The 144,179-nt window shown below is 44.6% G+C and overlaps 1 protein-coding gene across 4 annotated transcripts; it reads left to right on the top strand.

The window, feature by feature from the left end:
- The first annotated feature begins 23,121 nt into the window (after positions 1 to 23,121).
- Positions 23,122 to 136,006, top strand: CSNK1G3 (casein kinase 1 gamma 3). Of its 4 annotated transcripts, XM_044275877.1 has the most exons (14): positions 23,122 to 23,628; positions 41,564 to 41,668; positions 60,043 to 60,465; positions 70,534 to 70,574; positions 74,135 to 74,204; positions 97,320 to 97,468; positions 101,740 to 101,974; positions 108,154 to 108,239; positions 110,208 to 110,292; positions 112,468 to 112,616; positions 113,963 to 114,058; positions 125,390 to 125,496; positions 129,618 to 129,641; positions 133,542 to 136,006. In XM_044275877.1, exons 3-14 carry the CDS (start codon positions 60,291 to 60,293, stop codon positions 133,594 to 133,596), a joined length of 1,272 nt encoding a protein of 423 aa, XP_044131812.1. In that variant the 5' UTR covers positions 23,122 to 23,628; positions 41,564 to 41,668; positions 60,043 to 60,290; the 3' UTR covers positions 133,597 to 136,006. The 4 variants fall into 4 exon arrangements, with proteins under 4 accessions (XP_044131812.1, XP_044131811.1, XP_044131813.1 ...); XM_044275876.1 differs by lacking the exon at positions 41,564 to 41,668; XM_044275878.1 differs by lacking the exon at positions 41,564 to 41,668 and having other exon boundaries at positions 23,122 to 23,648.
- The last annotated feature ends 8,173 nt before the right edge of the window (positions 136,007 to 144,179 follow it).

Raw genomic sequence — 144,179 nt, 5'->3', positions numbered from 1 at the left:
TAAACCGAAGCAGGGTCTTGCGAAGCCAGAGATCAGGAACCAGAAAGGTAGTCAGACGAAGCCTGGATCAGGAACCAGCAGGGTAGTCAGACGAAGCCTGGATCAGGAACCAGCAGGGTAGTCAGACGAAGCCAGGATCAGGAACCAGAAGCAGCAGCAGTCTTAGAAGCATGTGAACACAGGAGGACCAAGCAAGGAACTGAAGCCACAGACCTCCTATATATATGAGCTAGGCATCCAGCTCCTCCCAGTGGGAAGGGGAAGCCGCAGGGTGGGAGGCTATAAGAAACCCAGAAACCAAGATGGCCGCCAGCACATGTCAAACGAAGGAGAACAGCAAGAAGGTAAGACCATGACACTGGCTCATCCATTTCAGGGGGGAATGGTCGGTCACCAGACGGAACCTTCTCCCCAAAAGGTAGTAGCGGAGAGAATCGAGTGCCCACTTGATGGCCAGGCACTCTCTCTCCACTATACTGTACCTAGTCTCAGCTGGGGTGAACTTCCAGCTGAGGAAGACAACGGGATGCTCCTCCCCGTCAATATCTTGAGATAGTACAGCACCGAGACCTACCTCGGAGGCATCGGTCTGCACTATAAACTCCCTTTTGAAGTCGGGTGTCACCAAAACCGGGGACCCACACAGGGCCGACTTCAAAGAGGAGAAAGCCTTTTCCGCCTGCTCATTCCAGTGGACCGTCACTGACTTGCGTCCCTTCAAAAGGCCTGTCAATGGTGCAGCGACTGTAGCAAAATTGCGGACAAACTTCATATAGTACCCCACCATACCCAGGAACGACTTTACTTGCCGAGTAGTGACAGGTCGGGGCCAATTCCTAATTGCCTCAATTTTGTTCACCTGAGGTTTGATCATTCCGTGCCCAATGACATACCCCAGGTACCTGGTCTCTTCTAACCCTATTGAGCACTTTTTCGGGTTAGCGGTTAAGCCAGCCTTCCTAAGGGAGTCCACTACAGCCTGTACTTTAGGTAAGTGACTTTCCCAGTCGGTGCTATGGACAACGATATCGTCCAGGTACGCCGAAGCGTACCGACGATGTGGACGGAGTACAATGTCCATTAATCTTTGAAACGTGGCGGGAGCGCCATGTAGACCAAAGGGTAATACCTTGTACCGATACAGCCCCTCTGGCGCGACGAAAGCCTTTTTTTTTCTTTGGCAGCCTCCGTCAAGGGTACCTGCCAGTACCCTTTGGTGAGGTCCAACACAGAAAAATACCGGGCTTGGCCCAACTTTTCAATAAGCTCATCCACTCGGGGCATGGGATACGCGTAAAACTTGGACACCTCATTAAGTTTGCGGAAGTCATTACAGAACCGCAATGTCCCGTCTGGCTTGGGTAGTAATACTATCGGACTGGCCCACTCACTTATTGACTCCTCGATGACACCCAGCTGGAGCATTAGCTGCACTTCCTCCCTGATGGCTTGTCGCAGAGCCTCGGGTACCCGGTACGGTTTTAACCGGACTTTCGCCTGAGGCTCAGTGACAATGTCATGCCGGATTACGGACGTGCGTCCAGGGAGGTCTGAGAACACATTCCGACTAATGGACTCCCTGGCTTCCTGAACCTGTTTAGAGGAGAGGCTGTCAGCAATTTTCACTGTGACAGCCGCTTTCCCTGCTTCAGACTGAGGGGCCAAAACCGCTTCCCTTAGGAACCCTAGTCGTGGGCTGTCTTCCGTACAGGTTTCCCTTTCCTTCCACGGCTTGAGCAGATTCACATGGTATACCTGCCGCGGCTTTCGCCTCCCTGGCTGGTGTACTTTGTAATCTACCGGTTCAATTTTTTCTAGTACCTCGTAGGGCCCCTGACACCTAGCTAGGAACTTACTATCGGTACCAGAACCAACACCCGATCACCTGGGTTAAAGTTTTGGACCCGAGCCTGCCGATTATAGACCCTACTCTGGGCTCGCTGTGCTGCCTCCATATCCTTCCTAACCAGAGGTAACACTGTTTCCATCCGTCCCTGCATCTGGGTGACATACTCAACTCCAATTTTGTGCGGTGTGGTTTGTTGTTCCCACGCCTCTTTATTGCCGTGGTTTATTGGCGACGTCCAATAAACCACGAGGGTGTCTGCCGTATAGCAGTTCGAAGGGCGAGAACCTGGTAGAGGCCTGGGGCACTTCTCGCACTGCGAACATGAGATAAGGCAGAAGAAGATCCCAGTCCTTCCCATCCTTGGACACCAATCTTTTCAACATATTTTTTAGCGTCTGGTTAAACCTCTCTACCAGGCCATCCGTTTGCGGATGATACACGGATGTCCGTAACTGTTTTATTTGGAGCAACTTACAGAGTTCCCTCATGACCTTGGACATAAACGGGGTCCCTTGGTCAGTTAGAACCTCCTTAGGCAGACCCACTCTAGAAAACATTTCCATTAACTCCTTAGCTATGAGTTTGGCTGACGTATGACGCAGTGGCACCGCCTCTGGGTACTGCGTGGCGTAGTCGAGGATGACCAGGATGTGCTGGTGCCCTCTAGCTGACTTCGGTACTGGGCCTATGAGATCCATAGCGATTTGCTCGAAGGGAACCTCAATAATCGGGAGAGGGACCAGAGGACTACGGAAATGTGGCTGGGGGCTGGTTATCTGGCAGGTTGGGCAAGACTTGCAAAACTCTTCTACCTCTCTGAACACACTGGGCCAGTAAAACCTCTGTAAAATCCGGTCCTGCGTTTTCTGCTGGCCCAGGTGTCCCCCAAGAACATGTTGGTAGGCTAATTCCAACACGAGCTTGCGATATGCCTGGGGCACCACCAGCTGTTCAATATGTTCACCCCGTAGTTTATTTACCTGGTACAGCATCTCCTGTTGAACCACAAAACGGGGGAACATAGATTCGGCCCCCGGTTGTTGCGGCTCACCCTCAACTACTACCACATTTTTCCAGGCTCGAGATAGAGTCGGATCCTGGTGTTGTGCTGTACCGAAATTATCCCCAGAGACATTGAGGTCTGCCAGCTCAGGACCCGGCGGCAAATCCTCTACATCTCCCACCATCACACTTAACGGGGTTGTTTCCCCCTCTTCCACCGAAGTGGCGATCACCCCTACTGCTGGTCCTTCTGACTCAGGTTCCCATGGTTTTGGCCTCCCCCCTGAGTCAGGCCACTCTGCTAGGGGTACATCTGTCTCCCGTGTAACTTTCATATCCGGCCAGAGTGCCGGAAACCCGGGGAAGTCTCTCCCAATTATCAATTCATATGGTAGCTTTGTGGCGACGGCCACCTCATGCATCTACCTGCCGGCCACCATTGACAGAGAGATCAGGGCGGTGGGATACTCCTTTAAGTCCCCATGTATGCAGACAACGCCAGTATACTCAGCCAGCCGCACCAGGGCAGCTCTTACCAGGGACACCAGGCTCCCTGAATCCAGCAGAGCCACCGCCAGAGTGCCCCCCACTTCCACCTGGCACAGGTGGCTATTGTCCATAGTCTCTGAAGTTCCTGTGGCACACAACATTCTGGCATATAATGAGTGGCGGAAGCCATAGTTGGTGTCCATGGGTTCCCCCCGATGGGGACAGTCGGCCCTTATATGTCCAGGCTCCTGACAAAAAGAACCCCCCCTGTAGATTTCTGGTGGCCTCATAGCGCTCCATCTGGTCGACCATCTCCAGGGCATTATTCGGAGACACCTGGCCGATCCAGTGCTGGAGAAGGTACGGCAAAGCCCTCCAAAACACATCCACCAACAGCCGATCCAACATAGCAGTGGGAGTCAACATGTCAGGCTGCAGCCATTTTTGCAAACGGTGCAGCAGATCATAATATTGTGGTCTGGCGGGTTCAGCCGGGTTAAATTCCCACTGATGCACCCTCTGGGCCCGGACCAACACATTCACCCCGAGTCTCGCCAGGATCTCACCTTTTAATCTCACCTTTTACTGTTGGGTAGTCGGCCGCCTGATCATCGGGGAGATCAAACAATACTTCCTGGGGACCGGACGCCAGGAACGGAGCAACGACCTCAGCCCACTGGTCTCGGGGTAACTTTTCCCTTACGGCCACTTTTTCGAAGACCGCCAGATAGGTCTCGACGTCATCCGAGGGGGTCATCTTCGGAATCGCCGCGCAGACAGCTTTCCGGGCATCGTGGACATTCTGGGACACTCCTGACGCCTGCAACGCCATCACATGTTGCAATAGCATCTGGTTCGTTTCTTGTTGCTGCTTGTTAGCCTCCCGCTGCTGCAAGTTAGCTTCCACGAGGGCCTTTACGACTGCCTCCATTTTGTCAGGGGATACGGGTCGTAACCTTGCCGGCTTAATGTAGGACATGCACTTGTGCCCGGATAAAACAAAAACTTTTCGGCTTTCAGGCCTGCCTCACTGCGCTTGCCCGCATCCGACACCAAATGTGGGAATTTGCTCTGGTAGACAGGCTTGCGGACGCAGTACAGAGGCAATGACAACGTCTTTAACTTAAATAGTGCACTGTTTTATTCACACAGACGTAAAGTGGCAAAATAACAATTTCAAGAAAAAACTGTCACCTTGAGTCTGGTGTTAGTTCACACCAGGCTGCAGCACATAAGTCCTTGAAGGAAGCAGTAGTCCAAGTGCTTTTGTCCACAAACAATGTAGCAGGCTTAGTCAAGGCCCAAACCCTCAAGCTCCAACACCCAGACTGCCAGCACTCCACTAGCAGATGGAGGATAATCCACACCACCTGAACATGCTGGCTGGGTTTTTATATTCCAGCCAAAACCCGGCCTGGAACCGTGGGGAACAGCCACCCACCCTGCTCTTTGGCTGCTCCCAATAAGAACCGGCCCGGATTGGCTTTACAGCCATTCTGACAGCTGAACTGTCAGACTGCACTACAGAACTGACACTTCAGGAAAAAAAATACGGTTCTTACCTCACCGAGGCCAGGAACCTCGGTGACACGTATCTTCCGTCAATGACGGCTCCTTGTTCCTTCTTACAGTGTCTTCATGTGAGATGTGTGCTAGAGCCAAAACTCCCAGAACTCGCTCGGCTGATGAATTGCGGCCATTCCTAGTAGACCATGGTCGCATATTTCCATGGATTTTATTACTGACTTGCCTCCCTCTGAGGGTAAGTCAATGGTATGGGTAGTGGTCAATAGCTTTAGCAAGATGGTGCATTTCGTCCCATTGGCTAAGCTCCCTAATGCTAAGACTCTGGCTTCCCTGTTTGTGGATCATGTGGTACGTCTGCACGGGATTCCAGAAAATGTTGTCTCCGATAGAGGAGTTAAGTTTGTTTCTAGGTTTTGGAGAGCCTTTTGTCATAAATGTGATATTGCTTTGTCTTTTTCTTCTGCTTTTCATCCTGAAACTAATGGTCAAATGAAACGGTTGAATCAGTCGTTGGAACAGTTTTTGAGATGTTATATTGCTGACAACCAACAGCTGTGGGTGCGGCGTTTACCCTTGGCTGAGTTTGCTATTAATAATCAGGTGAACTCATCCACTGGAGTGTCGCCCTTTTTCTGTAATTTTGGCTTCCATCCACAATTTAATTCACTGTCGCCGTCCTCTTCACAAGTTCCGGAAGCAGATACATTGGTTAGAGAACTGTGCACAGTCTGGGCCCAGGTTCAGTCGAACCTGTAGAAAACCCAGGAGATTCAGAAAATCAAGGCTGATAAAAGACGCTCTCATGGGGCGGATTTTGTGGTGGGTGACAAGGTATGGCTATCTACCAAAAATCAGTCTCTTAAAGTACCATCTAATAAGTTTGTTCCACGATTTATTGGTCGTTACGAGATTATTAAGGTTATTAACCCTGCATCTTTTAAACTAAAACTACCTGACTCCTTTTGCATCCACAATGTGTTTTCACTGTAACGAGGGGCGGGCGACGCGCGCTTCCTTTGCAGCACCACCGGCACCCTGCGCAAGGAGAGGGACAGGGACATAGCCTGCGTCCTCGTCTCCATGACAGCAGGCGAGCTGCAGGAGAGCCGAGCGCCGATTATGATGATCAGTGGTCTGCTGAGTTGGGCTGCTGTAAGTCACGTGACGCCGGCCACGTCATGAGACTCACCAGCCAGGACTATTTAAACAGGCAGCCTGCTGGCCACAGGTCGCCTGTGAATAAGGCCTTTTCATTTACCAAGTTCTCTGTATTGGTTTGCATTGTTCCTTGACCCCGCTTCTGCTGTTTCCTCTGTATTGACGTGACCTCCTGGCATTCAGACCTCGGCTTGTGTTTGTTGTGATTTGGTTATTCCTTTGTACTGATGTGACCTCCTGGTACTGACCTCGGCTTGTTTTGACCTTGTTTACTTTTTATATGTTTCTTTCGTCCTGTATTTTGACCGCTGCTTATATTTGCATTGTTTATGTATTTACCGCTCCGTGCCTGCCTGTCACTTTGTTTATTATTTTCTCCAGTTTCATTGTTCCCTTTAAGGCCCAGCACATACTCAGTTTAGGGAACGTCGTCCAGTTGTACACCGTCGCCTAGGGCGGACCGCGCAAGTAGGCAGGGACAGAGGTGTGGGTTGAGCTCAAGGTTGTGCACGCTCTCCCTTTCCGTGACACATAATGTATTTTTCCACATATTGACTCACTTCATATTCAGCAGTGGATTCTTCAATGAAAATGGGAAAAGTGTTGACCTCACAGAAATACTTATTAATCACTGGAGGATTATCCAAATATTGCCGAAAAAAACATTCAAATTTTTTATATAAAAAAGTTTTAATGGTCTGCAGATAAAAATGACACCAAGTATTAAAGTTCAACACACTAATATACAACAAAGGCGCCACTAATCAGTAACATATAGTGACTGCCACAGACATTTGACAATCATCTTGATCAACAAAGGGCAAAAATAGAAATATGGAAGCAATTTGAAATGTTGGTATAAGTTTCAACTGAAAGGAGAAAGGATTAAAGGGTTATGCCATGATTGATGTAAAAAATGAGTCACACATCATGTAGTACAGTGATGGCTAACCTCTGGCACTTCAGCTGTGGTGAAACTACAACTCCCAGCATGCTCCATTCATTTCTGTGGAGTTCTGAGAACAGCCAAGCAAGTGTGCATCTTGGGAGTTGTTGTTTTACCATAGCTGGAGTGCAGGAGGTTAGCCATCACAGTGTCACAACCAGACATCTGAGAAGCTCTGACAGATGCCTTTCAGAACCTCCTCCTTGAGCTTTCTTTGTTTTGGTTTTCAGTTCCTCATCTCGTTAGCCTCTCTCAGCTGTCTTGTAGTTGGACTGATTGCATCCCTTTAAATTCCTCAATTCCTCCCCATAATGCATTAGTGTGCGGTTTATACAACTTCCTGGAGTGTGTGTGCATGCTGATCCTATTTCCCAGTCTTCTACAAGATAAGTGTTGTACATTCATTTATGATTTTCTGTTTACTGGATCCCAGGTGACCCTGACTCCCTCCGTGTCTAGAGTAGGGAGTCGGTGGTCGTGTCCCCTCACTATTGTAGGGTGTTCAGGTGTTATATAGTCGAGGTACGAGGATATGCGATCATCCACCATTGGGGTGTTCGCATAGGCTGAGCAGTCAGGGAGAGTGCCAGGTCTTATGTAGGGGTCTCCCTTTTGTTCCCTAGTTTTGGATCCAGTAAGTCATATATTCATTTTGCATTGTCTTGTTTCCTGTACACCTTCCGTGACACACAGATATAGTACATTAAAATGCCTTTCTAACAAAGCTAGAACCAGCCCTGTACCTGACATTGTTCCAGAGATCTCCACATTCCTCTGCTAGATTACCTTCAGCCTGGAAGCTCAGGTGGGGCATGTCCTTGTTGCTGCAGCTTTTTCACTGTAACTGCCACAGTTTGTAACAGAACATATGACTGGTGGCAATTGAAGATTTAAACTGAGCAGGTTCAACCAGCTAAGTGAGACGGGGAAAAGAATCAACAGTAGGTGGCGCTATACAGTTTACTGAATGGCTCACTGGCTATACTAAATTATTAGGTGCTGGTTTGAAAAATGCAGAATATGCTTTGTGACACAACCCCTTTAATCTGTTCAAGGACTTTTAAAGGACCATTAAAAACTCAAGCTTTCACATTAATATTCCTTGTAGACAGCCGAATCTTGTCCCTGGGAAGAATTACAGGAGCTGCATACTTCTTAGCTTTGGCAGAGACATAAATTCCATAGGCCCAAATGTTTTGAATGTCGGACTAGATCTCATTGACTGCAGGCCTGGGATAGAGAAGCGCTAGGAAGATGTAGCTTTGACTTACATCCATATGGTATGCATAAATGGAGATTTTCTGGTAGACTCATAGACATGATTGATCTGGGCAAACTCAACCCGAGGTAAAGTAATTTAATTAGCCAATGCAGCTTTAGAGTGAATTTGTAGAAACTGTTATACAACTGATTTGTTCATCCCCTCTGTTTGGCCAGTGCTTTGTGGATGGCTGGTAGAAAATAAATCCATAATTTTCAGATAAACTGAACTCCACGATCCAAGACCATGTTAGTTGTGTTGGCCATGAAAATGGAAAATCTCTTTGATGAAGACTTTTGGCAATTATGGAGCATTGGGTAAGCCAGGCAAAAGGATGAAGCATGCCATCTTAGAGAAGTGATCCACTAGCACGCAGACGGTAGTATAGCCCTATGTGGACAGCACATCTGTGACAAAATGGATGGAGATCTCAGACCAGAGTTTATTTGGAACCAGCAAAGATTGAAGAGTACTAGATGATGCCAAATGGAAGGATTTAAATGGAGTCTGTCCGGGGACCTCCCTATCCAACTGTTTGCACAGACACAGCTGTAGTTCATGTGATTAAAAAGCGGTTTTTATTTTGTTGATCTGAGTCTCTGTTCTCTTAATATGCAAATTAGGGTGCTGGTGACAGATTCCCTTTAAATTGTGCACAAGATGCCACAAACTCCTTTACATCTTGCCTCCAGTTTGGCTACCAGTAGAAAAAAATAATAATTCTGAAGTGAATTTCACTCCTGGATGTCCAGAAAGTAAAGAGAAATAAGCTGAAGTCAAGACTTTCAGATGATAAGATCAACCCCTAGGAGCTTTTACTGAAGAAGCAGAAGCAGCTGTCAAGACACAATTTGGGTGGATGATGCAAGCTTCAGTTCTGCGGTCATATACTCAAGATATTTATTTTGCTAAATATTGTTACAGGGCATTTAGCTTCTCCCAGAAAATGGTGCCATTCTTCGAGGGAGAGTTTTACAGCCAAAAATTCACGGTCACTTACGGAGTAATTTTTTCTCATTAGGAATGAAAAAAAATTGTTTATTATTGTCTGAATAGACACAGAATTTAAGATGGTCGAAGTCCTAGACTGCATATTCCAACCAATTAGGAGTATTTGTACCTTTCCGACTGTAGTAATTCGCGAATCCAAGAAATTTTGGAAAGCCACTTTTGAAATGCAGCGACTTTTTCTGGATCTATTCACAACCCTTCAGAAAAGACGATGTAGCCTAACAAAGGAAGCACTTGATACTCAAATAAAATTTCTATATGTTATCGTTCAAGGAATTCTCCAATAAAATGCAAAACAGACATGAAGCTGATAAGGTTTTTAAGTCATAAGAAAAGATCATAATATCCAAAAATAAAAGCACAGTGCATGCTTATAGAGCACATCTCTTTAGTAACAAACTACTGAAAGACTGCACAAACATTGTAGAGCATGACAAGGTACTCCTAGCGACCATCCCGTCAATATTTTATTAGTGTGGTTCTGACATCTGTCAACCCTGCCAATCAGCAGCAGGAAGGGGCTGCAACACACAGTGGTGTTGCAGCCCACGCCAGGTGACACCAGCAGGGCCAGCAACTTGCACACTTCTCATGTGTCTGGGATTCAAACCCACAATCTTCTGTATCAGAGGAAAAGCATGTACCCACACAGCCATAAGAGCTGTAATGCTTCTGACTGAAAAAAATATGAGACTTCTACTGTTATAGCTGGCTAAGTGTACATCATATATAGAGATATAGCAGAGCTGAGTGTGCTGGGACAGCTGTCATATAGAGATATAGCAGTGCTGGGTGTGTTGGGGCAGTTGTCATGTGTATAGATGTACACTTAGCCAGCTATGACAATAGAAGTCTCATATTTTTTCAGTCAGAAGCATTGCATCTCTTATGGCCGTGTGGTTAGGTGCTTTGCCTCTGATACAGAAGGTCGTGGGTTTGAATCCCAGCAGAAACTTTTCTGAAATACACAAGCACTGACTCCATATATGGACATACAGTCCCCATAGCTCTGTGTGCTTTTATTGTGTAAAAAAATGATTTGATACATATGCAAATTAACCTGAGGTGACACCTGTACGTGAGATGATTCAGGGACACAGAGCTATGGGGACTGGGTATTACGGATGTGCTAGCTGCCATCTAGCAACCCATGTCCTCAGCTCTATACACAAAATCCCGGTGACAGGTTCCCTTTAATTCTGCTATTCTTTTTTTTTTCAGTGTGCCCCCGTTTCTGTGCAATTATAACTTGTATTATATGCAAATTAGCTTCTAGGAGGAGGGGGGTTCCTAGAGGCTCCGTTCTCCCGACTCATGTCACGCCCTTCTACTCTTGATTGACAGGGCCAGGCCAGCGCTGGTCTCCTCCTGCCGGCCCTGTCTGCTGGGGAAATCTAGTGCCTGCGCCATCCCGTTCAGTATTCAGAGCAGGCGCAGTGAGGGAAGGACACTTGTGGTGACAGAAACCCTTTAAGTGGCCCTTGAAGAAGCAACAATGGAGGATGCAGCTGTCTGGTCAAAGAAACACCTGCAGACCTAGAATCCACATAAGCTTGACAAATCTAGGAAAAGGACCTGAAGAACACAGTAACAGAAACTAAGAACCTGGCAGAGGATATAGCTAGGACCAAGGTGTTCCCTCCATTCTCACTTGGGCCTAAGAGGTTCCATGCTTCCCAAGGAGCTGTGGACCAGGGAAGCAAAGATGACATTCTTGTTTGCAATAAAAGCAAAGACCTCGAGTCAGTCTGCCAGACCTCTTCTGGGGGTGGGTGCCTCACTTGTATAAGTTCCGCAGTAGTCTCCTAAGGTGGCAACTGTCAAGTCCCAATTCTTCTCCCAGGTTCTTTCTTTGAAACGCAAATCCACTCTGGTAACCAATAAGGCAGGTTTGTCTAAGGAGGCTCTCGATCTGCTAATTCATCTTTAATGTGACTGAATAATTCGCCACAGAAGGTGGCATGTAAAGCTCCATCATTCCAGGAAATTTCAGATGCCAAGGTACAGAACTGAATAGACAATTATCCAACTGTATGACTACTCGGACACTCCGCTGAAGTGTACATCATATATAGAGATATAGCAGAGCTGAGTGTGCTGGGACAGCTGTCATATAGAGATATAGCAGTGCTGGGTGTGTTGGGGCAGTTGTCATGTGTATAGATGTACACTTAGCCAGCTATGACAATAGAAGTTTCATATTTTTTCAGTCAGAAGCATTGCATCTCTTATAGCCGTGTGGTTAGGTGCTTTGCCTCTGATACAGAAGGTCGTGGGTTTGAATCCCAGCAGAAACTTTTCTGAAATACACAAGCACTGACTCCATATATGGACATACAGGGCGGGACACAGGAAGAGGCTGCATCGCAACGCTGACATGGAGGTAAGTATAAGTGTTTCTTTTATTTATTTTTAATACCCGACTGTTGTTGCTATGGGGGAGCGGGAGGCACTTGATACTGGCACATGGGGGAGGAGGGTTGGCATCTGATACTGGAACATGGGGGGGGGTGGGTTTGGCACTATGATACTGGCACATGGGGGAGGGGGTTGGCATCTGATACTGGCAAATGGGGGGGGTTGGCACTAGGATACTGGCACATGGGGGTGGGGGGGTTGGCACTATAATACTGGCACATGGGGGGGAGAGAGGCACCTGATACTGGCACATGGGGGGGTTGGCACCACCTGATGCTGGCACATGGGGGGGAGGGGGTTGGCACCTGATACTGGCACATGGGGGAGTTGGCACTATGATACTGGCACATGGGGGGAAGGAGAGAGGAACCTGATATTGGCACATGGGGGGGTTGGCACTATGATACTGGCACATGGGGGGGAGGAGAGAGGCACTTGATACTGGCACATGGGGGAGGGGAGGAGAGAGGCACTTGATACTGGCACTTTTTTTGGGGGGTGGCACTATGATACTGGGACATGGGAGGGGAGGAGAGAGTCACTTGATACTGGCACAAGGGGGGGTTTGGCACTTGATACTGGCACATGGGGGGGGGGGGGTGGGAAGGATAGAGGAACTTGATACTGGCACTTTTTTTTTGGGGGGGGGGCTGGCACTATGATACTGGGACATGTGGGGGGAGGAGAGAGGCACTTGATACTGGCACATGATGGGGGGCATCTATGGGGACACTTACTGGCACATATTTGGGGGGCACTAGGCCGGCAGCCTATCAGAGGCCGGACACTGAGGGCATGTCTACTGGGGCATTTTATACTGGTACATTATGGGGGGCTAGCAGGAAGGGGGGAGAGGAGCACTATGGGGGAATTTACTGGGGGCACTATATAGGGGTATTTTATACTGGCACATTATGGGAGCACTATGGGGACATTAGCTCAACTGGGCGCATTACAAGGGGGTATTTTTTGCACTGTCACATTATAAGGAGAATTATTTCTACTAGGGGGGATCATTATGGTGGGCTTTATCACTCCGCCATGGTATGACCCCCTAGTAGCAGCACCGGCCTCTCTCTGCTCTGCTATCCCTGTGCCCTTTCTTCAAATCCTTATTATGAAATCTTTCTCATTAGGATAAAACACAACATCACCTCCGCCGAGCCCCCGGCCAAAGTGTTGAAGTGGCGTCCGAGATCCCCAAGGGCCAAGTAACTGTAAGTTTTCATGTGGAATATGTTTGTTATACACACATAACATACACTGTGCCCCACGATATACAGTATACCGCTACACTGTGCCACACAATATACAGTATACCGCTACACTGTGCCCCACAATATACAGTATACCTCTACACTCTGCCACATAATATACAGTATACCGCTACACTGTGCCACACAATATACAGTATACCGCTACACTGTGCCCCACAATATACAGTATACCGCTACACTGTGCCCCACAATATACAGTATACCGCTACACTGTGTAGTCTGTTCTATAAGCACCATTGTTTTGTGGCGGCGGACAGAAAATAATCTGGAAGTGCCCCTCCCGAGACCAGGCTCTGACTGCTAGGGAAGGTCTGCTGAGCTAACGGATGCCCCCTATGGCAGTAGCACCACCATAGCCCCCATATATGGCAAAAAAATTATTGCTTCGGGGGATGGGGGGGTGACACCATTTTCTACCGCACCGGGTGACACCAGCCCTAGCAACGCCACTGGCAGCACAAGCGCTGTGGCCACTTTCTTGGGCTATGACATTACGGTCAAGTGAATGGGACTGAGATGTAATACCAAGCACATCCGGTAATAGGCCTCCTGCACACGACCCTTTTTTTGGTTTTTTGTGTTCTGTATACGAAACCATTAATTTCAATGGTTCCGCAAAAAAAAAAAATATGTACTCTGTATGCATTCCGTTTCCGTATTTCCGTTCTGTTGAACGATAGAACATGTCCTATTATTGCCTGCAAATCACGTTCCGTGGCTCCATTCAAGTCAATGGGTCCGCTAATTTTTTTTAAAACATACTGATTGTACTCCGTATGTCCTCCGTATCCGTTCCGTTTTTGCGGAACCATCTATTGAAAATGTTATGCCCAGCCCAATTTTTTCTATGTAATTACTGTATATGCCATATGGAAAAAAAAAATAAAAAATGAAAAAAATGGAACAGAAACACAACGGAAACATAGTAACATAGTACATAAGGCCGAAAAAATACATTTGTCCATCCAGTTCGGCCTGTTATCCTCCAAGTTGATCCAGAGGAAGGCAAAAAAAAAAACTGTGAGGTAGAAGCCAATTTTCCCCACTTGAGGGCAATAAAAAATTCCTTCCCGACTCCAATCAGGCAATCAGCATAACGCCCTGGATCAACGACCCCTCTCTAGTAGCTATAGCCTGTAATATTATTAAGCTCCAGAAATACATCCAGGCCCCTCTTGAATTCCTTTATTGTACTCATCATCACCACCTCCTCAGGCAGAGAGTTCCATAGTCTCACTGCTCTTACTGTAAAGAATCCTTTTCTATGTTTGTGTACAAACTTTCTTTCCTCCAGACGCAGAGGATGTCCCCTCGTCACAAAAAACGGAACTGATCCGTGAAAAACGGAACGCAAAACACTGAAAAAGCCATACGGTTGTGTGCAGGAGGCCATACAGTTATGTGCCTAGTATACTATAAAGAGGTTGTGGCCCCCTTCAAGCAGCTAATTGGCGTTGGTGCCGGGAGTCAGATCCCCAATATCTGATACTGAGGAGCTATCCTAATGATAGGTTATGAATATTAAATTCCCAGAAAAACCTTGAATGCGGTCTTCCCGGTCTCTGTCCTTAATCTGGATAAAGTTGTAAGCTCCATGAAGATCCAGTTTGGTAAAAAATGTGAAATACCTTGATGCTATTAATAAGCTCATTGATAAGTGGAAATGATTCAGGCTCCATTAGTCAATATTCATACATCTGAGAGACCCATCTATCTTCACATAAGAAAATGGCACCCGCAGGAGATGTAGATTTCTGGATAAATCCTTCTCCAAGTTTTCCTTGATGTAGGCAGACATCAAATTTTCAAGCACAAAATATACACTTTCCCACAAGGATAGCACAGTTCTAAGGATAATCATGTGCAAGAATTTCTGCCTTGGAATATACATCTGCAAAATCTTAGTAGGGTGCAGGAATCCCAGCCTTGATGAAGATAAGTGGACCCATTGGGTAATCAGACCAGTTAACCGAAGAATGCTACATAAGCCATGGCAATCTCATCAACACAGGTGTAGTAGAGTGGAGAAGAACCAAGAACAAAATATGTTCAAAGAAGAACTCCTACTTTAAGTGACACTAACTTGTGGAATAACAAACCGATTAGAAGCAGTAAGGTTAAAGGGTTTCTGTCACCACAATTTTTGCTATTAAACAGGCTGACATTATACATGTTCAAAAGTCATCTAAACTTAAAGGGAAGCTGTAATCGGGATTTTGTGTATATTGCTGAGGACATGGGTTGCTAGGTGGCCGCTAGCATATCTGCAATATCCAGTCCCCATAGCTCTGTGTGCTTTCATTGTGTAAAAAAACAATTTGATACATATGCAAATTAACCTGAGATGACACCTGTACGTTAGATGAGTCAGGGACAGGACTCATCTCAGGTTAATTTGCATATGTATCAAATAGCTTTTTTTACACAATAAAAGCACACAGAGCTATGGGGACTGGGTATTACGGATGTGCTAGCGGCCATCTAGCAACCCATGTCCTCAGCTCTATACACAAAATCCCGGTGACAGGTTCCCTTTAATTCTGCTATTCTTTTTTTTTTTTTCAGTGTGCCCCCGTTTCTGTGCAATTATAACTTTTATTATATGCAAATTAGCTTCTAGGGTGGGGGGGGGGGGGTGTTCCTAGAGGCTCCGTTCTCCCGACTCATGTCACGCCCTTCTCCTCTTGATTGACAGGGCCAGGCCAGCGTTGGTCTCCTGCCGGCCCTGTCTGCCGAGGAAATCTAGTGCCTGCGCCATCCCGTTCAGTATTCAGAGCAGGCGCAGTGAGGGAAGGACACTTGTGGTGACAGAAACCCTTTAAGTGGCCCTTGAAGAAGCAACAATGGAGGATGCAGCTGTCTGGTCAAAGAAACACCTGCAGACCTAGAATCCACATAAGCTTGACAAATCTAGGAAAAGGACCTGAAGAACACAGTAACAGAAACTAAGAACCTGGCAGAGGATATAGCTAGGACCAAGGTGTTCCCTCCATTCTCACTTGGGCCTAAGAGGTTCCATGCTTCCCAAGGAGCTGTGGACCAGGGAAGCAAAGATGACATTCTTGTTTGCAATAAAAGCAAAGACCTCGAGTCAGTCTGCCAGACCTCTTCTGGGGGTGGGTGCCTCACTTGTATAAGTTCCGCAGTAGTCTCCTAAGGTGGCAACTGTCAAGTCCCAATTCTTCTCCCAGGTTCTTTCTTTGAAACGCAAATCCACTCTGGTAACCAATAAGGCAGGTTTGTCTAAGGAGGCTCTCGATCTGCTAATTCATCTTTAATGTGACTGAATAATTCGCCACAGAAGGTGGCATGTAAAGCTCCATCATTCCAGGAAATTTCAGATGCCAAGGTACAGAACTGAATAAAATTATCCAACTGTATGACTACTCGGACACTCCGCTGAAGGCTACCATAAATGATGATGACAGGGAGAACATGATAGGGTAATTTCTCTCCCACAAGGGGACCACCAAGCCCAAAGCATCTCTGAGCAATAAGGTAAATATCTTATCTGGTTGGAGCTGCATTGCTAAGGACACAGAGGGACCAACTGATGAAGTGCTGGCAGGCCGTGAGATTTCCATTAAAAAGAGCTGGAGTTTGTAGTTGGGGCTGCAAGTCTGAGGCACAGGGATCCAGCGGTAGGTCTGCATGGACAGCGTGTTGCATAGCAGCAGTCAGTGGCGTACTCACAATGGAGGCAGACCACTTGACTTCTATGGGGCCTGGGTGCTGAAATCTTTCTTCTTTTTGTAACGTAGATCCACAGCAACTTCTGGCAGCCACTACTAAGGGAATTGTACAGCTTCCATTAATTTCAATAGCAACTATATACATTTCTACGCACTTAGCTCCCCCTAGTGGTGGCTGCAGGCATACAGTTTTATTATCTACTACATGAAGGGAAGCAGGAGACGTAGATCTGCATGGGGAAATTTTAAATTATTTATGCCAGTTTGGAGTACCATATTTTTAGCTCCATAAGATGTACTTTTTTCTCTCCAAAAGTTGGGGTGGAATGGCAGTGAGTCTTATGGAGCGAATACTAATGACTACTTAGATTACGAATGCGATCATCAGTATGCAGGTAGTGTGGAAAATGTAGCTCTGCGCTAGCTGTACTCAATGCTCCCTGGTCTTCTTCCAGGCGCTGCTGTCCTGACTGCATACAACACTAGGACATAGTATACTGTATATAGGCGTACACTATGATGACGCTGTGCAACATCAGGTCACAGTGTGGCACTAGGCTGGCAGAAGACCAGTAAGCAGTGAGTGTCAGCACAGTCTGGAGCAGGAGAGGTAAATTTATGTATTTTTTTGTCTAATGTCTGATCTGAGGAGGAATGGGGATCTGATCTGAGGAGAAGTGGTATGATGGGGGTCTGAAGAGGAATTGGCATCTGATACAGAGGTCTAATGGAGCTTGGGGGTCTGTCACGGCTGGCGGTGGGGGAAACCCCCAGCCGTGCGGTGCCAGGAGATGGTCGGGTTACCCCTTGGCCGGGACCACAGAGTTAGGGAGCGGGTCACCTCCTATTGCGTCCCTAACGCTGACCCTGTCTCCTGTCAGTATGAGCCGACCTTGGTGGTAGGAGGGCTCATACGCCGGAACCTAAAAGTCCCTGCAAGCCCTCAAGTCGGCCCTGAACTAGGGGACAGAGTAAGACGACCTGCTCCTCCTAGACACGGAGGAGCAGGAGTCTCAACGGCCAAGCAACACAGGGGATACAAAAACAGCTATGGCAGTGGCAGTCAAATGGAACCAACTCATCACTCACCTGCCACAGACAACACAACCAGGAACCCATGTGCAGGTGCTGTAAGTACAAGACAACAACGGACACAGCACACACCAGACATCACACAGGAACCCTGGACTATAGGCTGCAATAACACAATCCCATACACACCTAGATAACACTGTGTAACATAGTCTTTACTAACAAAGGTTTTAAACTTATGACCGGAAGGGTGGCCCTTACAAGAAGGATGGAATCCACAGGAGGCTGCCTCAGCCAAGCATGACTGAAAGCAACCTACTGAGCTGTGCTCCAGACACAGGCTTTATAGGGCAAAGTGGCCACACCCACCGGTCAACCACACCCAGTGACACAACACACACACTGGGAAGGAAGTTAACCCTTCCAGCACACAGAAGGGAAAATACACATACAGGGGAAGTGACCAACCTGATCACCCTGTGGCTGTTGCCGCTGGCAACGACATGGGTGGCAGCCGTCCTGGGAGACGGCCCGAAGACCGAGACACTGCCACCACATGTACATAATACCAAACGTTGCCACGGGCAGCCACAGTGAAAGGACGAGTGCACACCAGACATACAAACAAAGTGCATCCACACACGCACACAACTCCCCGGGAACCGCACACATAGCTGTTGTCCGCGGCAACCGCACTGAGGCCAACTACAATATGCCTCAGCTGCGGTTGAAACAACAACCACAACCGCGGGCAACTGTATGCGGCTCCCAAGGAGTCACGACCATAACCGTGGCCGTGACAGGGTCTAATGGATGTCAGGTCTGAGGAGGAATGGGGGTATGATAGGTGTCTGATGAGGATCTGATATATGGGTCTGATGGTGCTCAGGGGGTCTGATGGGGGGTCTTGTGAGGTCTGGGGGTCTGATCTGATGAGGAAAGGGGGTCTGATGGAGTTTGGGGGTCTGTATTGAGGTCTAAAGAGGAATAGGGGTCTTACAGTTGTGTTCAAAATTATTCAACCCCCACTGAAATTGAGTGTTTTGGCCAGTTTGACATTGATTTTGATCATTTCAGTCATCTTGTTTACAATTAAATCAAAGAGGAACTTGTAAGTCAGACAAATATAACATAACATTTATAATGAAATAACCACAAATGTCTTTTCTGTGCTCTCATCATTATCAGTTTTATTCAACCCCCAAGTGACATTGAATCTTGGTACTTAGTACAACATCCTTTTCCAGTTATAACAGCTTTTAAACGTGAAGCATAGCTTGACACGTGTCTTGCAGCGATCTACGGGTATCTTCGCCCATTCTTCATGGACAAAAGCCTCCAGTTCAGTCACATTCTTAGGCTTGCGCGCTGCAACTGCTTTCTTTAAGTCCCACCAGAGGTTCTCAATCGGATTTAAGTCTGGTGACTGCGATGGCCACTTCAAAATGTTCCAGCCTTTAATCTGCAACCATGCTCTAGTGGTCCAACGTCTCCCAAGCCTCAGGTTTGTGACGGACTGCATCACATTTTCATCCAATATCTCCTGGTATTGAAGATACTTCATGGTACCTTGCACAGCTTCCCTGTACCTGTAGAAGCAAAACAGCCACAACGCATGATTGACCCCCGCCATGCTTCACAGTAGGCAAGGTGTTCTTTTCTTCATAGGCCTTGTTCTTCCTCCTCCAAACATAGCATTGATCCATGGGCCCAAACAGTTCTAATATCGTTTCATCAGTCCACAGAACACTATCCCAAAACTTTTGTGGTTTGACCACATGACTTTTGGCATACTGCAGTCGACTCTTCTTATTCTTTGGCGACAGAAAGGGGGTGTGCCTGGGAGTTCTGGCATGGAGGCCTTCATTACACAGTGTGCGCCTTATTGTCTGAGCTGAAACTTCAGTACCCACATCTGACAAATCTTTTTTCAACTCCTCAGCAGTCACACGGGGACTTTTCTCCACTTTGCGTTTCAGGTAGCGCACAGCAGTCGAAGTCAGCATCTTCTTTCTGCCATGACCAGGTAGCGTTTGAACAGTGCCCTTTGCCTTGAATTTGCGAATGATGCTTCCTATGGTGTCTCTTGGTATGTTTAACATCTTTGCAATCTTCTTATAGCCATTGCCATTCCTGTGAAGAGAAATCACCTCTTCTCTTGACTTCACCATGTTTGTAAACACACCAGTAAATGTCTAGAAGGAGCTGAGTATCACAGTCCCTTTAAATCTGCCTAATTGGTGCTTATTATGCTTGATTGCTGCTCCTTGACATCCACAGGTGTTTTCAATACCTGATCGAAAACACTTGAATGAACCTCTGTTCTTAAGAGTGGTAGTCTTTAAGGGGTTGAATAATTGTGTCAATGAAGAAATCACTAAAAAACATTTAATACTGTATTACAAAAACAATTGATGTCATTTTAGTTGCATTTGGTTCTTTAAAAAGTCCTTGTAAGATTTCATTCTGAACACAATTACAAATGCACACTAAATTCCCTGAAACCCTTTACAGCATTGGGGGTTGATTAATTTTGAACACAACTGTATCTGAATGCACAGTGATATCACAGTACAGGGATAATGCACAAATATATGTCACAGAACAAGTGCTGTGCACACAGAGATTCACAAAACAAGGATAGTGCACACAGTGATGTCACAGGGCAGAAAAAGTGCACATGGTGATATCACCAGACAGGTACACACAGTATGGTTAAAGCCAATCAGATCATAACTTAAAGGGCTTCTGTCACCCCACTAAAGTCATATTTTTTTTTTGGGCTAGTTACATTCCTTATAGTGCGATATATGAGAATATAATGGTGTTACTTACTTTCATTCAGCCGTTTCTTATAAAAAAAACGAAGTTTTATAATATGCAAATCAGGTCTCTACCAACAAGTAGGGCGTCTACTTGCTGGTAGCCGCCGCAAAAAACCGCCCCCTCGTCGTGTTGATTGACAGGGCCAGCCGCGATCTCCTCCTCCGGCCGGCCCTGTCAGCATTTTAAAAATCGCGCGCCTCTGTTCATTCGGCGCAGGCGCTCTGAGATGAGGAGGCTCGTCTCCTCAGAACTCCCTCAGTGCGCCTGCGCCGATGACGTCTTCTCTTTCGGTGATGTCATCGGCGCAGGCGCTCTGAGATGAGGAGGCTTGTCTCCTCAGAACTCCCTCAGTGCACCTGCGCCGATGACATCACCGAAAGAGAAGACGTCATCGGCGCAGGCGCACTGAGGGAGTTCTGAGGAGACGAGCCTCCTCATCTCAGAGCGCCTTTTTAAAATGCTGACAGGGCCGGCCGGAGGAGGAGATCGCGGCTGGCCCTGTCAATCAACACGACGAGGGGGCGGTTTTTTGCGGAGACCTGATTTGCATATTATAAAACTTCGTTTTTATAAGAAACGGCTGAATGAAAGTAAGTAACACCATTATATTCTCATATATCGCACTATAAGGAATGTAATTAGCCCAAAAAAAATAATAATATTTTAGTGGGGTGACAGAAGCCCTTTAAAGGGGTTGTTTGGTTTCCTATATTAATGACCTATCCTAAGGATAGGTCATCAAAGGGGTTTGACTCCCCCAGCTTTTTAAAGGGAACCTGTCACCTGGATTTTGTGTATAGAGCTGAGGACATGGGTTACTAGATGGCCGCTAGCACATCCACAATACCCAGTCCCCATAGCTCTGTGTGCTTTTATTGTGTCAAAAAACGATTTTATATATATGTAAATTAGGCTACTAACGTTTCCAAGGCCCAGCCACGCCCACTGTGAAGAAGCCCAGCCACCCCGCATACTGCGAATCTCCTCCTTGCTCCCCGATGTCACAAAACTAGAGCACCATAATCTTGCGATGCGCAAGCTAGCGCATGTGCAGTGTCGGCATAGTGTTCCTTCGCTGTGCTGGCATCAGCCTCAGGGAACAAACTGTGCATGCGCTAGCTCGCGCATCGCAAGATTACGGCGCTCTAGTTTTGTGACGTCGGGGAGCAAGGAGGAGATTGGGAGGATTAGCAGCCCATGTCCTCAGTTCTATACACAAAATCCAGGTGACAGGTTCCCTTTAAAGAGAATATACATGAATGGAAAGGAGCAGTTGCAGTTACACTCCGTCTCATTCAAGTAAATGGGCACCGTAGTTGTAATTACACCTGTGCTGCAATATCGATGGCGAGCAGGTAAACAGTGAAGAGAAGGCAGCGCTCGTATGAGCACTGCGTTCTCTTCATACAGCTGAACGGAGGGGGTGCTGGGAGATGGACCCCCGCTAGACTGATATTGCTGAATTAACCTAAGACTAAGTCATTAAGATAGGAATCCGAACAACCCCTTAAACATGATGGTGCACTGAACATACTAGTCTCAGATTTTTCATGCACATTGGGTAAATTAATAATAATTTACAAAGATAATGCACACTGTCATGTCACAGAACAGTGCTAATGAAAAAAGTGATGTCACAGAAGGGACAGTGGCCATAGTGATGTCACAGGGCAGGAATGACTTGTACTGCTTGTGCATTTTACATTTTAGTAACAAGTAACTGTGGGGCACCATAGCAATACTTATGAGGTTACCATGTACACTGTGACATCACAGGTATAATACAGACATGATGTCACAGCCGGGATAAAACAAACATGACGTCACAGCAGAGGACAATACAGACATGATGTCACAGCCGGGACAATACAGACATGATGTCACAGCAGTGATAATACAGACATGATGTCACAGCGGGGGATAATACAGACATGATATCACAGCAGTGATAATACAGACATGACGTCACAGCGGGGGACAATACAGACATGATATCACAGCAGTGATAATACAGACATGACGTCACAGCCGGGATAATACAGATATTATGTCACAGGCACAGCAGTGATAATAGTCATGACGTCACAGCCGGTAAATACACTGATGCTGCAGACAGCGGATAACGAACACAGCACGGGGCTCTATAAACCTCGGGGCCACACTGTAACTTCAGACAACCCCTCTCATTGCCCACAGTCTGTGAGGACCTGAGCCCAGGACACGTTTATTTCCCGTCACTACTATGAACGGGCACAGTGAGCGCCTGGAGGCCGGGGCTGACACTCGGTGAACTCGCAGTGACGCAGAGCGCATCACCGCCCGGCAGCGCCATCCCCATGAGGTGACTGCCTCAAACCCCCATCCTATTGGCCGGCGCCAGCTGCCCGGAGCTACCCCGCCCTCCCTGGGGAATCCCTAAGACTGACAGCAGCAGCAGACCAATGCCGGGAGCTGGTCCAGCGTAAACCACGCCCCCACGTGGAGGTGGAGACGTGCGAACCAGCCGTACGAGAAACACAATCGTATAACCACCATTACCATAACTATGTCACGATTCGCCTCGACCACGCCCCGATCTCTCCACTGACCAGGATGAGGGCGTTGACGGTTCCGAATGCCTGTCTCGTGATTGGTCAGCGCTTTCGGGCAGTGGGCGGAGTATTCCTGCTGGTTGTTTCGCCCGCTCCTGCCGCCCCCTGGCGGTGTCGAGGGTAAAGGGAGGGGTTGTCGTCCCTTTGGCTGCCAGTGCTTCTAGGCCCGGAGAGCGGGGCATGGGCTGAGCGCGGCTGTGCTCCCGAGCCCCTGTGTTGTCGCGGAAGAGGCGGGCCTGCTTCCAGGGGGGCTGTTTCCGCTGCGCGTTCCCCTCTGACACGGAACATTTCCCTCCAGTATGTGTGTGTGAGGTCCCTCCTCCTTCTCTGGCCATCTTTATTACATTCATTACCGCAAAGGAAGAGCGAGCCGGCCCTGCCTCTTACCGTCACCCCATTCCGGAGAGCTTCGAGCATCCGCGCTTTCCACGGCTACCGTTACACCGGGGGACCGGGCGCGATTACAACCTTCTACGTCATCGGGATCCCGGGACATGATCGGCTGCTGCTGGGATCTGGACGTGTGATCGATCATCCCCTGACTGCTCGGTGGGTGACTGATCGCGTAGGTGTGTTGTAGAGGAGGGGATCCCCATTATCCCCCCTGTGCGGGGCTGACAGGAAGCGGGGACTCCTGGATCCCCCATCAGTCCCAAAGGGACGATCGCAGGCGCTGAGCTTCCTGTTGTGACTTCTCTCGGGCCTGGGGGAGGGGGGCTGGGCACATGGATGTGGGGACTGGACCAGGCTGTGTACAGGATATGTACATGTGAGGTCACTGCCAGGTCACAGGCTGCAGGTGGTGTCAGCTCACAGGTGTGGTGACGTCACGCCTGTGACATCATCCCTCAGTCTATAGACTTCTCCAGTACATTGCTGAGTGTTTGGGGGGCAGCAGTTTCAGGCCGGAGAGGTCACTGTGGGGTCTATATGTCCCAGGGACTACTTGCACTGTCTGTCATGTGGTTGACTGGTTGCTATGGGAGACGCCGCCTGGTGCCCACCTTGGTATGTGAGGCCTTTGTTATAAAGCCGGTGCGCTGTGTCTCTAGGTAGCGTTCATAGTTATGTTGTCGTCGGAAACTTTTTGAATGTCCAAAAAATTCAAGCAATTTGAAGGGATTTTGATGGATTACCTGAGTTCCGTAGAACCACCATCTGCTGTGCAAACTGGCTTTGTTGCCCATAGCAACCAATCCCTGCTAAGCTTTCATTCGGTATTCTGCTCTTGAAAAATGAAAGCTGTGCTGTGATTGGTCACTATGGGCAACAAGGGAAATTATTTATTTTGGACTGCTTCTGTAAGGTGTTGTAATGACTTGTCGGCCATAGTGATGTGCTGCGTTCATATACTGTTCATAGTGACGCGCCGCAGGCTGCTGCGGTCATGTACTGTACATAGTGACACGCCACAGGCTGCTGCGGTCATTTACTGTTTATAGTGACGCACCGCAGGCTGCCGCAGTCATGTACTGTTCATAGTGACGCACCGCAGGCTGCTGCGGTCATGTACTGTTCATAGTGACGCGCCGCAGGCTGCTGCGGTCATGTACTGTTAATAGTGACGTGCCGCAGGCTGCTGCGGTCATGTACTGTACATAGTGACACGCCACAGGCTGCTGCGGTCATTTACTGTTTATAGTGACGCACCGCAGGCTGCCGCAGTCATGTACTGTTCATAGTGACGCACCGCAGGCTGCTGCGGTCATGTACTGTTCATAGTGACGCGCCGCAGGCTGCTGCGGTCATGTACTGTTAATAGTGACGTGCCGCAGGCTGCTGCGGTCATTTACTGTTAATAGTGACGCGCCGCAGGCTGCTGCGGTCATTTACTGTTAATAGTGACGCGCCGCAGGCTGCTGCGGTCATTTACTGTTATAGTGACGCGCCGCAGGCTGCTGTGGTCATTTACTGTTAATAGTGACGCGCTGCAGGCTGCTGCGGTCATTTACTGTTTATAGTGATGCACCGCAGGCTGCCGCGGTCATGTACTGTTCATAGTGACGCGCCGCAGGCTGCTGCGGTCATTTACTGTTTATAGCGACTCGCCGCAGGCTGCTGTGGTCATATACCATTCAAAGTGACATCACATGGTTGACAGTTTTTTCTGATACGTCTTTGAAGCTGGACGAGACTGAGTGAAAGAGCTTGCGGCCATGTGTACTGTTATACCGTTAGACTTTTGTAATCTCACATAACCAATTTAAAGGGGCACTCCATCGGCTACGTATTACATTATTAGAAGCAGTTTTACAACTTGTCATTAAGGCTGGGTTCACACCTGAGCGTTCGGAAACGAGCGCTCTGTATGCGCGATTGTACGGGCGTTTACAATCGCGCATACAGAGATTGCCGTTCACACATTGTCGCGCGTTCCCGAATTTCTATGTGCGGGAACGTGCGACAAACGCCCAAAAAAAAGCTCAAGCACTTGTTTGAGCGTCGGGCGTTTTACAGCGCGATCGTACGCGCTGTAAAACGCCCAGGTGAGAACCATTCCCATAGGGAATCATTGGTTCTTGCCTGTTGTGCGTTTTACAGCGCGTAGGAACGCGCTGTAAAACGCTCAGGTGTGAACCCAGCCTTAGAGTTGGGCTACACAGGGATTTTGGTTGCGGGGCAGCTAGACATGAATGGGGCTGCAGTCCTCATGTTTACCAACCGCATTCCCAGAATCACAAAAAATCCAACTTTGCCGTATTTTTTGCAATTCTGGGGTTGCGGCAAACGTGTGTGTTTCGTTCTGACCCCATTCATTGCGATGGCTGCCCTGCCACACTCGATACTTGGACGTGACCAAGATCACCATGTAGCCCTACCCTAAAGTTTGGTGTGGTGTCTTTTGACATGCTCCTCCTGCCACGTTTACCGCTAATTTGTGGTTACCCGAAGGGACGAGCGCTTTATGTTGGCTTTATCTGTGGAGGACCAGTGTCTTCTTAGACTCTGCACCCCTGTGGTCCTCATCCAGACCGTGGCAGGAGAACTAGGCACCAGTCATAGTCCAGCCACATGCTCCATCACGGTTATTACATGGGGGCTGGTGATAGAGAGGGGATCATTGCTGGTATCGCAGGCTGAAGGTAAGGAGTGGCTATTTTATATTAGAATTCATATTGCTTCTTTTCATGTCTTATTACAAGCCGGCTGGTATTCCTGCTAGAAGTTATGACTGAAGGTCCAGACGGGTGTTACCAGTTGGGGGTGTCGTTGCTTGGTCTGCCATTAGCAGTACTGATTGGTTAATACCAGGCTGTGCAGGGGCCCACCTCCAACTTGTAACGCCCATCTGTACATTCACTGCAAATGTCTAATACATTCCTAGCTTCTAGTAGGAATAATAAAGGAATGGCACAAGGTAGAGCCATAAAAATAGCTGCTCCAGAATTATTACATGAGGAATGCAAGTAGTTACTAAACTAGGGGGGCGAGTCCTCTTTAAAGGGGTTGCCTGCTTTTTACTATTGATGCCTTCTCTGCTCTGTTTACCTGCTCGTCACAGCACTGGCAGTGTAATTACAAGTGTGCGGTCTCCATTCACTTCTATGGACGGATCTGTAGTATTCACTTAGACAGACGGAGCCATCCCATAGTAGTGAATGGGGACGCCATACTTGTAATCACACCTGCCCTCCACTGCAAGGGCTGCGGTGAGAGGTAAACGGAGCAGAGTGCTTATGAGCGCTGCCTTCTCTTCAAACAGGTGATCGGCGGGGGTGCCGGTGTAATGTTACATTACTCTACTTAGTGAGATTTCCCTACCTCCTAAATTCCGGTCACACTGGAAATGACGTGAGGAGTTGTGCCGATCTGCGCATGTGCAAAACGACAGTTTAGGGAAAATCTCACAGCGGAGTTCAGCTGCACACCAGGACACTGTGCATGCCCTGGAGAGCCTCAGTAGGTAAATATTACGGCCCAGTGCGCAAGCGTGGCTAACTCCAGAACATCCATAAGATCTACCTACCCCCAAACTGCGCAGGCGCGGAGATCGGATGGATGTTCTGGAGTTAGCCGCGCTTGTGCACTGGACCGTAATATTTCCCTACTGAGGCTCTCCGGCGCATGCGCAGTGTCCCGGTGTGCAGCTGAACTCCGCTGTGAGATTTTCCCTAAACTGTCATTTTGCGCATGCGCAGATCGGCACAACTCTGGCACGCCTCCTCATGTCCGGACCGGAAGTTAGGAGGTAGGGAAATCTCACGAAGTAGGGTAATGTAACGTTACACCGGCAGTCCGGAGGATAAGGGTACTTTCACACTAGAGTTTTTCTTTTCCGGCGCTGAGTTCTGTCCTCGGGGCTCAATATCGGAAAAGAACTGATCAGTTTCATCCCCATGCATTCTGAATGGAGAGCAATCCGTTCATGATGTCTTCAGTTCAGTCACTGAACGGCGTTTTGGACAGAGGAAATACTGCGACATGCTGCGGTATTGTCTCCGTCCAAAATTCCGGATCAGTTGCCGGAATGCCGCATCCGGCATTAATTTACATTGAAATGTACTAGTGCCGGATCCGGCATTAAAATTACCGCAATGTGGGATAGAAACTGATCCGTTTGTCCGTATGACAAACGTAGAGATGGATCCGTTCTTGCAGTGCATTTGTGAGACGGATCCGTCTACAAACGCTGTCTGTTTGCATGCAGATTGCCGGATCACTCTGCCGCAAGTGTGAAAGTCATCAATAGGAAAAAGTGGACAACCCCTTTCACTACTGTTCATCTGAGGCCGGTTCCTGTACATCCTAGTCCTTCAGTAGTCCAGGTCTCCGCTTGTCTTCGAGTGGGGGGGGGGGTTTGAGATCCTTATGTATTTTTTATGTTTCAGGTAGAGGCGTTTGTTCCATTTCTAGTAGTGATGAGTTTGGAGGCCATCATTGATTTTTCTCGTCTCGGAAAGGTTTGTGGCCGGGTGTCCTGTATGTCTGACTGTAGAGAAATATTTAGTGTCCAGCGAGTAGGACTTCTGGTAATATGGATGAACGTTTCCCTGAAGTCCAGGAGATCTCTTCATTTCTTGCTATTGATTTTTCCTCTCAGGATATCGGAATCGTTTGGTCGGTAGATGGTCAGTTCCTGTGCACATTGCATTGGGGTGGGGGCGGAGGTGCGCGCGTCTCTTTTTATATAGATTTAACAGTTTATGGCAAAAATTGAAATCTGGATAATTTTTTACAGAAACGAGTCTAACTGCAGGAGAAGAACTGGCTATGAAGGGGCTGTGACATATAGTGGGGCAGGTGTCCATAGCAGTCAGGTCATTGGGGCTGGGGATTAGACTAACCCTCCTGCCTCGCTCCAGTTTCAGCGCCACTCTTGTCCATGGGTTGTGTCTGGTATTGCAGCTCCGCTCCACAGAAGTGAATAGGACTGAGATGTAATACCACACACACCCTGTGGACAAGGGTGGGAAGGCAGCCATGTTTTCCCAACCCTGTACATCTCCTCCTTTGCATTTTGTGGGAAGAGCTGTGCCATGGGAAACATGGCGGATACCCTGCAGATTTTCTGAGAGTCGGTGGGAGGAGCAGCAAAGTGGGCGAGGTTTAAAAATAAATAAAATTAACTTGTCACCCGGCAGAAAGATGACGTGGATTTTATATTCGTGACGTGTCAAGTTCTGATGCGCATTTCACACTTGGCAATGCAGAGGGTAAAAGCTGCTGCTAATCATAGTGTTTATACATTTCTTCACATCTTTATAGGGATTTTCTAGCATCAAACACCTTTTTAGCTGGGGCCAGGACAGCGCTCTTCCTAATGTAAAAATCGCCCTCATCAGCCCCCCTCCCCCCTGCTCCATTCTGGCACTGTGTAAACCATTGGACAGAGTCTTGTATGCTGCTGCTGCCAATTGCAGGCCTCAGTGGTGACACGTGGCCAGCAGCACATCACTGCTGGGTCAAATGCTGCTTGGGGACATTTTTTTATTTTCAGCTCTGTTGTTGTGGCCCTAGCTAAAATGGGAGTAGACGCTGGAAAAGCACTGTAAAGGGGTTACATGCTCTCCAAAAATAGCTGAGTGAGTGTGCTCGGCTATTTTTGGAAGTCCCATAGAAATAAATGGAGAGCGCACTGTGCAAGCGCGGCCACCACTCCATTCTTCACCTCCATGGGACTGCTAGGAATAGCCGAGCCAGCATTCGACTATTTTTGGAACTCCAATAGAAATGAATGGAGCATGTGCATGTGTGGCTGCTGCCTGTTCACTTTGGGGGTCCCATTCTGTCGATAAGTGGGACACACCCCTATCTGACATCGGTGGCATATCCCAGGGATGTGCTGCCAATGTCTAAGGTGAGTCAACCCCTTTAAGGCTGCGGAAGGAACACAAACATTAAAGGGGTTGCACAGGGGGGTGAAATCCGGAACATAAATTGACAGGCTGTGCGTTGAGTGTTCCGTTTATGTGCAGAACGTCTCTGCAGCATGTGGATGGAGATGGCATTTGTCACAAGCACCTGGCTTGGTTGTATGTTTTTGGTTGTATGACTTTTCTTAGACCTGCGGTCTCCTGACACGCGTCACCTTGTAGCCCCAGCCTAGAGGGGTTTACCAGTTTCCAGATACTGAAGACCTGTCCTCCAGGTAGGTCATCAATATCAGGTCAGTGGGGGTTCGACATCTAGCACCCCCGCCAATCGGCTTCTTTCGGCATCTGCTGTCTCCGGACACGATATAGTGGATGGAGCTGGAAACAAAAACACTCGGTCCACTGTGTAGCGTCCATGCTGGGTTTCTGCTCCTCCGCTCCCATCTACTTGAAATTGGTGCTGGCTCCCCACAATCTTATGTTGATGAGCTGTCATCAGTATTTTGAAACCAGGAAACGGTTTTAAAGACCTAATCAGTGGCTATAATGTCTGGTCAGAGGAGGGGAAAAACCTACCACTCATAAGCAGGTCTCCTGTCCTGGCCGATTGGATCCTCCCCAAATTGGAAGAAGTAAGGTCCCATGAACGCTGTGAAATCACTGGCCACAGCGGTTACCTACTAGAAGGCCCCTCACCTCCAGTGATCCAATCAAGGTACCACTGTGCAGAGGAAAGGAGTGAGGTTCCTTGGATTAGTCGGGGTTCCAGAGGTTAGGACCCCCCCACAATCCGGTTACCTCAGGTCACTTCTTCATCATCATCTGATCTCAGATTTGGCTTGCCAGTCGTGATGCGGGTGCTGATTCGGGAGGCCCAGGCAGCGGAACGTGTCGGGACAGGTGTTGGTGTTCATGTCACATTTCCCCCTTCTGACATCAGTGGCTTTCATGGAAACACTATGTGAAGCGCTGTGACGGAATTCAACAGTGTGAATGTGGCCTCGCTTTTTCAGCTGTTTTTAACACAGACATAGTATAGCGGATGGTTTTGCCGGCGAGTGGTATCAGTTTTGTCTGCGGTTGCATTTAGTGTTTTATTTTTTTATTTTTTTTTCCTCATCAGGATTGCATCCGTTTTGCATCCAAAAGCTGAAGGATAACACTCAACATCTCTTAGCAGCCATCGGTGAAATACCTCAGTATTTCACGCCACCCCGTTCATTTCTGTGGGGTGAGGGCTACACAAAAAATGGACAATATACCGTTGATACATTTTTAATTTATCACATTTAAATTTTTTCCCCCTGAATGCAAAAATGATCAGTGATTGATTTTCATGTACTTTCCACAGCCATGTCCCTGTTGTGCAAAAATAGAACGTGTCCTATACCTGTCCACGGAGCGCAGAATGTGGACCCATTAAAATCAATAGGTTTTCGGACAGAAAAATAGACATGGTTGTGTGCATGAGGCCTAATTGACAAACTGGTGTGTGTATAGTGTTAAAATAGAGATAGAAGTGATGGCTGCCTTGATTATATTCTATTTACATGAAATAGGTAGCGCCATATGGCAGCACATAAGTCCCTCTGTATGGGACTGTATTATGGAGATATTCTCCTACAGAAGGAAATCTGCTATAGTGCACCATGTGATTTGAAACAAAATGTAGCATCAGATTCTGAAGATGGGGTTCTGTGCCCCTGAAAGAGTGGAGCGCCAGGTCGAGCATGTGCCTATTTTTTTTAAATTGCTCTTTATAAAAAATATGGCATCCTTTTTTTTTTTCTGTACAGAGCTGTCATGCTCTAGTAGCAGTTTCTGGATTTTCTGTCTTTTCCGTCAGACCAGGAGCAGAAGGGCTCCTTATCTCTGACATTATAAACACTCATTATAGCTCCATCCTTATTTTACTGATAAGAATGTGGCTTAAATAAGTGTTTATGATCTCTTAGTAAATTAGAGATAAGGTTTATTAGATGACCGGCACAAAGTGAAAGTACCAATCACACAGCTAGAAAAACTGTTAACGCTTTTTGACAGAACAGCTCAATATTTTTGATAAAGGCCAATTGGAAAAAACGATTTCAGTAAAATGCACTCGTAAAAAAAAAAAAAATTACCTCTAATAGTGTGCCTAGCCTTTAAGGCTGTATTACCTGCTGATTTTTCTTCGGCAGATGATCGCTAATGAGCGTTTGTATTAATGCTTGTTAGCGATCATCTTGCAGTGTAATGCTGCAGCCAATTGCCCGATAAACGAGCAAACACTCATTCATTGGGCAAGTGCGATGTTTGTTTATTTTTTTAAGCGTACTTTAAAAAAAAAATTGTTTGCCGGCGACAGATCGTGCTGTGTATTTACGATCTGCCACTGGCAAACCACTACACAGCATGGGGACGAGCAATGGCCTAGTGATAGCTCTTTCCCATGCTGCGGGGGAAGTCACTGTACGTAATAGCAGAGGTCTCCTCCGCTAGCGAACAGGCGATTGCTTTGAGGGAACACTTCCCTCCTGACAGTCACTCAATTGGCCTGTGTAATACAGGCTGTCTAGACCTGGACTTGATTATCACAGTGGCTCAGGCTGGATGTCAGCATGCCTGAGAAAACGCCAATGCTGTGTTCTTGAAAAGAAGCCAGAAAAATATAAAACGCCAGCGGCAAAAAAACACTTGTTATTTCTTATTGCTAACATCTGGAGCTGTTGTATTTACTGCAGAAAACAGCACTAAAAGCACAAAGGTGCAGAAAAACGCAAGATAAAACCTACATGTGAAGCCACCCTAAGGCCCCTTTCACGTGAGCGAGTTTCCCCGCGCGGGTGCAATGAGTGACGTGAACGCACAGTACCCGCACTGAATCCTGACCCATTCATTTAATCAGTTCTGCGTTGCGTGAAAAACGCAGCATGTTCTATATTCTGCGTTTTTCACGCAGCCTTGGCCCCATAGAAGTGAATGGGACTTCAGTAAAAAAACACATCAAAACACACTGCACTCACGCGGATAAAACTGAACGCAATCGCAGACGAAACTGACTGGACTTGCTTGGGAAATGGTGCGAGTTTCGTTGAACACACCCGGACCTAATCCGTCATGCTTGTGTAAAAGAGGCCAAAGGCAACCTTCACATGGGTGCTGGTGAACGTGCAGAAGAGCCGCACAGATTTTTGTGCGTTTCCGAACCCAAACCACACCAAAAGCTGTAAAAACCTAATTCACATGTGGATTTCAGAGCGAAATGATGGTTCTCTATTTTGCTGTGGTTTTTGCGCACTAACAACCGTTTATAAAGGCCTCTTGTATTTATGTTTCTGCCAAATACGGATACTGTCTGTGTTGCGTCATTTGCATTTTGCAGCCACATATAGGACGTATTCTATCTGTTTGCGGAACTGGCATACGGCGGCAGAAAGTACACAGATCATCCATGTGCTTTCCGTATCAGTGTGTAAAAGATTGTCTGTCTGCAAAGTGCGGACCACGGAATCACTAAAATCATTTGGTCCGCATCTGGACTGCATCTGTATTTTGCAGATCCGTGTTTTATAGACATGGTCATGTGCTTGAGGCCCTTATCCACGTTGTGTGAACACACGTTTGGTTGCTACGGCTTTGAGAAGCTCTCGCTGTAATGAGCTGCTCTGGTGTACAGAAGTCATACAAGAGATTGTTGCTGTACTGTTACGTCACGTGTTCGCTTATTGTCACGGCAAAGGGCTCGACAAATCCCATAAAGCCAGGTAGTCCATGTGTCTAGAGATGATTGGCTTAGGTGCCATTCTTTTGGAATCTCTTGGCTCCTGGAGTGGTCTAACTGGCTCCTGAAGCCTACAGGTTTTTCGTCATTGAGAGGACTGCTTTTGGGATTCAGTCATGCAACTCGTCCTGGAGAGTGAAGACCTGGTACTGATTGTAGTCTACACAGAGCGGACTGTTCCCTAAATGTCACACCTAATGCCTGGAAGAAGCAGCCTCATTTTTCAGAGGCCAAGTCTGTGTCCTTTTAATGGATTCCTTTCTGTGCACTGTCTGACTGGAGATTGTGCCAGTCCGTGGTAACCTTTCTTTTAGATGCTCGTCTTTTGGTGGCGTACGGATCTTGTGTCATCATAACCGATCACTGTTCAGATTTTATTTTCTAGTAGATGTTCAGATCTTATTTTCTAGTAGAATGAAACCCTGAGTCCGTTATTTTATTTTTCTGTTGACCTGAATATAAGAGGCATTTCCTTTTACATGATACGTTGTGATTGCACCGTCAAGTGTTCCATATTAAGTATTATAAAACTGTAAAAGAATTATATTTGTGTGGTGAAATGGAATGGAAAAACAGAATTCTGCCATTGTTTTGTATTACTGCGTCCCCTGTGTGGTAGTTTTTCATAGACCCGGACTTCAAAGGGCTAGTTGGTCTACATCATGGTCCAAAGTAGTGCATGTCTGATGTCTCACTAACTCATGGTCACTACTGATGTGTGACCAAATACATTAGGTCAATGTGTACATGTGGTGTCCATCGAGAACACGGAGACCTCACGTCCGTGATTCTCTGAAGTGTCAGAGGCCTAAGGTATGTGGTAATGGAACCTAAAGCCTCATGCACATGGTCCACAAACCGCAGAGACGAAAGATATGGTTGACTTCAGTGGGTCCACTGTTCGCCTTTTTAGTGCAAATATAGGACATTTTCTATATTTTGAGGAATGAACTTACAGATGCGGAAAGCACATGGAAGCCATCCGTGGTTTGTAAGTAGGCCCAAGTGGCTGTCCATTTCTGCTGTGTTGTCCAGGTTGGATCTTCAGAGGGTGCCACATCTCCATGCCTGGTATACTGGCGGATGGTATTTTTATTTTATTTCCCGTGCCACTTCTGAATTCATGTAGTGTGAATCTCGCAGACAGTGCCCTCAGTTTTGTGTCTTTGATCTTCCCTGTACAGTTCTTCTCCTAGCTGGTTGAGCTTTTCTTTTGACCTTCATTAAGTCGTCCTGACCCTCATTATCTCTGTTTAGGATTTGTGTGGTGCTGCGGCTCTACTTAATTCCTCTCCTTTAACTTTCCCTGCAAGTATCTCAGTAGATCCGTGTTCTGTTCTCCAACAAGTCGGGGCATATTTCTTCACAGAGACGTCTGAGCAAAAGGAGAAATTCTATTTACATGTGTATGAATAAACACATGATTAAATGCGTATAGGGAGAGAGAACACCTTCTGCACATGAATATTGAACTGAGTCAATTAGGTAAAAATGTATAAAAATAAATACCAACACATGTAAAAAAGCAAGGGGCTAATCTGCATCCTGCAACTCTAGGACCATCTGTAAGACTGGCAAAATCGCAGATCAAATGTCTTAAATTGTACTTTCTGCACTTTGTGTTATTTGGTGTATTTTTCCTGCATTTTTAGAGGGTGGCCTTGTTGATTCTGATCCGGGTGACAGCGAGGATCCAGCTTCTGAAACCCTTGGCAAACGGCTGATGTTGCCAGAGGAAATACATGGTGCTGCTTTACTAAAGATCAGTCCTAAGAAACTATCTTGCTACTGTTTTTATCAAACTGTGTATAAAGACATTGGCCTTAAAGGGGTTATTCAACCCCTATAATGCCCGGGCGCCTCATACAGGTTGTATTTACCACTCTCCCCGACACCCTCGTCGCTCCTGATGCCCACACCACTGCGACATCTCCCCGTTGCACGGATCAAAACATCTTGCGACCAGTGGAGTGGGGTGGGGTGGGGGGGGGGACCAGGGTCCCGGGAATTATAGGGGTTGGATAACCTCTTTAAGAGCGGTTCCTGCAGCAGGGCAGTGGAACCAGATGACGTATTGGGTTTAGGTGTGTTTTCTTTTCACGTGAACTGGGTGTTCCCATATCTGTTTTATGAAGCGGCCTCTGGTGTGTATGTTGGGGGGGGGATGCATGGAAATGACCATGCGGGTGGGCTACTCTATTTCCATAGCTCCCATAGAGGTCAATGGAAGCTAAGTAAATGGCATAGCTTGGTTGTTTCTGGAATCCCGACCACCTCTGTACATGGTGGGTATTCCAGTCTCAACCATGAATTATGGAGATGGCAATTATCCCATTTAGGGGGCATTCACACGACTGCATACCTTTTGCAATCTACAAGTTGCGGCCTTTTGCCTTCCACATTTTGCAGATCAGCCCGCCCCGCCTTATGTTAGTAATGCCTATTCTTGTCCCCAAAATGAACAAAAATAGGACATGTTCTATACTTTTTTTGCGGGGCCACGAAATGTACATACGGATCTGAACAACACATGGTTTGCTGTCCACATTTTTTGTGGCCCCGTTGACTGGGTCCACATCCGATCCACAAAAAAAGCCGTTCAGATACGGGCCAAAAATACGGTCATGTGATGTCAATAGACCTATAAAGCGAGACTCTAAGCATATTTTCCTAATTCCTTGACTTCAGTGGGAGCAGCGCTGTAGTAACAAGCACTCTCCACTACACTGTGCATGGTGCTATGTAGTTCCAGCGATACCCGAACGACCTCCACCGATCAGCTAGTGATGGCCTGTACTGAGGAGTTTAGTGCTTGCACACTATAGACTAAAGTACCAGCTTATGTGAGCTCCCACGGTCCTGGCCACCAGAGAGGTTGGCATTTTTCTTATAGTGTTCTAGCATGACCACCACTGATGGATTACAGGGTGGTCGTAACCAGGGAAACAAGCGGTGTATAATGTGATAAGTGCCTTGTATTAACTTTCTTTACATATTAAATGCCACTTACTGAAGTGAGACAGCCCCTTTAAGTTTAACACGTCTGTCTTTCTACCCCTTTACTGAAGTAAGGCTAGCTTCCTGCCTGAACCAGATCCGGCGCTGCCGGATGCAAAATGAATGTCTGCCGGCCCCATTAAAGTATAACCGCAACCAGCTAGCAACCAATGACGCCGTGCGCTCCTGCTCTGAACAGGAATCCAGCCCAGCATACCACGGACCGCTCTCGGCCCCGGAACACGGCCGTGTGCATTCGGCCTTGCACAACCACTTTCTCACCAACTTTTTAGTGAATAATTATTTGGACAACGCATGACCACTGCAGCCAATCAGTGACCTCAGTGAATGCACCAAAGAGGCCAATGATTGGCTGCAGGGTCACGTGAAGTGACGTCATCTGTTGCAGCTGGTTCAATAAAGCCTGGCTGGAGCAGCCGCGCTATATCTGTTCAGCAGGTACTACCTGGTTCTTTATTGGAAGTCTTGAAAAAAGAAAAAAAAGAGAGAGGCTGAAAGGACCACAATGTTTGGCGCCAGTCAAAGGGGAAGGAGACAATACCTATATTTGTAAGGAATATATATTTTTTCAACACGTGCGGATCAGTGATAAAAAGTCGCACTGGAAGTCTAGAGATATTGAGACCAGCTGAATTGTGTTCATAACAGCAAGTGAGGTAGATAGTAGAATCACACCAAGAATACTCGGATCTAGTACATAAACTAGAAGGTGCAGATATAAACTGGTATTGTCAGGTTTTGGACCCCTGGGGGCCTATACATATAAGTAAAACAATATAATTGATAACATTTTAAATGCTTGATAAAAACAATAATGGTATTTTCCACTGTTATACCTGGTTCTTTATTGGAAACCAGGCAACCCATTAATGGCCTGGTATGTTACATGACCCTGGTGGCTTTATTTTACCACTCCATTTCACATTAAGGGGTCATGCACATTTTCTGTATCCGTTAGTTTTTTTTTCTTTCTTTGGTTCTGGGTCCATTCTGTTTAAACAGGGTCGCAAAAGAACGACCTGTTACATGTGCATTTGGCAGCTGAAGGCATCTGTGTTGGTCCCATGTTCATATGTACCCATATTACCGAGAAAAATTATCTTTTAATATATGCAAATGAGTCTCTAGGAGCAACGGGGGCGTTGCCGTTACACCTAGAGGCTGTGCGCCCCCTGCACTTTTATTGACGGGGCCAGGTGAGATCACATTTACACTGCCTACTCCTGTCAGTCAAAGTGGAGAGGGCGTGGACCCTCTAGGAGGAATAGCAACGCCCCCCGTTGCTACTAGAGGCTCATTCGCACATATGAACATGGGACCAACACAGATGCCTTCAGCTGCCACGAGCACATGTGACAGGTCTGCCAGTGGAAAGAAGAAATGTCAAGAGTGTTGCTGATGCTATAAAATATTTTATAAAAGATTGGCAAATCTGCAAAATGTGAACAGCGGCTAAAACTACTCAAATGTATCCCCTAGTCACAGGATTCAGGAGTGGCGGTGAAGCATAAGCGCTGTCCGTTGTAAAATGATGTCCATGCATAAAAATAGGCATAGGTACCTGCTTGACCCGCGTGGCTGCTGGGGTGATGTGCCCATACACATGTCACTGGCCTCGGCGGTCTGGTGCCTTATACTGCTGAAGATTGGCTGCAGCGGTCACACGTTCCTACAGGCACATCATCTTGGCGCTAGATACTTGAGGGAAGCGGACGGGCAGTCCCTCTGTTTGGTCACGCTTCTGCCGTGCAGTTCTAGAAAGCTAGGCTATGATGCTGAATGCCAAGGGCAGGGCAGCAGTAAGTCCATCTGACCAGGCACGGTGCCCGTTCAGTATGAACAGATGACGCTTGTGATCCGAGCGCTGCCAGATTGTTGGTTCCTTCAGCAGCACATGGACCTGACAGATGCTTCACCAGGAATGCTGATTTATGCAGACAGTTGGAAATGGATTTGTTTCAACAAAATATTGTGTGTAAAAGCTTTCCTTTACTTGTATCTGCAAATACAGCGGAGAGTCATGGAATAGTTGTGTCCTGGTGAACGAAGGCTTGTTCCCGCGGAGCCGCATTTATGGCAGATGTCATCTTGACCATACAAGGTTTTATTACTTGAAAAAATGCATTTCGTATGGAAGACGCCAGCGGACTCTTGGCTGTTGTTTGCTCGTAGTTAAATCATTGACCTGGCGACCAAACTGGTATTCTGTTTTTATAGCGTGGTATCAGTCCTAGTGGAGTGTTCTGTAAAATGTAATGTCCTCTATATAGACAAGGTGCCACCAACACGAGATTGAAAGATTATAGCAAGTCAGATTGCAGCGCTCACCCACGTGTCGTACCGGAGGCGCGGATGTGGCCAGGACAAAGCCAACATGAACTGTGTAAAAATTAGAAGGGTCCAGCTTTCGATAAAACGATATCCTTTATTCAATGCAGTAAAATCCATGCAAAATCGGCGCGTTTCGGATCTCAAGTTAAGGCCACTTTCACACTAGCGTTCGTCGGTCCGCTCGTGAGCTCCGTTTGAAGGGGCTCACAAGCGGACCCGAACGCTTCCGTCCAGCCCTGATGCAGTCTGAATGGATGCGGATCCGCTCAGACTGCATCAGTCTGGCGGCGTTCAGCCTCCGCTCCGCTCGCCTCCGCACGGACAGGCGGACAGCTGAACGCTGCTTGCAGCGTTCGGGTGTCCGCCTGGCCGTGCGGAGGCGTGCGGATCCGTCCAGACTTACAATGTAAGTCAATGGGGACGGATCCGTTTGAAGATGCCACAATTTGGCTCAATCTTCAAGCGGATCCGTCCCCCATTGACTTTACATTGAAAGTCTGGACGGATCCGTCCGAGGCTATTTTCACACTTAGCTTTTATATGCCAATATAATGCAGACGGATCCGTTCTGAACGGAGCCTCCGTCTGCATTATTATGATCGGATCCGTTCAGAACGGATCCGATCGAACGCTAGTGTGAAAGTAGCCTAACTGTGTCCTTACTTATATCCGAAAAGCATCGATTTTGTATCTGTCTTGTTTTGTTTGGATTTTACTTCATCAAATAAAGGATATTGTTTTATCAGAAGCTGGAACCTTCTAGTTTTTACAGAGATTGAAAGAGTAGACGCTGCATTAGGCTGGGTTCACACCTGAGCGTTTTACAGCGCGTACGATCGCGCTGTAAAACGCCCGATGCCCCAAGAAGTACATGAGCTTCTTTGGGGCGTCTTGTCGCGCCTTCCCGTACATAGACTTCAGCGGGAACGCGCGACAATGGGCGTTCGCTTGTCTCTGTATGCGTGATTGCAAACGCCCGTACAATCGCGCATACAGTGAGCTCCATCGCGAACGCTCAGGTCTGAACCCAGCGTCGGGGTACGTTTTATACACGGGATGCCTTGTACATTTTACTCCAGTTTTCCAATGAGAAAACCACAATAAAAGGCTAGTTTCGCACCAGCCTTTACAGATCCCGCAGGTGGTTCCGTTCGAGAACTGCCTGTCGGGTCTGTTACTGCTGGAATGCCGTCCTGCCCCATTAACTATTATGGGGTCAGGCGGTGATCGGGCCAAATCCGGCAAATGTATTGAAGATTTGGCCATCATCCAGCTTGCTCTAAGGGAGCATTCACATGAATCACACGTGCACTCATTCATTTCGATGGGGACACACACATTGCGGACAGCAGACGGATGTGATGTGTACTGTCCACATCCGTTCTGCAAATTCTAGAACCGGAGGACAAGAATAGCCGTTCTACAATAGGGTCCAGGATGCACACCGCCGGTATCCATGTCTCGTGCATCTGCAGTTTCTGGGCAGATATGGTTGTGTGAATGCTCCCTAAGACTATATGCACACGGCCGTTTTGGTTTTGCAGTCTGTAAACTTCAGATCCGCCAAATACCGATAAAAGCCATGTGCAATCCACATTTTTTCTCAGTCCCATAAATGGCTATTTTTGTCTGAAAAAAGGACAAAACCAGGACACGTTCTCTAACTTTCGGGATGGACATATAGAATCGGACAGCAAAATGACATTGTGTGCTGTCTGTTTTTTGCGGATCCGTACAAATAAGGGAGTCCATGTGTGATCCGTAAAAAAATAGTGATCCCAAATACGGTTGTGAGCATGAGGCCTAATACAGTAACAAAGTTTTGCCACACCATGTCACTATGTTTGTAATGCAAAGGGGGAATTCTGCATCAAAATCCACTTGTAGCGCCACGGGTTACTTTGTTTTTTTCCTGGTTAGTTTATGTCCCATAAGGGTTCAGTGGGGACAGTTCTGGATGCCAGAGGACCTCCTCTTCACGCCTGACCAATAAATCAGCTTCACTGTAGAGGGCGCTACATTCAGAGGCTCCTGATTGGCTTTTTGCTTACTACTTTCAGTCGGCCATGTATATAAGATTCATGTCAGTTGACGATAGTGTGTATGGTGCCAGCCTGACTGCCGCTGCTGGCGGATGAAAGAAGTTTTGGTTATGTTGATGTTCAGTCGTCTAGCTCATTTGTTTTCATGGTAAATAAGCCACAGGCGGTGGTGTCTGCGCTCCTGATGGAAATAAACCGGAGTAGTCATCTGATACCATGCTTGTTTATGAAGGAGATGGAAGAGGGGGCTGTTGGCAGAGAGCGCTTCGGGCACTGCTGTGGGGGGCGCTTCTGAAGAGGGCACTGCTGTGGGTTTGGACCTCTTTATCAAGCTTTTATGTGGCCTACACTACAGTAGGTAATTGTGTGTGGCAGACACCTTGGTATGGGCAGTTCTGTGCTGGCACCGCTATTAGGCTGCCTTTGAGATCAGGTCCTTGTGGTACGCTCCCAATACACATCAACATATCTTACCCCATTCCCATTGAAGAAATAAATATACATGCCCATGTGCACAATGGGAAGCTGTTTAATGGCGTTTTGAACACGTCATGCCCTGGAAAACGCCCCCTTTACACAGTAGAATACGTGTGTGTGTGTGTGTGTGTATATATATATATATATTCTTTTTTTTCTGATGACCTATTCTCTGGATAGGTCATCAGTATCTAATCGGTGGGAGTCCGACACTCGGCACCCCCGCTGATCAGCTGTTTGAGAAGGCACCGGCTTTCCTGTGAGCACCACGGCCTTCTCTCTGCCCACCAAGCACAGTACATTGTATAGTGGCTATGCTTGGTATTGCTTGGAGCTGCTCCTAGGCCATGTGAACGATGAACATATTGTAACTGGCCTATGAAAAGCAGAAGGCTGCAGCTCTCACAGTACACCTGCTGCCTTCTCAAACAGCTGATCAGTGGGGGTCCTAGGTGTCCCCCACCAATCAGATACTGATGACCCATCCTTAGGCTAGGTCATCGGTAAAAAGATCTCAGAAAACCCTTTTTAATTTGCAGAAGACAAGTCCTATCCGTTACCAGGTCGGGTCACTTGGAGTAATATTCTAAAATGGTCTTAAGGTTCTAAATGGGGCTGGTTTGGAGGTGCAGCCAGGATATAAGGTGGGTGAAACGTTTTCTGTTTTGTTTTTTCATGCTTCTAAGGCCACATGCATATGTAGTTTGCGATTCGCATTCAGTCTGTGTTGCATCTGCATTTTTTTGTGGACCTGTAGACTTCAATCAGTTTGTGGTCCGCATTTTGCGGCCAAGTATAGGACATGTTCTAGCTGATTGCGGAATGTACATACGGGAACTACAAAAAAAAATGCTCATTGGTGGAGGTGCCAATCAGATATTGATGACCTCAAAGAAACTGCTAATAATCGAAGTAAAAAAAATTTGCACCATTCATAGACTAGACATTTAAAAGTCTAACATTAGAAAAATATGTCAGTATCTGATTTTGTTTAGCTTAAAGGGGTTCTGCACTTTCATTTAACTGATCTATCCTCTGGATAGATCATCAGCTTCTGATCGGCGGGGGTCCGACACCCGGGACCCCCGCCGATCAGCCGTTTGAGAAGGCAGCGGCGCTCCAGCAGTGCTCCAGCCTTCTCACTATTTACCGCCGGCCCACTGACGTCACGACCAGTATCAACTAGCGTTGGCAGGGCTAAGCTCTGTTCACTTGAATGGGGCTTAGCCCCGCCCACGCTAGTTAATACTAGTCGTGATATCAGTGGGCTGACGGTAAACAGTGAGAAGGCCGCAGCGCTGCTGGAGCACCGTTGCCTTCTCAAACAGCTGATCGGTGGGGGTCCCGGGTGTCGGACCCCCGCCGATCAGAAGCTGATGATCTATCCAGAGGATAGATCAGTTAAATGAAAGTGCAGAACCCCTTAAAAGCATCCGTATGCCACACACATCCCTGCATTCAGTTTCCATATGTCCGTATTTCCGTTCAGCCCCAAAAAATTACGGACAAGGATAGGACTGTTCTATTAGGGGCCAGCTGTTCCGGTCTGCAAAATACGGAATGCACACGGACGTCATCCTTATTTTTTTGCGGAGCCTTTTTTTATGGCCCGCAAAATACATACGGTTGTGTGCATGAGCGCTAATGCTGAGGTATGTGGTGACGGATTCCCTTTTAATGCTGGTTTTCATTCCTCTGATGCCTCAGGCACACAACCATTATTTCAGTCCGCATCCGTGGGGCCACAAAAGATGCGGACAACACGTTGTGTGCTGTCTGTATCCATATGTCTCTTCCATAGCCCCTAACATACTGCGGGACCTGCGGATGGGAAAATGCGGATTTACTTAGCCAGTACCTGTGTTATGTGCATCCGCGAGAACGGATACGGTTGTTTTTGCATGCGTGGTAACTGTGTCTTACACGGTGAGGGTTATGTCTCTAAATACTACTTGAACATGCTGTAAAGTGCTACTTTTGAGATGACAGAACATTTATGTCCTTGAGAACTTAGTAAGTGCCGGCTCCAGGGTTTCTGAAGTGTCGGCATTTAGAGGCAAGAGTGGAAGTGTGCTGATTTCAACCAAAGGGTAGATACTTAAAAAAATGGGGACCTATTGGTCACGGTGTACAGGAGGCTGTGTGGAGGCCTCTAGGTTCTGTATTGCAGAGCTGTAGGCACTGTATATGTCACCCCCATACACCTTTGTATTCTGCAGGATAATACCGTGCCAAAAGTTATTTCACACGCTTAGCCCAGATCCATCAAGTTCACAGCTTGTGAATTATTAGCATAAGGGCTCATGCACACGACCATATGTATTTTCAGTCTGCCAAAAATACGGATGACATCAGTATGCATTTTGCGGAACAGAACAGCTGGCCCCTAATAGAACAGTACTATCCTTGTCCGTAATCCGTAATGTTAAGTTTTTTTGCGGAATGGACATACAGATACAGAATCGCTTTGATAAAGGAATCTTTTATTTTGCTTGCGTTAAAATCTCATCCATTAGTTACAAAATTAAGTTTTGTAACTAATGGATGAGATTTTACTGCAAGCAAAATAAAAGATTCCTTTATCGAAGTGACGCTGGATTCCTTGAACCTTTTTTGCATTTGTGCTACCCGGGCCTGACTTGGGTTTTCCATGTTCACGGGTGAAGGAGGGGCAGGTGAGAGCTGCTAAACTTTCCATTTCTCTACAGATACAGAATGTACACTGAGTCATTTCCATTCTTTTGCGGCCCCATTGATGTAAATGGTTCCGCATACTGGCCGCAAAAAAACAACAACGAACGGACATGGAAACAAAATACATTTGTGTGCATGAGCCCTAAGGCCTCTTTGACACGAGCGTCGCGTGTGAGGGCCGCATAGGATGCGGGGTGCGTTGCGGGAAAATGCACAACTTTTCCACGCAAAGCGTTTTAATGCGTTTTGCACATGCGTGAGAAAAATCTGCCCAGACCCGAACCCTGACGACTTCACAGAAGTTCGGGTTTGGGATCGGTTTTGTGTAAATTTTATTATTTTGCCTTATAACATGGTTATAAGGGAAAATAATAGCATTCTTAATACAGAATGCTAAATAAATTATGGATGACGGGGTTAAAAAAAAATTATATAAAAATTTAACTCCCCTCATCCACTTGTTCGTGCAGCCCGGCTTGTCTTCTTTCTTCTTTAAGGATCTGGGAGAAAAGGGCCTCATGCATTGCACCCGTGCGGAAAACTCGCCCGTGTGAAAGGGGCCTAAGACTAGTTTCACACTAGCTCGTCTAGCCTGCTGGATCTCTCTGTATTCCGGCATTGCCAGAAGCTGCACTGTCTGGCCCCATTAACTATAACGAGGTCTGGCGGCATTGGAACTCACTCCACTCCTTATACTACTCTGCAGGTCCCTTCCTGGCTCTCTGTAATGTGCCGATCCCTAACGCATTACCTAAAACGTTGCACTTATTCTTTATAAATCGCAAGCGTTGAACATACCAAAGCACGTGAAATAAAATCGCCGGAAGTGGACTCAACTTTTGGCATGCTGTTCTGCTTCTTTACCTATGGTTGAAAATTGGATGGGTGAGTGGTTTGAAGACGCACCCAGTAACGTATCCAAAGAGGGGTTCTGCCTGGTACCTTTTTAACCCCTTCAGGACCGGGCCATCTTAAATTTTTCGTTTTTTACTCCTAGTCTTCCCAGAGCCATAACTTCCTTTTTTTATTTTTCCATGGACATAGCCATATGAGGCCGTGTGTGTGTGTGTGTGTGTGTGTGTGTGTGTTTTTTTTTTTTTTTGTGCTTTTACTTTAATGGCACCATTTACTGTTGCAAACATTGTAGTGGGAAGCTGGAAAAAAAATTCAAATGGGGTGGAATTAGAAAAAAACGCAACACCATTCACAATGGGTTTTGTGTTTAGCGTTTTATCAGTAAACTCTATAGCTGTATAGAGGAAAGACCAATAAAAAAATGAAAAATCCAAATCCCATAGTGATGTATAAAATTACATTTCAACCACCCAAACTTATGGATATTTTCAGAACAAAAATTTATATGTAGACTATAGGCTTTACATTAAATTCAATGTACACTTTTGGAGGCTTTTTTTTTTTTATGAATGCATTTTACCCATTTTTGGCTAAATAAATTTTTTTCATTTTGGCCTTTATTAAAAATATGTAGCCGTTCTGTCAAAAAGGGTTACGGTAAGTGGTTTTCTAGCTGTGTGACTGGTACTCTAAATATCTCTGGTGTCTCTAAGCTATTAAGAGGTTATAAACCCTTATTTAAGCCACATTCTTATCAGAAAGATGAGGAATGAGCTATAATGGGTGTTAGGAGGTCAGAGATAAGGAGACCATCAGCTCCTGGTCTGATGGAGAAGACAGAAAATCCAAGGGGTGCTACTAGAGCATCTCTGTACACAAAAATAATAAAGACCAATTAACAAAAATATTTTTAGCTCAAAATGAGTACAATGCAGTAATTAAAAAAAAAACTGTGCTCAAAGTTGTACATAGTCTTTTCAAAGCGGTTGTCCAGGCATACTTTCCCGCCAGATCTCAGATGCAGCTGCATGCTCGGCAGTTGAACCGTCGAGCCAATCGCCTGACAAGCACTGAAGGAAGCCCTATTTTGATTCATTGGACCTGTGGATGATTCTTGCTGGACAATCCCTTTAAGCAGTGACCATTCGGATAATGTGCCACTAACAAAAGTAAAAGCTGCCCCTAGATTGGATTAATTTGACTGTCTCCTAATATCTAGGTGTAAAAGAGAATTTTAGACGTAGCCTGCAAAGAAAGTCCAATCATATAAAGGGTCATTATAAAAACTTCTTGTGACATTTCCCTCATGGTAGGACTTTTATGTTGGCATTTTACATGATATTTTGGTTAGGATACAGATAGAAGCACAACACGGCGGCAAGCTATCCGTGTGCCATTGAAATGTTCTAGGTCATGGACATGTACTTTTATTCCGTCCGCCTCTCGGCATATTTGCCGTGATGCCACCGGAAATCCGGCCCGTCCATTTAATTATAGTCAATGGGGCCGGAGCGGTAGTCCGGGTGCAGGCACGCACTAGCGGCAGCACGGATCCGACAGGCTGTTCACCCGCCAGAACAACCTGCCGGAGTTCCTTGACGCTAGTGTGAGGGTACTTTCACACTTGCGGCAGAGGATTCCGGCAATCCAGACGCAAACAGATGCATTTGTGAGACTGATGCGTCTTTCCGGTTGTGATCTGGAAAAACTGATCCGGTATTTATTTATTTTTTCCATTTTTAAAGGGTCTGTTTTGCTGGAACACTTGGGGCCGGATCCGGCATTAATGCATTTCAATGGAAATTAAAGCGTGCTGCGGTATTTTCTCTGTCCAAAAACGTAAGAGGGACTGAACTGATGCATCCTGCAACTGATGCTCTCCTTTCAGAATGCATTAGGATAAAACCGATCAGTTTTTTTCCAGTATTGATCCCCGAGGCCCGAACTCAATACCGTAAAACAAAAACGCTAGTGTGAAAGTATCCTGAAACTAGCCTAAGAATCATGGAGGAGAACGCTTTGGTGTGTGCCAGTGAATGCACTGCCAGGAAAAGTGACCATGTCTGCAGTTCAGTCTGGTGGATGGGCTGATCCGTGTTCCTGTGCTTGGCCTTTCATGGGTTCTTGGAAAGGTTAAACAATGCAGTCTCTGCCGGGTTGAGTTTCAGATAGCAGATTTAGCAAGGTGACTGTGATCGGGTATCGCTTCTTATTCATAAGGACCTTGAAGTTGGTAATCAACTTGTGTATGCCAGTAACTTTCCTGCTGACGTGAGACAACTTTGAATAAATGACTGGTAAAAAGGCTGTTTTGCATAGGATCTCTGGATATAATATCTTCATTTATATTGGTGCAGTATTCTTGCTTAGTTATAGGTCCTGTCCTAGGACTTGCTTTGCCTTTTTTCTCAGAAATTAGGTTCCAAATCATAACCTAAACATCACCGAGCTCTGCTCCTCTACCGCGATCATACCATGCTCTCAGGCTGAAGCTCTGTCTCACAAAAACAAGCTGTAAAGACACATTAGGAATGCGTAAAATTTTGGACCTAGAATAAAACAACAATGTTAAAGTTGTTTTCCTGGACTTAAATATTGATAACCTATCCTTAGGTCTAACCAGTGTAGGTTTGACCCCCAACATACCCAACCTTCGGCTGTTTGAAGGGGCTAAGGTACATTGATGACCTCTGCAGCCTCTTCTTAGTACGTGAAGCAGAGCGCCAAACATTATATAGTGGCTGTGCTTAGTATTGCAGCTGAATTAGATTAATTTGAATAGGACTGAGCTCCACAAAGGCCTTGTGTCGAACAAATCTGACATCACGTGCCAAAGAAGAGGCTCACAGAAATTCTGTAGCCCCTTCAAACTGCAGATTTGCCAGCGTGTTGGGACTCGGGACAACCAGCTATGAGATAATGAAGTCCTATCCTGAGGAAAGCTAATTGCAGAGGTTGTCCCATCTGAAGTTTTCATGGCATAGCCACAGAATATGTCATAAATGTCTGATAGTTGGTTCTCTGGAAACTGGCAACTTTCTCAAGAATGGGCACCTGTTGCGTGCTGCTGGGACAGGAGAGGACACCACGCATGCATCGCTCTCTTCATTCACTGATATGGAACCTAGCCAAGCACGCTTTCTGTGATTTTTAGGAAGTCCCATACCAGTGAATGTGAGCTGCACATGTGTGGTCTCCTCCGTTTCCAGAGAGGAGGCATAGGCTCCTATCAGACTTTCATGACACAATATGCGCGCATGCCGTAAATGTCCAGATGGGACAGCCCATTTAATGAGTGGACATTTACCGTAATATACCATTAGCCATAGGCCGCATGCACACGACCGTGGTGTGTTTTGCGGTCCGCAAATCGTGGATCCGAAAAAGACGGATGATGTCCGTTCGCATTCCGCAATTTGCGGAACGGCACCGACATCCTTCAATATAAATGCCTATTCTTGTCCGCAAAGTGCGGACAAGAATAGGACATGTTATATATATATTATTTTTTTTTTTTTTTTTTTTTTTTTTTTAGCGGGGCCACGGAACGGAGCAACGGATGTGGACAGCACGCGGAGTGCTGTCTGCATCTTTTGCAGCCCCATTGAAGTGAATAGGTCTGCATCCGAGCCGCCAAAACAATGGCCGTGTGCATGAGGCCATAGTTTCATTCAAGGCACAGTGTGTAGTGGTAGCCCCTAACTAGTCTAACCCTATTGACTGGGTTTGGGCGACCCAATAAGATTTCTGGATAAGCTAAATCTATTGCAGTTTACTTTAGTCTGTGGTTAGCTGCTTGTACTCGGTGGCTTTGAGAAAACACCTTTCTATCCGCATTCCTCCTGATCTTTCCTGGTTCTTATACAGCACTTCCTTGTTCTAGAGTCGGCACAGACAGGACGGGGATATTCTTTCCATGTATAATATTCTGTTTATTTCACTTGGACTCTGAAGCTGAATTCTACAGGTTCTACACATTCCTATGGTCACAGTCAATAAATAGTGTTAGGCTGCTTTCACACTAGCGTTCGCTGGTCCGTTCGTGAGCTCCGTTTGAAGGGGCTCACGAGCGGACCCGAACGCAGCCGTCCAGCCCTGATGCAGTCTGAATGGAGCGGATCCGCTCAGACTGCATCAGTCTGGCGGCGTTCAGCCTCCGCTCCGCTCGCCTCCGCACGGACAGGCGGACAGCTGAACGCTGCTTGCAGCGTTCGGGTGTCCGCCTGGCCGTGCGGAGGCGTGCGGATCCGCCCAGACTTACAATGTAAGTCAATGGGGACGGATCCGTTTGAAGATGTCACCCTGTGGCTCAATCTTCAGGCGGATCCGTCCCCCATTGACTTTACATTGAAAGTCTGGACGGATCCGTCCGAGGCTATTTTCACACTTAGCTTTTTTTAGCTAATATAATGCAGACGGATCCGTTCTGAACGGAGCCTCCGTCTGCATTATTATGAGCGGATCCGCCCGAACGCTAGTGTGAAAGTAGCCTAGATTGTAGGGCTCTGATGATCAGTGGAAAACATTGGCAAAATCAGAGTAATTGAAGATGTTACCTCTGCTCCTAGTCCTGCAAGGAGAATTTTGCAGTCCAACTTGAATTCAGTGGTGAACCATTGATCAAGATGTGAAATTGTCTTTACTATGACTGGTGGGAGAAAGAGGTTGAAAGGAGCCCAAATGCGTAAGCATGAAGTCCACAGAACTCAATGTATATGGAGGGGGTGGGAGGAATGGCTGTCAGAAAAAGGAGTGTTTGGTCCAAATGTATTGATGTTATATGACCCCTTATGTCGGGGTCCACCACTATGTCCGTTAGTACCTGGGTGGTAAATGCATTTACGGTCAATAAATTAGATATGCAGCGATCTCCTCCATAGTTTGTGGAGGAGAGTTTGCTAATGCCATTGCTCTTCCCTATACTGACTTGTTTGCTGGCAGGAGATCGTGTTTACACAGCACAATCTGCTGCCTGTAAATGATCATTTTTGCATGCGCACAAAGGATCGGATTACTCGATGAACGAGTGTTTTGCGGTACATTTGCACTGCCCGATCATCTCTAACGAGCATTTCTATGAATCTGTGCGATTCTCGGCCCGTGTAAAGGGCCCTACACTAAGCAAACGTAAGGAGTTTTCAATTCGCTCACCTCATCTACAGTGGCCCCCTTCTCCTAGTTAGCTGAGGTCACCTGACCTGTGATGTCAGCTTCTCTCCCTGCCCTGATGGCGTTTGGTGCACAAGCCTGATGGAGCAGGTCTGCTTCTGTGCACAGAACCCTTAGGCCTCTTTCACACGGGCGTCGTTTTTTTTGCCCGGATAAGAGCCGGGTGCGTTGCGGGAAAATGCGTGATTTTTTTTCTGCGCGAGTGCAAAACATTGTCATGCGTTGCACTCGCGTGAGAAAAATCGCGCATGTTTGGTACCCAAACCCGAACTTCTTCATAGAAGTTCGGGCTTGGGATTGATGTTCTGAAGACTGTATTATTTCCCCTTATAACATGGTTATAAGGGAAAATAATAGTATTCTGAATACAGAATGCATAGTAAACCAGCGCTAGAGGGGTTAAAAAAAATTAAATAAATAATTTAACTCACCTTAGTCCACTTGCTCGCGAAGCTGGCATCTCCTTGTGTCTCCGCTGCTGATGATCAGGACCTGGGGTGAGCTGCTCCATTAAATACAGGTTAAGGACCTTCGATGACGTCACTCCGGTCATCACATGGTACGTCACATGATCTTTTACCATGGTGATTCACCATGGTAAAAGACCATGTGATGACCGGAGTGACGTCATCGAAGGTCCTTAACCTGTATTTAATGGAGCAGCTCACCCCAGGTCCTGATCATCAGCAGCGGAGACACAAGGAGATGCCGGGCTTCGCGAGCAAGTGGACTAAGGTGAGTTAAATTATTTATTATTATTTTTTAACCCCTCTAGCGCTGTTTTACTATGCATTCTGTATTCAGAATGCTATTATTTTCCCTTATAACCATGTTATAAGGGAAAATAATAATGATCGGGTCTCCATCCCGATGGTCTCCTAGCAACCATGCGTGCAAATCGCACGGCATCCGTACTTGCTTGCGGATGCCATCCGATTTTCACACACCCTATTCACTTCTATGGGGCCTGCGTCACGTCAAAATCGGAAAATATAGAGCATGCTGCGATTTCAACTGAACGCACAAGTGATGCGTTAAAAACATCGCTCATGTGCACAGCCCCATAGAAATGAATGGGTCAGGATTTAGTGCGGGTGCCATACGTTCGCCGCACGGATCGCACCCGCACGGAAAACTCGCCCGTGTGAAAGGGGCCTTAATGCAAAAGCTGTGCTGGATGGAGAAACAAGCCACGGGGAAGGGGGAAGATCCTATGGGTGAGCTTTATCAAAGTGGTGTAAAGTAGAACTGGCTTAGTTGCCCATAGCAACCAATCAGATTCCATTTTTGATTTTGAAATCTGATTGGTTGCTATGGGCAACTAAGCCAGTTCTTCTTTACACCAGTTTTATAAATCTCCCTCTGTGTATCGGCAGTGTCATTGTACGGTACAGCTGGTGCTTGTATTCCTACGCATATAACAGGAGTATCCCAGCAGCAATTTTATTCACTATCTTTACAGTGCAGGGGGAGGGGAAAGGCAGTCTTTGACACCCCCAGGTGGTGTTGTACACACGCCCCAACAGCTCTGCAACTGCATGCAAACAGATGGCCAGAACAGAACTAGGTACATGAGTGTGTATATTGCTGGCATCAGATTTATAGTGTTTTTTTTTTTACAACTTTGACGACCCCTTTAAGGCTATATTCACATTGTGTTTCTGTTCTCTGTTTAACTTGCACTGGAGAAGCTCCCGGCATATACACTAAATGGAGGCTCATTTGTTTAACAGAGAGGTCATGAGCTTCAATCTCTTTTATTTTTTTTATTTTTTTTTTTATGACTCCTTAAACAGATATAATTATAGACTATAGGTGGTGGGTGCCATCCGATTAAGGCCTTATGGCTATGTACAGACCAAATGTTTGTACACACTTTCTCATTCAAAGAGTATCTTTATTTTCATGACTATGAAAATTGTAGATTCACACTGAAGGCATCAAAACTATGAATTAACACGTGGAATTATATACATAACAAAAAAGTGTGAAACAACAGAAAATATGTCATATTCTAGGTTCTTCAAAGTAGCCACCTTTTGCTTTGATTACTGTTTTGTACACTCTTGGCATTCTCTTGATGAGCTTCAATAGGTAGTCACCTGAAATGATCTTCCAACAGTCTTGAAGGAGTTCCCAGAGATGCTTAGCACTTGTTGGCCCTTTTGCCCTCACTCTGCGGTCCAGTTCACCCCAAACCATCTCGATTGGGTTCTGGTCCGGTGACTGTGGAGGCCAGGTCATCTGGCGCAGCACCCCATCACTCTCCTTCATGGTCAAATAGCCCTTACACAGCCTGGAGGTGTGCTTGGGGTCATTGTCCTGTTGAAAAATAAATGATGGTCCAACTAAACGCAAAGTGGATGGAATAGCATGCCGCTGCAAGATGCTGTGGTAGCCATGCTGGTTCAGTATGCCTTCAATTCTGAATAAATCCCCAACAGTGTCAGCAGCAAAGCACCATCACACCTCCTCCTCCATGCTTTACGGTGGGAACCAGGCATGTAGAGTCCATCCGTTCACCCTTTCTGCATCGCACAAAGACACGGTGGTTGGAACCAAAGATCTCAAATTTGGACTCATCAGACCAAAGCACAGATTTCCACTGGTCTAATGTCCATTCCTTGTGTTCTTTAGCCCAAACAAGTCTCTTCTGCTTGTTGCCTGTCCTTAGCAGTGGTTTCCTAGCAGATATTCAACCATGAAGGCCTGATTCACACAGTCTCCTCTTAACGCTGGGTTCACCTGAGCGTTCTGAAAGGAGCGCTCTGTATGCGCGATTGTACCGGCGTTTGCAATCGCACATACAGAGACAAGCGAACGCCCATTGTCGCGCGTTCTCGAAAGTCTATGTACGGGAATGCGCGACAAGACGCCCCAAATAAGCTCATGCACTTCTTGGGGCGTCGGTAAAACACCCAGGTGAGAACCATTCCCATAGGGAAGCATTGGTTTCTCCTTGTTGAGCGTTTTACAGCGCGTAGGAACGCGCTGTAAAAACGCTCAGGTGTGAACCCAGCCTTACAGTTGTTCTAGAGATGTGTCTGCTGCTAGAACTCTGTGTTCCATTGACCTGGTCTCTAATCTGAGCTGCTGTTAACCTGAGATTTCTGAGGCTGGTGACTCGGATGAACTTATCCTCCGCAGCAGAGGTGACTCTTGGTCTTCCTTTCCTGGGGCGGTCCGCATGTGAGCCAGTTTCTTTGTAGCGCTTGATGGTTTTTGTGACTGCACTTGGGGAGACTTTCAAAGTTTTCCCAATTTTTTGGACTGCCCTTCATTTCTTAAAGTAATGATGGCCACGCGTTTTTCTTTACTTAGCTGCTTTTTTCTTGCCATAATACAAATTCTAACAGTCTATTCAGTAGGACTATCAGCTGTGTATCCACCTGACTTCTCCACAACGCAACTGATGATCCCAACCCCATTTATAAGGCAAGAAATCCCACTTATTAAACCTGACAGGGCACACCTGTGAAGTGAAAACAATTTCAGATGACTACCTCTTGAAGCTCATCAAGAGAATGCCAAGATTGTGCAAAGCAGTAATCAAAGCAAAAGGTGGCTACTTTGAAGAACCTAGAATATGACATATTTTCAGTTGTTTCACACTTTTTTGTTATGTATATAATTCCACATGTGTTAATTCATAGTTTTGATGCCTTCAGTGTTAATCTACAATTTTCATAGTCATGAAAATAAAGAAAACTCTTTGAATGAGAAGGGTGTATCCAAACCTTTGGTCTGTACTGTATGCTAAATAGATGCCATATAGGCTGCCATGGTCTAAAACATATATAATTTTATTTTATTTTTTTAAGTTGACCCTACAAGATGCTATTCATGCTTTAAAAACCGTATAAAGCAGTATACCGACATACCATCCAGAAAGAGGCCAGAAGGACTCTTTTAGCCTGTAGGTCTGAAGCTACCCTGACGTACACACTAAGCATAAAACACCAACCTTAGACCTCGTTCACATTTCCATGTCCATTTGACGTCCGTGAAAATATCTGTCAGTGTTTGGTCCGTGTATCCATTTTTTTTTTTTTTTTTCCTCAGTACTGCTTGCCTCCGTGATTATTTATATATATATATATATATATATATATATATATATATATATATATATATATATATATATATATATATATATATATATAAATTTTTTTTTTTTTTTTTTTTTTTTTTCACTGACCCTCGGTCAATAAAGAATACTGATGTGTGAATAAATAGATTAAGGGTCCATTCACACGTCCGCATCCATTCCGCAGTTTTGCGGACCCATTAATTTTCAGTGGCGCCGCCAAATATGCGGACTGTGTGCTGTCCGCGTCCGCACTTCCGTTCCGCTGCCCCGCTAAAAAAAGAGAACGTGTCCTATTCTTGTCCACAGCCATGGACAAGGAAATGCATTTCTTTCATAGTGCCTGCCATGTGCAGTCCGCAAAATGCGGAACGCACATGGCCGGGTCTGTGTTTTGCGGATCCGCAATATGCGGACTGCAAAACTGTTGCGGACTTGTGACTGGACCCTTGCACGACTGTTGGTGTGCCGTTCCCGTATTGTGGACCACACTTGTGAATCCGCAATACACAGGCACCATTCCGTTGTCATTCCGTATCACGGATGCGGACCCATTAATTTCAATGGTCCGCAAATCCTGAGATGCGGAACACGCCGCACCGCAAAAAGATAGAACATGCTCTATCTTTTTGCGGAACGGAGGAATCACGGACTCATTCAAGTGGATGCGTCTGCCATCCCATGCGCTTGCCCCACAGAAGGTGCCCGTGCATTGCGGACCGCAATTTGCGGTCCACAGCACGGGCTTCACGCGGTCGTGTGAACGAGCCCTTAAGCCTAGTTTACACCTCAGTGTGCCAAAACCATGGGGGAAAGCTACGCAGAGATGAGGTATAAGGGAAATATCTGCACCTTGATTTGCTTTGCAATGACTGATGACAGACCGTGAATTGTAAACTAGGCCTAAAATCAATGGGTTACGTGTGCTGTCCACAGGAAATGCCGACAGTACATGTCACCTTATAGGGATTGTCGACCAGATACCCATGCTCTGCCTGTATAATTCAGCCTGGGTGTCTCCCTGCGCCGGACAGAAAAATGCAGCATGCTGGCAATATCCGGCTATGGAAGCCTGACCGGTGAGTGATCAGTTGTACCCAAGTCAGGCATAAAACTGGGGGAGGTTTATCGAAACCGGTGTAAAGGAAAACTCGCTTAGTTGCCCATAGCAACCAATCAGATTCCACCTTTCATTTTCCAATATGGCGTCTGATTGGTTGGCTATGGGCAACTAAGTCAGTTTTCCTTTACACCGGTTTTGATAAAGCTCCCCAATATGTGTGTGAACCCGGGCCAACGTTGTGAGAATGTCCTGATGATTTTACATGGGGAGCATTGTGTGAGGGGCATGTGGCTGGCCCACTGGCACTATTGGTATGAGTCTGTGAAGAAATAAGTGCCAGGCAGCAGACTGTGAGTAATGTAGTGATTCTAGCACATCTTGGCACTCGGGATGTCACTTGTGCTGACGCCGTGTTTTCGGAGGTTTTGTTTGGTTTTGTGGTCAAGCAGTACTGAAGTCTTTCATAGACAGCAATGTGGTCATGGCGGTTCTCGTTACTCGCCACTCACCCGCCATGCTGTAATACATGACTGGAGGACTCTGAATATTTCACTTCAGTATTAGCTTAGCAAGTTTTAGTTCATTAATGCTCAATTATGGTATAATCATTTTTTAAATATATAATTTATTTCTCACTGCTTTACAATCTTCAACAACTGTGCTTGCTGTCAGTGGGAACATTGGGGGGATTTCTTTAAACAAATTCATAAATCTACCATCTTTTTGTCCATGGCAACCAACCACAGCCCAACTTTCATTTGTTTTAAGGACACTTTTCTTGTAGACCATTACATGAATTTCATATCTTCCTGCTGAAAACGATGGTCCTAAGGGTGTGTTCACATGATGGATTTTGAAACGCTAACTGCTAAATTCAGCATTGTTGTTATTATTATTATTATTTTTATTTTTTTTGGTCTTTACGTCAGTACAAAACTGTATTTTCAGATTGTAGTTTTTGGTGTGGATCCACGCAAAAAAAGGTGTGAACACGTACGGAGCAGTGTTTTGATGCTTCTCGTTGATGTCTATGGGGGGTTCAGTGTGGATTCCTCCCCTTGGTAAGGAATGCTGCAGCTTTTTTCCACATGAAGTGCTGGTTCCCATTGTCCATTGGAATTAATGGGAGGCTGTTTTTAAGGCTTTTTTTTTTTTTTTGGTCAGCGATCTGTCCATTCCGCAAAAAGATAGAGCAAGTTTTATCTTTTTGCGGTGCGGAGGCATGGAACAGAACCCCAGAAAGCACTCCGTAGTGTTCCGTTCCGGATTTGCGGAGCCATTGAAGTGAATGGGTCCGCATCCATGATGCACACGGAACGGTGCCTGTGTATTACGGATCGGCAAATGCGGTCCGCAATACGGCAACGGGCAGCACCCGTTCGTGTGAATGAGCCCTTACTCTGTGCTGTTCTCATTTTCTGTACACTGACACAATGCAGCAAACTGTCAGGACAGGAGGAGATCGCTCCTGGTTTGTCTGCAGGTAAACAGTTAGACTCGGACTACAGAAACGCGTTGCACGGCCACCAATGGCACCAAAAGTGAATGGGGCTGCATTGCAACTCGTGGGTTGGATTTCTTGAGCCTGTAGCGTCACGGTCATGACATCCCACGGCTCGCAGTGCGATTCCAGTCACTTTCGGTATGCTGTGGTCTTAGCATAGTGGAGGGGATATTTTATGGGCTTCGGGGCTAAGATAGCTGCGTAGCCCTACCCGTAATATCCTTTGTCTCACAACTAGGATCTATTCATGTTTAAAAAGAAAATAAAGTGCAAATTAAATGACAATTTCATTTTCAGCGTGCAGTCTACCGCTCGGGCCATAGTCTACAGCGCCAGTGTTTGTGTAATGCCTTCCTTTCCTCTTGACTGGCTGAGGGAGCTAGACCTTAGGCCTAGTTCACACGACCGTATGGCTTTTATAGTTTTTTGCGGTCCGTTTTTCACGGATCCGTTGTTCCGTTTTTGAGTTCCGTTGTGTTTCCGTTCCGTTGTTCCGTTCCGTTTTTCCGTATGCCATGTACAGTTTACAGTAATTACATAGGAAAAATTGGGCTGGCCATAACATTTTCAATAGATGGTTCAGAAAAAACGGAACGGAAACGGAAGACATACGGATGCATTTCCGTATGTGTTCCGTTTTTTTTGCGGATCCATTGACTTGAATGGAGCCACGACCCGTGATTTACGGCCAAATATAGGACAAGCTCTATCTTTCAACGGAACGGAAAAACGGAAACGGAAGGCATACGGAACACATTCCGTTTTTTTTGCGGAACCATTGAAATGAATGGTTCCGTATACGGACCGTATACGGAACACAAAAAAACGGCCCGTACACCCGCAAAAAAAACGTTCGTGTGAACTAGGCCTTAATCTGGCAGCACTCTCGTGTTGTAATGTGGTACCGATCCCTCCATCTGCTCTGATTGGCTGACAGAGTGACCTGAATGCCAGTGTCGAAGATGTCCTGAGTCCCCGTGTCCTCTTGAGGTCCTTTTGATTGACTCCCAATAGTGTCCCGAGTGCTGTCCTCCACATAATGACTATAAAAAACTGAACGCGAACCATTAGAAAACTACATGTAAGATGGTGTCATGTTAAACAGACGTCACCATTTTGGCAAAATGACTTGTTTTGTTCTCTTTGAAGCCGCACCGTGTGAGTTTCCACAAACTGTGTGAGTCTGCGATAAAAGCAGCATGCGCTGTCCGTCTTGTAGTTTCTCACTTCATTTAAAGCTTATGTGAATTAGGACTGATAAGTATTAACTCCTTTGTGTATACCCTATTATGGACATTACGGAGGGGGTACTAAAACATTCATTGTGTTTTCTAACCTATGCCTGTAAGTGTCAGTTTCTCACATTTACGGATGTCTAGCTGCTGATATGTTATCGACAGCTGTATTAACGATTGACCGCACTTTAACCCCCAGTGTGCCTAGCAGGAGAGGTTGAAGCTTAAGCATCCTCTGCTTTCCCTTCTGATTTGCAATAGTCCCCAGCTGGACAGTCTAACTTGGGCCTCATTCACACTACGTACTTTAAGGCCTCTTTCACACGGGCGTCAGTTTTTTTGCCCGGATAAGAGCTGGGTGCGTTGCGGGAAAATGCGCGATTTTCCTGCGCGAGTGCAAAACATTGTCATGCGTTGCACTCGCGTGAGCAAAATCGCCCATGTTTGGTACCCAAACCCGAACTTCTTCATAGAAGTTCGGGCTTGGGATTGATGTTCTGAAGATTGTATTATTTTCCCTTATAACATGGTTATAAGGGAAAATAATAGCATTCTGAATACAGAATGCATAGTAAACCAGCGCTAGAGGGGTTAAAAAAATAAATAAAAATTTAACTCTCCTTAGTCCACTTGATCGCGAAGCTGGCATCTCCTTGTGTCTCCTCTGCGCTGAGCGGCTGAACAGGACCTGGGGTGAGCTGCTCCATTAAATACAGGTTAAGGACCTTCGATGACGTCACTCCGGTCATCACATGGTACGTCACATGATCTTTTACCATGGTGATTCACCATGGTAAAATACCATGTGATGACCGGAGTGACGTCATCGAAGGTCCTTAACCGATATTTAATGGAGCAGCTCACCCCAGGTCCTGTTCAGCCGCTCAGCGCAGAGGAGACACAAGGAGATGCCAGCTTCGCGATCAAGTGGACTAAGGTGAGTTAAATTATTTTTTATTTTTTTTTAACCCCTCTAGCGCTGGTTTACTATGCATTCTGTATTCAGAATGCTATTATTTTCCCTTATAACCATGTTATAAGGGAAAATAATAATGATCGGGTCTCCATCCCGATCGTCTCCTAGCAACCGTGCGTGCAAATCGCACGACATCCGTACTTGCTTGCGGATGCCATCCGATTTTCACACACCCCATTCATTTCTATGGGGCCTGCGTCACGTCGAAATCGGACAATATAGAGCATGCTGCGATTTCAACTGAACGCACAAGTGATGCGTTAAAAACAACGCTCATGTGCACAGCCCCATAGAAATGAATGGGTCAGGATTTAGTGCGGGTGCCATACGTTCGCCACACGGATCGCACCCGCACGGAAAACTCGCCCGTGTGAAAGGGGCCTAATATATAACATTTTTTGCAAAAAAATAAATAAAAATTCCAATCCAACCTATTGTTATATTTTTTATTTAATACTGTTGGTCTCCGATTCTCTTTTGTGGCTGTTATAGTAGTTTGTGCAGTCCGCTCAGCTGTAGTAACCCATCCTGGCCACTACACCGAGAATGGAGCTGTGCTTTCGGCTCTGTTTACTCTGTTCTGGCGCCTTCCGCCTACAGCTGGTTGGCGGGGGGTGATCTGACTGTTGGGCCCACACTGATCTGATATTGGTGACCTAAGTATATGTCATCAATATCTGTAACCCTGAAAACCACTTGAAGGTGCCTACACGTTAGATGGCCAGCCAGCTAATGTGTATATAGCAGTGATCCAACTGTGGGGGGAGGGGAGGGAGGTCAGGCATATTAGATCTCAACATTGCCGATCCTGGGTTCTCATGGGAGGTAATCTGTCCGCAGAGGAGTCTGGGAGCCGCTTATTCTCCTGTGAGAACACATGCATACTGGGCTGAACCGAGCATGTATGTGGGTTTGGAGGGAATATCTGTCAGACGAATAATTATTTGGCTGACTGCTTTCTGACGTTTCTTGACGCCTTTAAAGGGGCTGTCCATCTTTTACTAAGTGATGGCTGAACCTCACTAGCTGATTGGCTGAACTCTGACATCTCACACCCCTGCTGTTCTCTGTCGGGACTACACGCCACCATGACCTGTGTAGTGGACAGCGCAGCAGTGCTGTAGTAACGCGTTTCCTCCACTGTAGTAACATGACAATCAGCAAGTTATAGCCTGTATAGTTGTATCTCTATATCTTGGGACCAATTTTCTAAATATTCCAATTAAATGTTAAGTTTTAATTTTGACCACTTATTACACAATTCTTCTGTTTGACTCAGGTGGTCGTCCATAATTATCTAAATTTGTTATTTGAAGTTATAGCCTGTCCTTAAAAAGCTGGACAACCACTTTAAGCTTGGTCTTCCACCTATGTACTGACAGTTTTAAAAGTGCTAAATATATTTGACTTCAAATTTGCCAAATCTTTCTTCCAGGCATCCAGCCCAGGCCAGTCGGATTGACGGATTACCGTGGAGGACATCCTTTGCCGCACAGAGGTCCTTAGTGGAAACCATTTGCGAATGGGATGAATCCGCCTTTGCTGAGCCCTCGTTGTCGTCAGCTGAGAGAATAGCCGTATCCAGAGGGGAGCTTCGCTAGTTATGTTTCCATTTTTACAACACCCCATTTGAGTTTGCTTGTCTTTAAAAAAGAATTCAAAGTGGAGTACCGTAAACTTGATATGGATGGCAAAAAGAAAGACAAGGACAAACCTGATGAGAGGATGGCCCGGCCCAGTGGCCGGTCGGGTCATGGCACACGTGCTGGTTCCTCAAACTCTGGAGTTTTGATGGTTGGACCCAATTTTAGAGTGGGAAAAAAGATTGGCTGTGGAAATTTTGGAGAGCTGCGATTAGGTAAGTGTCATTAATGCACCTGGAGGATGAGTCACCCATCACACGTTAGGTCTATTATATTACAAATCTCAGACTTGTAAATCTTATGACAAATGAGAAATAATGATATATGCACTGGAAATCAGCCTGACGGTACATTACTTAATAATAATAATGTTTTATCGCTTGCACCTGGCATTGGCTCTTTGGAACTTATTGCTTTACAGTTTGTGTTTTTTTTTTTTTTGCACATCATGAATAAGGGGGTTGTCCCACTTTGGTGCCATATTGTAGCAATATACCACCAATGTCCAATAGCTGCGGGTTCAACCTCTGTGATCTGCCCCTATCTCTAGAATAGGGCCCCCAAAGCGAAGGAGAGTGCACTCTCTATATATTCATTTTATGGGAGTTCTAAAAAGCTGGGCACGCTTGCTCGGCTATTTACGGAACTCGCATAGAATGGAGAGTGCAGTGCAAGCACGGCCACCTCTCCTATCATCTCTATGGAAGTTACGGAAATGGCCGAGCTGGCGCCGAACTATTTTCTGCATTCCCATAGAAAAGAATGGAAGGTGGCTGCACTTGTGCAGTGTGCGCTTGTTCACTTTGGGGGCCCAGTTCTAGACATAGATGAGGGTCCACCACCCAACTCCTTTTTTTTTTTTTTTTTTCCCCTTTCTTCCTCCCCCCCCCTCCCCCCCCCCCCCCCCCCCCCCCCAGTCCAGCTCGGGCAGTGGGAAAGGAAAAGTAGCTAACTGGAGGGGGTAGGCCTGCTTTAGATGCTGCTATCTCCGGATTGGCATTAGCTAGAAACGTGCAACTGGTCTTGTTTGAAAGCTGACATTCCAGAAAGGCTTTCATACAAGACAGCTAAAGTCTAAGCAACAGGAGAAATCACTGTTAGAAATCGAGTCGGGGATAAACGCGGGTAAAACCTGTTTTTACTTTCAATTTCAGCTGCATTCACAGAATCCCAATTTCCATCAGTGATATCTTCCCCTATACTGAACTGTCATTCTGGTATTGTTTGAAAGCTTGGAATGTCAGCTTTCAAACAAGACCAGTTACATGGTTCTAGCTGCCACCATTCAGGAGATATCACCATCTAAAGCAGTCCTTCCCCTCCTTAGGTGGTTGTGGATATCAAGTATATTGGCTGTGATCAGTCCACCTTCATTAGAGTACGCTTTATGTTCCTTCTTGCAATATAATAGCTTTTTCTAAATCATTGTATTAGGGAGTTTTGCTGTTAACCCACAGCACAGACTGGCTGAGGTTTGCCCAGGATTTTGGTACTGATGGCCTATCCTGTGGATAGGCCATTAATATATTTTGGCGGTGGGGCTGGGGTTCAGACACTGCACTCCCATAGCTGTTAGCTCAGTAAAGTCTTCACTGGAGTGGAACTACACAGGTCCATCAATTGTATAGTGGATGGAGCTGGTAACTGCAGCACTGGTCCCATTGAAGGGGTGCATTCAATGGGACCAATTAGTATCATAATTACGCAGAACCCCTTTAACTAGACAGGATCCTGTCCTGCTTTCTAGGCTTCTGATCGTCAGAGTGGGGCCCAAGGCATAGGATCTTATGACGCTGGCTGTCTCGCGTTAGACGGTAGCCTTGGAAGCAGAGCTGTCTAGTTAACCATTTCCCGACCGCCCACCATAAATTTACAGTTGAAGTTAGTTATTTAAATATGGCAAATGCAGCAGGCGCCAATGCTGCTGTTTGCCTGCTATTTTAAACAGCAGACACCTAGGGCTGATGTCTGCGACCAACGATTAACGCCGATCGCAGACATTTGTCCCTTCAGATGCAGTGGTCAAATGTGACCATGGAATCTGAGAGCCAAAAACCCCATTCAAGTGAATAGGGTCGCGATCCGTATGCGGCTGCCCCATCATAGGTGCCCTTGCATTGCGGACCGCAGCACACTTTGGGTGTAAGAGGCCTAAGTCTTCTAGATACACAGCATAGTCTGCTGCCCTACACTACATCTTAATATATGAAAAGTGCTTTTTAGTTCCTGCTCAGAACATCAGCACAGACATTTCATCCTGCAGATATCATGAGGTGCCTGTGAGGTAAAAAAAGCACCGAATATTATAATACATGGCAGCCGTGTCCCTCTTATGTTATTAGAACAGGACAGAAGAGCAAAGCCACCCTCTTCAGCAGCTCAGATTAGGCTACTTTCACACTAGCGTTTTGCTGGATCCGGCAACTTTCGTTACTGCCATAAAGTGGTTGGATCATTGCTAGACCTCATTGCAGTCAGTGGGGATCCGGCAGGCGGCTCTGTGCTGGAATAGCCTGCTGAAATCATGGAGGGGTCTGAAATTCACATTGTAGGTGCATTCCCACTCTGAGAGACAGAATAAAAAAAAAAGTAAAGAAGGAAACGTGTAACCTCTGTAATTGCAAACAAAGGCTTCTGTATCAAATATTAAGGCTCCATTGACACGTCCATAATAATGGGTCCGCAAATTGCGGAATAGGTGCGGACCCATTTATTCTCTAGTGGGCACACTATGTTCTCTCCGCATCCGCATTTCCTGAGCGCGCCGTCAATCTTCCGGTCTACTGCTCCGGAAAAAAATAGAACATGTCCTATTTTTGTCCGCAATTGCGGACAAGAATAGGCTTTTTATGGGGGTGCTGGCAGGGTGTATTGCGGATCCGCAATGCACTACGGATGTGTGAATGACCCCAACACTGATTTTCTCAGGTGTTCAAATACTTCTGTTCAGCAGTGCAAGACAAATTCTTACAAAATCATACAATGTGATTTCCTGAATTCTTTTTATTATGTCTGAGTGGGAATGCACCTACAATGTGAATTTCAGACCCCTCCATGATTTCTAAGTGAGAGAACTTGCAATGTATATATACAGTGGATTTAAAAAGTCTACACACCCCTGTTAAAATGTCAGGTTTCTGTGATGTAAAAAAAATGAGAGAAAGATAAATCATTTCAGAACTTTTTCCACCTTTTTAATGTGACCTATAAACCGCACCACTCAATTGAAAATCAAACTGAAATCTTTTTAGGTAGAGGAAAGAAAAGTGTGCACACCCTTAAACTAATACTTTTGTTGAAGCACCTTTTGATTTTATTACAGCACTCAGTCTTTTTGGGTATGAGTCTATCAGCATGGCACATTTTGACTTGGCAAGATTTGCCCACTTTGCAAAAACACTCTAAATCTGTCAGATTGCGAGGGCATCTCCTGTGCACAGCCCTCTTCAGATCCCCCCACAGATTTTCAATAGCATTCAGGTCTGTGCTCTGGCTGGCCCATTCCAAAATGTTATTCTTCTTCTGGTGAAGCCATTCCTTTGTTGATTTGGATGTATGCTTTGGGTTGTTGTCATGCTGAAAGATGAAGTTCCTCTTCATGTTCAGCTTTCCAGCAGAAGCCTGAAGGTTTTGTGCCAATATTGACTGGTATTTTGAACTGTTCATAATTCCCTCTAGCTTAAAGGGGTTGTCCGGGTTTAGAGCTGAACCCGGACATACCTCCATTTCCCTTCCCCCGGCAGCCCCCCTGACATGAGCATCGGAGCAGTTCATGCTCAGATGCTCTCCTTTGCCCTGCGCTAAATTGCGCAGGGCAAATGCATTTTTTTGGGAGATCCGTTGACCTACCGGGGCTCTCCATGGGGCTGCCAGGAACCCCGGTGACGTCACCGGCAATGATGGACGGGATTTAGCGCTGCCCTAGCCAGTAAAAACTGCTAGGGCAGCGCTAAAGCCTGGCCATCAGAGCCGGTGACGTCACCGAACACACTGCCAGGCGGAAGTTTCCGCCCGGCCGTGTGTTTTTGAAAACAAAAGAGCCCTTGCCCTGCGTGATTTAGCGCAGGGCAAGGGAGCGCATCGGAGCATGAGATGCTGTGATGCTAGCCTCAGGGGGGCTGCCTGGGTGAAAATAAGGGTATGTCCGGGTTCCACTCTGAACCAGGACAACCCCTTTAACTAAGGCCCCAGTTCCAGATGAAGAAAAACAGCCACAAAGCATGATGCTGCCACCACCATGCTTCACTGTGGGTATGGTGTTCTTTTGGTGATGTGCATTTATTTTTATTTTTTTCCGCCAAACATATCTTTATGGCCAAAATGTCCAACCTTGGTTCCATCAGACCATAACACCTTTTCCCACATGCTTTTGGGAGACTTCAGATGTGTTTTTGCAAAATGTCGCCTTTGATGTTTTTCTTCATGAGAAGAGGATATCATCTTGCCAATCTACCCCATAGCCCAGACATATGAAGAATACGGGAGATTGTTGTCACATGTACCACACAGCCAGTACTTGCCAGATATTCTTGCAGCTCCTTTAATGTTGCTGTAGGCCTCTTGGTAGCCTCCAGACCAGTTTTCTTCTCGTCTTTTCATCAATTTTGAAGGGACGTCCAGTTTTTGGTAATGTCACTGTTGTGCCATATTTTCTCCACTTGATGAGGACTGTCTTCACAGTGTTCCATGGTACATCTAATGCCTTGGAAATTCTTTGGTACCCTTCTCCTAACTGATACCTTTTAACAATGAGAACCCTCTGATGCTTTGGAAGCTCTCTGTGGACCATGGCTTTTGCTGTGAGAAAATTTCAGGAAAGACCAACTAGAGCAGCTGAACTTTATTTGCGGTTAATCAGAGGCACTTTAAATGATGGCAGGTGTATGCTGACCCCTATTTAACAGGATTTTGAATGCAATTGCTTAATTCTGAACACAGCTACATCCCCAGTTATAAGAGGGTGTGCACACTTATGCAACCACATTTTTTTTAAAGTTTTTTTTTTTTTTCCTTCCACCTAAAAGATTTCAGTTTGTTTTTTAATTGGGTTGTACAGTTTATAGGTCACATTAAAGGTGGAAACAGTTCTGAAATGATTTATCTGTCTCATTTTTTTACATCACAGAAACCTGACATTCAGGGGTGTGTAGATTTTTTTTATTTATTTTTTATTTCCATTGTATATCTATCCGAAATACTGCCACTATGTGGTTGGTTGACCTCTCAGTCATTCACCTCCCTGACTGCTTCATTAATGATCCGGCAGAGCACTCACAGCGATCAATGAGAGAGGTGTGATCTGTATGATTAGTGGAGGCAGGAGGGCGCACAGCCATCTCCATGCTGAAGGAAGCGATCTTCTTCAGTCTCCACTGTGCACTGCACTCGGCAGGGAGCTCCTGCTACACTATCCTGCGCATTTGTGCAAAGAGGCTTATGCTGTATTCTTCGTCCACATTGAAGCGCTGTACTGCTTAGCGGCTCATGTGCCAAGCGGTTCCTGCTCCTCAAGCACAAGGATGTGGATTCCACCAGTTTCTACGAAGGTAGGCCAGTGGGGCAACACGCAAAGGGACCTCCACGTTGGTTTGTCCTGGGTATTTTGTACAGGTGAAACTTGAAAGATTTGAATATCCTGCAAAGTTCATTTATTTCAGTAATGCAACTTAAAAGGTGAAACTAACATATGACAGAGACTCATTACATGCAAAGCAACATATTTCAAGCCTTTTTTGTTAGAATTTGGATGATTAAGGCTTACAGTTTATGAAAACCCCAAAGTCCCAATTTTTAGGTACCCTTTGCTCAGGGGGTAGGGATTAATTAGCTGACTAGAGTGTGACACTTTGAGCCGAGAATATTGAACCTTTTTCACAATATTCTAATTTTAAGTTGCATTAGTGAAATAAATGAACTTTTGCACGATATTCAAATTTTTCTAGTTTTACCTGTATATTCAAAATAGCTGATGCCTTTGCATTATAATATTATTCCTAATTCTGATAAGTAGTTTTTGTGAGCATTTCTATATAGAAATTTCTGTCGTTGTCCTGGAACAAAACTCTGCCCTTACGTGGATGCATTTTCTATTGCAGTCACCGTTTTTTGCAGTCTGTTGAAGTGATTGGCACCATAACCACGCCCAACGGCTGCACAGGATCGCAAGGCACATTATGCCTGCGGTCCAGTCCAAACTCCTCAGGCATAATTGTGCCTTGCGATCCCGTGCATCCGATCGCCTGCGGCGGTGGCTACGGTGCTATTCACGTCAATGGATCATCACGCCCCCTCCTGTCCCACAACATAGTGAGCCGGCCGCTATGTAGTGCATTCTGGACAGAATCGTCTGTTGTGAACGAGGACTAAATTTGGCCATTTCACACCACAAAGACTAGAGCGTAAGCCGGCCACCTCCCTGCATTGAATTATGGTTTTGATTTAAAATTATTTTTTATATCAGAACAAGTAGATTGTCATGAGGGACAAGTAGATTGAGCCCCCGCTTTAGTCCTTCGACAAGTATTTTTTTATTTCCACACCCCTGTTTAATGTTCAGATGTTTTATATGTAAAATTGTGAAAGGGGCCAATTTAAACATTTTTTTTTTTTATAACCATATCGTTAGCCCCTTTAGGGGCTAGAACCTGGGATCTTTTGATCCCTTGTCCTAATCACCCTAATAGAGATCTATAAGGGTAAATAGGACTTCACACTCTCCTTTCTGCCCTATACATAGTACACAAAGCAGCAGGGAGCTTACCATGGCAGCCAGGGCTTCAGCAGTGACTTGGCTGCCATGGTGACCGATCGGAGCCCCACGATTTCATTCCGATCGGAAGAGCTGCCACTGGGAGGGGAGCCTGTGGCCACTGCGCCACCAATGAATATAATGAACACATTAATTTAAATGTAGGCAGTGGGTGCCCGCGGCGGTATCGCATACCTGGCACCCACCTTCTATGACATGGTGCTGCGATCCCCGGCAATTAACCCCTCAGGTGCGACACCTAAATTAATGTGTTAATTATATTTATTGGTGGCGCAGTGGCAACAGTCCCTCCCCCTCCTCCACAATACCAAACTCCCATTGGTGGCACAGAGGGGAGGGAGGGATTGCCTCTTTCTCCACTGTGCTGAGGGGAACATGGCACGCGCTGAGTTTTTTAGCGCATGTCATGTTCTCTAACAGATACTAGACTGCGCAACCTAGTATCGTTAAATAGTAAGATTGGGTATCGAAACTTCGATACCCTGTGCAACTCTAAGCATTAGTAAACCTCCAGGAGGCAAACTGGTTTACAAAGTGTCACCAGTCTTAGAGGAGATTTATTAAGACCATTGTGTTGTACACTGGTCTTGATATCATCTGCGGCACCAGAGGACACGCCTTATTTGACGATTTATCTGGTGTATTCAGAATGTATTATTTTCCCTTATAACATGGTTATAAGGGAAAATAATAGCAATCTACAGAACACCGATCCCAAGCCCGAACTTCTGTGACAATGTTTTGCACTCGCGTGGAAAAGTTGCGCATGTTCACGCACCCGCCTCTTATCCGGGCTAAAAATATGATGCCCGTGTGAAAGAGGCCTAAGGGTGCTTTCACACTAGCGTTTTTATTTTCCGGCATACAGTTCCGTTCAGGATGTCTTCAGTTTAGTCGTTTTGACTTTTCAGGACGGAGATGATACCGCTGCATGCTATGGTTTTATCTCTGGCCAAAAATCCGTAACACTTGCCTGGCATTTTTTTTTCCATAGGAATTTATTAGTGCCAGATACGGCATTCAAAATACCGCAATGCTGGATCTGTCCATGCGCAGACTGAAAAAAATAAATAAAATAAATGTATGCCGTATCCGTTTTTCAGGATGACACCGGAAAGGCGGATCCGGCATTTTTTCAAGCATTTGTAAGACGGATCAGGATCCTGATCAGTCTTACAAATGCCATCAGTTGGCATACGTTTTGACGGATTCCTCTGCCGCAAGTGTGAAAGTACCCCAAGGCAAAATCCATCAGAAAAACAACCTTGTGTGGGCATTTTTTTTTTATTTTTTGGTGCTACATTTTGTTTCTGTAGAGAAGTCTATTGAAAAAAAAAAGGCCATACCAACAACCTCCAAAAACATTAAAGAATGTGCAAAAGCAACAAAAAGCACCACAGAAAACTCATCTTTTGCAGTGCATACCATAATTCACTGTTGATTTACAGCTAAAATCTGTTTTGCTGAGGGGGAGAAAAAAAAACTGCCAAAAATCTTCACTTTTGATTTTCAAATCTGCAGCATGTCAATTATTTTGTACAATTTTTTTTTTTTTTTTTTTTTTTTTTTTTTTTTGGGTGCAGATTTCGCCCTTTGCTATACCACATCAAATCCACACCAAAAACCGCAAGTACGGCATGCTGTACTTAGTGCGGAAACGCACATAAAACCCCGCTGAACTCTAACTGCGCCCGTGTGCAGGTACCCTTATAATTTCCTTGCGGTTGTTCTCCGTGCCTGCTGGCATCTTACATAAAGCTAGGCTGACTTCATTTCCAGTGTGTAATAACTGCTTTGAAGAATCCTTCCATTTCGGTTTGTGTATGTAGCAGCTTTCTGGAAGTGATCCAGGATTTTTTCAGCATTCCCAGGACAATACTGGTATTTTTCACTGATTGAAATAATTGTCCACTAATGGGATTTTCTGTTGCTGGGTGACTTTGGTGACTCAATTAGCTGCAGTCTCGAGACTTCTGCGTGGGGTCCATGTGCTCATTGCTGCTGGGGTGTCTGGTTGTTCCTGGATGCACTGCTCGCCATATCTCCTGCCAGATATTGGGATAGTAGGTATAAAATAGTTAAACCCCAAGCCTATTACAAGCATGAAAGCACACGGTCACAGAACTGGAAGCTGAATGATATTTTCTTGTTACTACTGCTATTATTATCATCTTTGGCTTCAGTTCTGAAGGCATTATGAACTATCGGGATCCAACTTGACTTGGCGTTTGCATTAGGCTAGCTTCACACTAGAGTTAAAACTATCGTATACTACTGGATACTGCCTTTCCCTGCCAGAGCCCTTTGACTATAATGCAACCTGGGAGGGATCTGGCCGTTTTTCGTCTTGAGTGCCAGGATTCGTACGGAGAAAAACTGGTGCTTGCATACAGCGTTTTTTGGAGGAGATTTTGAAGCACATTTTCCTGCAGGTTCTTCAGCCAGATCTAGAAGTGGATCCAGCAGGAGGGAAAAGTACAAGTCTTTCCTTTATATTTCTAATGCCTTTCGAATTCACTCACCGTTTTAAAATTTGCATAGGAGCCCAACAATGAAATTTACGGCGTTCCCGTAACTGTTACATGCCGAATGTCATTGGTGCCTTATGGATCACACTAACTTATAATGGGCCCATCAGGTCTCTGTTATTTATGACGGTTCAGAACCTCCAATTCACATGTGAACATGTTGTCTTTTTGATGTGCCTTTATTTGATGCCAAAAACGGTGTCCTTGATGTGGTGAATGTCACCCATGTAATCGTAGCCTGATACTCGGCATCAGTTTATGGATAGGTCTTGTGGCAATGTATCAGTTCATCGGATGCCTTTGAAATTACAGTAGATACATGACATTTGCATCCAGATAGCCAATGTTCTGTTGAGGCAGTTAGTGCCGGAAGGGGGTAACCTCAACTTGGACATAAATGGCATGTCTACAGTATATGCCATAAGTGTCCTGGACGCACACCTAGGTGGAGAACTGGGGTCTCCTCGTCTGCCTTCAGGTGGAGAGCAAATGTAGAGGTAGCCAAGCATGCCCTGTAGATATACTATAAATGCCTGTGGGGCCCATTCTTGGTTGTGTGAGCTTTTCCACTAGTCATCATTTTATAGATGTCTTTGATCTGAGGTTTCCTTTGGCTGGTGTCCATGAAGAATATCTACTGCATATATAAGGTGGACTTTTATTTGTCTGTTGGTCGTTGACACATCCTGTGTGGCGGGAAGTAGCAGAATGCCTGAGGAGACTATACATACGGTTTTTGTAGGTTTTATATGGCCAGCTAAAATCGCAGTTTTAACAATGGCTGTTCACTTAACCAGTGCCAGTTTTTGACTTGGTCATTGTGTGGCTTTTTGGCAAATCTCTTGAATAAAAGGCATTAGTCGGGGCCTCATTACTGTTTTATGTGGACTTTGTATTCTGGCACATTGCTCGCTTGTTTCTCACTGCTCTGCTGTAAACCCGTCCTGGCAACTTCTAACATTCCTGTTTTTGTTCTTCTCTTCAAGGGAAAAATCTGTACACAAATGAGTACGTGGCGATTAAACTGGTAAGTGTATTTTTCATTCTTTTTTTTTTATGTAATCTTGGCCTTTGGGCTCATGGATATTTTGGCTCTATTTTACCATAACGGCAGATTTCTGGTGCAGTTAGCTTTGCATTTCTTTGTGCCCAAAAAACTTGTGTACTTGCTTTGTGCCAGATGTATTATGTATTTTTGACACTTTTTGTGCTTCACTTGAAGACTAGACTTGTTGTGACAACATGCACTGACATTTTTGGCATAAAATGTTTGCACACAGTCAGCTAACCAATAGGTAAAGATAGACAAAAGTGTCTAAAATGGTCCTAACGTGGCATAGCTTTAGATTGCCTAATCTAAGTGTACGCTGTCTAAATATTACACCGGACTAGTAAGTCTCCCAATATGTGTACTACTTTCTGTCATTTGTAGATTTCCTTCAGCTAAACAGGTTGATCCTAACTAGTGTAGACTGCTACGGTGACGATAAATTAGCACCAAGACACCTAGCCATTTTGCAAACCCCTACTCTGCTATATGCAGCTTATTTGGTGGCTACCTAACCACTCTTACAAGTTAAAGGGGTTGTGGCTAGTTTAAAAAATATTCCCTGCCCAGGGCATAGGGGTTAACTGTCTAATTGATGACGTCTGACTGCTGGGAGACCCACTAATTGGGTCCTAGAATGGACTGGTCAATCATGGGCTCTGCCGCTCCATTCACTGTTTATTGGACTGTCTGAGACCGCCGAGTATAGTGTTCATCAGTCCTATAGAGAACGAATGGAGCAGCAGTGTGAGTGTTTGACCTGCCACTCCAGTTCAGGTGGGAGAACAGGACCCCATTCTCAGGAATGTTGGGGGTCTCAGTGGTTGGACCTGCTCAATCAGTTAGTTATCCTCTATCCTGTGGGTAAGGGGTCATTTTTAAACTTGACACAAACCCTTTAAAAGGGTTGGCCCATTTCGTACTTTGCGGGCATTTCAATAGGATATGCCACTAATGTCTGATAGATGCAGGTCCCAGAGGTGGGACTCCAAAGTGAACAAGGGTGCACCATACAAGCGCGGCCACCCTCCATTCACATCTATGAGAGTGCTCATAGTGACATATCCTAGAGAGATGGGCCAACCTCTTTAAGGCCTGGAACCGAACTTTGGTATATTAAAAGGGGTATTCTGGTTTCAGCCAATGATTTTCTTTTTATTATTATTTTATTTTTTTTTGCATATTGCAAAGCCTACTGTTTAACCATCTACTTTGTACATGCATTCACCAGGGTTTGCAGGATCTCTGCTTGCTGTAATTCAGGTACATCCTTCACTGTTAACCCTGAAAGGATGGAAACCTGTCCTGGTCATGTGCTGGACCCAGGTGTATGGCTTGTTACTGTACAATCGTGTCTTGCAACGAGCTGCGCACCTGGGTGATTAATGAAACTGTAGAAGAAAAATGGTCTGTTGCCCATGGCAACCAATCGCAGTACGGCTTCCCTTTTTATGTTTTGCAGTGATTGGTCGTTATGTTTTTCTTTAAGACCACTTCATACGTTTACAGCACACAGCATACTTTTTATGGTCTTTTCAATTGCACCTCTTGTTACCTCCTTAGTGACCATCCATACTCCTTTTTACGGCGATCACTAAGGGGCCTTAGGCTGGGCCGCCTTTTTTACGGCTGCCCAGTCTAAGCACTGCATGGGTCCCCCGTGCAGCAGGGAACTGGCTCTTACAGGAGAGCTGCGACCCTGCTCTAACAGCCCTGACCGGCAGGAGTGCCGATCCGGGCTGTTTAACCCGTTACATGTGGCGGGCGCATGTAAAGTGCTGAGAGAGGGAGCGGACTCCCTCTGTCTCCCATCGGCACCCCGCAAATGCGATTGGGGGTTGTCGATGTGTGTGAAGGCTCCCTGGGGTCTGATGTAGGTCCCAGACCAGCCTTAAGTAATTTCCAACAGGCTGGCGTAGCCTGCTGGTCTATGTCAGAATAGCATTGCCATTAAAATAAAATGCACTATAGGGATAGTGCATTGCATTTTAAAAGCAATCAAAAAGCTGTCTGTTATAGTCTAGAGATAGTCTGTTATAGACTATTAAGTGGTAAAAAAAACAAAAACTAATTTATTCAATAAAATACGCTTTTCAATGAAAAAAAATTATTTATATATACACACATATAATTTATTTTTTTCTTTTCATTCAATATATTCCTCCCCATATGTTCGGTATTGCCGTGAATGTAATGACCCGGACTACGTAAATAGTTTAATTATCCCCTACGGTGAACGCCGTAAAAAGATAAAGACAGAATTGCTAATTTATTCTTAGTTGCCACCGAAAAAGCGTAATAACAAGCGATTAAAAAGCGCCATTTACTCCAAAATGATAACAATGAAAAATACAGGTCGTCCCCCAAAAATCGAGCCCTCACTCAACTCCATATAAAGAAAAATAAAAAAGTTATGGGTCTTGGGAAGTGGCAATGCAAAAAACTTTTTTTCTTTGAAAAAACAAAACAAAAAAAACAATAGATGTATTTGGTATCTGCATGCAGTACTTTTGTCTCCGCTCCAAAATCATCTTCAGAGCGTAAACCTAACGGACCCCATTATAGTCTATGGGGTCTGTAGGCTCCGCTCGCCTCAGTTTTGTGCCCGATCCGTCCTTTAAGTTCTCCTGCTCCTATAACTGAGCAGGAGAACGGAAAGGCTGAGCGCTGGTGTGAACGAGGCCTAACTCGTTCTAATCCTGCTTGTAATGATACCACCTCTGTCTATAGATAAGACTGGATCCTCCTTCACAATATGTGATTGTCAGAGCTTCTCTCTTCTTCCCTTGTACAGTGACCTCTGCACAGGTCACAGAGCATGCCCAGAAGACTCTCCCATAGAGGTCAGCGGGGTCCCCTCCTGACTATTGTGTCTATGGCCCATAGGGCTGCCATAAAGCAATTATTTAAATGCTTACTAAATGCTGTTAAGAACAGCAAGATGGCGGCCCCCATAATCATGTTCAGAACATAGAATAATTAAATCTGCAATTAGAAAATAAAGACAAGGGTGTGTGTCACTATCTGGTTTTAGCTGGCAGATAACATTTTTGGCGACACGTTCCCCTTAAAGGGAGCCTGTCACCGGGATTTTGGGTATAGAGCTGAGGACATGGGTTGCAAGATGGCCGCTAGCACATCCGCAATACCCAGTCCCCATAGCTCTGTGTGCTTTTATTGTGTATAAAAACCTATTTGATACATATGCAAATTAACCCGAGATGAGTAAGAGCTTGAAAATATGACTCTTCTCTGGTCACACAAGTGAGATATGACTCTTTTTTTATGTTAATTTGCATATGTATCAAATCTTTTTTTTTTTAAGCAAATAAAAGCACACATAGCTATGGGGACTGGGTATTGCGGATGTGCTAGCGGCCATCTAGCAACCCATGTCCTCAGCTCTCTACACTAAATTCAGGTGACAGGTTCCCTTTAAAGGGTCTGGCCTACTAAGGTCTTGCTGTGAAGTGCCCCGAGCCCTCTTTTTATATGCATGCGATATCATTTCAATATTTAATAGGTTTATTCTTTCCCAGGAACCTATGAAATCCAGGGCACCGCAGCTACATTTGGAATATCGGTTCTACAAGCAGTTGGGGTCTGTTGGTAAGTCTTTTTTTTCCCAGTTCATATAATACGTCTTTCCTGGCACAAAAGCCTTGAACATAAAACTAGATTTCAGGTGAAGAGTGAGGCTGGTCAGATTGGCCTGGCAAATGATAAAGCTGTATATTGTATGACAGTCCTGACAGAGGCGGTGCGCGCTACTGTGCAGTTCCCACGAGTATGGTCTCTATGGTATCTGTGTTCTATGCGTCTCTATGGATACTACTTACTGTCAAGGCTTCTGGAAGAACTGGCAAATTGCTGCATGTTACAGATTTCTGTTCAGCCGAATGTACGATGCATCTTTAATTCTGCTGATAGTACTAATCTGATGGAAGTTTATCGCACAGTACTTTTATTCAGAACACTGTATCCCTATGCTTTGAATTGTAAGGAGAGGCTGTTTGATTTTTGGTATATTTTATCCTATCATACCTGTCCTATCTGTTCGTCTGATTCAACAATTTGCGGATATGCTAAGTAAGCATCTAACGGATAATCAGTTTGCCTCTAGGGAACCTGTCCCCATGAAATACAGTGCAATCTGCAGGCTGCCTGGTATAGAGCAGGAGGAGCTGAGCAGATTGTATAGTTTTTTTTTTTTGTTTTGGTCAGGGGGGAATTCACGATAACGTTTAATTTATACATTTAAACCTCTGCTCTTTCTATACATAAGACCACCCCCATGTACAGCCATCAGTGACTGACAGTTATGTCTGTATACACACTTGCACAGAGAATGCTATCAATCACTGATAACACCTGAGCAGACTGGTATGTCGTTTTGTGGGAAAAGGTTCAGTAGAATTTGTAGTCCTTTACTGCTACTTGTTCTTTTCTTAGGAGTCCAGTGGGTGACCTTACCCATTGAGCGACCGTCATCACCGCTGTCATAGAGCGAAGACTGTCAATCACTGAGTAGGACCACCCACTGGACTCCTAATCCCAGAATGCTTAGAGGTTTACATGATATACTGGATCTTCTCTCATAAGCCTGTGTATCCATCTGCTCTGCGCCTCCTCTTCTCCTGCAGTATAGACAGCGTTTTCAACGCGATTAGTTTTTTTTTAAATGTACCGTCTTAAAGGGGTTGGTCAGCCATTAATATTGATGACCCATCATCGGGATAGGTCGCCAATATCTGAACTGCAGGGGGCACCCCCGCTGGTCGGCTATGAGACATCAAGTTTCAGTCTGGTTCATGAGAATTTGCTGTACAGGAAAAAGTCAGTGGGAAAGATTACTCCTTCATTTTGATGTTTTAAAAAAATCTTCATCTGGTTAGCTGCAGTCAAGGAACAATCCTTATAACTGAATTAATAGGTATTCCCTACTAATCAACACTTCAAAGTAAGCGTTGACGTCGCTCGCCGGTCATAAGCGGTGACGTCGCTCGCCGGTCATAAGCGGTGACGTCGCTCGCCGGTCATAAGCGGTGACGTCGCTCGCCGGTCATAAGCGGTGACGTCGCTGCACCCATATTATGTTTTATGTAGGCTGCATTGTGAATAAAGTGTATTCATCATGAGGCAAACCCTACAATGGTTTACTGGAAAGTGCGCCTTTTGCCAGCTGACTGGTTAATGTATGCTGCAGTGCGTTGTCTGGTACAAGCCATGCTATTTTCTAAACTGTAATGATAGTTTCTGTAACGTTTTAAGCTCTTTGTATAAGTAGAGCTGAACATGTGGCTGTGGTTCAATGGAAATTGATGACTTGGCTACATCATGCCGTCTTACAAATCTGTCTTGGACGACACGCGGAATGATGAAGTCTATGGTGGACCAAACGTCTTAATGTGCACGTTTCTGAAAAGGAATAAAGTTCCTTGTGTTAGTGTTGCAGTTAATTGGATGAGCGTGAAACCTTTAAAAAAAAAAAGTTAATTAAAAAAGTTATTTCCATACAAAAATAAAGAAATTGTTTAACTGCTTCAGGACCATCACTTTTTTGTTTTTACATTCACACAGCCGTACGAGGGATTGTTTTTTGTGGGACAGTACTTTCTTATGGCACCATTTAACATCGCGAACGATGTAATGGGAAGCTGGAATGAAAATCCAAATGGGGTGGAAAAAAACACAATTCTGCCATGGTTTTATGGATTTCATTTTTACGTTGTTTCCTATGCAGTGAAAGTGACCTTTTACTTTATACTAAGTCTCGTTATATCTCCCCCCCATAAGTTTCTTGCTATTATTATTATTATTTTTATTTTTTTTACTTGTGTTTTCTCGGTGTGCATTTTTTTTTATATATATTTCTTTTAATGCGTCTTCGTAAAGTGTTTTTTTTTTTTAAACTGAAGGAAAAGCAGCATAAACTAAAAAGCATGGTTTTGACGTATATTGTCTATCTCACTATTTGCTTTGCGCTAACTTCTTGCTACAGTGTTTATCCAAAGGCAAAACATCAGGAAAAATGTCCCCTAAAAATTCGGCAATTTTTCTAAAAATGTAAATGAATCTCTCATGTTGCCCCAGGGACTGGGTCTGACCACCCTGCAAATAGATGGGATTGGGGAGAGAGCCAACACGTGGAGTCCACAATCCATTCATCCATTGCAGAATTTCTGCTCACTGTTGCGGGTAGGTTTACATGGAGCTGAGCTGTTGCATGGATTGTGGATTTTGAGCGCTCCCTCTCTCCTTAGGGCGTTAGACTGTGCTTTTCAGGCGCTACTTCTAATAAGTACACCCTTACACTAGGTGTTAAAAAAATCCAGCAACCTGTTCTGGCATAAGTGATGGTTGTTGGCCGGGCAAAAACCTCTACCTGCAAAAGTATTTTTTCCGTCCGAAAGCATCTGGATCCCTGGTTTGTAGTCAGTGGGGATCTGGCTGTTCCTGGCATTATCCAGCTATGCCAGATATTCATAACGCTACTGTGAACTTACCCTTAGGTACATCAACAAAATATTGCAAGGCAAATCCACTTTACTATCAAGACGACAGAAAGTCAATAGCACTAAAAATATCTTTCCAGGAAGGAGCCGGCTAGGATATAGGAAATATTATATATTCCACCCACCCTCCATTACTCCGTAGATGTGGTTGACCGCCTCCTGGAATGGACGTAAATGGTGAAGAGCTTCTCCAGGAGGCCTCTAAGATTTCTGGTCAAGTGGTTATAGACAATCTACGTTTTGTCACCCTTCAATTTCATAATGTTTTCGTTCACCTTTAACTTGGCATATCCTTAGCTTCCTTCTTGTGTAAATATAATGCTAGGACTACAGTGAACAATGGGTTGACTGGCTTGTTGTGTTTTTTATTTTTTATTTTACTAAAGTGTCTGAACCCTGGTAAAACAATGCCATCGATATCTGAGATGAGAGTGAGACGGCCCCTTTAATGGAAAAATACCGGTTTTCATTTAATCGCCAGCAGTTATGGTCCCTTTACACGGGACGATGTACAAACAGATTGTCGGGAAGGACCGCTAACGGAGGATACCGGCGCATTCACATGCAGTGATTTTTTTCCCCCACAGTATGGGGAGGAGTGATCGCTAACCTCATCACTCTTCCCCATACTGTCTCGTTGTTTCCCCCTTTAGGTTGTATTTACACAGCATGATCTGCCGCTGGGGAAAAAGGATTTTTTTTTGTGCTGCACAAACGTGTGTTTCGGTAGTGCATTTACACCGCCAGATCGTCGCTAACAACTGTTACTGTGAACGCTCGTTAGCGATGCTCTGTTCCATTCTTGGCCCCTTAGTTTGACTTGCTATAAATACCAGTCAGAAATAAAAAATTTGCTCTATTCGCCTTTAAATTTATTAACCTTTTGGGACGTTTCTTCTTTCTCATGCTACCCTGTAAGGTCTGCTGCTTGTGGTCTCTACTGTCCTTACTGATTGTTTCCTTTGAGGGTCTCGGAAGATCTGTCTCTCATCGAGCATTTCCTGTTTACGGTCTCCTCTCCATGTTGTAGTAGCCTGCTTACATCTGGGGGCACGTAACTGTAGCTGAATGATTGGCATGCCTTTCTGCTGCACGGTTTTTTTTTTTGGGCACATTTCTTTTTCTTTTGTTCAGCGTTCTCTATTTTGTCCGAAATGATGTATGTGTTTTTTTTTTTTTTTTTTTTTTTTAAAACCTGTTAGGCTACTTTCACACTAGCGTTAATATTTTCCGGTATTGAGATCCGTCACAGGGGCTCAATACCCGAAACAAAATGTAACTGAATGGAATGCTCCTAAATGCATTCCGTTCCGTTCTCATACCGGAGAGCATGCTGCTGTTTGCTTTCCATCCTGGGATGTGGAGCAAGACAGACCCACAAGGCAAGTCAATGGGGACGGATCCGTTTTCTCTAACACAATAGAAAACTGTTCCGTCCCCCATTGACTTTCAGTGCTGTACATGATGGATCCGTCTTGGCGATGTTAAAGATAATACAACCAGATCCATTCATAGCGGATGCAGATGGTTGTATTATCAGTAACTAAAGCGCTTTTGATGAACCCTGCCGGATCCAGCAAAAACGCTAGCGTGAAAGTCGCCTTATTAAGCTGCAGTTTTTTTTGCAGAATATATAGATGGATATGGACGTATCTATCAAATCCAGATGACGGCGATACCCAAATTTTTTATTATTATTTACCACTTTTTCATGGCATATTTCTCTGCCCGTGTGGTAATTGGAGTTGAGAGTCAGAAAGAAAAAAAAAATTCTCATATTCACCTCACTGATTCCCCAAACTCTTCCTGTGTCCCCTACCTTTCTGTACCTCCTGGTCACTCTCATCACAGATATTATGACAAATCAGCCAATCAGTGCACAGAACGAGCAGCGACGCTTCTCAGGGCGATCTGCACCCGTCACTTGCACCAGCAGCTTGCGGATTACGGATCCACAAAGTATATAGGATCCGTACTCCACATTCTTCAGGGGCAGAGCAGAGCCGATGCAAGCAGCAGCCTTCTGTACTCTGCGTGAAGGACCCTTTAAGCCAGTGATGGCTAGCCTCTGGCACTCCAGCTGTGGTGAACCTACGACTCCCAGCATGCTCCACAGAAATGGATGGAGTTCTGAGAATGGCCAAGCAAGTGTGCATCTTGGGAGTTGTAGTTTTACCACAGCTGGAGGTTAGCCATCACAGCTTTAAGCCATTCTGACATTTTCAAAGGCGGCTTTACTGGCCGGATTACCCCTTTAATGGCCTAGGCTGCAGCTATTTGCTGTTGACCCTTTAAGAAAAGGATATTTGCATCTTTGTTGTCAAAGGGCTCATGCACACGACCATATGCCCTCCGAGACATATGGTCCGGGAGCGCACAGCATCATGGGTTACTCTGATACTTTGCGCATCGGGCTGCGTGCGGGGCTAATGCGCACAGCATCATAGTACCCGATGTATGCCGCTCCAGGACATATGGCCCGCTCGGAGGGCATACGGTTGTGTGCATGAGCCCAAAAGATGATGAAACAAAATCTCCGGGTCCATACCAAAAGAGGAACATTGAGCCCCCATGCCCCAGGGGAACCAACACGCTCAGGCTTCTGCTGAACGTTACGGTGGCTTTATTTTGCCACCAGCACTTTAGGTATGTTTTTCCACATATTTCAGTAACCTTATCCTTGCGCTTTTATCTCTGACACTGTTGGAGAAGGGGTTACCCAGTTCCAAGCAGCTAGTCATATGATATGTCCAGCACTATCCAAAAGGTTTACATGATGCCCTCATGTGAATTGCTTCCCTGGTGCCCGCTGTTCTCCTCATAGTGGGGTGGAGTTTGGTTCTAATTAGTCATGTTATGATATGGAATAATGAGGCATTTTTAAGTGGCATTAATCTATTGCAGGGATGCTCAACCTGCGGCCCTCCAGCTGTTGCAAAACTACAACTCCCAGCATGCCTGGACAACCTACAGCTTTCAGGGTATGCTGGGAGTTGTAGTTTTGCAACAGCTGGAGGGCCGCAAGTTGAGCATCCCTGATCTATTGTATTCCCTACTATTAATAAATATTCATAGATAATTAAGGAAGGTTTTTTTACTCGTATTTATTGGAGGCGACTGTATTACCGTATAGAAGTGAATTTCCCCGGTCTCCACATTCACATGATTTGTGTGGCAGATTCCGCGTGTCCTATTTCTTCTGCATATAATCTAAGGAAATTGGCAAGGAAATGATTTGTAAGGCAGAAAGGTGCACACGGATTACTGGAGCTGGCTTTCATTGTGTCAGCCGGAGCTTCACAAGGACATCTGTATTGTGGGATGTGGTATATTGTCGGAGTATTGTTACTGTTTCCTCTACATATAGCACAGCTGCAGCCAGTAGTATGTTCATGTGGGAGCCACCGATCCATCTTACTGGGATTGCATTAGCGTGATCTCTCTCAGAAAGCCTCACACCTGAATCCAAGCAAGTTTTGTCCAATAGGAAAAGACACATTTAAAGTGTTACTCCTATCTGGACATTAAAGGGGTTGTCTCACTTCAGCAAGTGGCATTTATTATGGAAAGTTAACACAATGCACTTCCTAATATATTGTGATTGTCCATATTGCCTCATTTGCGGGCTTCATTCAGTTTTCCATCACATTATAGGCTTCTCGTTTCCATAGTTACGACCACCCTGCAATCAACCAGTGGTGGTCGTGTTTGCCCACTATAGGAAAAAGTGACTGCCTATGTGAGCTCCCATGGTCCTAGTCACCAGAAAGATCAGCACTTTTTTTTTCCGCATAGTGTGCAAGCACGACCACTGCTGCTGGATTACAGGGTGGTCGCAACCATGGAAACGAGCAGTGCACAGTATGATGGAAAAATGAATCAAGCCAGCAAAGGAAGCATATAAAATAATGATACATTAGTGCCTATTAACTGTTTACATGATAACTGCCATTTGCTGAAGTGAGACAACCCCTTTAAGACCTATCCACCTCTGGGAGCTGTCTTAAATGAGTTCTGACTTGTGACCACACATGTGGGACTTCTTAAAATACTATCACTGCCGAAAGGAAAATTGAAATATAAAACACTTAATCTTAATTAATTATCACTTAAAGAGGACCTTTCATCTGGCCAAAAATTGTGAACTAAGTGTTGTGATCTATACAGTGGCGCCCAGAGATCTCACTGCACTTACTATTATCCCCGCTCCGTTCTCCTGCTATGCCCTCTGGTATGTTCGGTCACTTGGTTATAGTAGGAGGACACTGCCCTTGTTCTCCTGGGCGTCTCCTTCTCCCAGGCTGTAGCGCTGGCCAATCGCAACACAGAGCTCACAGCCTGGGAGGTTTTTTCTCTCCCAGGCTGTGAGCTCTGCTCTGCGATTGGCCAGCGCTGCAGCCTAGGAGAAGGAGACGCCCAGGAGAACAAGGGCAGTCTCCTCCTACTAGAACCAAGTCCCCTAAGTCTCCACCTACCATAACTAAGTAACCGAACATACCGGAGGGCATAGCGGGAGAACAGACCGGTGCCCAGGGATAATAGTAAGTGCAGTGAGATCCCTGGGCGCCGCTGTACAGATCATGACACTTAGTTCACATTTTTTTGCCAGATGAAAGGTCCTCTTTAAAACAAAGTAACGAACAGGAAGAATTGCCCCTCAATCAGGAAAATATGTAAAAATACTAGTGGCAACTGGGGTGTCGCTGGGGGTATTCATTGTCATCGGGGTGTATAATAACTAACACAATCCCACCGAACATACCCTCCGTAATTTTCAGACCAGCCCCTATTGTCACAAACAACTTCTCACAATTGACTGTGCTCTGTAAAATGTAGCAAACTGTGAAGTACTTAAGATTACCAGTATACTGTAGCGCTCATTAACTGGTATCTGCACAGTTGCTACTATGTGATATCAAATCAGCTGTGGGTGCTGCTGGAGTGGAAGGCACAAGCATAGGGTGTGAACTAATTAAATGTAATCCGCAAGTGGCCTAGTAGTAACCCACTAGCGATATCGGTCTCATCACACCTATGTCCTTATCATGTATTCATAAACTCCAGTAGCAACTGGTTTAATGTTGCGCCTTCTTTTACAGTCTAAAACTATCTAGCATATAAGATGCATATAAACATGTGAAGATAGAAGACTGCACTACACAAGGATAGTCCAATTCTTACTTTATTGCTCCATAACGGAATAAAAACAAATTGGGCGGTAGGGGTACAGGACCCCACACAGTCACCATGAGGCGACGGCCGTTTCGAGGTAAATCACGCTTCCTCGGGCTGTGTACATGTCATCTCTATCACGCGCTCACTCTACACATTTTGCCAGTTTGGCTCATCAAGAGCTATCTCAATGTAAGGTGCAGACAAACAAACATATAGCAAGCCGACAACCTTGTGTAGTGAGGTGGTCTGCATTGCCGCTAGGGTGGCCATAACACGGCTGCCGATCTCCACTAGTTATAAGGAGGAGGCTCCTCACCTCAATCGGATCCAGCCTCCAAGCCAGCCAGTAGGTGGGCCGGGGGTGCGGCATTACAGTCACTCCCTCCCGCCTACCTGACAGGCTTCTTTTCAGGGGCGATCGCGCTAGGAGTGTAAACACACTCTGAATATACAGCGACTACAAGGCGGTTTGTTAGAAAGAAAGGAAGGACGATTGGAAAGGCAGGCATAGGTTTAGAAATAGACGGTATCCGCAACCCGTATTGGCCAGAGCTTACCAACATTCTCTAGCGGTTAATCGGAACTCCTTGCTAGAACCCAAGAAGAATATGTCAGGAGATGGGCAAATGTGCATCGTTGCAACTTATGATGATGCGTATGAGACTAGGGTTGGGCGATATCAAAAATGTCCCCACGATAACAATGTTAAGAAATTTATCACGATAACGATGTATATCGCGATAAATACTCATTTAAAAGTAAAAACGCTTGGCCACAAGGAGACATTATACTGTATGGGGGAAGCCACAAGGAGACGTTATACTGTATGGGGCACTGTATGGGGGCAGCCACAAGGAGACGTTATACTGTATGGGGGCAGCCACAAGGAGACGTTATACTGTATGGGGGCAGCCACAAGGAGACGTTATACTGTATGGGGGCAGCCACAAGGAGACGTTATACTGTATGGGGGCAGCCACAAGGAGACGTTATACTGTATGGGGGCAGCCACAAGGAGACGTTATACTGTATGGGGGCAGCCACAAGGAGACGTTATACTGTATGGGGGCAGCCACAAGGAGACGTTGCACTGTATGGGGGCAGCCACAAGTAGATGTTATACTGTATGGGGGCAGCCACAAGGAGATGTTATACTGTATGGGGGCAGCCACAAGGAGACGTTATACTGTATGGGGGCAGCCACAAGGAGACGTTATACTGTATGGGGGCAGCCAGGACTATTATGGGGGCAGCCACAAGGAGACGTTATACTGTATGGGGGCAGCCACAAGGAGACGTTATACTGTATGGGGGCAGCCACAAGGAGACGTTATACTGTATGGGGGCAGCCACAAGGAGATGTTGCACTGTATGGGGGCAGCCACAAGGAGATGTTATACTGTATGGGGGCAGCCACAAGGAGACGTTATACTGTATGGGTCAGCCATATCCTATTATTGTCCGCATTACGGACAAGGATAGTCCTGTTCTATAAAGGGGCAGCTGTTCCGTTCCGCAAAATACGGAATGCATACCGATGTCATCCGTATTTTTTGCGGATCTGTTTTTGTGGACCTTTAAAATGCATACGGTCATGTGCAAGAGGCCTTAGGTGAAGTAATCAAGTCCACCTGCTAAAGGAGTTCCTTTCTTCCATCTCAGAACAGAAGACTTAAGGAGCAAAAACCCACCCAGATCATACACCACAAGTCAGCATTTCACTATATTTAGTACTGTGCTTAACTACATGAAAGGCCAGAGTTCAGCGACAGAATTATGTTGCCGAACTGGTTTGTTGTTTTGTAATTGTTCTACGCAAGAGAAAACTGACGTGCTTGAGCAGAAAACCGCTCGGCAACAACGCTTTTTTATTGGGTTGCAGTAAATATTTTTAAGTCTATTACAAATCACCGCGGCTGAAGTAGTGTTTCTCAGTGGCTTGATGTGTGGTATTTGAAAGGATTCTGTAGAAGAAACTTCAGAATGTAGGGCGTTCACTCTGTGAATTGGCACAGTACACTGGTTGTTATTTCTGGGTTTAAAGTGCAAGCAAAACTAAGAAACCTGTAATATGCTATTATAAAAATGCCTCTTTTTCTACTTATCAGGCTCCTCTCTATCCGGCACCGATCATTGATTCTTTTAGCTGATAGAGAAGCTGCAGTTTCTAAGGAGTGTTCTGTTTCCCTCCCATGCTGGATTCGCAGCTACACTTTTCAGTACTGCTGTACTATGTTCACTTATATGCTGCTTCTGAGGGTGTGCTACAGAGAGATAGGAGAGCAGAGCCTCCTAGTGTCTGTGTGCTTTGTATGGCCGACATAGCAGGTAGTTTCCACAAACTAGCTCAGGGACAACCAAGAAGTACAGCTGGAGGCTGCAGACGGGGGAAACAGGTGAAAATGCCAGATTCAAATAATTTAATGGCCAGAAATAGTGCTACACCTCTTGTATACCTCCATAACCTCTCCTGAAAATCCATTAGAAATGAGAGGTACTCATTAAAGGGGTTTTCCAGCCGTTAATATTGACCACCTATTGTTAGGATAGGTCATCAATATCTGATCCGCTGGGGTCCGACACCCCTGCTGATCAGTTGTTTTGAATAGGAGGTATCCTGACGATAGGTCATCAATATTAACGGCTGGACAGCTCCTTTATCCATTCCTTAAAGGAGTTATGCAGGTTGTTTAAACTGATCTATCCTCTGATCATCAGCATCTGATCGGGTGGGGGTCCGACACCCAGGACCCCCGCTGATCAGCTGTTTGAGAAGGCAGCGGCGCCAGCAGTAATGCCGGGGCCTTCTTCCTGTTTACCACAGGCCCAGTAATGTCACGAGTAGTATCAACTGGCCTGGGCGGAGCTAAGCTCTGTTCACTTGAATGGAGCTTAGCCGTGCCCAGGCCATTGATACTAGTCGTGACGTCACTGGACCTGTGGTAAATGGTGATAAGGCTGCGGCGCTCCTGGAGCGCCGCTGCCTTCTCAAACAGCTGATCAATAGCGGTCCTGGGTGTCAGACCCCCGCCAATCAGATGCTGATTTATCCAGAGGATAGATCATCAGTTTAAACAAACTGCAGAACCACTTTAAGGCCTCATGCACACAGCCGTTGTTTTGGTCCAAAACGGCGGCCTCTGATGCGGACCCATTCACTTCAACGGGGCCGCAAAATATGCAGACAGCACTCCGTGTGCTGTCTGTATACGGTGCTACGTTCCGTGGCCCCGCAAAAAAAAAAAATATAACCTGTCCTATCCTTGTCAATGCTTTGTGGACAAGAATAGGCATTTATATTGAAGGCTGTCCGTGCTGTTCCGTGTTTTGCGGATCTGCGATTTGCGGGCTGCAAAACGCACCACGGTTGTGTGCATGAGGCCTAAAGGAGTTTTTCAGTTTTATTGAAGAAAAAAAGGGCTTCTGTCAGCAGAAATGTAATACAAATATTTTGTTTCTGTGTCTGTTCCGTGTGGATAGGAGGCAGACCCATTCATTTTAATGGGTCCGCAAAAAATGTGCTGTCCGCATCAGTATGTCCGTTCCGTAGCCCAGCAAAAGAAATATACCGTAACATGTCCTATTCCTGTCTGTTTTAGGCATTGTTACAATGGATCCGCAAAAAAAAAAAAAAAAAAGATGGCATCCTTTTTTTGCAGACCCGCAAAACCCATACGGTCGTGTGCATGTAGCCCTAACCTGGCTTATTTTAACGATTGTGCTAATGTCCTCTGAATAGCCTAGTCTAGTTTTAATACACGCCCCCATTACTGCAGAAAAATTAGCCTCTAGGAGCAGGGGAAGCGTTGGTCCTGCTCCTCGGGGCTCTGTTGTCCCACCTCTGTTCATGACCTCCTAGACTTGATTGACAGGCAAGACAGCGTTCACTTGCCGTTTAGTATTCGGCTCCGTACACATAACTACAAAAAAGTTATAATGGTCAGAATATGAAAAGCAAATTTATTTTTTATTTTTTTTATATATTTTTTTCAGTAGTAAAACACAGCAAAATCTATACATTTGTTGTATCTCAGTAATATTTCTGGCCTGTAGAATGAAAGTAACAGGTCAGTTTTACCGTATATGGAACAACTTAAAAACAAAACACAGTGAGGGGTTGTATCTGGCAAGGCAGGTATTTTCCTCCCAGCATGTGCGGCTGGGCTGGATTCCAGCCAGGTGAGGTCAAATACCGGACCAGAGTTTAAGTGCCGGTCCGGGTTTTGGCAGCACCTGGCTGTCCTTAAATAGTCAGCTGGGCTCAGCAGAGATGTGTCTGTTTTTGGGATCTGAGGCTTTGTGCCGTGCTGGCCGCACGCTGGGGAAACAGGCCCCCTAAAGCCTGCTGTGGACTACTGGAGGCAGAACTGCCAGCAAGGTGACTTGTGTTATATGAACTTTCCATTGTATGTGGATTAACACCAAGACTGCAAAGTTGCGTGCTGTTTTGTGCAATTGCCTCAAGTGTGAATAAACACTGACGTTTTGAGTTAAGAACTTGTATTTTGCCTCTGTACTGCGCCCGCTTACCCTATTTACCAGAGCGAAACCCCACACTACTGATAAAAATAAATCCTACTCGCCCTCTCCCCACCACCCAGTACTGGCCGTCTGGCTCTATTCAGTGATGTTCCATTACCAGCCTGTAAACCTTTGGATGGATGGGGTCACGTGCGTACCTACAGCCTATGGCCTCAGTGGTGATATGGCACCGCCGGAGGACATGTGATAGTCCACACCGGCACTCATGACCCTGACAAACCAGAATGGAGCTTCGGGAGATTAGTTTTTGTTTTGTTCAATAGGTACAACATCCTGTTAGGGGACAGTTTATGTCCAGAAGGCTGAACCCCTTTGAGACTGGAGAATGGAGTGGTAGTGAGGTGCAGTTGTCACATGCCTTGCCAGCCGTGCTCCAAGGTCATCCTGTTACTTGTCATCTTTCCACAAGTGGAGATTGACAGGGTTTCTCTCCATCCATAGCTCCATTTGTAACCTTTGTGTAATGTTGGCAGTGCATGTAACCGATCTCCTCCTTCCTGCTGCCAAGCATTTCAGACATGGTTAACTAAATGGGAGTGTTGTTTCCACATTTTGACTTGCTTCAATTACATGCCTTACATGTGGTGTCTCAATAACATATGCCATAGCTGAAGCATTTCAGCTATTTGGCCCATTGCCACCTCTATACCAAACTACCTTTTTCTCCTACATTTTTGTGAGCTAGTTCCCCTTGTTTATGTGTTTTAGCTCCAAGAAGCAGACTTTCTTATTGCTCCAGTCCCGTGAAAGAACAGCAGCGGTGCCATCCTCAAGTACAAGAAGAATACAAACTCCAGTTTACGCGGTGCAATAGAATTCATTTAATTTGCAATGCGGCATATCCTATACGTGACGTTTCGGCCACAATCACAGGAACGCCTGCTGGTCTGTGTACCGCCACATACCAGCAGGCGTTCCTGCAATTTCCATATATGCCCGCCATCCGAGCAGTCTTTCTAGCGGCACCAGTCTGATGAAGGCCGGATTGTGGCCGAAACGTCACGTATATGATATGCCGAATTGCAAATTAAATTAATTCTATTGCACCGCGTAAACTGGAGTTTGTATTCTTCTTGACGGAACGGGGTGGACACATAAGAGTGCCACAAAGTTTTTTTTCTTCAATATTAGTAAGTACAACTAATGTATCTTTGGATCTATCAATGTAGATGAGAAAGTTAGAACCCAAACAACTAGACACTAGAAGATGAAATGAACCTTATGTAAGCGGGGGCTATTGCAAAATGTTCAGAGAGTCGACCTTACTGTCTTTTGCCATTGTGAGGACATCACGTTTTATGCTTTTGTTTGATGTATACATTACAAAAAAAGATACAAAAATGCAGCACACCACGTTGTTGTATCCTGCACAGTCCAGGTAAAAAAAAAAAAAAAAAAAAAGTGTGTATAGTTGTGGAGATATATAGATATATATATAATTTTTTTTTTTTTTTTACAATGGAACGCTATGGTGAACGGAAGCCACTGTATGTCATCAGTCTGAGGCATATGTTTAACATATGTTTTTTGTGTATGTTAAACAAATGGGGAAGAACGTGATGTGAACCCACTCTAAGGTACAGACACGCACAAAAACAGGGCTGTACTTAAATGGGTCAGAACCAGACGGGCTATGCTAGTGAGTCAGAGACTATCACTGGCACTGATGAATTGCCAGGAAGGGGTTTAAATCCCTGAACGGACCAGGCAAGAGTCGGTATCCCACTATGTAAATGGTTAGGAATCAACAGATTTCTCACAGGATGACCACCTATAAATGTAACTTTTTATTATACTGCTATTAAACTGAAAAGTCTTCTATTGTTAGAGATACTTTCAACGCAACAAAACCAACCACCCTAAAGACGGAATGGCCGCCCTAAGGGCAATCCCCTTTCAGGAACCTCCTATAATTGCATAGGCAGGCCCTGGCCGGTAAGAGGCCACCCCCCAAATAATGGCAGTACGGGCATACACAGTGTGTTTAACAAACCTGGCCCTAATATCGCTTGTGGCGCTGATAGTCACCATGGGTGTTGTGTGCTGTGATTCAGTATCGCCTGTGCAGTGCACTCGGTAACAACTGTTTGTCACCAGATAGATAGCGATACTGGATCTTAAATACTTACTGCAACGATAGGTCGTTACCTATCCTTGTAGGAGGTACGTGCCGCAGTATCCCAGACAGGTGTGTTTGGGACATTTGGCACATCCCCTTAAATTCTTAGCTTGTTGCATGATTACTTCATAGGAATTTCATAAAGTCAGTCTAAGGCCACTGGGATGTTCTAGCGGTATGATGCTGATGAAAAGCCTGATGGTATTATTTTTTACAGTGCTGCAGAAAACATGATATTGCCATTTATGAACTAGTCAATGCTGGAATCAGAGTGTCAGCCGTTAGGGCCACATACTCCACAGACGTGGTAGCCTCAGACTGGGTTTGCAGACTTTTGACTGTTGTGTAACAGACTGTATGCTGCTAAAGGAGGAGAAAAAGCAGTGCTGTTACGGTATTGCAATTTAAGCCATTCCATGATGTTTGTCAATGGGGTTATTGTATGTTCTGTACTTTGTCGTGGTGTAACCATCTTATTTTTTCCCCCCATGGTCTCAAATGAAGTACCTGTATTCTATTACAACTCCTGTAAAATAGTTTTAGTTGTAGCACATTTCTCGGACATGGTCATCAATCCAGTGTAATTGCAGGCGAAATGATGTCTGCTGTAACCCGCCCGGTCTTCTCAGTGAGTGGTACATTCAGTTCTCTCCTGCCGTGTGGAGCAGTTTAGATATCAGAGTGCTCGAGTACTAAATTTTGTCTTAATAAAGAGCAGGCAAATTAGATTTGGGACTGACTTCTCCTGACGCTAGTAGATTTGCAGTGTCCTTCTGTGTGTGCTTTTTTTTTATATTTACAAACAATGACATTCAAGGCCCTTCGTTAGGCTACTTTCACACTAGCGTTCGATCGGATCCGTTCTGAATGGATCCGATCATAATAATGCAGACGGAGGCTCCGTTCAGAACGGATCCGTCTGCATTATTTTAGCATATAACAGCTAAGTGTGAAAATAGCCTCGTACGGATCCGTCCAGACTTTCAATGTAAAGTCAATGGGGGACGGATCCGCCTGAAGATTGAGCCAAATTGTGGCATCTTCAAACGGATCCGTCCCCATTGACTTACATTGTAAGTCTGGACGGATCCGCACGCCTCCGCACGGCCAGGCGGACACCCGAACGCTGCAAGCAGCGTTCAGCTGTCCGCCTGTCCGTGCGGAGGCGAGCGGAGCGGAGGCTGAACGCCGCCAGACTGATGCAGTCTGAGCGGATCCGCTCCATTCAGACTGCATCAGGGCTGGACGGCTGCGTTCGGGTCTGCTCGTGAGCTCCGTTTGAAGGGGCTCACAAGCGGACCGACGAACGCTAGTGTGAAAGTAGCCTTAGTGTGCAGGATCTGGGATTGTGCAGTATTCCACCAAGGACAAGTGTGACCCTTTGCCATTAGGTTTGACTGTTGCACTACTCCTACTATCCAGATTACTTAAAGTACACATTAAAGAGGTTTTCTTGGGGAATAACTTATTTTTTAAGTAAACGGATGGAAGGAGTTAAAAAATAATCGTGAATCGCCTCACCGATTCCCCCCCTTCCTCCCCCACTACATGTTCCTGGCTGGAGTCACGGGAAATGGTTTGGACTGTCTACTAGGCCAATCGCTAGTCGCAGTGTTGACCATCTCAGCCAGTGATTGGCCTAGTGAGGAGTCAAAGCCATTTCCTGTGTGCAGGAAGTGGGGAGCACCGGGACCCAAATAGTGGGAGATCGGTGCGGTTACTAAGGGTTATTTTTTTAATCCATCCCATCCCCCAGCTCTCCTTTTTCCAGTATTGATCTTGTGTTTCTCTTGGCAAATGTTGTTGTCATGCATCATGGAAGGTAGTGTCCCATGAGAATCCCCTGATCTCATAATGAACGGAAATCATCGATCCTTCCATGAAAATCTGAACACTTGAAATGTTGTACTTTCTAATCACAAGGAGATTAGTTTTGCTATTTTCATTAGTTTAGTCACTCACTAAAGCTGGCCATACATTTGAGGTCCTGATTGGCCACCTTGGGATCACTCGTATGAACAATCCAATCATCTAAACAGCCCTACCAATAATTTTTTTTTTTTTTTTTTTTTTTCCAATAAAAACAGGCTCCCCAGGGCTTTAGCACAATGGCAAGAGATCGGCTGAATTCAGCCGATCATGCCATCAACGTGCTGTTTCGGCCGATGAACGGCCAATTTTTCCAGCACAGCGGATTGTATTTTCGGCAGACGAGAGTTACTCACCTGTTTCTTCTTCGCTGTGCCACAGCCTCAGTCCTCTTCCCACTGTTTGTTTACCAGGCCGCAGTGGTGACTTGCAGGTAGGCAGCATGTGACCACTGCATCTAGTCACTGTCATCATCAGTTTCCTGCCTTAGGCTGGGTTCACACCGGCGTCACGTTTTGGCTCAGTATGCGTCCTGGGTGCATTGAGGCAAACCCGCACAAGTAGGTACCCAATTGCAGTCAGTTTTGACTGCGATTGCGTTCCGTTGTTCAGTTTTTTTTTTATCACGCGGGTGCAATGCGTTTTGCACGCGTGTGATAAAAAACTGAAAGTGGTACAGAGACCCGAACTTCTTCACTGAAGTTTGGGTTCGGTGTTGTGTAGATGTAATTATTTTCCCTTATAACATGGTTATAAGGGAAAATAATAGCATTCTGAATACAGAATGCTTAGTATAAGGTCAATTGAGGGTTAAAAAAAAATAATATTTAACTCGCCTCCTCCAATTGATCGTGTAGCTGCCGATCTCCTGTTCTTTCTTCAGGACCTGTCAAAGAACCTGTGGTGACGTCACTGAGCTCATCACATGGTCCATCATCACTATGATTGGACCATGTGATGCAACATCACCACAGGTCCTTTAGCCGGCAGCTCATGATTAAAGAAGTAAGAAGACATCGGCAACTACGCGATCAAGTGGAGGAGGTGAGTAAATTTATTTTAATTTTTTAACCCTCAATTGACCTACTAAGCATTCTGTATTAAAGAATGCTGTTATTTTCCCTTATAACCATGTTATAACTACAGTGAATAGACTGTCATCTTAGCGTCTATGCGTGAAAATCGCACCGCATCCGCACTTGCTTGCGATTTTCACGCAGCCCCATATACTTCTATGGGGCCTGCGTCGCGTGAAAATCGCACAATATAGAGCATTCTGCGATTTTCACGCAATTCACAAGTGATGCGTGAAAATCACTGCTTATGTGCACAGCCCCATAGAAATGAATGGGTCCGGATTCAGTGCGGGTGCAATGCGTTCACATTGCACCCGGGCGGAAATCTCGCCCGTGTGAACCCAGCCTTATACCGTTGAGGACATTTGGTTGGCTTCAGTGGTCACTTATACCTCCTACATTACTGCAGTTTTTTGTGCAAACAGTGGTAGGAGGACCATAACTGTGGCACAGGAGGATGATTGTTTGTTTTAAAGCCCGAGTAAAAAAAAAAAAAAAGTGCATAATGGTTGTGGTTTTTTTTTTTCCACAATCATAACTGTGATGTTCAGGCTTCCCTAATATTTTTTTCAGCCATATTGTTCAGTGTTTCAGCTGCACAGCTAAATGCATTTTGCTCATAAGCAGCAGGCATGTCCTTCTATTGAAGTCCACTATGTTTGTTTTCAACCCCAGACCTTATAGAACAGATAAGGCTACTTTCACACTAGCCTTTTTTGCTGATCCGTCATGGATCTGCAAAAATGCTTCTGTTACAATAATCCAACCGCATGCATCATTCATGAATGGCTCTGTTTTTTTTACCATTGAAAGTCAATGGGGGACGGATCCGTTTTCTATTGTGTCAGAGAAAACTGATCTGTCCCCTTTGACTTACATTGTGTGCCAGGACGAATCAGTTTGGCTTCACTTCGTCAAGCGGACAGAAAAACGCTGCAAGCAGCGTTTTGGTGTCCGCCTCCAGAGCGGAATGGAGGCTGAACGGAAGCAAACTGATGCATTCTGAACGTATCCTTCTCCATTCAGAATGCGTTAGGGCAAAACTGATCCGTTTTGAACCGCTTGTGAGAGTCCTGAGCGGATCCCACAAGCTGAAAGCCAAAACGCAAGTGTGAAAGTAGCCTAAGGGAAAAACACAACTTGGGGTGCCTTCACATGGCAGATTTTGTGGCAGAATTTTCTACGACTGAAAATCCTTTCTATTAATTTGAATGAGGTGGAAAGCACATAGATCACAGCGAGTTTTCTGCGCGGGTGCATTGCGTGAAGTGAACGCATAGCACCCACAATGAATCCTGATCCATGTATTTCAATGGGTTTGTGCATATAAGCGTTATTTTTCCGCACATCATTTCTGTGTTGCATGAGAATCGCAGCATGTTCTATATTCTGCGTTTTTCGCGTAGCCCTGGTCCCATAGAAGTGAATGGGGCTTCTATATTCTGCGTTTTTCGCGTAGCCCTGGTCCCATAGAAGTGAATGGGGCTTCAGCAAAAAACACATTGTAATTGCAGACAAAACTGACTGAAGTTGCTTGCGAAATGGTGCGAGCTTCACTGAGCGCATCCTGGCACAATCCGTATTGTTCGTGTGAATGAGGTCTTACAGACACGGGAGGCTTCTGTGATGTTCAGGAGCCGTGTAGAAGCAGTTCTTTTATCAGGCTCATGATTTCAGCCAGCTCTGACACGCCGTCTTGTGTGTCCCTCTTACCAGGGAGCGGACTGCAACTTCGGAGGAAGTGAGAGCCCCAGTGGCCATGACTTTACAGCTTGTCATGTGGTTGCAGGCATACTTTTTTTTTATTTTTTTATTTTTATTTTTTTATATGAAGTCATTTAGAAATTTGCTAGTTACACCATTGTGTTAAAAAAAATATATATATTTTAATAAGTCACAGATCTGACCAGTCAACTGTCAGTGAAGTCAGGCTGTCAACCATAGGTAATGACTTAGTAGCGTCACAGCAGAAACCAAAATTACTCCATAAAATGTAACCTTTAATAGTATTCATAATAATGAAAAAATAACCCCAATAAAAACCCTACAATATCCCTACTCTTCTCCTGCCTGATAGGCGGAACTGCTGCCCTGACAAGGGCGATCCCTCTGTGGTCTTAGCTTTCCCTCTATTACCGTGATACCACCCGGGTCCAAGAAGGCAGGGGGTCGCCAAATATAGCTCCGAGAAATTTTCAGGTTTCAGAGGCCGGACTCCAACCTAGCAGAATGTTATGGTATACTGCTAGTAATATGGCAATAGCCCTTTTTAAGCATACTTTTCGTTTTTTAGTCTTGACATTTTAGATATTAGAGTTATTGAGATGCAACATTTAGCAAAAAAAAAAATACAAATAAGTCCTACCCTTGGGATAACAGTGTATAGCGGTAAACCAGTGTAAGCAGATTTACTGCCAGCTGTATGATGAGCTCTCAGTGCCCTGTGCCATCGGACTAGCGCTTCTGGGATAGAGATTAGTGACCGGGTAATTGTATAATGTACTGCATGTGTGAATGAAATCTAGGAGCTCTGCCTTTGAAGAAGAATTGACTATGTAGTCGGCAAATGATAAATCGAGCAAAGCGCCTATATAATCATCAGTGAAGACTGCGGCAAAACCGGGATGGGCAGAGTACTCTGGAAGCCACATATGGAACCAGAAGCTAATGCTCTAGTAATAAACTTCCATAGGCTCCGAGCTCTGGATGAAAGGTTCTGATGACTGAAAAAGAAGGTGGTTTCATTATAGCTTCCTTACTTTCACGATCAATTCTGATATATGTGGTTCCATGAGGGCCACAGGCTGGATTTTAATAATGCATCGCCTGCTACTCCCTCTGTACAAGTGCTGTAAGACATAACCTGAGATATAAATGATTTAGTATCGACTCCCTGGATGAGCATCATTCATATCGGCTAGAAGGGTACATAAGGACATTCCGCTGCAGCAATACTATTTAGAAGGCCTTGTTGGCCATATTAAGGGGAACCCATCAAGAGGACATAGCGTCTCAAGCTGCCACCAACCAGTTATCCAGGTAATAAGCTGGCAGTGATGCCCTTGTATATCGTGGCCGATGCAGCATAATGTAGACTGAAAACAGTGCCACCTATATTCAAATGACTTCATTTGAGGCCTCTATGGCAGATTCTGCCAAAAAGAGCTGACATCTGAACAGGCCCCATTATAGCGAATTGTGTCTGTTCTGCTCCATTCATTTCAATGATGTGCCAAATCCGGCAGTTCTGCTATTCTCTATGTGCTTCTCCTCTAATAAATAGTGCAGACATGTCTACCAAGTTCTACATGCAGATGTGAAAGCAGCCTAACCGTGTAGCCCCACAGTGGGGTCAGGAAGTGCATCCACAATACGGACATGCGAATCGAGCCTTTCCTGCTGACGTTATATATAATGTGATCAGGTCTTGGTAGAATCTTGAATCCACAACGGCAGATTCGTAGAATAGTTTTTCCCCGACCATCGGCAGTGTTAAGACCTCATGTAGCGCTCGTCATGTACGGAGACCCTTCTATCAGGTTGTAATTCTTCAGTCTCTTATTAGGAAATATGTCATAGATAGATAAATCCTTTTTTGTCCGTACTCCATAGGATGAATCCAGCTAAGGCCTCATGCACACGACCTTTGTGTGTTGCGGTCTGCAAAACACGGATGGCGTCCGTGTGCATTCCGCAATTTGCAGAACGGCGTGGATAGCCTTTAATATAACTGCCTATTCTTGTCCGTAAAGCGCGGACAAGAATAGGACAGGTTATATTTATTTTGCGGACCACAGAACAGAGCAACTGATGCGGAAAGCGCATCTTTTCCGGCCCCATTGAAGTGAATGGGTCCGCGTCCGAGCTGCCAAAACTGTGACTCTGATGCAGACCAAAACTATGGTGTACATGAGGCCTAAGGCCTCGTGCATCCGCGGCCGTTGTGCCGTTTTCAGTATTTTTTTCGTGGACCCATTGACTTTCAATGGGTCCGTGGAAAAAAATCGGAAAATGCACTGTTTGGCAGCCGCATCCGTGATCCGTGTTTCCTGGCCGTAAATAAAAATATGACCTGTCCTATTTTTTTTTTTTTTTCACGGCCAATGGTTCACGGACCCATTCAAGTCAATGGGTCCGTGAAAAAACACTGATGCACACAAGATTGTCGTCCGTGTCCGTTTTTTCCTATCATTTCAATGGCAAACTTGACTTAGATTTTTTTTTTTTTTCATTTTTTATGTCCGCGCATCCTCCAAAAATCAAAAAATACCCACGGACGAAAAACAGTCACGGATCACGGACCTATGGACCCTGTTTTTGCGGACCTTAAAAAAAAAACAAAAAAAAAAAACGGTCGTGTGCATGAGGCCTTAATCTGCTATATTAAACTGTATTCATGAAAACACGGCTAAGCTTTTGCTGGTTTTATGTCTGAACTGAAAAGGGATCTGAACAATTTCCGACCTGTGCAAGTGATATACTACACCGTATGTCGCTGAATGTTCCTGATGTGTGCCTTTTGGATCGTTTACTACTGCCATTGTACTTGTGTGGAAACGCTTAAAAGGGTTGTCCTACAAAATACATTTTTTTTACGTTAAATCCAGCCCATTATTACACCTTTTTATATATTTACTCATTTATGTTTCTATCCCCCCAATATTCCAGGAATAATGTTAGTATTGCGCCACCTGCTGTTTCTGTTGAACATCTTGTGTCCACCTAAGTAAATGTGCTAAAGTGGACGCACATGCTCAGTCTTTCTTTTGCTCCTGAAGGTATGCAGAGGGATCCCAGGTGCGGTTAGCTGGATACTTTTAAAGTACAGAGTCCTTTTTGTTTCTCAGGTGAGCTGCTGAGCAAGTGCAGTTCTAGTAATGCGGTCTCACTCGGCATCAGCTCTGAGAAGCAGCCGCTCACCACACCAGGGATCCCGCCACATACCTGAAGGACGCAGCATGTGGGAATTACAGGCTTTTATTTATTTTATATCAGTGTGAATACAGAAATGTTTGGAATAATTACCTGTCTGTATACAGCAGACTTCACAAGGGCCACATTCACGTGGCTAATCTTTCATATGGTTTGAAATCTGCCTCCCATTATTTTCAGTGGGAGTCCTAACCATAGTTTATATGGACGCATACATTTCCACTGAGGATTTAAAATGTGTTGTGGGGGAAAAAAATTGACCTGTGAATTCTTTAGACGCAGAGCGCGTGGTGTAAGCCACATGCCGATTACCTACTACTGGAATGGGGCTAGTCAGTGTGTAGACCCACAGCAGTTCACATGGCGAATACAGGTCAAGCTTGGGTTTCTTCATTGGAAGGGTGCATCAGGTTTTGGGGTGTGGGTTCCGAACGCCTGCCGTTTATCCGCAGTTTTCAGTGCAGATGTTATAATATGTCTCTTTTGTCTCCATTAGATGGTGTACCTCAGGTTTATTACTTTGGTCCTTGCGGTAAATACAATGCCATGGTGCTAGAACTACTGGGGCCAAGTTTGGAAGACTTATTCGACTTGTGTGATAGAACGTTTTCCTTGAAAACCGTTCTGATGATAGCCATACAGCTGGTAAGTAAGATGTGCTTTTATCTCTCTGATAATGTTTGCAAGTACCTAGAATAATTTTTCAAACCATTGGTTTGCTTTAAGCTTTAGAAACCTGTAAAGGGTGCACAGTGCAGCCCAGACGCTTGGAGATTAGCGCTAATTGCCAGGCTGCAGCTATACTTGCCGTGGTCTCTGTCAAAGTGCCGCGGTATGTTGGCGCTATATAAGCAAGAGAAATGCAGGTGCAGCCCAGCGAATAGTGGTGAGCCACATGCAGATACCGCAGCCGGGCTGCAATGTGTGTGAGCACCCCGAAGTATAAATTTAGCTTCATTTGGGATCAGTACATAATAAGTAATCAGTGGTCTACAGTTATCTACATCTATCAGGCATAATACATTGTTAATACCATTGCCGGCTGAACTGAATAACATTGACAATCTCATTACTATAACAGGGGTGGGATGAACAGTCAGTTCTTAGAAGCTGATGTGTTGTTGGCATTACCCTTGACGCAGAATAGGCGCTGCAGCATCAGAAACACTTTATGGCTCGTTGATGTGCATCTGATTAATCAAGTTTGTACGTTAAACAATTTTTTGAAAAAAAAAATAGAATTCCTGGTGATTTTCTCTTTTTTTTTTTTTTTTTCTTTCCTCTATCTGTATTAAAAATAAAATCTTTAAAGGGAATGTCATAAGAAGATGACCTATTTAAATAATGTTTTTGCGTTAACCTCTTTAAAAAATAAAATAAAAAATATATATAAATGTATATCTAAGACTTAAGAAAAAATAAAATATAAAAACTTCAGAGAGTGGCGGACCCACAATGGGGTTCATACTCGCCTGGTCCCTGACGCTGGGTTCCAGCTTCCTTGCTCCCTGGCCGTCTCTGCAGCTCTGCAATGCACTGGCATCAACATGCTGACGACCGCCATGTGACCGCTACAGCCAATCAGTGGCTGCAGCCGTGACCTGTCACCTCTTGGAACCCGTCAACAGGATGTTTATTGCCAGAGCATCATGGAGGTGGGGGCACTCGCTGAGGTTTTATAAGTCTTGGATAACCCCTTAAAGGGACCCTGTCATCAGCTTTATGCTGACCTCACTGAGGACTCATAATAGGTTCTGTGGAGATCACATTTCCGGTCATCTCATCACAGGCAGGATCACATTGACAGATGACACATCTGTGTAGATAAGGGAGCCGTTACACGGCCCAATCCCCGGGCAGTGCGATCCCTGATGAGAGCACCCCCACCCCATACACATAATGATGCCTGCACAGGTCACAAAACATGCCTAATAAATGTTCCTATAGAAATCATCTCCACACTATTGGTTCCTATGGTTGTAGGCGCTGTAAAGCATTTCTCTAAAGGCTGTTAATAGCCGCTTTGGAAAGATGGCCGCCCTCTTTTTCATGTTCAGGAAATAGATATAAAATATTTCAATACGAATATCAGAATCGAAAAATGAATATATATCGGTGTCTGGTTTTAATTGGTAAAATTTTTTTTTTTATTTGATAAAAGATCTGCCGCTAATGTCTTGGTGCTTGAAGGGCACCTTCAGTGCATGTCTCTAAATTTAGAGATGTTTTGGCACGACAAGGGGACCTACACAATTGGTTTTTATGTTCTGGCTGGTTAGGGAGTAAACTGAAATTATATTCAAACGTAAATATTTATTAAAGGTTAACTGTCATGTTTTCATCAGAAAATCAATTTTAGCATATGTTACTGCAGCAGCAGCATTATGCATAAAGCCATCTTTAGTTTCTTCACATACCAGTGTTTTCCTTGAGTTTTTCCCTTAGTTACAGCTGTTTAAAAATGTACAATAGGAGGATCTTCTCAAGATGGCTTCTCTGCCAGTTCTCTGAGGCCAAAACTGCTTTCCCTCACTTCCCATACACACTTTCTGTAGCCAGCAGCTATCAAATTGGATTACTGAGAGACACTCCTCCTCACTCTGAAGCCTAATGCAGGCATGCAGTGTAAAGGACCGCCCCTCTGTCTTCCGTTTAATCTAAAAGGAAGACAGACGAGCCCTAGCAACGGTCTTTTAAGGGAGCAGTGGAAAGGGACAGAGGACATTAATGAAAGCTGTTATTATAAAGTAATTACACATCTTTTGGCAATCATTGACAGACTAACTCAGGTATACATGCCTAGCTCTAATAAACTAGCAAATAAAATAAAAAATGAGTTACACTTTAAAGAAATTGTCTGGAACTCCGTTAGGCCTCATGCACACGACCGTTGTTTTGTTCCGCATCTGAGTCGCAGTTTTTGTGGCTTGGATGCAGACCCATTCACTTCAATGGGGCCGCAAAAGATGCGGACAGCACTCCTTGTGCTGTCCGCATCCGTTGCTCCGTTCCGTGGTCCACAAAAAATATATAACCTGTCCTATTCTTGTCCATTTTGCGGACAAGAATAGGCAGTTATTTCAATGGCTGTCCGTGTCGTACCGCAATTTGCGGACTGCAAAACACACAATGGTTGTGTGCATGAGGCCCTAGGCTACTTTCACACTCGCGTTTTGGCTTTCAGTTTGTGAGATCCGTTCAGGGCTCTCACAAGCGGTCCATAACGGATCAGTTTTGCCCTAATGCATTCTGAATAGAAAAGGATCCGCTCAGAATGCATCAGTTTGCCTCCGTTCCGTCTTTTGGTTCTATTATCACCATTCATTGTGGTGGGGCTTATTTTATTGATTTAATAAATGTTATGTTTTAAAGGGTTACCACATATATTATTTTTTATCTATCCCAGGTACCTCATTTTGCAAGGTTTGATCTCCTTACACGGGGCCAATTTTCTTCCTTGCGTGTTATATACATTTTTAATGGCCTATCCTCTTGATAATTCTTCAGGATCAAATTGGTGGAGGTCCAACACCCCACAGCCCCGCCAGTCAGCTTGGGAAGAAACGATCTCCATGAACACTAACCATAGGCGCATTTAAATGATGCTATTATCTGGCCGATTATTAGAAAGAATGTTAGTCCTATTGTTTGTGCCCGATAATCTGCCCATGTAAATGGAGTGCCTATAACCCGATGAACAAGCAAACGCTCCTTCATCAGGTAGTTTCATCCTTTATGCAGCACATTAAAGGGGTTGTCTCGTCACAGACGATGTGGGAATGTCACTAGGATATGCCCCCATTGTCTTATAGGTGTGGGGGCATATCCCACTGGGACCCGCACCTATATCGAGAACAGAGTCCCAAAAGTGGTGGAGAGGGCACTGCGCATGCGCAGCCACCCTCCATTCATTTTCTACGGAGCGTCTGAAAATAGCCGAGCACTGGCTCCGCTATTTCCGTCGGGCCCATAGAAGTGAATGGGAGCGGTGGCTGGTCATGCGTGGTGCATTCATTTCTATGGGGAGCGTGCTTGGTGGTGGCCGGACTGGAGTCCTCCAGCTTCCATCTTGCGGGGCTCCGTTCCCGATATAGGTGTGGGAACCACACCTATAAGACAATGGGGGCATACCCTAGCGATATACCCCCATTGTCTGAGATGAGACAACTCCTTTAAATCATTGTTTCTGGGCTGCAGGTCATGCAGTGTGACCAGCAATCTGCTGCCTAAATTCAATGACCCTGTATGAGGACGAACAATTGCAGTAGCCATGGCTTCTCCCGATACAGTAGAGGTGATCACTGCATGTGAATGGACCTGTTACTTCCACTGAGGAAGTGATATGGCTGCATGTGGAGGGTTCACAAGCAAGAACCCATCACATTAGGCCCAGTTCACACTTCAGTTATTTGGTCAGTTATTTCCATCAGTTATTGTGAGCGAAAACCAGGTTCGGGTCAAAAACACAAAACAGGTTCAGGTCCTTCCATTACAGCTTATCTTTGAGGAGGCTTCACTACTGGTTTTGGCTCACAATTATTGACTGAAATAACTGACCAAATAACTGAAGTGTTAACTCTGCCTTATGGGTGCCTACAACAGGCCTCATTTTATGAAAGCTGTCCTTGTTGCTCTTGGCAACCAGTCGGGGCTCTGCTTCAATTTCTTATTTTGTCGTAAAAAATGAAAGCTTCACTGTGGTTGCTATGGACAACAAGGCTAGTTTTGCTTTTAGGCAGTGGCGATAAATGAGACCCAAATACAGTATAACATTGGGAACAGTTATGTTTGCGGATAACTCCCTTTAACCATGCCGCGATCTGTGTGACCATACACCACTACAGTTATACTTATAAATAATATAATTATGCTAATTTGGTTTACATTTTTAATGCATGTGCTTTTATTTCTTACAGATTTCTCGCATGGAATATGTTCACTCAAAGAACTTGATATATAGGGATGTAAAGCCTGAAAATTTTTTAATAGGTCGTCCAGGCAACAAGAACCAGCAAATAATTCACATAATAGATTTTGGCTTGGCAAAAGAATACATAGACCCAGAAACAAAGAAGCACATACCCTACCGAGAACACAAGAGCCTTACAGGAACAGCTAGATACATGAGTATAAACACGCATTTAGGAAAAGGTAGGTGCAAGAGAATGCCTGAGCCTTGCCTGTGGTGGCAAAAAAGAAAGTGTACAGTGTAGAACCAGATACCGAAAGATGCGGGACAGGTAGACCCGCTGCAAGGTTTAATGGCTGGACACAGCTACATGCTTGGGAACAGTTTTGATTTTTACCCATGCAAAGAGTGGAACACCAAAGTGGGTATTTGGGGGCATTCTTGGGGGCATTGTACTCAATTTGAGCTAAAAATATTTTTTTCAAGTGGTCTTTATTAAAAATATTGAGCAGTTTTCCTTGCACAGCTTTGAGTTTACCTAGTAACTGGTTCTGAATTTTCTCGATGCTCCGTCATGCAGGGAGCTGAGGGGCTCCTTATCTCTAATCTGACTTTATAAACAATCATTATAGCTCAATTCTTATCTTACTGATAAGCACTCATGCACACGACCCTTGTTGGCCGGTGCCAAAATTGCGGCCCACGCACCGTATCATGGATCCAGACCCATTCACTTGATTGGGCCTGAAACCCGGAAGATAGGGTGCAGAGGCATGGAGCGGAAGGCCACGAAAGCACTACTCAGTGCTTCTGTGGCATTTCGGCCCGGGCCTCCACATCGCTAAAAAATAGAACTTATAAAACGTATAAAAAAAATGCCTTCCCTAGCCAACTGTTTGCATAGACACCTAGCTGTGGTTCGCCTGATTGAAAAAATGTTTATTTTGTTGATCCGAGATTCCCTTCCCAAGTTATGATACTTAATATGCAAATGAGGCCTTTGGTGCAATGAGGCCATCACCATTGCTCTTGTTGCACCCAAGCTCCACTCATTTCTGTGGCCAGACCATCCCTCGCTTCCTTGCCACTGCCTGGCCCTGTCACTTGAAAACAGTGAAGGAGTGGCAGCCACAGAAATGAGTGAAGCTTGGGTGCAGAATAGGCCATAAACCGAGCTTAAACCCTCCATCTTTAAGAACAGGGGTCCCCAAACTCCTACCACTACTAATATTCTCATTTGCTGTCATTTGAAGTGCCCCTTTAGATAATTGACCTTTTCTTTTTGTCCTCTTGTCTGATGGCATTGCTTTGTGTATGACTAGTTGTTACAATAAGTCATCTCATCCTTGCAATGAAGACCACAAAAGCTTAGAAGCGGTAGCAGCTTTTTCTTAAAACGTTAGGGGATGTTTCCTGACCTAAAAAATGGTGACCGTAGTACACTGGCCTGACGTGAACTGCAGTAACGTGTGGCTTAGAGGTTACTGTGGCTGTGCACTAATATAAAGATGCTCATATATTTAATGAGTCTTATTCTTGAAGTGTCACAGCCCTGTAATTTAATTCACAATCTAAGGCCTCATGCTGTATTGGGGAAGGGGAAAGCACCAAATACACACAAAAGGAATAGACTACAGTCTAGGCCTCAAAAGCTAAGGAGGGGGATGGTGACCTCCTAGAAATCCTTAGGCCTTTCTCTAAAATCAGATCCTGATGGTGGAAATGCTCATACGCCGGATACCCATGCCCTGCAAAAACTGACAAGCCCTAGGATAGGTAGCAGGAGACGAGACAGCTGGTTCCTTCCCAGATGAAGAAACCCGCATCTCCCTGAGGCCTAGAACAAAAACACCAGAGAACAACAAACAGAAAAGGCAACTAGTACTTAGCTTAGAGATGTATGGAGAAGCAGGAGATCCCAGACAAGCGAGCTCTAGCAACTCCAAGGAGAAAATATCAACCGCATGGTCAGCAGTGTGAGGCGGACCTAAATAGAGCCTCATCACTAATAACAAGCAGAACCTGAGGAGAGGTGAGATCCTGCCAAACCACAACATACAGAGAAACCTGTCAGCCTCACGTGCAGCAAGTCTATCCGATCTTCTCACCTCTGTCAAAGGAGGGACCGTGAAACATGCAAGCGACTGTTGCTGCGTTTTTTTTCCGGCTCGGATGCGGACCCATTCACTTCAATAGGGCTGCAAAAGATGTGGACAACACTCTGTCTGATGTCCGCATTTGTTGCTCCGTTCCTTGGCCCCGCCCAAAAAATGTCAACAAGTCCTATACTTGTCTGTTTTGCGGAGAAGAATGGGCATTTCTATTACGAGCACCCGTTCCATTCCGGAACGCACACGGGCGGCATCTGTGTTTTGCAGACCCACAATTTATGGACTGCAAAAGACGATACGGTCGTGTGCATGAGGCCTAATAGTGGAGATTCAGAAGTATATGGCTCTGGCAGTAGACTTGTGTATTATAGTGTAAAGGGAAGTACATGCACAATCATTCAACATAAAGGCTTAAAGTGGTTTTGCCTGCACTTTACTATTGTAGACCTTCTTCAGATCAGCTGGGGGCGGACTGTCAGCTCCTCTGACAATCAGTCGCTCTGCCCACTGTGAAGCGGCTTTCCCTTGTTACTGCAGAGTTGTTCCCATTGACTTTGTACAGTAACCAAGCGCAGCCACAACACAATCTGTGGAGCGGTGTAGTTCTGACGCCGCAAATCCTGATAAGGCTACTTTTACACTTGGGTTGTTAATTCCGGTACTGAGATCCGGCAGAGGATCTCAATAAAGGAATTAAACTGATCCGTTTTGATGTTGCACATCAGGATGCATCTGTTCCGTTAGGATTACTGTTGTGTGAAATCACAACGGATCCGTCACTAAATACATTGAACAGTGAAAGTCAATGTTTATTTTTTAGGAGACTAATAAAAAAATAAAAATAAAAACATCAGTCACCATTGACTATTATTTTCAGTGCCGGGTCAATTTTTTCTTCAGTTTTTATGACCAGACACAAAACCACAGCTTGCAGAGGTTTCGGGTCCAGTCACAAAACGGAATGCTGATGGAACAGAAGGCTTCCTGAACGGATCTCTTTCCATTCAGAACGCATGAGTACTAAACGGAAGTTTGTTCTTTAGTTTTTTCTTGTATTGAGATCCTCTGCCGGATCTTAAAGGGAACCTGTCACCTGGATTTTGGGTATAGAACTGAGGACATGGGTTGCTAGATGGCCGCTAGCACATCCGCAATACCCAGTCCCCATAGCTCTGTGTGCTTTTATTGTGTAAAAAAACACGATTTGATACATATGCAAATTACCTGAGATGAGTCAGAGCTTGAAAATATGACTCTTCTGTAGTCACACAAGTAACATATGACTCTTATGTTAATTTGCATATGTATCAAATCGTTTTTTTTTACACAATAAAAGCACACAGAGCTATGGGGACTGGGTATTGCAGATGTGCTAGCAGCCCATGTCCTCAGCTGTATACCCAAAATCCCGGTGACAGGTTCCCTTTAATGTGGGAAAGTAGCCTTAGCTGACCTGGGAGGCACTGGGAGCTGAACCCTCACCAATTTGCTATTGATGACCTATCCTAAGTAAGGTCCCGGAAAGCCCCTTTAGGCCATCTTTGCAGGAAACGGATAACTTTACATTCTAGATGTGGTGCGTTGGTCTCGGTTTTCTCCGATACACCTCACAATGCAGACGTAATAGAAGATCTCTAGTGATTGTACTCTGTGCTCTTTGTGACAACTACACACATGCTGCAGACGTGCCCTGGTTGTCCCCCTGAAGTATTTATGCTCTGCATGTCAGGGCCTGGCATATAAGGCTGTGGCATCTTCTACAGTTGGCAGCGATCCTAGTAACTTAGACCTGAAGTCAATAATGAAATTGAATTCTAGAATCTCCGGGCTAGACATAAAAATAAATCTGCACAGCTTAAGTAGATCTACAGTTTGAAAGCAGGAAAGATGGAATTGATCGGTCTGGTATCTCCATTTTCCTGTTTCTATGATTACATCTGTTCAGGATTTCCAGGTTCATTAACGGATTGCTTGGCATGCTTGGAAATACTAAGCCACGGCCATTTTTCTCCTCTTTTCAGCGATCATTCACTTTACAGTTATGGAGTGTGAGAGCTTGCAGAGAATCCTTCAGACCATCTTCTTGCAGAGAATATTTCAGCCTCTTAAGTAACTCATTGCTGCCACCTGCTGGCTGAGGGATTGAAGGTTTATTAATAATTTGGGGGATTCGACGTTGGAGCGTGCGTAGTGTATGTAGGACATTTTGAGTGTTGCAGGATCATGAAAACAGCATCTCATGTGTCAGTCGATAAGATGGCCAAGACCAGCCTGATAAAAATAGCCCGAGGCATCTTTCTCCGCCTGTTTGGAAGAGTCAGTACTTGAAATGTCTGTCCCCTTTGCACAGGACTGCTATTGTATTGTCACCCACTCAAGAATGCAAAGCACCCATGCCGATTATATTATCAGTTAGCTGGAAGTAGAAGTCTAGAGACTAGATTTCGGCTGCGGGGGACACATTTAGCCGTATTGGCTCCTGTGATAGAATTCACAACTGTCAGCAAGTTGGCAGGCGGTCTGCATTCTGTCCTTGCTACTTTCTGCTATGCCTTAGCATTTATTAAAGGGGTAGAGTAGCATTGAGGACATAATGATATCTTTTAAGGGGTTGTCAATTTTTTTCGAATGATGGCCTATCCTCTGAGTATGCTGTCGCTAGCTGATCAGCAGGGGTCAGGCGCCAGCGCCACTGCGGATCGGCTGTTCTGTGTAGCTCCGTCGGCGCCAGAGTTACAGAGGACCGTCAACATTGTATTGTAGTGGACTGTACAATGTTGATGGTGATCTGTAGCTCTGGTGACGACGGAGCTCCACCGAACAGCCGATCTGCAGGGGTGCTGGGCATTGGACCCCTGCTGATCAACTAGTTATGGCCTATGCTGAAGAACATGCCATCTCTTGGGGGCAAAATAATCCTTAAAGAGGACCTGTTGCCACCCCTGACATGTCTGTTTTATTAGCTCCATGCATTCCCCATGTAATAACAATTCTGGAACATCTATTCTTATGTCTGTATGTTCTGCCATTCCTTTATTATTTCTACTAGAAGTTATGACTGAATTGATATTAGCTTTCTGTAAGGGTACAGAGGGGTGGTAACCAGTTGGGGGCGTGTACCTGCACAGTCTGACTCTATCCAATCAGTGCTGCCATTTTCAGACTGTGCAGGTACACCCCCCAACTGGTTACCGCCCCTCTGTACCCTTAGTGAAGACTAATGGCAATTATTTATAACTTATAGTAGAAATAATAGAGAAATGATACAACATAGAGCCGTAAGAATAGATGCTCCAGAATTGTTATTACATGGGGTACTCAAGAAGCTCTCTAAGCAGGCATGTCAGGAGCGGTGACAGGTCCTCTTTAAGCATTCGTACCCATTTCCACTTCTGAAATGTGACTACTCATGCCTGCCATATAAAATTCACACTGTATTTAAATTCCAGATTCCTTCTTACCTCGGGCCTGCTGTGATGGTTTATTTCTGTGCCATTAAATGGGTTTTTTCAGATTTTAATACTGATGACCTCTCCTCTGGATAGGTGGGGGTCCGACACCCGGGACCCCCACCGATCAGCTGTTTGAGAAGGCATCGGCACTCGCAGTAATGCTGCAGCCTTCTCTCACCTTTTCCTAGGCCAGTGAGGACACGTCCATCGGTCACGTGGCCTGGGTGCACCTCGGCCACATTATTATATATTTTTTTTTTTTTATGCACTTCTATAGCGCTTCTATATTCCGCAGCACTTTACAGACATTAGCGCCACTCTGTCCCCAATGGGGCTCACAATCTAAATTCCCTATCAGTATGTCTTTGGAGTGTGGGAGGAAACCGGAGTACCTGGAGGAAACCCACGCAAACACGGGGAGAACATACAAACTCCATACACAGCTCTGTGCTTGGTAAGCTGTGAGAAGCTGTGGTGCTCACGGGTGTTTTCTAAAAGCGCTGATCGGCGGGGGTCATGGGTGGCAGACTCCCACCAATCGGATACTGATGACCTATCCAGAGGATTGCTCATCAGTATTAAGATCTCGGAAAACCCTTTTAAGGGTCCATTCACACGTCCGTAGTGTATTGTGGATCCGCAATACACCCGGTCGGCACTCCCGTAGAACTGCCTATTCTTGTACGCAATTTTTTTTTTTTCGCATGCATTCCTGCCCCATACAGAATTAATGGGTCCGCAACCGTTCTGCAATTTGTGGAACGGATGCGGACCCATTCTGCGGACGTGTGAATGGACCCTTAGTTGGGGTGTCCACATTGTGAATAACATTATTTATTTTTTTTTCTTTGTTTTTAGAGCAAAGTAGAAGAGATGACTTAGAAGCGTTAGGACACATGTTTATGTATTTTCTACGAGGAAGCCTGCCTTGGCAAGGACTTAAGGTAAAGCATGGTTCCGTATGGGGAGAACATGAACTGTCCTATTAAAAGGACCCATAAATAGACATAACCTAAGGGTTAACCACATTGCATATATAGTGTATGACATGAAAACAACCATAAGGAGCCAAATACTGATGATCTATCCTCAGGATACGTCATCAATATGAGAGCAGTGAGGGTCCGACTTCAGGCACCCTCGCTGATCAGCCGTGTCGGAGGGTAGGTCATCAATATTGTACTCCCAGAAAACGGTGTTAAAGTAGTTGTATTTATAGCGTATTTCTGCCCATTATCTTATGATAATACAGCATGCTGATTACATGTGGAAAATATCACGAGTATGGGGATTGATGGTTTTTATGTCAGCAGTACATCCCCCGTTTACAGCGGGCGATGTGCTGCTGACAGTGTTTTTAGTGCCACCTATTGGCCGCATGTTCAGTGGTTAATGGGAACAGGCATTTTTTCGTTCTCTGTAGGCCCGTATAATAAGTCCCTTAGGTGGTACAGGTTCATGAAAAGCCATGTGGTACACTTTGTGTGTTTTTTTTGGTTCACGTCTTGCACATTACAACCGCAAGGTGTGAACAAGGCCTTATGGTAGAATGTTGCACTACCAAATTTGATGGCAACAATGATGGCATTTAGAGACGTCTTTCTGTAGGAGTCTTGTATTTTATAAAAACCTACTCAAATACACCTCAGTGATTGGGGGAACCACCTCTTTGGTATATATGTGTGTGATGTACATTTATACGTTAATTGAAAAAGGCTAGGATATAGCCAAAACATCACAAATTTTATTTGTGTGCTATGGAGTGGATGAATAAAGACTTGCTTGGAGGAGATGCTGGCGTCCCAAGTTGCTCTTTTTACTGTTTGGATTGGCTGGTGAGGATCCATCGGCAGACGTCTTGTTTCATTTCTGACCGCGCTGGGTAAGAGACACTGGTGCTGTTCTTACAATTGTTATTTGTACAGGAGTGGTGCCATTATATGTCGATGCGCTGCGTTGGTCGCTATCTGAAAGCCACAAGGTTATTGTGAACAGAGCCTTAGGCCTCATGCACACGACCATTGTTCTGCAAGTTTTTGCGGCTCTGGTACGGACCCATTCCCTTCTATGGCCCCGCAAAAAAAGTAAAAATAGAAAATGTCCTATTCTTGTCCTTTTTGTGGACAAGAATAGGCATTTCTACAATGGGCCCCCTGTTCCGTTCTGCAAATTGCAGAAGGCACACTGGCGGTTTCCGTGTTTTGAAGATCCGCAATTTGCGGACCGCAAAAAACGGAATGGTCGTGTGCATGAGGCCTTAGACTAAGTTCACACGGCAAAATCCACTGCATTAAAATCAGTAGCTGAAAACAGGTCATTTTTGGTTGGTAGATTTCTAATAAGATGGCGGATTTAGGGGAGTATTGCAAGCGTTTAAGCACAGTATTTGCTTGAGGATTTAGAGGCATTTTTCGGAATAGGTTTTGCCAGCGTTTTTCTTATCCAGCCCTTGGGTGGAATAATGCAGAAGCGTTTTTGGTTTGCAGAAACACCACTAAAAACGCTTCTAAAACTTTTTTTTTTTTTTTTTTTTTATATGCTTCCACCATTGACTTCTATACAGAATCCTCTAACAATCCACTTCTAAGAAGTAAGACTGGGTTCACATCTGCGGCATCCTGATTCAGCTGCCTCAAATGTCAGGTGTCGGCCGGACCTAAAACTGTTGCATGCAATGGCTTTTGTCCTGCTGAAACTGGCATTTACAGTATGCCGGAAAATCTTCAGTCAGCCGCCAAGCGAGTGTCTGCTCGTTTACCCTCTGATCGGTGGCACGGTTATATGGGCCATTTATCGGAAGCCATTATTCTTATGAACCCTTGTTCCTTAGCATTGGCCCAAAAATCATCCAGTCTATTAGGCCCATTTATGGTGTATCTTTCATTTAAGCTTTTGACTTTTCTTTATTGCAGGCAGACACATTAAAAGAAAGGTATCAGAAAATTGGAGATACAAAGCGAGCGACTCCAATTGAAGTACTCTGCGAGAATTTCCCAGGTAACTACTGCCTATGGTAGATAAGTGGCATCATGTAGAGCCTGCTGATGAACCCCTGCTGAAAACACTACAGCCTCATTAAAATGCCTTATTCATCTGTGTGTATATTGCGGCTTCCTAGGAAAGACAGATTTTATCCGATTTGCCTCTATCTGCAGCGAGCACATTTTACGGTCTGCATTTATTGTGTTGTAAATTGCCGACTAAATGACAGTACATATGCTAATACATTGCCTTGTGTGTGCGTTTCTGCATCCAGGAGATACCGCATGTATTCTAAAAGATTTGCTTAGGTGCCGGCTCTCCTTAAAGACACTAGCTGTGCATGGAGACTTACTACCCGTGCTCCATGGTATGGAGACTTATTGGCATTGTTCTGATAGCAGCCAAGCAAGTGTGCATCTTGGGAGTTGTAGTTTTACCACAGCTGGAGTGCCGGATGTTAGCCATCACAGATCTAGAGAAAATGATCCACCTCATTAGTGCCACCGTCTGGAAGTGGCTCCTTACAAGTCCAAGTCAGACTTGCGGGTTGGATGCAGGCCAATTCAGTGGGGCTGCAAAATTGCGGACAGCACACCATGTGCTGTCCACATCTGTGTGTACGTTCCGTGGCATCTGCAAAAATATAGGACATGTCCTATTCTTGTCCACATTACGGACAAGGATCGGACTGTTCTATTATGGGCCGGATGTTCCGTTTCGCGAAATGCACACGTTTGATATCCATGTTTTGTGGACCGTAAAATAGGCAATGGTCATGAGCCCTTAAACTGTATGGCATGTCATAAATACTGTTGTGCTGTAGTGGCACCATGGTAGGACTAAAGGCTCATGTCCTAATACTTGGTGTGGCACAACAAAACTCGTCATACTGGAAAGTGGCTCATGAGCTGACAAAAGGTTGGGGACCTCTGTTGGATGCTTGCCCTTCGCTGCCCCACTACTTTTATTAGGTCATTTTTAGTGTTGAGCGAACTTTTGTGTTCTCGAAGTATTCCGTTATGGTTCGTGGTAGCAGAATCCATAACGGGATACTTTGATAACCCGAACCTGAACTTTAGACGCCGAACTTAAAACAAAAGTTTGCTCAACACTAGTCATTTTAAAAATCCAGCTTTTTTCCCTCTGTTCTTTGTTTCCCCGCTCCCCTTTCATAGTTTGCGCCTAAATTATGACGAGGCGTTCACCTTGTCATAAACTAGGCACATCTCCGGAATCGTGCATCAGTCAAGTAAAACTACTCCACTCCCTGAGTGAAGTAGTTTTATGCCTGCTTTCCGGCAGAAATGTTAGTAAATTTGCTTCTGGCCCCCAGCACTCACTCACCATGCCCAGAAGTCGAACACGGGGTAAAAACATTAATTGTCACAAGGGCATTAAAAAAAATGTTGTAAAAGCGGTTTTGCTATTTTTTTTTTTTTTTTGTGCCAAAAAATTGCTACATAAATGACCCCCCATTACTTATTGAATTACTGCTACTCCTATTTTTGCTTTCACCACCACTCCCCTCCTCTCCTTGCTATGTGGGCAGTTGCACTTCTGCTTCTACCAGCTTCTGGTATAAATGCTGCTCTGCCCTCTCAGCCTTACCGGAGCTTAGGTTTCTAGTTTACCAGTTAAGGTGTGCCATCCTAATTGCCCGTGTATGTTAACTGACTCTGATGCTCAGCTGCCCTGACCTCAGGTTAGTTTAACGGAATTGCACATACTCTGCCTGCCCTGACCTCTGCCTGTTTTCCGACTACAAGTAATGCTTGACCTCTTGGTCCTTCTTACCCGTGTCTCTGATCTGTGGGTTAGATGCCAACTACATTGGGACTATTCCAAGAGGTAGCAGCCTGGTGGGTCCCATGCAACAAAGGCCACATATCATAGGGGTTAAAAAGTGAAAACCAAGGGAACGCCCTTAGGTTTAGCCCAAAGTCAAACAGTTTATATGGTACAGTAGGTCCACACCCAATACCTGTTACACCAAGGCCAAGAATGCAACTTGATCCCATTAAGTTGTCAGGAAATGCTGGGAAATTTTCCATTGAATGCTCTTGGCAGGTTTAGAGGCATGCATAGAGAAACCTTATTTCTATGTCTGATTTGGACACTTAGTCCTTGCTTATATACTTGTTCTTATGATTTTCACTCATGGTGATGCACTTTTTCCCCCCTTATTTGCAGAAGAGATGGCCACATACTTGCGATACGTAAGACGGCTAGATTTCTTCGAGAAACCAGACTACGACTACTTACGGAAATTATTTACAGACTTGTTTGACCGAAAGGGATATATGTTTGACTATGAGTATGACTGGATTGGTAAGCAGCTGGTAAGTTCTGAGTTAAGGTTGGTCTTGTCAGCCTTTAATAGAGAGACTCAATAGCTGTGTGGGGTCTAGTTCAGTCTTGATGGACCTCGCTCATCTGCTCATTGACAGCACCTTACGTACTCTATGGGTTATGCAGTCTTGAAAAAAAGAATTCTATTTTTATATCAGATGCTGAACTGAACGCATGAATTTACATAAGCGGGTGGCATGACCAGTTGAACCTGCCAGGCAAGATTGTGTTTTGCATATGATATATATATATATATATAACATATATGGGAGTCTGATTGTTCCTGTAATAAGCAGTTGCAATGGAAAGCTGCGGTTTTCCTCTATTTTCCATGAATTCACTATAGCAGGGTTCAGCAACCTTTGGCACTCCAGCTGCTGTGAAACTACAACTCCCAGCATGCAAACACGCTCTGCTATTTTTCTAATTCCCATAGAAGTGAATGGAGTATTCTGGGAGTTGTAGTTTCAGAACAGCTGGAGTGCCGCAGGCTGCTGATCCCTACAGTATAGGATGAGATTCGTATATATTGGCACACGTCACAACTAATCTTCACAAGACGATAGCCTCAGTAGGTCTCCAATTCCCCTTTAAGGGAAACTGGCAGGTTCAGACCATACACCATGGGAAAAGTAGGCCATCCATAACCAGAGGTTGCCCTGTAACTCCTCTGGCGAACTAGACCCCCAAACTGTACCAACGAGGTCCATAAGACAGCAATAGATCAGTGAATTTTTATTTCCTGATATTTGAAATGTACTCTTCCATTAAATGTGTTTTTAAGTACTTCAAGGGGTTTGTCTCACTTCAGCAATGGTGGATGTTTAATGCAAGGCACTTACTAATGTATTGTTATTCATATTGCTTTGCTGGCATTATTAATATTTCTATCACATTAAACACTGTTTCCATGGTTACGACCACCCGGGAATCCAGCAGTGGTGGTCATGCTTGCATACTATAGGAAAAAGCTCCAGCCTATGTGCGCTCCCATGGTCCTAGCCATGAGAGGCCGACGCCTTTTCCTATAGTGTGCAAGCACTACCACTGCTACTTGATTGTAGCGTGGTCATAACCTACGGAATGAGCAGTGTATGATGTGATGGAAAAATGAATCATTCCAGCAAAGGAGGCAATATGGACAATAACAATACATTAGTAAGCACCTTGTATTCACTTTCTCTACATGAGAATCGCTATTTGCTGAAGTGAAACAACCCCCTATATTGAGGAGGAGCCACAAACTATCTAACATTCGTATGTACAAATTGATCTTTTGTTCAGTAGATATTCAGCTCTTTTGAATTCTTCCTATACTTTGTTTCTTTGACTTCAGCCTACACCAGTTGGCTCCATTCATGCCGATCCAGCACTTTCATCGAACAGAGAAGCACATCAACACAGAGATAAGATGCAGCAAGCCAAAAATCAGGTAAATGTTGGAATCCTTAACCAGTTACTTACTTCATTTCTGTTGATTTTTTTTTTTTAATTTTCATAGTTCATATCGGAAAACATGTCATTCCTAATTAGAGTCCCTAATTATTGAAAAATTTGTGATATGTCTGACATATCAAAAGTTTAGATCAGTGGGGATGTCGGTCATAAATCCTTAGAACGAGGAAAGATCGCTGCCCATATCACGTCTCTCCTTCCGTCTCGAGACGGGCTGTATAGAAGTCTATGGGTTCATCTCCATTCTGTCCTCTGCAGCGAGAAGAGTGCGCGATATGTGCATGGTTCTCTCACCTTGTCCTGGGGATCAGTAGGTGTTTCGGCACCCCCACGATCTAAACTTTTGATATAGCTCTATGACATATCAAAAGTTTTTTTTGAACAGTTGGTGACCCTTTAATACATCTTGGTCATCGGTAATAGAAATAACACTGTGGCACAGGCACTACGCACTACCATCTAACATGTTACATCGAGGGCTTCTTTAGTTCACCTTCAGCCTAATATTGAGAGCTTCGTTTTAACTTCCTTCTGACCAGTCATATTGCAAATGGATTGTGATTCAGTATCTGGAGCAAAGGATGAGGATGCTATGTGCCTTTGGGGGCCAGTGTTAATCTCTCAGTCATATATTCATATGGGGAAAATCATAATTTTATCCTCTGAATTTGGATGCAACATTTCACTGGGTTTGTAGCAAAAATGGTCCACATTGAAATTCAAGAGATCACAACTGAGGCTATTTTAACGAAAACGCAACTCTTTTTTATATTATAGCACATAAAATGTGATTAAACCGATCAGCAGAGCAGAGTCTTGGTGATATTTTGGTGTCAATATGGCTTTTCCTTTTATTTATTTTTTTAGATTTTTATCCTCTAAATTGGTCATCAGTATCTGATCAGTGGGGGGTTCGACACCTAGGACCCCCACCCCGCCGATCAGATGTTTGAGAAGCCATCGGCGTTCCTGTGAATGACGCTGCCTTCTCACAGCTTCTTCTAGGTCGGTGACGACAGGTTCATCAGTCATGTGGGCTAGGAGCAGCTCGGCCCAATTGAAGTGAATGGGGCTGAGTGTGAGACAAAGCACAGCCGCTATACAATGTATGGCGCAGTGCTTGGTAAGCTGGGAAAAGGCCACAGCACTCACAGGAGCACCAGTGGGATCCTACCGATCAGGTACTAATGACCTATTAAAAGGGTTTTCCAGGACTTCCATATCAGATTTTTGGGGGTCCGGCTGGCATTCTTACTGATCAGCTGACTTAAAGGACCCTGACGCTCCAATGAGCGCTACATCTCCTTCATTGCTATACATTTGGTAGTGGCTATGCCTGCTGTTGGAGCCCAGTCCTATAAACCCCAATGGGACTGAACTGCTGAGTGCTATAGTATCAAGTACATAAACCACAAAATGTGTGACTATACCTGGTAAAGCAAATGGCAGGAATCGACACACAGCTTAGCAAAGTGAAGTCCATTCAATCCAATGGGGTGATTGGACCCCCACCTAAGGCTAGGTCAGAGATGGGCAAACTGCGGCTCTCCAGCTATTGTAAAACTACAACTCCCAGTATGCCCAGTCTGCCTACAGCTATCAGCCTACAGCAGGGCATGATGGGATTTGTAGTTTTACATCACTGGGCTAGGTCATCAATGCCAAAGTCCTAGTGGTCAGAACCTTTGGCACTCCAGCTGTGGTGAAACTACACCTCCCAGCATGCTCCACTTACTATGGGAGTTGTGAGAACAGCAAAGCAAGTGTGCATGCTGGGAGTCGTAGTTTCACCACAGCTGCCATGCTGATCCCTGTCCTAGACATCCTTTAAAATTGTAATTATCCAAGTAATTTTACATGTGGCATAATACAGGAAAACAATATGTACAGGGATTATTTTTCTCCCTTGGTGTCCTATGTTATTCCTCGTTTTCCCTTTAAAGACAGGCACCTTGATTGATTGTGTAGTGGAAAATGGCTGTAGTCGGCAGTTATTTGGTTTAGAAAAGTATGCTATTAGGGAATTCTCCATTTAGGACCCTTGTCCATTAGTCAAAGCACAGAATGGTTACATATCACGGTGAAGGTTTGGGTCAGGTCACTATTTCTGATCACTGCTTCTTTAGTGAATCTGTTTTACTTGTACAGGTTTTATCATTTGGAACCCCTTAGTGACCACTAATACGCCTTTTTACTGATGTAAACAAAGGGGGTTTTAGCTAAACAACTGGCTTTACTCAATGATTACCTGTACCCAAAATGGTGCATTAAAAACTAGAACTTGTCCAGCAAAAAATAAGACCTCATACAAGTACATTGATGAAAAAACTAAAAAGTTATAGCTCTTGGAATGCGATTTAAAAAAAGGGTGTGGTCACTAATGGGTTAAAGGGAATGCGTCATCAGAAAATGACCTATTGTTTAAATCATCTTTTTGTTATTTTTAATTTTCCATGTCAAAATCTGTATATAAAAAAATTCAAAAATCCTGTAGTTTTTGCACTTTCCATGAAGCCTAATAGGTGCCAACTACAGGAACCATCATTCACAGTAGGTAATATTTGCTCCCTCCTGACCTCTGTGCACAGGTCATACATCTAAATGTTATTAATGGATTTGAAGAATATACTATCTCCTAATAGAGGGCGCCTTAAACAGTGTGAGGAGTCTATAGGCCATGCACGCTCCTCTGTAATTCTGGGAAGAGGGTATGCAAATGAGCTATCCTATAAGTCAATGTTTAACCTTTTGAAAGTCCTTGAGACATGACTTGGATAATAATTAAAGGGGTTATCCAACCCCTATAATGCCCGGGCCCCTCATACTGGTCATACTTGCCCAGCACCCACATGGCTCCTGATGCCTGCGCGGCCGCCGCTGCATCTCCCTGTCGCGCAGATCAAAACATTCTGCGAAGGGGAGGGGCGCAGTTAGGTTAGCCCATAGCAGACAGCAACGGGAACCAGCCTCCCCAGCATCGTGGGTGACGTTGGGGAGGCTCGTTCCCATCGCGGTCTGCTATTGGTTGTAGTTTGTAAATGATGCGTTATAACATGTATGTAGTCACGGCCCTTTTCTCTGCTTGGTGGACTAATGAAGAGCGCTAGTGAGCAGAGCAGTGCTGCATCAGTGTTATAATGATCGGATAATTGTGATATAATGGGCTGAAATCTCATTACATAATGTGCAAGAGAAAGAACACTATGGCAGTATCGTGCAGTCTGGTGTGCTGTATGTGGTCTCAAAGGGTTCCTGCATCATTGGGGTAAGATGGCACTGCACAGGCCTAGATTGTATGGTTTATTGTGTTACAGGAAGTAAAATAGTACCTTCTGTACCGGTGTAGTATTCTGGGGTCGGTGCAGATCTAGACTTGGGAGGTGTATGCAGCAGGTGCAGTAAAATAGTACTTGCTGTACTGGCGTAGTATTTTGGGGTCATATGCAGATCTAGACTTGGGAGCTGTATGCAGTAGGTGCAGTAAAAAAGTACTTGCTGTATTGGTGTAGTATTTTGGGGTCATATGCAGATGTAGACTTGGGAGCTGTATCCAGCAGGTGCAGTAAAAAAGTACTTGCTGTACTGGTGTAGTATTTTGGGGTCATATGCAGATGTAGACTTGGGAGCTGGGTGCAGTAAAATAGTACTTGCTGTACCGGTGTAGTATTTTGGGGTCATATGCAGATGTAGACTTGGGAGCTGTATGCAGCAGGTGCAGTAAAATAGTACTTGCTGTACCGGTGTAGTATTTTGGGGTCATATGCAGATGTAGACTTGGGAGCTGTATGCAGCAGGTGCAGTAAAATAGTACTTGCTGTACCGGTGTAGTATTTTGGGGTCATATGCAGATGTAGACTTGGGAGGTGTATGCAGCAGGTGCAGTAAAATAGTACTTGCTGTACCGGTGTAGTATTTTGGGGTCATATGCAGATGTAGACTTGGGAGCTGTATGCAGCAGGTGCAGTAAAATAGTACTTGCTGTACCGGTGTAGTATTTTGGGGTCATATGCAGATGTAGACTTGGGAGCTGTATGCAGCAGGTGCAGTAAAATAGTACTTGCTGTACCGGTGTAGTATTTTGGGGTCATATGCAGATGTAGACTTGGGAGGTGTATGCAGCAGGTGCAGTAAAATAGTACTTGCTGTACCGGTGTAGTATTTTGGGGTCATATGCAGATGTAGACTTGGGAGCTGGGTGCAGTAAAATAGTACTTGCTGTACCGGTGTAGTATTTTGGGGTCATATGCAGATGTAGACTTGGGAGCTGTATGCAGCAGGTGCAGTAAAATAGTACTTGCTGTACCGGTGTAGTATTTTGGGGTCATATGCAGATGTAGACTTGGGAGCTGTATGCAGCAGGTGCAGTAAAATAGTACTTGCTGTACCGGTGTAGTATTTTGGGGTCATATGCAGATGTAGACTTGGGAGCTGTATGCAGCAGGTGCAGTAAAATAGTACTTGCTGTACCGGTGTAGTATTTTGGGGTCATATGCAGATGTAGACTTGGGAGGTGTATGCAGCAGGTGCAGTAAAATAGTACTTGCTGTACCGGTGTAGTATTTTGGGGTCATATGCAGATGTAGACTTGGGAGGTGTATGCAGCAGGTGCAGTAAAATAGTACTTGCTGTACCGGTGTAGTATTTTGGGGTCATATGCAGATGTAGACTTGGGAGCTGTATGCAGCAGGTGCAGTAAAATAGTACTTGCTGTACAGGTGTAGTATTTTGGGGTCATATGCAGATCTAGACTTGGGAGGTGTATGCAGCAGGTGCAGTAAAATGGTACTTATTACTGTTACACTACTTGAGGGTTCTTGAAAACTGGTACTTTTTGTACCGGCATAGTTTTCACAGGTTCTTGATTTAGATGCGCTATAATGGTACTTAGAGCCCATAGCAGCCAGAAGTCCGCTTTCATTTTCCCAGAGCACTTCAAGAAAGCGGAGCTCTGCTTTGTTGCTACGGGCAACAAAGACACTAATACTATGGACAGTTTTGATAAGACGGCCCATAATCTTCAAGGGTTCTTGCATCAGATGGGCATAGTTTTCAAAGAGGACCTGTCACCTCTCCTTGGTAACTACTTGTAATTCCCATGTAATAACAATTCTGGAGCATCTATTCTTATGACTCTATGTTATGCTGTTCCTTTATTATTCCTGCTAGAACTTTGCAAGTAAATTGCCAGCAGTCTGCAGGTAAAGATACTACTGGGTGTGACCGGGAGTAGGTGTGTCTGACTCTGTCCTGTCAGTGCAGGGATACCCCCCCAACTAGTAACACCCATCTGTACCCTTACTGCAAGCTGCTGGTAATTCATTTATAACTTCTAGTAGAAATAAAGGAACGGCACAACGTACAGACCTAAGAATATATACTCCAGAATTGTTATTACATGGGGAATGCAAGTAGTTACTAAACCAGACATGTCAGAAGAGGAGACAGGTCCTCTTTAAAAGAGTTTTCCGAGATTCTAATACTGATGACCTATCCTCGGGTTCGACACCCGGGACCCTTCTCTGTGCTTATCAAGCATAGGGCTGTACATTGTATAGCAGCTGTGCTTGGTCCATTGACTTCTATGGGACTGAGCCGCTCCTAGGCCACGTGACAGTTGACAAGTTTGGTGCCTTCTCAAACTGTTGATTAGCGGGGGTCCTGGGTGTCAGACCCCTCACCGATCAGTTACTGATAACCTATCCAGAGGACAGGTCATCAGTTCTAAAGTCTCAGAAAACCCCTTTAAGGGTTCATACATTACACGCAGAATGGTTGACGTGTGACACATCTTATTATTTACAGCTCCATTTTTTCCTTCTCAAATAGATTTTTATTAAATTGAGTTAATTTTCAGTTTTGTATGACTATAGTATTGCTATATGCACAGACACGTGCACAGTCCTCAGCTATCCCTCTTTGCGTTGCGCTCATGGCACATAAAAGCCTAACACTTCTGGACTTGACTAATTGCTCTGTTCTTTTCGGCTTCTCTAGTTTGCATGCCATATTTGCTTTGTAGTGTGCGCTGTAGTTGTAACTCTTCATATTCTGATAGAATTTGCTTGCTCTTTCATTTAATTTCACATGTTGTGATGACGCATGAGGTGTTTTAATATGTTTTGGGTTTTTCTCCCTCCTCTTCCATGCATGTTTTATGCATTGTGTAATGAGCAGTCGGCAGACCACAGGGCAGCCTGGGACTCCCAGCAGGCCAACCCCCATCACATAAGAGCCCACCTAGCAGCTGACAGACATGGTGGCTCGGTACAGGTATTTTCTGCTTCTTTGCATGACTGACTATTTGCGCGTCCCGTAACCTCCTGCGTGCCCCCAACCCCAGGACCCCGTAGCATGCTTTTTGTTTCTAGCCGGTGTTATGCCTTTTAGTGTCCCTGAATGCTTTGCTGTTCGTTATGTGGTAACACTAAACTTGACCTCATTTGGAAGACGTGGAACAAGTGTCATCATGTAACATATGCAGAGTTTTACTTTTTTTTTTTTTTTTTGAGAAGGTCAAATGGTCACTTACTAAATTCACATTTAGCTTAGAAGTATGTTATAACCATGGGGTAGGGGAGGGGGTAGTATTTCTGCTCTAAGGCATGGGTACAGGAGCTAGGTAGATCATTGTACCACTTTAAGTGGGTTATTGGTATGGCATGAACTGAGAAGCACCCAAATGGGAGCAAATTTCTTGGTGTATCGGCCCCTGGGCTTCGTTTAGTCCTGTATTAGATATTTTGAAGTGCACCAGTATGTGGACCTGGTGAGGTAAGTATGGAAGCCTGACCTTGGTTTCCTGTCCTGAATTGCATTGTAAACCCAGGTTTTATTATATTTAAGTGGTTGTCCCAAAAATGACAGCTTATCGCCTATCCACAGGATAGGTAGGTGGCGGTCCAACCGCCGGGAGATTGAGGGTCTCTTGTTCCTCACTGCCTCTGCTTCATTCAAAGTCTGGACTGCCTGACATAGCCAAGCACAGCGCCATAGAGTCTGAATGGAGCAGCAGTGCGTCCACCTGTTCTCGTGATTGGTGGTCATCCCAGCAGCCAGACAGGTATTGTCTATCCTGTTGTCATTCTGCGCCAAACCCTTTATAGGGCTTGCCTCACTTTAGCAAATGACATTTATCAAGTAGACAAAGTTAATACAAGGCACTTACTTGCCTTCTATGCTGGACTTATTTTTCCATCACAAGCACTACTCGTTTCCAGAGGTTATGGCCACAGAAATAAGGTGGCCATGACTGGAGCTGCTGAGCATGCGTGCCTATGTGCACTCCCGTGGTCCCAGCCACCAAAGAAACTGGTGCCTTTTCCTATAGTGTGTAAGGACGACCACCGCTGCTGTAGGGTGGCCATAACCATGGGTACAATCTGTGTATAATATAAATGAAAAATGAATCAAGCCAGCAAAGGAGGCAATATGGACAATTACACTACATTAGTAAGTGCCTTGTATTAACATTGTCTGCATGATAAATGCCACTTGCTGAAGTGAGACAACCCCTTTAAATGGGTTGTCCAAGTTATTTTTATTGATGACCATCCTCAGGATACCCCCGCCGATCGGCTGGTTGAAGAGAATGCGTCGCGATAGCAGTGGTGAGCAGGCATCATTACATCTATTTGCTCCCATTCACTTCTACGGGACAGCCCATTCCTATACACTTGAATAGAAACTAGCTGTCCCATAGAAGTGAATGGGATGGCTTAGGTGTAATTACAACTGCTCACTGCTGCTGTTTCAACAGCAAGCAGGTAAACAATGTGTGTGCCTTCTCTTCAACCAGCTAATCGGTGGTGGTGCTGGGTGTCGGACCCTCGCCATTCTGATATTGATGACCTATCTTGAGGATAGGTAATTAATAAAAAAAAATAACTTGGACAACCCCTTTTAAGAATTTTTAATCCTTCCACCCAATGGTTGCATTTACTGCATGTCACGCACAGCAATATGACTTTGCAAGCTGCAGCATGAAATGCATAGAATTGTTTTATGGTTGGCACCACACTGATCACTTTCTTTTTTGCGTAACATCTCTGGGATGGCAGCTTCTCAAATCTGTGTCCCTCTCATGAATTTGTATCATTACTTATCGATTACTGGTAGTGACAAGGGTGGAGGCGTTGCCTACAGTAACCAGTGCTATTTATTAAAAATTTTTATTGCAAATTAGAATATGAAAACAATGATCTGATTAGTTATATGAAACGTTTCCCCCCCCAAAATATATTAATGTTTATGTTTTTCAAACTGCTATGTTGCATGCTTGGTGCATGTATTCAGTTTCATGCTGCTGACTTATTTGAGAGAATTTAAAGGGTGTAGAATTGGGCACAATTCTCTTATTACACAATTCTCTTATTACACAGTACTCCTAATGATGTAAAAATCTTTTTTTCAATTGAGCTTTACAAAAAGTATGGAGTCCTTTTCTCTGTACAGAGCCGAGATGCTCTATTAGCAGGGTCTGAATTTTCTCTCTTTTCCATCATGCAGGGAGCTGATGGGCTCCTTATCTCTGCTCTCAGACCTTATAAACAGTCATCAAAGCTCAGTCCTTATCTTACTGATAAGAATGTGGCTTAAATAAGTGTCTATTACCTCTTTAATATATTAGAGATGAGGGTTATTAGATGACCTGCAAAAAGTGAAAGTAGGATTCACACAGCTAGAAAAACATTAACCCTTAGCGACAGGTGTTTTAATATTTTCAATGCAGACCAATAGAAAAATGATCTTTTAGGCCAAAATGAGTAAAATGCAATGGTGATACATGTTTGTCATAGGATAATCCTTTTTGGCATATGACCTTTGAAAAGGCTCTTGTTCTTGTATATGCCGAAGAGAGGTACTGAAAAAAACAAAACAAAAACAGCCATGTAGCAACAGTATATGTATAGGGAGAGAGCGAGAAATGCTCAGCTGTTTTAGTTGTGGACACAACACTCTGGAAGCAGCTGCCTTCGGTGGATCTGGAAGACGGACATTGAAGGACTGGCGTCACCCTTTCCTTGTAGTGACAGCAGACCAAATTCAGAAGTATTTGTGAATGTAAATGTACCAATCAGATTCCACCTTTCATTTTCCCAAGGAGCTGTGAAAAATGACATTTGATTGGTCAAAAAAAACTCGCCTTCTCCCTGGCTGTGACGCTCTCCGCTGCGATTGGACAGCGCTACAGCCAGGGGAGAAGGAGACGCCCATGGAGAAAGACTCAGTCTCTTCCTCATTGCTCCGATTCTATTAATTAGCATACAAGGTGGGAGAATACAACGGGGGCCACAGCAGGCGAACGGAGCTGTGCCCAGGAAAACTAGTGAGTGCCGTTAGAGCCCTATCCCCTACATATCCTGATACTTAGTTTATAATGTTTGTACCCATGAAAGGTCCTCTTTAACACGCGAGTGACAAACTGCTGTAATCAGCATGTGTCAGGAAAAAAAAAAGCTGTAAAGTCATGGCCACTAGTCTCACTTCCACCTAGTTTGCAGTCCACTGCCTGTTAAGCTAGATATGTCTCTAGCAACAGATGGTTCACAGGATATGGGTGCATGTCAGAGCTAGCTGAGCCCCTGAGCCGGATAGAAGCACTGCCTCTACACTGCTGTTGAGCAGTTAAACTCCTGTGTGTCTGCAAGTCTGATCCCCTTTCCATATCGGCTTCTGAGCTCCCTAGAAGAAAACAAATAGAATGGGAAGTGAGGTCGCTGCAGTACAGTATTGGCAGAATCCATAAAAAGGAGACACTTACTGCTTGTGAAAGAAATGCATCTAGCTGTACAGCTGAAACAGAAAATAATATTGCTAAGGAAGACACTAGGGAAGCCCATAAGTTATGATTTTACAATATTCCACAGCCATTATTCAAACGTTTTTTCAGGTAGCTTCTCTAGTAATGCATCCTTTTCTTAGTCTTATGGATGGTCCACAAGCTCTCAGCATATTTTGGCTTGTAGAATGTTCTTTGTTTCATTTTACAATGTTTACCTTGCCGAGTAACAGCTTCTACACAAGATTGTGGATTGGTTATGTATTATTGGAGCTGATGGTTGCCGTTTACATTTTTCAACTATCATTCCAAATCAAGTGTTAGAAAAAGTGTTAAAAATTTGCAATTGTAGCAGCACACAACTTTGTTGTATTGGAAATGCTTGCTTTACATAGGGAGCTTTTAGATAACGTCAGAATACCTAAGAACCAACATCCATGTTTAGCCATCTCATCTGCCGCAGCTCTTTCCAGTTATTACTGACCTCACACAGACCTTCTTTTTACTGGATGCTCTCCTGGCCATTTACATCTTGCTGCTTCCTCCATTTATACAGGCAGAGTATTTCACCTGTTCCAGTCCAGTAAACCGTTCCACCCTCCACCCTGTTGGCTGGGTTATAAAAGCTAATGCTAAGCCATTCCACATTCTGCCTCCAGTAACGTGCAGGGGGTGTGGCTTTGCATTGATAAGCCCCACCCACTTTTCACATTTCAGCACTGATATTCCTTGCACATGTCTATAGCCCATATACACTGGAAACTGGCAAGCTGACCTCTATGGTGGGGATCAGCAACCTCTGGCATGCCAGCTGTTCTGAAACTACAACTCCCAGCATCCTCCTTTCACTTCTATGAAAGATACAAAACAAGATGAGTAAGTGTGCATGTTGGGAGTTGTGGTTTCACAGCAGCTGAATTGCCAAAGGTTGCTGATTCCTGCTCTATGAGGATGCCTTCTGAATGAATTGCCTGACAGCTCCTCCTAAGGATGGATCCAGCATGACCACCAGACAGCTGAGCCTGCAGACTAGTGATGACCCGTCACAGGAGCGTAGCTTGTTCCTCCAGCAAGCAGGCTTCAGTGACAGGCAAAGAAGGTGATGTCACAGGTCACGTGACACTCGGTGAAATATAAGAAAGGGGCCTCTGTAGAAATAGTTAATCAATTGAAAATCCATTACATAGAAACATATAAGGAATAAAAGAATGACTTGGACACCCCTTTAAGTAGTCAGGACTTGTACATTCCTAGCCAAATGGCACTGGTAATGGAACAACTGAGCACATCCTCGTCTTCTCGTTCCACTGTTTTGTGTTGGTTTTTTAACCTAATTGTGTCTCCTTTTTAGAAGTTGTGTTTGTAAAATTTTGTGAATACCAATCTGTTGGCTTTTTCAAAAACCCTCTGACTGTGTTTCGATGCACGTAATACGAATTTTCTTAGATTATTTAATGCGGAGCATTCGAGGATTATACCCATAATGCACATCCAGAACCCCATTTTTACGTTGTCTCTTGTCTTTTACAGGTTGTAAGTTCAACAAATGGTGAGCTGAACACAGACGACCCAACCGCCGGGCATTCGAACGCCCCCATCACAGCCCCAGCAGAAGTCGAAGTCCTAGATGAAACAAAGTATGTCCTGCGCTGTGCTGGTCGCTGCACACACTGCGTGTTTCTCTCGGTTGCTGTCAAATAAAATGATAAATCATACAATTTCCTTTGAGATGTATTTGAGATCGGTAGTTAGCAACGTCTTGCTAGTTATTCCCTGCAGCCTCGTTTCGTTTAAATTAAGGGAAAGGTTTATTTTTTTCTTTTCACGGTGAAAAGGCCATTATGACATTTTCTTACCTGTGATTAGAGTGGTCATACATGAGCAACATAGAAACCTTTCTTTACTGTGTTATATCATCTGAATGTTTTATGATGACTCAAACCCGAAGATTGTTAGTACCGTACATACAGTGCTTTCAGTGAGATTGATTTAGACATCAATGTAGTTCTCAAAAGAATATTAGCCAGCGTCTTCCGGAATATTGGAAAGGGAGTAATGCATGTAGTATGTTTAAAGGCGTTTTCCAAGACTTTTTAACTGATGGCTTGGGGTCCATTCACGCGTCAGTAGTGCATTGCACATCCGTCCGGCACACCCATAGACATGCCTATTAAGAATAGGACATGTTCTATTTTTTTCCGGAGCTGCGGAACGCCGGGCTCCGGAAATGCAGATGCGGGGAGCACATAGTGCATAGTGCACATAGTGGCACTCCTGTTAGTGCGCCGCCTTCTCCCTGCTCACCAACAACAGCGCCATCCATTGCATAGTGGCTGTGCTTGGTATTGCAACTCTGCTCCATCCACTTGAATGGGGCTGAGCTGCTCCTAGGCCATGTGACCGATGAACTGGCCTAAAGAAAGCTGTTTGAGAAGGCAAAGGCTTATTACTAGGATATGCCATGCCATTAACCCTTAGGCCCCTTTCACACGGGCGAGTTTTCCGTGCGGGTGCGATGCGTGCGGTGAACGCATTGCACCCGCACTGAATCCTGACCCATTCATTTCTATGGGGCTGTGCACACTAGCGGTGATTTTCACGCATCACTTGTGCCTCTTATCCGGGCAAAAAACATGACGCCCGTGTGAAAGAGGCCTTAGGAAACAGGAGGTTTTTGCGTTTTTTCATTTTTCTTCCCTGCCTTCCCAGAGCCATAACTTTTTTATTTGTCCTATTCACATATCCATATGAGGGCTTCTTTTTTTTATTTATTTTTTTTTTATTACGAGACAAGTTGTACTTTCTAATGTAACCATTTAATATGGCATAATACGTTTTTGGCAAGTGCACACGGTCTGCCTCTCTAAAAAGTACATTCATACTTACCTGGTCCTCCGTGCCACCTCTGCTGTGTCCATGTACTGGTCCCCACAGTGTTAACATTCGGTGCAGCTGGAGTATGGTCATATGCTCCACTGCAGCCAATCACTGGCTTCAACGATGATGTGCTGCTTGTGGCCAGGTCACCACTAAAGCGAGTCATTGGTTGCATCAGAACATTTGGCCATGCCCATGCTATGCTGGACAACCATAGTCCTCTCAGCTTGTTCTTTGTACAGAGGCATTAGCAGCTACCCGCTGTGCTGCTGTAGTTCCCTATACAATGGATAGCTTTGAGCTCCGCTCTGCAGCGAGAATTTGTGAAGTTGCAGCAGTGCTGAACCAACGCTGCTGCTCCTTCATTCTGAGGATTGCAGTGATCCCAGCAGTCAGGCCTTCAGTGATAGCATTTCCTATCTATATCCTATTACCTACCATGCAGTTAGGGGTTGGCACTGAAAAAAAGACCATCACACATTATATCTTTGCACTGTCCCTGAATGCTACACAAAAACCAACTTTCAGAATTCTGGACAGCTTTCTCACTTGGAGTTGGACAGTCATAAGCTTAGCGCAGATTTAGAATTTAGTTTGTGCCAGGTAAGCGGTGTTAAAAAGTTGCAAACTGTGTGTTTGCAACTTTTGAAATGCAACTTTTGAAAAATAGTCGCAAGTTGAGTTTTTTACGCTGCCCTCACCACTTTTCCAAACAAATTTATCAAATGAAACCAGAAATCTAGGACTGCTCCAAGCTGTTAGGAGCACGGACTGCCAGAGCATGCGTTTAGCTTATGTTACATTTTCATGGTGACCGGTTCCCTTTCAGAAGGTTTGAGGGTGTTCCATCTGTGTAACTATATATTCGCAACGGTTACTGCAACCTAAATGTATTACTTTTACTCACGGCAAAATAAATTTTTTGGACAGTTTTGTTGATGTTAGGCTATTTTCACACTTGCGGTAGTGTGATCCGGCGGGCAGTTCCGTCATCAGAACTGCCCGCCCAATCCGCCGATCTGAATGTGACTGAAAGCATTTGTGAGACGCATCCGGCTGCGGATCCGTCTCACAAATGCATTGCAAGAACGGATCCGTCTCTCCGCTTGTCATGCGAACAGACTGATCCGTCTTGTATTTTATTTCACATGCGCAGGCCGGAAGGACTGATCCGGCATTCTGATATTTTGGCCCTAATACATTCCTATGGGGAAAAATTCTGGCAAGTCTTCAGTTTTTTTTGCCGGAGATAAAACCGTAGCATGCTACGGTTTTATCTTTTGCCTGATCAGTCAAAATGAAAACATCCTGAACGGATTGCTCTCCATTCAGAATGCATGGGGATATGCCTGATCAGTTCTTTTCCGGTATAGAGCCCCTGTGACGGAACTCAATGCCGGAAAAGAACAACGCTAGTGTGAAAGTAGCCTTAGTCAGTCTCATCAATCTGCGTTTCTTTTGATGGCCGTATCCACTTCTTTATGATGTCCGTTTAGCGTGTATGCCAGGAATTCTCCTGATGTACGCGCAAAACGTGTCCATAGGGTTTATTTGCCAGATGGAAGCCAAAAGATTGTCCTTTCGGTCTCCGTCTGGCTGATGTGTTCGTATACTGCATGAAATCCATTATGGAATAGCATAGTAGACTGTACAATGACATCCTGGAAGGTGCTTTCTCTTGTGAACCTTCTCTGTATTTGGTATGACAAATGGTTGTGAGTTTGTCAAGTGACATCTGTTCTGAAGAGGCTTGTCACTTGACAAATGATCTTTGTAGCATGAGCTTGCGGATTTGTAGGCAGAATGTCCTTGCTTGTGTGTATAGTAAAAGCTGGTAGAGGTCCCACTGTGGCATATCACATTTGAGAACGTATGGTTAGGTATAGTCACTTACCCACCGATGAACATTTTCTCCGATTTACAATGTTCTCAATTTCAAGTATGTGTGAAATGGCTCCAAGGAGGCTAAGATCTTAGAGTCTGAGTGCTTAGGGGAAATCATTAAAGGGCTAGGCTACTTTATGCTTATTATTGACCCCAGTATGTTTGTGAGATGCTTATGAAAATTTTTAGAAATCCTGTTCTACACACCCTTTCCCTTTGGCTCAACCCCTCCTTAAAAGGAAGATGGACGGTGATCCAGGGCTTTGTCCTGATTGCCACATCTGGAGTTGGGAAGGATTTTTATTTTTATTTTTTTCCTCCTCTGGGTTAATAATATATTAGGATTACAGGTTGGACTTGATGGACTTTTGTCTTTTTCCAACCTTAACAAGTAAGCAACTATGGTTATATGGCACTTGCTCATATACCCTTTGCTGAAATTCTGCACCATTTTCTAGATTTCATAAGGTATGTCCCCTTGTTTATAATGTCTTTTGTGCTGTCCACAGTGAGGTTGTGTCCATGGCCGCTGATGGAGGGTCATGTGGTCCAGCAAATCACCTCCATGTGATGTCTCCTCCATTCTAATACACTGCACCTGCCATCTGCACTACTGTTGGGAGTTCTGTGAAGTGTGCTTGAATGGAGGAGATATCACATGGAGGTGATTTGCCTGGTCACATCACCCTCCATCAACGGCCATCTTATGGACAGCACAAAAGACTCTGTATACAAGGGATTATACCTTATTAAATCTAGAAAACGGTGCTGAATTTCTGCAAAGGACTATATTAGAAACTGCCATATAATTATCTCACAAACATATTGGTCAACACGAACCAGAAAGTGGCCAAGCCCTTTAAACTGTGTAAACGGAGTAAGTATCTGTTACATAGAACATATGATAACAAGCAGACTGTTGTTGTACTTGTTGAGGTGCTATGTGGCTCCATGTCTGATTTTTCTCCTTTTTCCCTTGTGTTCTCCCCGTGCCTAGCTGCCAGAAAGTGTTGAACATGTGGTGAGTTGTCCATATGCAGAGGCGGGCAGAACAGGCTCCATTAAAATAACACTGTTGTCACAAATCCATTGCGACGCATTCCTAGACTTACACCATTACTGCCTTAACATCTCATTTTAATATTTATACCGTTCTGTTCCATGTGTCGGGAGCTGTTTTGCCTGCCGCCGTTTGTGTTTGTGTCAGTGGAGTAGACTCTTGTGCACAATTGCCTGCTACACGTTAGGCTTCGTTCACATCACCATTCAGCATTTCCGTTCTCCGGGGCAGGAAAACGGAAAGGACGGATTCGGCACATAACTGAGCCGAACGGAGCGCACAGGCCCCATAGACTGTAATGGGGTCCGTTAGGTTTCCGCTCAGAAGAAGATATTTGAAGCCGAGACAAAAGTCCTGCGCGCACAACTTTTGTCTCCACTCCAACATCTTCTTCTGCGTGGAAACCTAACGGACCCCATTATAGTCTATGCCAGTGCTTCCCAACCAGTGTGCCTCCAGCTGTTGCAAAACTACAACTCCCAGAATCCCCGCACAGCCAAAGGCTGTCCAGGCATGCTGGGAGTTGTAGTTTTGCAACAGCTGGAGGCACACTGGTTGGGAAACACTGGTCTATGCGGCCCGTGGGCTCTGTTCGGCTCAGTTATGTGCCGAATCCATCCTTTCCATTTTCCTGCCCCTAAACGGGGCAGGAGAACGGAAAGGATGAACTGTGATGTGAACGAAGCCTAATGAATGCTCTTCTATTGCAACCTTCTCTCTGTTGCTTCTTTGATCTGCCACCCAAGTTATTTTGTAGTTCAAAATGACCACGTTCCTAATTCTACATGTACAATTTTTGGCTTTCCTTAATTTTTATATAATTGTTTATATAAAGTAGAGCTTTTATGTCTAGGTTTTTTTGGTAGTGCATGCCAGCATGCCTTTTCTTGAAAAAAAATTTTTTTAGCACAGTCTTATAAGGATATTTCTTCCTATCCAGTTCACCAATGGTTGGCCATATGTATAGATGCTGACACAGACATTTCTCCAATGTCTGATGTTCAGGAAAACCTAGATATACCAGGATGACTTTTTCCTGTCCAGGACGTCTTCTCTAATCTGGTCTTGCAACCTGTCTGCTAGTCTCTAAATATTATGTACGAATGGCCGACAGAATGCGGGTATTAGCAAAGGAGGTTCTTGTAGCTGAAAACGCCAGGCAAAATATCTCGCCATGCTGTGCTTTTTTATTCTTTTAAAAGGCCTCCTTATACCCAATTGAGTTTCTTATCCGTCACGTCCATAATTTTTGTTGTTCTGCTCCTGCATCAGAGCAGAACAGTGAAAATGGATAGGTAGATATCTAGCACTGATCTGAGCAAGTCCCTTACCTTCTAGTTATCCTGAATCATTAGTGAGCCTTCTCGTTTGTCACTTATTGACTTATCCCATTGCAGAACATGGCGCTTGTGCTGTTTAACCTCAGTCATTTCAACACCTGATGTCCCCTGGTGGAGATGACTGGTGCACTTGCATGTTCTGCTCCTTGTAGCGTCCTGGCATCCATTTTTAGGCCTCGTTCACAATTCAGTAAATCACGAACATGTGCTGTCCATATTCTCCATGGACAGCGTGTTTGTTGACACATCAGTGGTTTTCTACTGACTGTGGGCCAATGGAGAAAAAGTCACGGGAGCTTGCACTACTGAGACCAATGCAGACCAAGCACTCCCATTGAAGACTACGGGTCCGTGAAAAAAAAAAAAAAAAAACTACTCCTAAGAGACCATTTCTTCACAGAAATTTTGGGTGCTAGTTGCAAGGAGGATCCTTACTATTATATATGCTATCTACCTTTTTCTTTTTTACTCATATATCATTTATATTTATTTAACGCTTGCTAAAGATTATAATTTAGACTAGGTAACCAGGTATAAATCCGTACTCTGAGGCGCTGGGGGCGGGCAGATTTGTGTGCAGTCTAGAAGTGCCCAGTATTTTCTAAAGCAGCATTTTTACGCTGTAATTATCTTGTGTAGCAGATCAAAACGGCTTTGGCTTTGCCTCCTGTTCTTGCTCCCACTTTTTCTATTCAAAAGCAATGCTCTCAACTTTCTTTTTTGTAAGCGATCTAGTAATGATCTGTGCTCCCCAGGCAACCTTAATGGAGCATATTTTAATGAAAGCAGTTTTAAAGCTTCCATTTTGAATATAGGCCACCTCTAATATACATGTTGGAAAGGAATCGAGTAATACTGTGGCTCCCAAGTCTGTGATCATTGTGAGCACTGCCTTTCTATTGACCTCGATTTCAGCTGCCATATTTAGGTCAGAAGAGCCGGGCTGAGGCAGGTTGTGCGCGCGTCTGTTACACAACGCTTCTAGCATCTGTTGCTCTTCGACAGCTGAATTGTTTTCCTGTAGAATGATGCTGAAATCCATAGCCACTGAATTCTCAGACGTGGATTGCATGCTACATCTATACAATAGAGATTAAAATTTTCCTCCAAGTTGAGAGACCTGCTAAGGATGGTCACTTCAGCACTCGCTACCACTGTCGTCCTCACATTGGTGTCTTATTGTGTTACATCAGGCATGCTCAACCTGCGGCCCTCCAGCTGTTGTAAAACTACAACTCCCACAATGCCCTGCTGTAGGCTGATGGCTGTTCGGGCATGCTGGGAGTTGTAGTTTTGCAACAGCTGGAGGGCCACAGGTTGAGCATGCCTGCGTTACATTGAATAGCTTTCTTCAAAATGTGGCGGGCGATGCAAGCAACAGCAATCACAGGGTGTATAATGAACTGCTAGAGATATGAATACAGTGTCTTTAATGCATGTAATAACAGGTTCCATGACATTCTCAATTATCCAAACATTGCAAGGCGTACATGCTGGGGCACAGTATTTACAGTACCAGCAAAGCGGGTGAGACTTCTGAAAGCTTGTCCACATTCTGCAGAAAAGACCTGCAGTGTTATCTGACTGGGGCCGCTGGTTTTCACTCCGTAGCATGTCAAAAGGTTGAAAGCACCAAAAGACCCACTGTGATTCCTGCAGCAGTGCCCCCCCAAAATACATTTTTTGTGGTGGCCAGTTTGGAGAAAGCCACTGCTGAGTTTCCATGATGGAAATTCACCTGTGGATTTACTCTAAATGTGTAAAAGTTGTATATTGGTAAGGCTCTGCTTCCACTAGTGTCATGGCCTCAACAAATCCTGATGGGACCCAGTTGACTTTTAATGGGGCACGTCAGGTTTTCTTGGGCTTCCAGTTTTTTTTTGATGGAAAGAAGAACACCAAAGACTTTGCTATTCTTGCTGACGGAAAATGCTGGCAACCATAACTGCGCTATAAAATAAGGCTCTGCCTGGTACTGCTATGATATAATCATTTTAAAGTGGTTGTCCAGGTTCAGAGCTGAACCCAGACATACCCACATTTTCACCCCTCCGGTTCCTGCGATATGAGCATCGGAGCATCTCATGATGGCAGTTTCTTTAAAAAGAAAATTGCCATAATTGGTTAAAAAAAATTCAAAAACTTGCACAAAAAAAAACTGATAGTCTGGAACCTTAGGGAGAGATTGCCCACTTTCCACTTCACGACTACCCCTTCAGGTCACCTCCTAGTGTAGGACAGCATGGTGACTTCTGCAGCAACCACAGGGTGTATACCAAGAACCTCTGTGCCAAAATGACAAGGGACTGAATTAAAAGTGTCTGTTTTTTTATTTTTTTATATTGTAGTCACCTGAGGTGTGTGTCTGGAGTACATGGGTCTGCATTCACCCTAGTTGTATTCATTGAACTACGTCTTTGTGGTGCATGGCAAGTCCAGTTGATATGACTCCAGCATCGTAACCCATAACTCAGTACTGTCTGCCTGTTTTGTATATTAATTGCCTTTTAATGTTTTTTAGGTGCTGTTGCTTTTTCAAGAGGAGGAAAAGGAAAACGATTCAACGTCACAAATGACTCTGGAGAAGGGCAGACCATGGGGAATTACTCACTTGTTCATCTGCTGTCCTGTGATTACAGAAGTCATCTCCACAACGACCACATGTTGTTTTCTTCTTCTTCCTCATCCGTCTTTCCCCTTTACAAAATATCATCATGTTCCCATGCTTCTGTTTGATTGTCTTACATTTTCTTATGTCTGACCTTTTAGAAGCTTTAAAGTTTTTTGTCATGTTAGCATTATTTCAATGGACCAATGAAGTGGTACAGATGTGAATACCTGCCTTCAGCCAAATGTAGTCACACCACCCCTGGGAACTGTTAATAGTTGGATAACTCAGCAAGAGGCCGTTTTACATGCAAATAGTGGATAAGGATTGTTTGCTAAAGCTTTAACATAACACACTAAAAGTCTTACCCTTGAAGATTTGCAGTTTGATATTGGCAAAGATTTACAGTATTACTGAAATGGTACTGCATGAATCGCTGATCGCCATTACCTTTCTCTCCGTCATGTGACTGGTACATCCGATGGCCAGAGGTACCGAGGACGAACCTGTCTGGACGGGACTGGGGATAAGAGCCGCGCTCAAAGCAGTCGGATACAGACTTCTAAGGAAAATATAAATTGGTTTCATGTTGTACCTCTTGCAGTGATAGAGAGAAGTAGAAGCCACCAAAGACAGCAGTCCTACATGTTGGGTAAAGGGTGTGCTTCTTGGTAATGTCTAGCAAACTGATATGTTCTTTGTCGAGAAACTATTGAACTGATGTAAGAAACTTAACACTACATGGAGGAGAGGGGGTTAAGAATTACTGAATTATACATAGTCGTAGCTGGAGAGCACTTTGTTACTGCTTGATGAAGGAGAGCTTATTACTCCGTTAATAGAAATCTCTGGATCAGTCATGTGGTTGGAGTGAAAACCATTTTACTCTGGCACGAAGCAGCTACCCTGATGGATGCTTCACTGCCTGCCATATGCCGACAAGTTAGTTGGTGCTTTCAGAATTGTTCTCACCTTGACCCAATTTTGCAGTTGTCATAGAGCATGCGGAAAGCATTAGCGGGACACTTCAGTCTCCATTTTTTTTTATGGAAGAAGTGTCTGCATAATGGGGAAATGGCGTGTTTTTTTTTTTTTTTTTTTTTATAAATACTCTTATGGGTGTCATAATAATCTCAAAATTGTTACAAAGTCCAGCAGTACTGTTCTGACGCAGAACTTTGTCGCTTCTGAGTGCTGAAGCCATGATGTTTCTTTTTTGTTAAGCTGGTAAAATAGGCCGACTTTTTCGTGAGATTTTTTGAAGGGAAGTGGCTAGAACAAATATTTTGACCAACTCTGGTTAATTTATGTATAAAAATATATAAACAAACAAAAAAAATAAGAAAAATCCAAAAGTCACCTAGATGGAACCTGTATTTTTTTTCTTGTCTTTCCATGCACGCCCTATGGCTAATTTATTTATTTTTTAAGTCTTGGTTTGTGGTAACATTAAGCAATGTGTATTGCAGATAAATAAATGCACATCTTTGAGTTCATTATTGCATTTACAGGGATTTTAATTGTAACTTTGTAATTTATTTTGGTTAACAACCAAGAGTGCAGTGCTTACTTTTGATGGTTTATGCGCTCACATAAAACGCAGAAAATTACTGATCTGATGGTTGTTTATTTTCACTGTCGCTGTAATTTTCTTTTTTTTCTTTTTTTTTACATTGGTCAAATACATGAATTCAACCCTCCGTCAACTACAATATCCATACTGCAATTCTCAGTCTGCCTTGTTTGTGTTGTCTTAATCTCAAGAATGATATATAAATATATATATATAAATACATATATATTTTTTTTCGTTATGAAAGATGAGAGTTGTGGCCATTCTAATGTGAAATCACTTCTGTCTCTACAGTATTTGACCAAATTTTGTTGCACCATATTGTAAATACATGCAGCAACTTGTGTTTCCTATGATTCATCTGTTTCTTATGTTTCTTAGTAGATCTTTCTTTTGTGTGGAGAGAAGAAGCTTTTTTTGGCCTGTACAGTGTTTATATGATCTGAGCGCATCACACATAACAAGGAAATGTGTATATTAATCCAATTGTGGACTTCAGATATTTAAATACAAAACCCTTTATTTGCTGCAATGACCAGTGTGTAGACATTTTGCTTTTTAGCAATATTTAAGTGCTCCATTTACTGCCGAAAAAAGAGGAATTTCTCTTTGGCAGCACAAAACTGGTCAATAATAGGTAATGCAGGTATGTTCAGGTTAAGCCAACAATGTTTTGCATTTATATGCTTTTTCCCTGTCTATACTAATGAAGTCAACATTGCCTGAATGTTAAAATAATAAAATACATCCCTGTTTAAAAAAAGTATGTAACTGAAGAAATAAAAAATAAAGGTAGTTTTTTTAACTTGCTGTTATTTTTTTTTATTTTCTTATAAGAAATGTACACATGTTGTCTTTATCATGACAGATCCGTAAATGCCATTTGCTCCTCTTACTGAATTTTTTGTACTATATTGACTGAATTTATTAAAGCAGTTTCCAGTCTTTTTTAAATTGACAGTATAGTGTCAGGAGTGTGACTTTTGGGACCCCCACCGATCCTGAGAAGCCCTGGGTGCTGTGAGAGCCCCAGAGTATACTCTGATGGTTATGTTTTCATGTAAACTTTTCTGTAGTATTACCATTTTCGTACAGATGTTGGTGTAATTTCTAAAACATTGGGGGGACATTTCACACCAAAAGCGGTGGAAAGGTGTGCAGGTGACTTTTTTTCCTGCTCACCCCACTTTTCTAAGTTGGCATGAAAGGGAAGGGAGCGGGCCAACTGGCTTGCTCATGTATCTTATTACTCGCTGTTTTTTTTGCATCGAAAATGGCTTAAATCTACACCACCAGAAGGGGCTGAAGATAAGCACTTCAGGTAAATGTGCTTGAAGACTGTTTCTGCTTCACAAGACTGTAGGTCTGCTTAGATATGAATGAGGTGAGCTTCAATACCAGACAGCCCATGGACAAGAGTGCATGGGCCTGGTCCCTTTTGCAGGCCTGCAGTCTAAGCTTTAAAGCAAGATGATTCTGGTTTTAAAGCTTAGCTTGTCGGCTTTTAAATAAAAACAGGCCCATATTTCTAGCTGCTACCTAGCCCGAGATATGAAGAGTTAAAATGTAGAGTCTAAAATTTGTTATGTCACTAAAGGATTAAAATTGCACTTGTATCCCCTTTTTCTAATTTTAATGTGACTGTTGAGGGTTAAAGGTGTTTTTTGAGACTTTATACTGATGACCTATCCTCTAGATAGGTCATCAATATCTGATTGGTGGGGGTCCGATCAGCTGTTTTTGAGAAGGCACCGTGCCTTGTCGCAGCTTTTCGTAGGCCAGTTTTAACACGTTCATGCGTCACGTGGCCTAGGGGCAGCTAAGCCCCATAGAAGTGATTGGTGCTCAGCGCAGTACCAAGCACAGCTGCTATACATTGTATGGCACTATGTTCAGTAAGCACAGAGAAGTCCACGACACTCGCAAGACCACCAGTGCCTTCTCAGCTAATCGGCGGGGGTCGGATCCCTAGTGATCAGATCCTGATGACCTATCCAGAGGATAAGTCTTCAGTATTAAAATCTTGGAAAACCCTTATTATAAGAAGTGCACTGGTGTAAAATACACCAAAGTTATAATGATTTTCAAGGCTCTTAAGAAATTTAGCATATCTTACATGCACCAGAACTAATATACGCCAGCTATAAGCTGGTGTAGATTTGCTCTAATTTATGTGAGGTTCTGGCCAAAATTGTAGTAAATCTTTGTTGGGCTGCAAGAGGCCACAACCCTCGCACTAAACCCAGACAACTTTTTTTTTTTTTTTTTTCTTTAAAACTGTTGCAGTAAAATGCCACTTAGCACAAACATTTGAGACTTAACCCCTTAGGCCCTCCACGCGGGTGCAATGCATTATGTGAACGCATTGCACCCGCACTGAATCTGGACCCATTTATTTCTATGGGGCTATGCACACGAGCGGTGATTTTCACGCATCACTTGTGCGTTGCGTGAAAATCGCAGCATGTTCTATATTGTGCGTTTTCCTCGCAACGCAGGCCCCATAGAAGTGAATGGGGCTGCGTGAAAATCAAGCAAGTGCGGATGCGGTGCGATTTTTCACGCACGGTTGCTAGGAGACGATCGGGATGGAGACCCGATCATTTATAATTTCCCTGAATACAGAATGCATAGTACAATAGGGCTGGAGGGGTTAAAAAAATAATAATTTAACTCGACTTGATCGCGCAGCCGGCATCTCTTCTATCTGTCTTCTGTGCTGTGTGCAGAAACAGGACCTGTGGTGACGTCACTCTGGTCATCTTTTACCATGGTGCTGGATCATGTTATGACCGGAGTGACGTCACCACAGGTCCTATGACTGCAATCAGCAAAGAAAGAGTCAGAAAAGATGACAGCTGCGCGAGCAAGTGGATTAAGGTGAGTTAAATTATGATTATTTTTTTTTAACCCCTCCAGCGCTATTGTACTATGCATTCAGAATGCTATTATTTTCCCTTATACCATGTTATAAGGGAAAATAATACAATCTACAGAACCCCGATCCCAAACCTGAACTTCTGTGAAGAAGTTCGGGTTTGGGTACCAAACATGCTGATTTTTCTCACGCGCGTGCAAAACGCATTACAATGTTTCGCATTTGCGTGGAAAAATCGCGCATGTTCCTGCAACGCACCTGCACCTTTTCCCACAACGCCCGTGTGAGAGAGGCCTTAAGGACGAGAATGCTCATCCTAAATTGCCGGTACTTTGTGCCCCAGGACGAGCATTCTCGTCCTGCGGTCCTTACTTTCCCCTTCATGTGCAGTGCCGCGATCAGCAGCAAGGATCCGGCTGTTAATGATAGCCGGATCCCTGCTGCATCCTCCAGCATCGGTGATGACGTTGATGCTGGTGGATTAACCCCTCATATGCAGCGGTCAGCTCTGACCGCGGCATATGGGAGGCTTGCGCTGCCTCTCCTTCTAACATCGGGTCCCTGCGCTGCGGTTGCCCAATGATTGCTATGGCAGCCCCAAGCTATTCAAAGGCCTTGGGGCCCAGCATCTACGGAGGCCTATGAGGCCCAGCCCCCAGTCTGGGTCTCATAGGCAAACTATGTAATACACTGATAGTCAATGCAGTACAATACAGATGTATTGTGCTGCATTGAAACAGGGATCAGACCCTGTAATGTTAAAGTCCCATAGTGGGACAAAAATGAGTGAAATTAGTAAAAAATTGAAAAAATAAATAAAAAACAGACCTATTAGGTATCGCCACGTGCGTAACAACCTGCTCTATAAAAAATATCACATGACCCGTCTGGCCAACACCGTAAAAAAATAAATAAATAAAATCATAAAAACTGTGCTAAAAAAAAAAAGCCACCTTTCATCACAAAAAGTGATGACCAAATGATCAAAAAGTATGTGCCCCAAAATAGTACCAATCAAACCGTCATCTCATCCCACAAAAAATGAGACCCTACCTAAGACAATCTCCCAAAAAAATAAAAAAAGATATGGCTTTCAGAAAATGGAGACATGATTGTGTTTCCTTCCAAAATGCTTTTATTATGTAAAACTGACATATTTGGTATTGTCGTGTCCATAACAACCTGCTCTATAAAAATAACACCTGATCTAACCTGTCAGGTGAACACCGTAAAAAAAATTAAACTGCCAGAGCAGCCATTTTTTGGTTACATTGCTTCACAAAAAGCGTAATATACCGCAATCGAAAGTCCTATATACCACAAAATAGTACCAAGAAAAGTGACCCTATTCCTATAATTTCCAAAATGGGGTCACTTTTTTGGAGTTTCTACTCTAGGGGTGCATCAAGGGGTCTTTAAATATCATACAGCAACTTAAAATTATCCTAGTGAAATCTGCCCTCCAAAATCCACATGGCGCTCCTTTGCTTGTGCGCACTGCCGTGTGCCAGTGGGCCGGTTTACGACCACATGGGGGGGGGGGTGTTTCTGTAAACCGCAGAATCGGGGTGATAAATATTGAGTTTTATTTGGCTGTTAACCTTTTTTAAAATGGAAAAACTGCCAAAAAAGTGAAATTTAAAAATGTATTTTTTCCTTTTAATTCTTGTGGAATACCTAAAGGGTTAACAAAGTTTGTAAAAATCAGTTTTGAATAGCTTGAGGGGTGTCGTTTCTACAATGGGGTCATTTATGGGTGGCTTCCACTATGTAAGCCTCACAAAGTGACTTTAAAATTGAAGTGGTCCTTAAAAAAGTGGGTTTCAGAAATCTTCCTAAAAAATTAACATTTCTAAGCCTTATAAGATCCTAAAAAATAAAATTACATTTCCCATATGTCCACTTTCAGATTTGCATCATTTTGTAAATGTAAAGTAATTTCTATGATGTATAACCATCTGCCTTAATTGGAAATGCATAAAAATTTTGAAAATTTATAATTTTTCCAAATTTTAGGTAAATTTTGCATTTTGTAATAAAAGTAAGTTATAGTGACTAAAATTTTTCACTATCATGAAGTACAATGTGTCGCAAGAAAACAATCTCATAATCGCTTGGAAAAGTAAAGGCATTCTGAAGTTGACACATGTCAAGTTTCCAAAAAACAACCTGCTCCTTTAAAGGGGTTCTGCAATTTGTTTAAACTGATGATCCATCCTTCTCAAACAGTTGATCAGTGGGGGTCCTGGGGGTCCCCGACAATCAGATGCTGATGATTTATCCTATTGATGATCTATCCATAGGATAGATCATCAGTTTAAACAAAGTGCTGAACCCCGTGTTAAGTAATCCAGAAAACTGTCATACAGCCTTGTATTTTTATTTGTTTTGTTTGAATGAAACCTGCATATCTCATATACTTGCTGAATGTTCCAGTAGCTTAGTTTTAAGGCTATGCTTCAATATATCTTTGGTAAATTCACTGAAAGTTGGGTAGGGTCATTAACATCTGCTCTATTAGATAGATAACTGCCAACAAAACACGGGTAATAGTGTGTTTGTATCGGAGACAAAATAGAGATGAGAAAATTTCTTAAAATTCCGTTCAGTGCCAGATCAGTCACATGATTCAATTTGACTCTAGTTAAATTTGAATCAAATTGCAAGTGCCCTGATTGCCTGGAAATATCTCCCCCTGTCTCAATTTTCCCTAAATGAATCACAAAAAATGATAACGGTAATTCTCTCAAGTCCAAGCCTTTTGGAAAATTCGGGTCGAATTTTAGAATCAAGATTAGAAAGTTTTTTGTTTCAGCCATTTTGATATCTTAAGTTTCCTTTATTATACCTGGCAAATGAGATTACTGAGGTTTTCTGAAACCCAGAAATAAGACAGGCATGTGTGTATAAATCATACACCAATGAGCCATAAGGATTGGTTTGCACTTGCGTTGTTGCTTTCCGTTTTTGAGATTCGGCAGAGGATCTTTGGAATTAAATGGATTGGGACGGATCCAGTTGTACTAAATATAAACTTAAAAAAACAGTCCAGTCCAGATCAGTATCAAAATCATTTCTAAGTCAATGGGCGCTGGATCTGTTTTTATCAGTAACAGTGACTTACATTGATTTTCATGGCAGATCCGGTTTGTTCCATTTCACAGACCAGACACAAAACCACAGCTTGCAGCGGTTTAATGGCCGGTCAAAAAATGGATCGGAATGCATCCTGATCAGCTTTGTCCCCATTAATGGGGATAAAACTGATCCGTTTTCGCGCGGTTATAAGATCCTCTGCTGGATCTCAAAACCGGAAAGCCACAACGCAAGTGTGACCCATGCCTTATGGCTCATTGGTGTATGATTTACTAGCGCTGATTGGTCTATGAGACTTCACGGACCAATCATAGCGATCGCTCTCACAGGTCCCAGGCTGGCTAGCTGTGATAATCAGTGGTCTGTGACAGCTATCATCACAGCTCTGCCACCATGTAGTAAAACATGGTAACAGTTTCTAGCCATGACGTGTATACTCGTCATTGAGCAGTAAGTAACACTTCTGCATGACGGATATACACTTCAAATAGCACTAAGGGGTTAAAGCAGATAGAGCCACTATGAAAATTGAGGAACTAAAAGAACAATTCAACACCAAATGTTTGAATGTCTAGGAGAAAGAAGGAAGAGAGTGTTTCCTGTTCACAGCAGTTAAAAATGATGGGTTGATGTCTAGAGAATGTTAAGAGGTTGGGTATTCCATGAGCCGTTAAAAGGAAATATCTCCTTTCAGAAGAGTGTGCTGATTTTGGGGATAAAAAAAACTCTAAGAATTGATGCCCTAGTTGGTAGAATGTAAAAAAAAAATAAATCTGTTTTATCCAGAAGATATTTCATTACTAAGAGATCACATTGATAAAGACAGAAGACTTTCTAAAAAGTTCTTGGGAGACTTCTACAGCAATGTCTACCTGGAATTCCTACTACTTGAACAGCCTGTTCCCTTTCTGCCTGGTTAAATCAGCTTAAATCCCATCTTTCCTCAGGCACTCCTTTTTGAAGATATTCTAGCCTCCATTCTAATGTTAAAACAAGCTACTAACTTCCTGGCAGATTTGGTAAGATTACTAGCCCACAATGTAGTCCTATCTAACTCTGCTGGTAGAGCCCTCTGCCTCCGGTCCTGGTCAGGGGACAGTAGGATGTCTGTATGCTATCCCTTGGGAAAGCAACTGCCTTTTTTCGGATCAGTACTGAATGACATTTTTAGATAAGGCCACTGATAATAATAATACGGTTTTCCTGCTGATTCTAGATACAGTCATCAGAGACGGTCCTTTCCGAACCAAAAGAGGAAAATGCCAACAAATTTCAGCCTAGCAAGAAGGGGAAAGGGCTTTTGTTTAATCCGGACAATGCATCTCATCATTCCAGATGACACCAGGCTACTGGTGGGAAGCTGATGTAGGAGAGTTAACGGCAATATGGGGTTTCTAAAAATCTCTCAATTTAAAAGACAATGTTAAAATCCTCAGTGGGCAGAGTCCAATCTACAGGGAGTGCAGAATTATTAGGCAAGTTGTATTTTTGAGGATTAATTTTATTATTGAACAACAACCATGTTCTCAATGAACCCAAAAAACTCATTAATATCAAAGCTGAATATTTTTGGAAGTAGTTTTGAGTTTGTTTTTAGTTTTAGCTATTTTAGGGGGATATCTGTGTGTGCAGGTGACTATTACTGTGCATAATTATTAGGCAACTTAAAAAAAAACTAAAATATACCCATTTCAATTATTTCTTTTTACCAGTGAAACCAATATAACATCTCAACATTCACAAATATACATTTCTGACATTCAAAAACAAAACAAAAAAACAAATCAGTGACCAATATAGCCACCTTTCTTTGCAAGGACACTCAAAAGCCTGCCATCCATGGATTCTGTCAGTGTTTTGATCTGTTCACCATCAACATTGCGTGCAGCAGCAACCACAGCCTCCCAGACACTGTTCAGAGAGGTGTACTGTTTTCCCTCCTTGTAAATCTCACATTTGATGATGGACCACAGGTTCTCAATGGGGTTCAGATCAGGTGAACAAGGAGGCCATGTCATTAGATTTTCTTCTTTCATACCCTTTCTTGCCAGCCACGCTGTGAAGTACTTGGATGCGTGTGATGGAGCATTGTCCTGCATGAAAATCATGTTTTTCTTGAAGGATGCAGACTTCTTCCTGTACCACTGTTTGAAGAAGGTGTCTTCCAGAAACTGGCAGTAGGACTGGGAGTTGAGCTTGACTCCATCCTCAACCCGAAAAGGCCCCACAAGCTCATCTTTGATGATACCAGCCCAAACCAGTACTCCACCTCCACCTTGCTGGCGTCTGAGTCGGACTGGAGCTCTCTGCCCTTTACCAATCCAGCCACGGGCCCATCCATCTGGCCCATCAAGACTCACTCTCATTTCATCAGTCCATAAAACCTTTGAAAAATCAGTCTTGAGATATTTCTTGGCCCAGTCTTGACGTTTCAGCTTGTGTGTCTTGTTCAGTGGTGGTCGTCTTTCAGCCTTTCTTACCTTGGCCATGTCTCTGAGTATTGCACACCTTGTGCTTTTGGGCACTCCAGTGATGTTGCAGCTCTGAAATATGGCCAAACTGGTGGCAAGTGGCATCTTGGCAGCTGCACGCTTGACTTTTCTCAGTTCATGGGCAGTTATTTTGCGCCTTGGTTTTTCCACACGCTTCTTGCGACCCTGTTGACTATTTTGAATGAAACGCTTAATTGTTTGATGATCACGCTTCAGAAGCTTTGCAATTTTAAGAGTGCTGCATCCCTCTGCAAGATATCTCACTATTTTTGCCTTTCAAGTCCTTCTTTTGACCCATTTTGCCAAAGGAAAGGAAGTTGCCTAATAATTATGCACACCTGATATAGGGTGTTGATGTCATTAGACCACACCCCTTCTCATTACAGAGATGCACATCACCTAATATGCTTAATTGGTAGTAGGCTTTCGAGCCTATACAGCTTGGAGTAAGACAACATGCATAAAGAGGATGATGTGGTCAAAATACTCATTTGCCTAATAATTCTGCACTC

Source organism: Bufo gargarizans, chromosome 1 (genome assembly GCF_014858855.1).
Source record: "Bufo gargarizans isolate SCDJY-AF-19 chromosome 1, ASM1485885v1, whole genome shotgun sequence".
In the NCBI taxonomy this organism is placed as follows: Eukaryota; Metazoa; Chordata; class Amphibia; order Anura; family Bufonidae; genus Bufo; species Bufo gargarizans.
Note: the sequence above shows the minus strand (reverse complement) of the source record. Positions and strands in the feature narration are given on the sequence as shown.

Excerpts from the sequence above, each read along its gene's own strand:
- CSNK1G3 (XM_044275876.1), top strand. The coding sequence starts at position 60,291 with ATGGATGGCAAAAAGAAAGACAAGGACAAACCTGATGAGAGGATGGCC. Across the intron at positions 74,205-97,319 it reads CAAGCAGTTGGGGTCTGTTG|ATGGTGTACCTCAGGTTTAT; the intron begins GTAAGTCTTTTT and ends TGTCTCCATTAG. Across the intron at positions 97,469-101,739 it reads TGATGATAGCCATACAGCTG|ATTTCTCGCATGGAATATGT; the intron begins GTAAGTAAGATG and ends TATTTCTTACAG.